Genomic DNA, 123,751 nt, shown 5'->3' with positions numbered 1-123,751 from the left:
ATGGGAACACTAAAAAAGACAGGGCCCAGCAAAAGAAGAAAAGAGAATTCTGTAAAATGGCTTACGCCTGGGGATGGCCCCTGGTTTTGATCTGCAAAGCATTCTCTATGGTTCCCCAAAAGGGGCTTTGGCATGCCTTGGGGACATGTAGTCACAGCTGAAGGAACCCTTGCTGCTCCACTCCCTAAGCTTGAAGACTAAGAAGGTGCAGCAGCCCAGGCTGGATTCCCAACATTGGCCTAATATGGGTCCCTCCAGTAGCCAGAGTATCTAGAGATAGTTAGTCATGGTTCAGTTCAGATCTAAATGACCTGCCTGGATCAGATGCTGTTTTCCGTCCTTACAGCCACAGATCATTTTCAGATGTCACCCCTAATCCTTAGGCCTTATCAAGCACCCGACAATAATTGCTCCATGGGCCCTTGTCTAAGCTCACCTCTTACAGGTCAATTTCCTGGGTCACAGTCGCCAGCCTCTTAACTCCCCTTCTCCTTCCTTCTCTGAATTCCTTATTTTCAATTCCTCTGTAGTTCTGCTAAATTGAACGAAACCCTCTTTCTTTCTGCCCAGGCTCCATGAGAAGAGAATGTCTATGCTGGAAAACGCAGGGTGGGCTATGGAGTAAATGCCAGGCTGCCACACATAGAAGCTACTTTGCAAGTAACAGATTACATTTCCATCCACATCCCCCTCACTCACGTTCTGGCATAAAGCAGAGAGCGGATTAAAAATGAGGTGGCTTCCATAAAGTCAGGCAAAATTAATTAGCTGCAATTTCCCTGCTGAGCTGCCAGGTAAATTTCACAGTGCAATCACTGTGAGCTCCTTCATTAATGCAGCAATAATGCCTTATATGTCTTCAATATCCCATTTTCCTCCATGCATGGGCAAGCCTAAGAATTGGGTACTAGCCCAGCTGCCATGTTTGGCTTGGAATCTGGAGATGATCAAATTTTGTACAGCATTTCCCATAGAAAAATACAATAGCTGTTGTCTTTTTTCTTTTTCTCCTCCAATACTTACCCCTCCAACTCTGGAAGGCTGTTGGACTCCTCTCCCTGGGCCCACAGTCAAGGTGCTGGTAGGCAGATGTAGGTCATTGGAAAGGCAGCAGAAAGCAGATGGGAGTCCCTGTTCTGCCTTAATTGACTGTAATTTTGGGCATTTTGCTCAGCCTTCCTGGATCTTAGTTTCCTCACCTATGAAACAGGAAAAACAGCACCTACCTTGTGTGCTTCCAGGTGTAAGATCACATAAGATTATGGAGGATGCACTTTGCAAACTCTACAGTGATTTAGTGACAAAGTATCATTAGCCAAAAAAACAGCATGAAGCTAAAGACTCAAATTATGTAGAAATCAGTGCTTGTTCCCCTACCACATGCACCCACATCCCAGGCTGAGCCCTGCCTGAGTGTTGGGTCAGCACAAATACTGGCAGCTATGGACGTGGGTGGCTGTCCAGCCCCTATTGCCCACAGCTGATATTCAAGGAAGAACCACGTTATTCCTCAGCTAAGTTTTCTGATGTTGAGCCTTCACCAAAACTTCAATACTTACTCATTTACTGCTAATGGCTTATGGTGAGAAACACAGCAATCCTCTAATTAACCAGTAAGGTTGACAAGATAGCTTGCACGTGAGCCTGGCCAACTTCAAGAAGTATAACACCACGGTCAAGTCATAGTTATTATATACGGGGGTTGGAGCCAGGCCGACTGAAGTTTGAATCCTAGCTCTGCAACTTCACCTTTCTGAGGTTTCCCCACCTTTAAATGGGAATCGTAATCCCTACCTCATTGGGTTGTTGGAATGTGCCTAGCACAGTACCTGACACACATTTAGTGCCCAGTTTAGTCCTGTATAGCACCAGCTACATGACATGCACTAAACTGCAGCTTGTTGACTGGCTGATTTTCATGTAAGAAAATTGAAGGTATGGGAAATAAACCTTGGAGGTAAGGTGTGAGAAAAGTAAGTGGATTGTGGTATTTGAATTACACTTAATGGCCCAGAAAGCATGGAAAAAAAGTGGGGGGGAAGCTCAGAAAAAGAGCTTGGCCACCAGTAGCAGCCTATCACACACAAGGCGCAGCAGGGTGAAATGGAAAGAAGACACTGTCCACGCCTCCCTGAACACACTGCTGTGAGGAATGCCACTACCTGCATGTGAATCACAGAGCCACAGGTATCAGAAAGGCTTCCCTGTGCCAAATGAAATCATCTCAGTAGCTCCAACATGGCCCTGGGGCTGACTTCTGCTGCCACATAGAGCCAATTCTACGTCTGCTTCCAATAACCCTACAGAAAGTGCTCTCTGTCTCCTCTGAGGGCCTCTCATTCCTTCCTCAGTCTGTAGTGCCCCAGAGAGGCAGTGTTGCCTAGTCCTTAACCAAAGGGTTTTAGAGTCAGATGGACATACAGGAAATCTCATTTGGCCTTGGGCCAGTCACTTTACCCTCTTAAGACTTAACGCCTTTTCTGTAATATGGGGAATTTAGTAGAAAAGATACCTCATAAAGTCTTGTGCATAATGTGAACACCAATCCTAACTCATATTAAGCACTCACTAAATGCTAGTAATTTTTATAAAATGCAGAATTTAAAGGAGTAGATGGCTGCTGAAGTTTTGTGCACAACGCAAGCATAGGTCTTAATGCATATTAAGTGCTCCATTAAACACTGGTAATATTTCTTCTTTTCAAACTCTCTGGTACTTACAAGTCTGATACCTTTAACCATTCTGGTATTGTACCATAATGGTCTCTCTCTATATATATCAAAGACATGAAAGGGTCTAGTTTCCTCGTAACTCACTGGCTGCTACCACTCACTGTGCTTGGCTGACTTGGGCTCTCTATGCCTCTTCTAAATGGTACAGTGTCCAGGCTTTGTCCTCAAACCTCCTCTACCTACCCCTGGATTTCAATAATATCCTCATGTCTAAGGCTCCCAACCATTTTAGTTCTAGCACAGACATTTCCATGGAACTCCAGACTCATATACCCAACAGTCTACTTGACATCTCAATTTGGATGTTGTGTAGTAAACAATTTAATCTTGCCCAACAAGAGGTCTGGTCTTGGCCCTTGGTTTCTGGGAGGTCATCTGTAAGTACCTAGAATGTCATACCTGACAGGAGCAGGACTACCCCAGGAAGGATCACATCCTCAAAAAAAGATGCCCCTTGCTGGTTCACCAGATCCTTTCTGGTTCTAGCACGCAGCACTGTCTGTGTTGAGTTAGGAGCCACATCAGCTAAGTGGCTCCGCTTAGGCAGGCTGGATACTAAGCACACTTCAGCCATCTTCTCGTGCACTTGCTGCATGGAATGGGGGCAGAGCACTGACTCCCCTCCAGGAGATGGGCTTACCGTTCACAGCAAAGTCTAAAAACAGGGTTTGGTGGGCTCAGTTCCTGCCCAGGCAAGGATCAGAGGTGAGAGCTGATCAGGGTAGTAGAACAAACTGCTGACTGAGGAGTTCTTACTAAACAAAGAGAAAGCAAAATTAAGGCCACGGCCTGCATTCCTCTTCGCCCCTCTGTCCTCAAGGCCTGACGTCAAGATCCGAAAGCTTCCATAAGGTGAGCAAAGAACCTGCAGCCACTCAAGACACAGTCCTGCAGACAGGCCTGGATCCAATGTTCCTGGAAGATGGGAGGCTACATACTTCAGGGGCAAGGCCTACCTTCTACTCACTCACTAGGAAGAGACAGACGGGAGAAGCCAGTAGGCCCTGCATGCCAATTAGGAACAGCTGGAATGAAACCAGATCAGGACGGGAATTGACAACAGCCACCTCGAATCCTCCCATCACCCCCAACCTGCTCAGAAATATCTCAGCCCTGAGGGATTCCCTTCCATACAGGTAGCAGAGAGAAGGCCTATACAATGATGGAATAAAAGGCAACTCAAAAGATATTCCCTTTAGGAATAAAGGTAGCTGGAAAAGAATGAAAGAAAGAGATCTTTCTATGGCAGTGTTTTTTTCTTCCCTTATAAATCATTGTATCTGAAAGGTCACTCTGTGAGGTTGATGGCTTTCCTAAGAATGTGCTTTCTTTCTCTTCCCAATCATGGGGAGTGTGTATCACAAGATAGAGAGGCCGATGTGGTCGCTACTCACTAAATCTTAGATGGTGATCACGTAAATAGCTAAAAAGAAACTTTCCTAGGCTCTGGGGTTCTCACCCTTTTAAAAATTGAATTGATGTGTTGCTCTGCTTTTAGGAGTACCTCGCCAATTCTGGCTTTTGAAAAGAACTCCGATATGGTTTGGCTCTGTGTCCCCACCCCAATCTCACATTGGACTGTAATCCCCAGTGCTGGGGGAGGAACCTGGTAGGAGGTAATTGGATCATGGGGGTGGTTTCTAAGGGTTTAGCATCATCACCCTAGGGCTGTCTTATGATAGAGTTCTCACAAGATCTGGTTGTTTGAAGGTGTTTAGCACCTTCTCTCTCCCTCTCTCTCTCCTGCTCCACCACGGTAAGACAAGCTTCTTCCCCTTTGCCTTTCACCACGATTGTAAGTTTCCTGAGGCCTCCCCAACCATGCAGAACTGTGAGTCAATTAAACCTCTTTTCTTTATAAATTACCCAGTCTCAGGTAGTTCTTTATAGCTGTGTGAGACCAAACTACTACAAAGCCTGAGTGAGAGGCTGATTTTCCAGGGCATCTCAGGAGGCAGTGATTCTGGTTCATCCATCCATATGCTCAACCTGTATCCACCCACCCATCCATCCATTCGTTCTTCCATCCACCCATCCACCCATCCATCCACCCACCCACCCATTTATCCATCCATCCATTCAGGTATTCATCTGTTCTTGTGACAAAAATTGGCCTAGTGCCAGACTCTGTCCTGTAATGTAGGGATACAGCAGAAAACTCATAGACATTATCCCTGGCCTTATGGAAACAGGCATTCAAGGTGGGCACAAAGAAGTAAGCTAGTATAGCAGAATGATCTGTTAGAAATGTACTATAACCTGATGTAAAACAGCTGTGTTTTATTCCTCCTCAAATACAGCCAGAACTTTTGGCCCCAAAGGCATGGGCTTCCCTTACTTGCTAGATGAGATGTGAGTAAGCTTTTGTTTTCAAAAACCCAGGTGAGTGGTGCCATCCTGGTCACTGAGGGCCACCCTTTAGACACTGTTTTCAGCCTGCACAGGTTTTTAAAGACACTGGATCTGTGCAGGTGGGAGACTTGGCATCCTGTGTTGACGTTAACCACTCACTTTCTGCAGGCAGCTGGGTCCATGAAACTTCTCTACGCCTAATGAAGAGGAATTGGACTGGCAGCAGCTCGCAACCTTGACTGCAGATTAGAATCACCTGGAACTTTAAGTCTCTATGCCCAGCCTGCACTCAGACCAATTAAATCAGGAAATCCAGAAGTGAGAGTCAGTTCCTAAAGTGCCCCAGGTGAATCCAATAGGAACAGCTGGTGAAAGGCGAAGAGTTTGCAGCTTTGAATGCTGCAGATTGAAGAAAGTGTTGTTTCAGTCCCTCCAGATCAGCTGCAGGAGGGGAAGAGTCTGGGTTTCTGCTCCCAGTTGTCACCAGAACCCCTCTCAGGCCCAACACTCCAAGGATGGCAACGTCTCAGATGGGAATGGCAGCCTGGCACCCAAAGGAAACAAAGCTTTTTTAGCCCGAGCTGCAGGCAGAGGAAAGGGCTGCTGCACGGGGCTTCGGGGCAGCCTTCTCGAGGAAGCCATGCCCTTAATAGGCACAGCAAGGAAAGGAAACAGGGAGCCAACGTGGATCCTGTGAGCCTCAGGGTTCTTGTTTAGGGAGGGACCAGAAGCGACCAGACCTGCCTCCTCAGGAGCTGAATCTCAGGACTAGTTTGTGTATCATTTAGAAAGAATAAAAAATGTGTTATTTTTTGTGCCTTAAGCATCATGTCAGTACTTCATACCTTTTCTTCACTCAATGGTCACACAGCAGGGAGGTGCTGTGAGGGAGACAGGCCGAGCTGGCTAGTACTTCTCTCCTCCTACCATGGCCCCTCTGCCACCTATACCTGCCCTGCTCAGCCCCCAGCCACGCCACACCATGCCTTCCCCCCAACAGGACACATCCTCTGGACAAGGGCTGGCAATGATACAGAGGCCTCCATGAGGACCTCTAGGGACAGGGACACTTTCACCCTCCCTGGGAAGTGATAGGTTGGGACCTTGGGCTCCAGGCAGCCCCATCCTCTCGGGGCCATAAGAGGTCTTCCTTGTACTATGACTCCAAGGGGTAGTGATGTTTCCTCAGGCTCCCTCCCTCCTACATTCTTGCCCCTTGCTCATCCCATCCCAGAACAAGGAATGTGAATGCTCTGAACCACTTGTCCAGCCCCTCTTTCTTCTGCAAACAGGTCTCCATCCCATACCTCTGAATTTCTCCTCTTGGCAGCAAGTCCCACACTCCAGTTTTCTCCTGAAGCATATGGCTTTACGAACCTTCCCTTGCTTTCTGTTGGGACTACTGACTGTATTACACAGAAATAAAATACTGTGAGCTTGTTCTCCCTGTTGGCACAGCCAACAAGGACCAGCCAGCAGCTTTGTAAATGGCTCCATTAAATCCCAGCTCTGTAGTGGGGCAAAGATTCCCACATCCCAGTGCTTCTCAGCCTCAGCTACAATCATTCTCATCTCAACAGGTTTGAAAATATGAGATGCCTGGGCTCCCACTCCCCAGAGATTGTTTTAATTAGTCTTTAATTAGTCTGGAGGAGGTACAGAGAGCTCACCATCAGACTTGAGTTTTAAGCCCTCCCAGATGGTGCTAACATGTGGCCAGGGTTGACAGCCACCACAGTGGAGCCCACCAGGGTCTCATTTGCCAAAAGTCCTGCCTCATTATTCAAGGCAGCTTCTCTGAAGGACCATGGTCAGGGATGAGACAAGATGAAATAAAGCCTTGTCACTTACTACCCTCCAGGGGTTCTGCAGGTTGCTGCCTGGTGCTCCCACTGCCTCCAAATTCCCCTCCAGGTGGCACAGACACTGCTGGGGCCACCCTCTGTCGAAGAAAAGACATATTCCAAGATAACTTGTGTTTGCCTGGTGAACTTGGTGGACCTCTCAATCAGTGAACTTTTTCTGAGCACACAGGATGTAGGGGGTGAAGCTGACATCAGACCCAGCTCTGGCCCTTCCTCAAAGAGTCCCTTGTCCAACTGGGGAGATGAACACATGACCCAGGGCTGAGATGTGAGCAATGGCCTGGGAATACAGGGGGTGTTCAGGGAAGGGAATGGACAGAGTGTGCTGCAGTGGAGACAGCAAGATCAGAGTCCTGACTGACTTAAGGGAAGATGGAAGAGGGAGGAATGAGGGCAGGCTTCCTGAAAAGGGGCGACAGATTATGAAAAGCCCAAGTGCACGAAAATGTGTAACTGTGTGAGGAAGAGAAGATGGGAAAGATGGAGAGAGAAAAACGGTTTTGTGGTCCGTCTCCTTCCCACTAACCCTACTGTCACCCCGACTAAGGTCCCTGTCACCTAATCCCTGGGGTTTTGCATCTGCTGCCTCCTTCCTGTCTAACCACTAACAGCTAAGAAAGGGGAGTACAGGCTGAAACCCATTTGCTGGAGCATAATCCAAACTATCACCTATCACATTATCACACTTAACCATCTTAATTCCTCAGTATCGACTAATATTTAGACCATGCACAAATGCCCCTACATGTTTCACAGGTGGTTTTGGGTTTTTTTGTTTTTTGTTTTTTTTGAGACGGAGTCTCACTCTGTCGCCCAGGTTGGAGTGCAGAGGCGCAATCTCGGCTCACTGTAAGCTCTGCCTCCCGGGTTTACGCCATTCTCCTGCTTCAGTCTCCCGAGTAGCTGGGACTACAGGCGCCCGCCACCACGCCCGGCTAATTTTTTGTATTTTTAGTACAGACAGGGTTTCACCGTGTTAGCCAGGATGGTCTCGATCTCCTGACCTCGTGATCCACCCGCCTCAGCCTCCCAAAGTGCTGGGATTACAGGCATGAGCCACCGCGCCTGGCCTACAGGTGGCCGTTTTATAGTTGGTTTGTTTAAATCAGGATCCAAACAATGTCCACACATTGCACTCAGTGATCCGTCTCTTACGTTTTTTTTCACCTAAAAGTTACTGCCTCACCTCACCCCCTTTTTTCCATGCCATTTCTTTTATGAAAAAGTGGAGTCGTTTGTCCTATAAAGCTGTTCAGGTAAATTAAAATGGGGGCCAAGCCTGAAGAATCCCTGCAGAGACAAAACCAGTTAGGCTTTATAAGTGACTTTAACCTTGTTTGATTTGCAAATACAAGCAAAACTTAACTTGGGCTACTTCTTGTAAATGCCTACATTAAAGAAAAACAAAACTGAAGCTCAACAAATCAGAAACAGCCAAAAAACTTAACAATTGTTATGAGGGACTTTCCAATGGGATAGACCAAATAAGGCAACTGTCTAGTTAACCCATAAACATTTTCTCGGCTTTACTTCCATGTGCCTGTGAAAGCCTCTCCCTCGGTGGAGCTGTCCAGAACCACTTCTGGTTTGAAGCTGCCTAATTCATGAATCATTGTTTGCTCAAATAAACTCTAAAAAAATTTTTATTATGCCTCAGTTTACCTTAACAGACTTTTCCTCATTCTGAGTTTGGCTCACTACATCCTTTTACGAGGTTTAATTAAAAAAATAAATAAAATAAAAACTTAGATAACTGGCCAGGCATGTTGGCTAACACCTGTAATCCCAGTACTTAGGGAGGCTGAGGTGGGCAGATTGCTTGAACCCAAGAGTTTGAGACCAGCCTGGGCCATCTCTACCAAAAGAAATACAAAAGTTAGCAGGGCATGGTGGCATGTACTTGGTAGTCCCAGCTACTCAGAGGGACTGAGGTGGGAGGATCACCTGAGCCCAGGAAGCTGAGGCTGCAGTGAGCCGAGATCTCACCACTGCACTCCAGCCTGGGCAACAGTGAGACCCTGTCTCAAAAAAAAAAAACAAAAACAAAAAAAATTTGGAGACTCACAGGCAGGGAGACCTACCTGAGAAATATCCTCCAGAGGAACAGAATAAACAAAACATTAGCTTCCTTTTCTGATGCTGATCCTCAACTTGTGGTTTGAAGTGAGAGGATGCAGCTATGTCTGTTCCAAGCGGACTTGGGAATGTTCCAGACTTTCAGAATGTGGCAAGAAAAGTAGTGAATGGGAACAAAGGACACATCAGAGAGGAGGGAAATGACACTGAGGTTTGAACCAGCTCAGGAGAGGTGAAAAAAATTTACACGTGAAAGACGATTTTCCAGTCACCCATCCCCCTGCAGCCTTTCCTGGGGAATGTCAAAGCCTGGCACAGCCACAGCCAATGGCCTGCACTGCCCCCTGCAGGCAGAAATCCTTCAGCAGTGAGAATGGACTGGTTCCCGGCACAGCTTTGCAGGAGCAAGCCTGTGGAGGGAATGGTTTCCAGAACTCCTCCCCAGGCGACTCACCTGACACCCTCGCCTGCAGGTACAGGACCACCAGTTCTGTCGCCTTAGGAACGTGTCCCACTGTACCTGGCACCAGAAGTAAATGGGAATGGAGGAGAAAAAAGGCTTAGAATATACAGAACCAGAAGTTAAATCTGTGAAAACGTCTTTAAGTCATCAAATATATACAATTAATTCCACAATCTGGAATTCTCACTGGCATTTAGTCAAAACGGAAGTTCTCGACTCTCAAGAATATATTCAAGAACACAGAGTATTCAGTTGTAAATGCACCATTTTTTTCTTTATTGGATGGGAATTGGGTGAAATATGAATTTTCAGATTTCCTGTTTGAAAAATACAATCCTGTAGCAACACTACAGTGAGTAGTCAGTATCTGAAGTTGTATGGCTTCAGAATCGCATACAATGATCAATAATAAAACAAAAGTTTATCAACTCTGTTAGAGAAAAGGTTACCTTATCTTTAATTTTTGTATGAAAAATATTATAAAATTGCAATATATGGAGAGGTGACTACAGCATATGAAGCCAAAAAAAAAGAAAAAGAAAAACTGTAAAGATGAAAGTTCTTATAGAGATGTGTTAGGAAGTTATTTTGTAAAAAATATTATGTCATCGTTCTGGGTTTGGGGATGTTTGTGGTATCTGGCGCTAGTTCAATTTGTGTTTTGTGTTTTCTTTTCATATTTTAAATAAATGTTCACTTTTACACCAAAAAAAAAAGAAAACTTAATAGAAAAAATGGAAATTATAAAATAGACGAATTAAGGAGTGATAATTAGCTTTGCACAGTTTAACGACAACAGAAAAAATTCTTTTAAGTACAGAGTGTTCTCCTAGGGCATTTTAATTATGACTTCATAGACTGTTACCGCTTGAAAAGACCTTCGAGGTGATCTTACGCACTTTATTTCTCAGACAGCCCAGGGAACCAGGGCCGAGAAACAGAACCAAGTCCCAAAGTCCCGCTGTGAGTTATTGGCACAACCAAATTTAGAAGCCAGGCCCCCGCCTCCCGACCACACGCGCCTGCCTCCCAGGGCTGGTTTGCAGCTGGTAGAGAGGAGCATGGGCTTTTCCTAGGGATTATTACATCCATCACTTACTCTGAAACACACACATTGACAAAAGCTCCGCTCCACCTCTGCACCACAGCTCTGCAAAGCCGGGTGCTCCACACGGAGCAAACTGAGAGCCAGGCTTTTCCTTCACAGCGTTGTTCTTAATCCGTCCACCACCACCCTCCTTACAGGCAGGAAGCTGAACTTTCCAGCTTTCTTCCTGATGCTCAAGAGGCTGCCGCGGCAGATGCTGCGGATACCCCCTGCTGGCCAAACGGAATATCACAGTATCACAGGCCTGGCAGCTCCTCCTTTTTACATAAATAGACAGATTTTGGGCCAGTCCCCAGCGGTTGAAGATCCTTAGGTAAGATAGGTGACTAAAACGGGACAACTCTCTACACTAGAGGGCAAAGGAAAGGTTCCATGAGAGTCGTCGTGTTCATGCTCAATTGAGACTATGGCAATCAGGATTCCATCCCCAAGATCCTGAAAGGTTGAAGCTGAGGCTGTGCAGCCCAGAACAGTGCCTTGAAATTTCACGTGCATAGACATCACCTGGGAATCTGGTGAAAATCCAGATTCTGGTGAGCTAGGCCTAGGGAAAAGCCTAGTATCCTGCATTTCTAACAAGCCCCCAGGCAATGCTGGTGGTCCAAGTATAAGACTTGGAGGAGCGAGATTCTAGATGGTAGTGCATGAACTTTGGAGTCAGACCAAATTATGTGAACCTCAATTTTTCCACTTGCTAGCTGTGTGGTTCCAGACAAGGGACTTAAATATACTGAACCTTGAATTCCACATATGTAAAATGGGCATGACCCTACCTACCTCACTGCACTTTTGTGTGGACTGTATGGATAGCATATAAAGGTGCCTCGTGTGATATCTGGCATGTAGTGGACATTAAGTGGTGACTGTCACCATCATGGGGATTTTTCCCAGTAGGTTCATGGCTTCAGCAACTCACTGCCCGTGGATACTGGATATGGATACTGATTTACACAAAAGTGTAAATCACAGCATCTCAAACTTACGGATGTCATTGTTTCATTTATTAGTCCCTGGCTGCCAAGGTTAGACCCCCCCTTTAGCTGCAAAGCCAAAGGGTTACAGTCAGTTGAGAGCTGAATCCTTAGCAGTGGTTTCAGTCATCCCTGATGAATGCACATCTTCTCTCACATCCAAACTAGAAAAACACAGAAGAAATAAGATTGATGCCTTGTCACCACACTGGAGGTGAGCTGTAATTCACATGTGTGCTAGGCAGACAATGAAACACAACCTGCAGATAAATCGTCTAAGAGCACATAGGGAAAGACTGGATGCTGTGGAACTGAAGGACTAGCATCAATATTCTGTAACTGAGCAACCTCAATAAGCTTGGCAAGCTACTTGAGCCTCAGTTTCCTCATCTATAAAGTGAGATGATAATGATAACACATCCAGATTAGACACAGAATGTGAAGTGCTTTGACAATGATCATCCCCTTCCCTTGGCTCCTCTTGTGTAAGACAGCTTGGAATTTAAGATAAATGGAGACCCTTTCTCCACTGTTAGCTCTGTATCCATGGATCCAGGAAGTTAGAGGCAGCAGATGTTACAGAAATGTCCATTTGTAAATAAAACAGAGTGCAATGTATTATACAGTCAAAGAGTTTAGGTCCCTAAGTGTTGAAGGCCTATGTCCACATCTGGATGACATTTTGAAGCAAAGAGTGACTGAAACAACCTAGGTCCTACCTCCATAGTAGAGGGCAGACGATCCTTCTGCACCGGCTGCCAGCCCTCTCCAGCTCACCCCTAACTCCATCCCCAGTAACGCCAAACTCCTGCAGCTCCCCAGGAGGGTGCCCTTTCGCAACTCTGTGCCTGTTCACATGCCAGTCACATTCCCCCTCCCTCAATCCTTGCCAAACTTGTGACTTGAGGACTAGGCAGGGCTCTTTGTTGCAACGGAAAGAGGATGGCAGAGAAAGAACTCACAGTATTACCGGAAAGGCTAGAGGAAGCAGCTAGATAAGTGGACAGGATGAAGAAAAGCACAGTCAGAACCACAAGCAAGACTAGCGCAGAACCCTCCAGGAATGAACCCTCTGCCACCACCTCCAAGCACCTCAAGCCATCAGTGTATGCACTGCCAATGCCATGGCCCTGACAGCTGAGCCTGCTCCTGCGCTGCCACCATCAGCAATGCTCCATGAGCATCATGGTAGAACCAAACCTTCCCTGACACACCGTCCTCTGTGTGTCACACACACACAAGTCCTTGAACTGTACTCCCAGCAGCCCTAAACTTAGTCACATGCTTTTGTATTTTTCTAAGTTTCTATGACTGCCACAGGACAAACCTCCCCAAAGCTGACCTTGAGAGGAGTCGTCTTGTCACACACATGTGATTTATGAAGGACATTCTCCCAGGGAAGATGGTGAGGGAGCTGGGAGCGTGGAAGTGGGCAGGACCAGAAGAGGAGGACCCAAGCCAGGGAATAATCTCAGGCAAAATTCAAGAAGAAAGTGTCTTCAGGCTGACCCCTCAGGGGAACTCAAGAGGGTAAGCTATGCCTCAGCATTGTCCCAATCCAGGGCAAGTGTCTGGGCTTCCAGACCCCATACCTGAATGGCCTGTCTTCATGGCAGCCAGGGCTGGAGAAGGAGGGTGGAAACATAAATTATGAGACACCTCCTTGCAAAGTGACTCCAATTGCCCTAGAACAGTTCTCTGAAGAGAAGCAGCAGCCATGGGCTATTGAATGTGCCATGTCAATAGCAGCAAGGGCAAAACAGGTTCCTGGGGATGGGGCAGAGCCATGAGGCTATCTGCTCCTGTGAGCCCACTAGACCCCACCAGCACTGCCTGTGTGTCTAACTCGCCTCTATGTTCCCAGCACCCGGCACTGGGCAGGAGCTTAGCAGGCCACCAGAAAGTGTCCCAAAAGTGAATAAAAGCTGCTTAGGTGGGGCATATGGTTTTCAGGGTGTAAAATGAAGCAATCAGAACAGTGACAGACCCAAAGAGCAGGAAACCAGGCAAGGATAAGGGTATTCCTACCTGGATTTACATTCTCTTCATTATTGACAAGTTCTGACCAGTGTGTCCGAGGTCAGAGGCTCCCTGTGATTAGAAAGGATCTGGTGGAGTCTCCTGTCCCTACTCAATGAACTCTCATCTCCAGAGCAGTGAACACGCTTTTGGATTTCTCAGACACAGCAGCGCTACAACTTCCCATCCCTCTGGGAAGAGGCCTGAAGCTGGAGCTGATGCGAGTGGCTTTCAGAAGTCACATAAAACACCCAAAGGACACGGGTGAGTGGCTGCAGTGGCTCACTTCTCTGCGCCTGCCAGCAAATGGAAGGCAGGACTGGACAGACTCATAAGCCGCTGACAGATGTGCCTTCGGGGACAGCTCCAGAGGAATTCATCCAGGCAGCGTCTGGACGGAGGGCTAATTTTAGTCCTGTGCCTTGGAATTGGCCAAACCCAGAGAAAGCGCAGAAGCCGGAGGCAATTTCCCACTCCCATTTTAGAGTGAAGAAGCAGAGTGGGTGATTTGGCAAAGATCTGTTTGGGGATGCTAAAATGTTCTGAGTCCTTTCAGTCTGAGTCACACAGGGTGGCCCCAGGAGTGTGGCAGACCACCAAGAGAGGGGTCCACCAAGCAAGGCCCTCCTGTAGGTCACCATGACCAGTTATGCCGTCTGTAGTTCAGTGCTCACCACTGGCGTTGGCCTCTGGAGCTGACGACTGCTCTAGTGGTGAATTGTAGGTGTCAACTCAGCTGGGCCCTGGTACCAAGATATGTGGTGAAAATTGAGTCTGGCTGTTTCTGTGCAGGTGTTTCTGGATGAGATTAACATTTAAATAGATGGACCTTGAGTAAAACAGATCACCCTGCATCATATGGGTAGGCCTCATCCGCTCATATGAAGACCTGGATAGAACAAAAGACTAACTTCCCTGGAGCAGGAGAGAATCTACAGCAGAGGCCTGCAGACTGGACTGCAACATCAGCATCTCCCTGTATCTCCAGACACACACACACAGAGACACTCACACAGACACAAGACACAGACACAGAGACAGAGACACACATGGAGACATTCACACACGGAGACAGACACACACAGAAACAGAGACACACAGACACAGAGAGACTCACACACACACAGATACACACACACGGAGACACTCACACAGACACACACAGACACACACATATGGAGACACTCAGACACAGACACACACAGACACAGAGACACTCACACATGGAGACACACACAGACACACAGACACACACACACGAAGACACACACACAGACTCACACACAGAGACACACACGGAGACAGACAGACACGCACAGGGAGACATTCACATAGACACACACAGACACACGCACACACACGGAGACAAACAGACACACAGACACAGAGACCCTCACACACACAGACACAGACACACAGAGACACCCACACAAAGACAGTCACAGACACACACATACAGAGACACACATAGACATGGACACCCAGTCACACACACAGAGTCACTCACACAGACAGACACACTCATGGAGACACACAAACACACAGAGACACTCACATAGACACAGACACACACATACAGAGACACACAAACACAGACACAGACACACACAGACACAGAGACACTCACATAGACACACACAGTCACAGAGACACAGACACACACAGAACACAGACAGAGACACTCAAACACAGACACACAGACACAGGCACACACACAGAGACACTAGACACATATACACACGGAGACGCTCACAAAGACACATAGACACACAGACACAGACACACACACACGGAGACACACAGATACAGAGACACTCACACAGACACACAGAGACACACAGACACACACACACACGGAGACACACTGACACAGACACACACAGACACAGACATGCAGACACAGAGACACACAGACACAGGTACACAGACACACACAGACACACACACATGGAGACACACGGACATAAAAACACAGACACACAGACATAAAAACACAGACACACACACAAAGAGACACACAGACACAGACACATACACAGACACACACACAAAGAGATACACAGATACACACACACACACACAAAGAGACACACACAGATACACACACACAGACACAGACACAGCACACAGAAACACCCACACAGACACAGACACACAGAAACACACACGGAGTTACAGACACACACAGAGAACACACACAGACACACAGAGATATACAGAGACACACACAGATATACAGAGAAACACACAGCAGACACACATAGATACAGAGACACACACATACACAGAGACATATACACAGACACAGACACACAAACACATAAAGACACACAGACATACACACAGGCACAGACACACACACACACACACACCCCAATACACACACATCGACACAGATACACACACACAGAGACACACTGACACAGATACACACACGGGAACACAGATACACACAAGGAACACACACTGACACACAGACACACAGATATACACAAAGACTCACACAGAGACACACACAGGCACAGATACACAAACACATAGAAGCACACAGACATACACACACGCACAGAGAGACACACACACACAAATAGACACAGACACACAGATATACAAACACACAGATACACAAACACATACAGAGATACACAGACACAGATACATACACAGACACACACAGGCACACTGACACACACATACACACATATACACACAGCCACAGATATGCACACAAGCACACATACACACAGCACACACACACATATATACACACAGGCAGACAGACATAGATACACACAGAGATAGACACACACAGAGACACACAGACATGGAGACAAACAGAGACACACACAAATGCAAACACAGACACATGCATACTTCCTAATTTTTGCCCAAGACCTCCACCATTCAGAAATCTAGACATGAGGCATGCATCAGTAATGTTGTTACAAGGAAACTAGAGAAACTGTGGATCAAATTCTTACCTTTTTGAAATTTTTCTCAAATCTTTTTTTTAACCATAGAAAATTTCTAACACATACACAAGTAGACTTAAGTGTCATGAACCTCCAAGTACACATCGCCCAGCTTCACAATTACCAATGCACAGTTGGGCTTTAAGTTCAAAGGCTGTAGTCCAAGTGTAAGTGACCTGTTTAGAAGACCACAAATTAGAAGAAACCAGTTCACCCTTGCCCACTGCAACTCTTGGGCTAGAAAGAGACCCTCCAAGTTGGCAAATGAAAAAGAACTGGAGAAGAGAACGAGATAGTTATATCCTGCTGTACAGTGCCTAAAGGAGCCTGCACCTGGAGCCCTGCAAGCTGAGCCCTGAGAAGTGCATGCACACCCAGCTTGGCTGGGGTTCTAAGGGTAAACAGCAAGCCCGCCCACATCCCCCACATCAAAGCAGAGGAGGGAAGCCCACGTGGAGGTACCCAAAGTACCTGTTCTCCCAAGGCAGTCCCCATACATCTGGATGGAGACAGTCCAGAAAGAAGACAAGCCCTTTCCTGGATGTCTTTGAAAGAGAGCATACCTGGAGGGTTTTGAAGCTGTGATGAGACTATGGGCTGGTACTGTGTGAATCCTATGACTGAGAGCTATGAGGGGAAACCTCTGCTAGGGTCCATCAGGGAAGCAGGACAGAACCCAAGGATCAGTGGATGGTGAGTAGGATAGAGTATCTCCTGAAAGGAAGACACTTAGCCAGCCCCATCACATGCCAAGATAAGTCGTGAATCCCCCAGTGCAGTAAATCCACCTTAGGAAGAGGAGGGGGTAACAAATTGGCTGATGTTAACCTAAAATAACCAAATTTTATTCTCAGCAAAATGGGAAAATGATATAAATCGGGTTCAAAAATCAAAGTTGCATTTTTTGCACAGCTTCCATAGTTTTGATGATTAAATGCCATAATCCTCACAAAGACATCACCCTATTCTCACTATCCAGTGCCCCACAGAAGAGGGCACTTAACCTTGGAAACATAGACACCCTATTTCCTTAAAATACACCAAGGCAGAGGCCCACCCCACATCAATGGTATCAGCATCTCTTGACTCAGAACACTTGTTTGTTTGTTCGGATTATTCTAATTTGAGTACAACTAGAAACTGCTTTAGATCTTCCTGTTCACACCTGGCATGTAATCCTGCAATGTACCAGCTACACAGACATAAGCAGACAACTGAAGATCTTTTACCTCTTTGCGAGATTGTGTTCCATCCTTCCGTTCTTGCAAAGGTTCAAATGTGGCCATTATCAGACTCAGCCTGAAACCCCAACTATAGTTAAACTTCACCTCTCCCTTCTAATTTGCCAGAAATCACCTTAGTAGTTTCATCTCATGCTCCAATTAGCCAGTTAGGAAATGACAACAGTCATTTTGAATGGCTATCTCCACTTCTGCAGAAACCATAAAACAACTACATGGAGAAACTGGACAGAGCTTTCTGGTCGGTGAAACCCAAGGTCTACATGTTCTCCTATCAGCAGAGCCCCAACTTCCAGTCTGGATGGACTCGGGCAGGGACCCTGAACTACAGGTTCAGTTAAAGAACCACTAGGGAGGCCAAGACAAGAGAGCTCAGAGTGTGCTGACTTCAATTATGTCCTTTTCTGAGGAATCTCAAAAGTCTGTTGTTTACCTGGTCTTTGGAGACACCAAAAAGGAAAGAATCTACTCACTCCATAGGGAGAGTGGAGGAAGCTGGAAGAAATGGAATCAACCTTTAATTAGAGACTATTCAAATGATCACAGCTAGAACAGAAATGTACCAAGAATGAGTTCATTGCTAAAAATGAAACGAAGTGGGACACAAAGAAATGGATCAAAAGCAACATATCAAAGGGCGTCATAATGGATGAGGTAGCATGTCATCCCAGGGTTCAGTGACCACTGCCATGTCTGTCTCCCCAGGTATGGAGGGAAAGGTGAAGGTCACTTCCTGGTGGGGTCACGTAGACTCCACAGCAAAGTTTAAATGCTGGAGGTTTGGTGTGAGCTATGGCTTCTGCCTTAAAAGCAAGAGAAAGAGGCATATTAACTGATGTTCTGAGGAGACCTGGAAAGGTGACTGTGGTGGATGAAACAGGAAAATAGGCAGAGACACAACCTCTTGAGTATCTGAGAGTACTCAAGTTTGGCAAGACAAATTGGGACGCTGTGATATTATGATATAATGAGAAATATATATTTGGTCTCTGCCCCCAGTTCCTGAGACAGTGCTCCTAAACCTTTGTAGACAGTGATGCTAGGAAGAATCTTTTATCTAATACTTGGTCTCTGATGAGGGTTCCTGACACAGAGCTCCAAAGACCTTTGTAATTTCCTGGATGACAGGAGTACCTTTTGTTCCAACTCTTGGTGGGTTCCTGAATAGCCTCAGCATGGGGGCTGGTTGCCAGCAGAACCCACCATGTGATTAGAGGGTTGGAAATTTCAGTCCCACCTCTCAACCTCTGGGGAGGGAGAGGGGTTAAATATTGAGTTGATCACCAATGGCCAATGATATAATCAATTCATGCCTATGTAATGAAGCCTCCATAAAAATCCAAAAGGACAAGGTTCAAAGAGCTCCTGGCGTGATGAACACATGGAGGTACCTGGAGGGTGGAGCACCCAAGAAAGCAGGGAATCTCCATGCCCCCTCCCACATATCTTACTCTGTGCATCTCTCCTATCTGGCTGTTCAACAAGTAGTTTATGATAAACTAGTAAGGAAGTGTTTCCCTGAGGTCTATGAGCTCAACCCAAGGAGAGTGTCACGGAAACCCTGATTTACAGCTGGTTGGTCTGAAGTACAGGCAACAACCTGGAGGCTTGTGACTGGCATCTCTGCATGGAGGCAGTATTGTGGGGCTGAGCCCTTAACCTGCAGAGTCTGACTCTAATTCCAGGCAGTGTCAGAATTGAATCAAATTATAGGATATCCAGCTGGTGTCTGCTGGAGAATTGGTTGTTGGTGGGGAAAAATATCCCACACCTTTTGGTGATGAGAGGTCAAGTGTTCAGTGCTATGTGTTGTATGTGAGTAGGAACAACTGGGGATTTTTGCATTTCTTACAGAATCACCATAGGACTAAGCTCGCCCCCCTCCCCGTCCCCAGCCTGCCAACAAGATGTATTGTTCTTCCTTCTCTGCTGACCTGTATAGATTATGCCAAGAGTTCCTAACCCCATGGCCTTAGGCTGCTTCAGCCAATGAGAGCCCAGCAGAGATTAGAAGGAAGGAAGAGGGTGAAGTTTGGTACTTATTTATTGCCTGGCTGCCTCACTGCAAGGTTGGCTCAGGCTGGCTTTGTCCCTGGACACAGTCCCGCCCTGCCCTTCCAAAATGGCCAACTCTGTGTGCGTCTCTCTTCTCATCTAAACTGTTTCCTCCTTTGTTGTTATGGGCCAGGTGGGTAAAGGCTGGGGTGCTACTAAGCCCTGGGTCACTAGGTTTCCCACTGTGACTCTCCTGTACCCCAATTTTCTAAATGAACCCTCCTTAAGTGACCCTTTTTTTAGGCTCCCCCTCTTTCCTATAAGGGCTGTAACTAGTACGGACACCAGCAGCTCTGGATCTTCTCTTCCCAGCCATCCTCAGGGGTCTGTGGAAAAAGACAAATTACTATTCAGTGGAACCGAAGAATGATTCCACCCGAAGAAAAGAAACAGTGACAAGAGAAGAAGCTTGCAAAGGTCTATGAAATGTGTCTCTAACTTCTCCTCTTTTTTGAGTCACCATTGTACTTTTGAGTACAGTTAGTTAAAAATTAATGTTCACGGACTTTTTAAATTGTTTGGAGTAATGGTATCTCCCTTAGACCAATAACTGAATTGCTTACTTGGGAACATAAATCTCCATTGTGAATACTGACATTTTCTCTTTAACAGCTATGTGCGTTCTATCCACTAGCCTGGGCCTCATTGTCTCTATATATGTGTCAGGTAAATGCTTTTAACACACAGCATTCCTCCCTTGGTAGGTACTAAGCAATAAAGGTTAAGTTGTTCTGAAAATGATTTTACATTTCTGTTTCAGCTATGAGTTAGTATCTGCTTATAAAATTAAGAATGATTCTAACACAGAGCATCATTAATTAGTTTTCCAATGGCCCATTTGCTCAGGGATTCCATGCCTCTTGAACAAATTGCTCAGTTGTTCACAGAAAATTATATTTTGTTAGGTAGACTCAGGGAGGTGTCTGATTAATTCCTAAAATAGTGTGCTAGAGTAAGACTCTGGGCTATTAGCTCACAGATTTTTTTTAAATGAATTTAGTTATATATTAGAATACTAATTTTTTAAATTATGGCATAATATTTTGGTTGTTCTGTTTATTCTCTTTGCCATAAGTTTTTCCAACTTTCCATAAATTAGAAACTAGAAATGAGGGAAGAGGCATAATCATCCCAAATAACTTTCTGTGGTTCTATTCAACAACCAGCTACCAGTTGAAATATGAAGCTGGGTTGGGCACAGTGGCTCACGCCTGTAATCCCAGCACTTTGGGAGGCCGAGGCAAGCAGATTGCTTGTGCTCACTCAGGAGTTCGACCCCAGCCTAGCAAACATGGTGAAACCCGTGTCTACAAAAAATACAAAAATTAAGGGTCATGGTGGTGCACACCTATAGTCTAAACTACTCAGGAGGCTGAGGTGGATCACTTAAGCCCGGGAGGTCGAGGCTGCAGTGAGCTGAGATCACACCACTGCACTCAGCCTGGGTGACAGAGCTAGACCCTGTCTCAAAAAAAATAAAAATGCATATGTTTTTAAAATATAAAAATATTTAAAAATTTTAAAAAGAAAAAAAGAAATATGAGGCTGAAAGCACACATGTGCCCAACATAAGGGGTTGGGTTCCCCCGCCTTATCAAATTGCCCAGCAGCTGCCCAAGAAAAAAAGAATTGTTAATGACAGAATGAAAAGCAATAATTGCAGCCAATCTGAATAAGCCAAATATAAAAACCCATGAAGATGTAAGAATAAGCGGGAAATTAACCAGAGGCTTGTGAGCATAAGGACATAAAAGGTAGTTAACAACATACAATATTGATTAAAAGAGTCAGGGAAAGGCAGATGAGGAACAAATCAAGTTACGGAAGGTCTAGGCTAAATTTTTGGACAATAACCAAGTTATTAGTACAAACTGCTGTTGCCCCATAGGTTGCAGAAGTATCCAAAACCCTTGGCTCCTGGCTGAGAATCTGGACAGAATGTCTCCCTTATGAAGAATTTGGTTGTGCAAATGTTTAGTTTCTGCAATCAGGGATGGGTATAGTATAGTATATAAAAAGCCCATATCAGGCCGGGCGCAGTGGCTCACACCTGTAATCCCAGCACTTTGGGAGGCCAAGGCAGTTGGATTACTTCAGGTCAGGAGTTCAAGACCAGCCTGTCTACCATGGTGAAACCCCATCTCTACTAAAAAATACAAAAAGTTAGCCAGGTGTGGTGGCAGGCGCCTGTAATCCCAGCTACTCAGGGGGCTGAGGCAGGAGAATCGCTTGAACCTAGGAGGCAGAGGTTGTAGTGACCCAAGGTCGCAACCACTGTACTCCAGCCTGGGCAATAGAGCGACACTCCATCTCAAAAAAAAAGCCCATTTCAGGCCTACATTCATACACACACACAGACAGAGTTTCAGGACTCCAAATCTTTGCTAATGCCAATTGTTTCTTCTTCCTGGAAGTGTCTTCCCTTCTTCCTCTGCCATTTAAATTCAGATTTATATTGATGACTCCCAAGAATTACTCTTCCTTCTATACTCTGTTGTCTACTCCTAACTGGGGGTGGGGAAGCAGGAGGAGATGTCCACAAATAGCAGAGGCCTCTTGGCGAACAGGTCATGGGTGCACTATGAACAAGCTCTGCTAGCCTCCACATTCTACAGGGGATGAGTTCTCCCCCAGCCTCCTCCTCCTCAGCTTCTCTCCAGGGGGTACCTATGACTGAGTGACCTCTGACACTCGGTGCCTCCAGGGTAAGAAAGTTCCCTTCAGAAGAGTAGCTGACACAGCCATTATTGAGTCTATCTCTGCCTCTACCGCCTCACACCACTTCAGTCTCCTGAGATGAGCTCATAAGCCCAGCAAGACCGTGAGCTCATCTTGAGATGAGGATATAAATGGACAGAAGACTCCATCACAGAAGGGCTTTCACAGCTGCTATCCAGCATGGTCAGCCAAGAGAAGGCATGGAGTCTTACTGAGTGTCTCTTATGGACAGCATGCTTCACAGATAATGTCTGTCTTCTTAAAGCCTATCAGCTAAAGCCTACTAGCAATACACAGCCAAATTTAGGGTTATTAACTTGTTGCAGCAAGAGAGCACATATGCAAGAGGAATCGTGGAACATGAAAAGGTGAAAGTTAGGAAAGCATACTTACTAAGACTGGGGAGCTGGAGTTAAAGGTTCTTGGCAGGGATTGGTCAGAATCTGGAAACTAGGAAGTTGCTGGAACCGTCAGTAATTTTATCTACAGAACGCCAAAGTCATGAGATGTACACCCATGTTCATAGCCACACTATTCCTAATAGCCAAAAGGCAGAACCAATCCAAGTGTCCACTGACAGATGAATGGATAAATAACATGTGATGTATACATACTATGGAATATTATTCAGCCTTTAAAAGGCACGCATGCTACACATGGATGAATCTTGAAGACGTTATGCTAAGCGAAATAAACCAGACACAAAAAAGACGAATTCTGTATTATTCCACTTACGTGAGGTACCTAGAGTAGCCAAACTCATAGAGACAGAAAGTAGAATGGTGATTGCCAGGGGCTTAGAGGAGGGGAGAATAGGGAGTCATGGTTAATGGGTACAGAGTTTTGTTTTTGTAAGATGAAAAGTTTTCTGTGGATGGATAGTGGTGGCAGTTGAGTAACAATGTGAATGGACTCAGTGCCACTGAACCATATACTTAAAAATGGTTAAAATGGTCAATTTTATGTTACGTATATTTTACTACAATTTTTTTTAAAAAGTCACGTGGAATGACTGTTAGATCAGTTTGTCTGATGTCCTCTCTAAAAAACACGGGTCTGCATGTGCTGGTTAGTGTTTGAGTTTAGATACTTTCTTCTGTATGCTGTGGCTTGGCTCGGTTTAACTGTTTTGCAAGTCACAGAGCAGATCTGCAATATGTGATTTGTGTTTTAATTCTCAGTTACCCCATCTCAGACTAGCTGTCAGCAGAGTTGTTTTTCACTTTCTCAATCTCATTTAGTTGTTTGCTTGTTTGTTTATTCGTCTTAACAACTGAAAGCAGTACTAGATTCGAGATTCCAACCCAAAGCTGCCAGAATTCTCACCGTGGACTTTTCTATCATACGAGTTCCCTAAAGGTTAAAACAGCTCATTGAAATATGCACAATCTGTCCGTTCCTAACACATAACAGATTTAAATCCGTATCAACTATTCCAGGAACCCTAAAATACTCAGATAAATATGGCATTGCCTGATTTCCAGGACCTCACACACTGAAGGGCAAAACATAAATACATAGTTATGTGTAAGAAATACAATAAATCTAGAAGGTAAATGATCATATGCCCATGTTAAATATCTACATAATTGTGATACTACTCACTTACATTTGGTTAGAATCCTTTCACAAGGAAGAGAATCTCCTTTTTCTAGAGATGAGATTTAAAATTAAAATGGAACACTACTAGAAAATTTAATACATTCACTTAGATTTCTCTGAAGCATAAATGATGGTGTTAAAAGAGTAGATTTAGATAAAGCAGAGAAAGAAAGCAAAGTAATTCCTAACAGATGCATCATAATTTAAAGCAGGAATTGGCAAATTTTTTTCTGTAAAGGGCCAGAAAGTAAATATTTAAGGCCTTACAGGCCATATGCGGCCAAAGACAATATGTAAACAAATGAGTATGGCTGAATTCCAATAAAACTTTATTTATGAAGCTGAAATTTGAATTTAATGTAATTTTCACAGGTCATAAAATATTCTTTTTTCCAAACATTTAAAAATGTAAAAACCATTTTTATCTCTCAGGCTGTAGAAACACGAGCAGCAGGCTGAATTTGGCCTGCAGCTATAATTTGCCAACTCCCGCTTTCAAGCCTGACTTCTCCAAGTGTAACCCATAGTCTGGCAGCATCAGCAACACCCAGGAGCTTGTCAGAAATACAGAACCTCATGCCCAATCCCAGATCCACTGAAGGAGAACCTACATTTTCAACAACCATCATGTGTTTGTTTACGCAGTTTAAGGTCCACTCAGGTTGATACGTGACTGCGGTCAAGCCCTGTGCTTCCCAAGGAAGTGACCTTACCTTGGGAATGTTCTGAACCTCTCTGTGCCTCAGTTTCCCCATGTACAAGATAAAGATAGCATTTCCTCCCTTAAGCATGGCTGTGAGAATTCACACATGCGTGCACACACACACGCACACACATGGCTTAAAACAGTATTTGTCATTACCATAACAAAATCTTCTGTTATTTTCACAGCCACCCTCTGAAACAGGCAATGTTGACCTAATTTGACAGAAGAAACTGTAGTCCAAAAAATACAGAAATTCATCTAGGATCACAATTTAGTCCTGAGAATAATGATCAAAGGGACAAAAGGGGGACAAATGCCCCAGGCTCCCAGGTCTTCAAGCCCATGTCACCCTCTCGGGGAACACTCTCCATAACCTCTCAGCTCATGCCCCTTAGATGGTCCCTAAAAATACTTCTGCCATGCAAGGATCTCCCCAAATCTGTACCCCAAGTTACCCTTTCATTCCTTGAAATTTATTTTCCATTAAGTCCCATAGTGTTTTTTTTTACAACTTCTCTTTCTAGTTATAGATTGTAAATTTTTCCTTTGCTCAGTCTTGGAGCTGACCAACTGTTTTTTATTATATTTGTAGGGCTCAGGGGGGAAAAAAAGGCAATTCCTTTATTTGAGAATCCTGACATTTATTAGCATAATAAAACTCTCAAGATGAAATTGCAGTTTTCCAGACAGTAATTTCATTTGCAGGACAACTTACAAGGGATTTATTTTAAAGCCAGGTAAAAAGGTAAAACCTAAAATATATGAGACATGCAGAAATTGCAGGCCCCAAATAAAATGAAATAAATGTGTTAGGGATGGAAAACCCAGCTGTTGTCTCTCACATATTAATTAGGGGTGACAGGAACAACAACCCAGGGATTCAGGGCCTCAACCCATCTTGGTCTGCTTTCAAAGCTGCTGTTAGTTCTTGGAACAAAAGTTTCTTCCAACACCTTGAAAATCATCACATCATATCCCGCGACACATCATGGCTAAGCACTAAATTGTTGTTGTTATTGTGGTTGTTGTTAGAAATACCTTTTTCATTTGGACAGAGCTTTCATGTTTATCATTTAACTGACCTGCAAAAAAACCTAGTGACGGCCATACAGAAAAATTCCCTTTTCAGTCATACTGAGGTTTACTGAAGTTAAATGACTTGGACAAAGTCACATAGTTGGTAAATCAGAGAGCCAAAACTAAAACATCATTGCTCTGAGTCCATAGAAATAAGGCAATTTTAATGATTATTTTAATGATAATCAATTAAGGCATGTTAGAGTTCAGAAAGGAGCTTCCTTCCATCATTTCACTTTATGCATGCAGTGAGACAGGCAGACCTGGGAAAGCCACAGAGCTGAGTTGCAAAATTGGTATTATTGAACACTTCTTTATGATGGGTTCTTATCCTGGATTCCCCAAAAGGTAGAGCCTGTGGCAAAAGCTTACAAGCTGCTACTTCATTCAGAAGTGCAATCCCGGAGCAACAGGAGACAGCAAGGCAAGGCAGAGAAGAGGGAACAAACAGGAGCAGGGGGGTGTCATACTGATCCAGCCACCACATGGTTTCATCGTGACTGGTTGCCCAATCTTGCAGGACTATCTTCTAAAAGACCATTCAAACAGATGCCTCTCAGAATAGTTACTACAGGAGGAAGAAGGGGGAAAAAGCGATCTACCAGCCTGTGACTCCCATTCATCCCAGATTCACCACATGGGGCATTCACTTCCCATCTCTTCTGTCTTATGCCTCTGCAGCAACGGGAGATGGGACATGTGGCAAGCTACCACTGGCTTATGCTCACATGACACTGATCAACATAGGGAGGAAGAGCAGAACCCAAGCAAAACTGGTTACAGTGCTGTTGGCTTGTGGTAGAGAAGTGACCAAGAATCTAAGGAACAGGTGAGGCAAGAGAAGAAGAGGGGCATAGGAGGTGTTTGAGACAGCCACCAAGTAAAGTAAATTGTTCCCTAACATCCCTAGAGTCCCTTCATTATTTCCCTCTCACCAAACACAATGCTGCAAGCATTATAATGCTAATAAGTTCCAGGGTGAGGATCTGAACCCAAGTTTTCTTGACTGTAAAGACTGTAATCTTCTCTTCATCATATACTACCTCTGTGTATATGGCCATAACTGTGGAACACAAGTATGCACCAATAGACACCATCACTGAGAGTTATTGAGGAGTTATTGGGTGAGTCTTCTTGTTAATATAAGGAACACACTGAGATTAAGTTGACAAGGGAATTAAAAGGACAATGAGGACAGAGCTAATCATTGGAGTTACCTGCATAAAGAGGGCCACATCCCAGAGAGCGGAGCCACATCAGATTTCTCAAAATCATTCTTGCATTTATAACTCACCCCAGGTCTTGAAGACATCTGTAGGATTACATAAAACCATTGCAAAAGCAGGGCCAAGATATGATTCAAAGATAGAGGAGAGTGACAAAAGAAGAGGTTAAATAAGGAAGGCAGGACAGTGTCAATCAGCTGCCCTGGAAACTGGGGCTCGCCTTAGATAATTCCAATGATAACATCAATAAGGGTAATAATGGAGATTATGAAAGATGCAGCATTTATGTCCTCCATAGAAATCCTTCATAATCTTCCATTATTGCCATGATTTTATAGAGTGGCAAGTAGGAAATAATTTACGAGAAACCACTGCTAATTTGTGTTGGAAAACTTTTAGAAGATGTGCATTCATTAACAAACATTTACTGAATGTCTACCATATGTTAAATTTAGGGTTCGGCACTGGAATTATTTTGGATTATTAAAACATGGTCCACGCACTGTAAAAGCTCAGTTTCTGGAAGCCATGACAAACAGGCTTTGTCTTCTAAGGTCATATAGCTAAGCTCTTCATGAAAGAGTTGCATGAGCTATTAGCAATTTCTGTCCTGATCACTGGGATGAGACCAGTAGCCCTATGCCATAGATGTCATATCCCTTGAGACATATTAATCTACTTTTTCCTCTGGATAGTGGTGGATCTTCCAGAAGGCCATAGAATTTGAGTTGAGAAGTTCTTAAGCTCAGTTCAAAACAGGATGCCCAAAGGAATCCAACTGATAAGGAAAAAAATATTATTCAAACAATGGATGGTAGTCTGGTGGGCTGTCCCTCTGTCCGCAGGGTTCCTGAAGTAACTCTCCTCCTGAAACAGTGATAATTTCCTCCTAAAAGAGAAAAAAAGGAAAATCCATTTATCATCAAGACAGGGAAATACACATCTATGAGAGAGAGAGAGTGGTTCAAGACAGAGAAACTAAGAATATGCATCTGTCTCCCCTCATTCAGATTGCTAGAGATGACATTAAAAAAAATCTGCCTTTAAAAAGAAATGAATTCATAAAAAGTACTGGAAAATAAAAAGGAATGCTATTGACAAAGTGAAACATATTGAAGAATCCTTGAAAAACAAAAGACATGCAGGAGGGGCTTGTCAGAGGAGTCAATGTGGGACACCAGTTACAGCAAGTTGAGGAAGGGTCGAGGGACTCCAGTAGGTGTTTGCCTCAAGCACGTCGGGGAATGAGGAAATGCACACAGTTCCTTGGAAGCCCCAAGAGACCCAAAAAGTTCAGACAGTCCCATGCCCAAAAGATGAGCCACTCACAGTCAGCTCCAACCCCTACAGCATGAAGACACTGGATTTGGGAAACAAAACTATATTCACTCATGATAGACAGAAAATTCAAAGTTGGAATATCGCTTCATAGCCTAAAATTTATAGGCATTTAAGCAAAATTACAACCATAAAAGAAAGATGCTGAACTCAACAATAGAAATGATTTCCAGGAAAATATCAAGTCTATAAAGCAAACAGAAGAAGCTTTAAGAGATGTACATTAATCTCTCCTCGGCGGAATAAGAAATAAGTCATCCATGAAACGAGAATGGGCATTATTAAAAAAAAAAAAAAAGAACCAATTAAAGAACCTGGAAACCAAAAGCATGACCATTTAAATTAAAAGGAAAAAATTTCAGAAGAACTGAATAGCAGAATGCTCATAACTAAAGAGCAATTCAGCAGCTGAGAGAAATGTCACATCAAAAAGAAAGAGACATCCTAATAGATAAATGGACAAAGGATATGAAAGGACGACTCACAGAAGAAATCTAAGTGGCCATGAAACGTGTGAAAAGATCCTCAGCATCAGTGGTAATCAGATAAATGCAAACTAAACCACAGTAGATTCAGTGTCTGCCCATCTGATGGAGAAAAATGAAATGACTGATAGGCCCCAGTGTTGGCAGCAGTGCAGGGAAACAGCCTCACATAGTTTTGGCAGGAGACTGAACTGGCGCCACACTTTTGGAGGCCAATCTGGCAGATCTTTCCTAATTAAAATGTGCATACTCTTCTCTCCAGCAATTCCAGTTCCAGGACCCATCCTAGAGAAATACTGCACATGTATCCATAGTGACACACACAGGGAAGTCTCTGCGGCACTGTTCAAGATCATAAAAAATCGGAAGCCAGATAAGAGTGGCCATCAAAAGGAGAATGGGTAATTAAACTGTAATATGCATCCATACCATGGAATACCACACAGCATTTACAAGGTTTGGTATACGGATTAACATAGGAAGAGCTCATAGAAATATTTGAATGACAGTCAGCATGTCCTGAAATTACAAGTGTCAGATATATTGTTTCAGCACTTCACACAGTGATGTTTCATTAAAACCTTACAGTGACCTGAAGAGTTGAGTGCTACTATTAAACCCACTTTACTAAGATGGAAACTAAGGTGCAAAAGCTAAATAGTCATCCAAAGTCAAACACATAAGTTAGAATTTAAAACTCAGCAGCCTCATTTTAGGGACCATGCTTTTTAAAACTGCATTCAATTATTTAGTAAGCATGTTAAAAAATCAAGTCACTCATTTATACGTAAGGAAATATGCAACTTGGGCTGGGTGTGGTGGTGCATGCCTGTAGTCCCAGCTACTAGGGAAGCTGAGGTGGGAGGATCACTTGAGCCCAGGATATTGGGGTTACAGTGAGCTATGATCACACCACTGCACTCCAGCCTAAGCAACAGAGTAAGACCTTGTCTCAAAAAAGACTACACAACTTATGTGAAAAATAACAAAACTATATATTTCCTTATGTACATAAGTTTTTATGTTACTGCTCAGGAGATATTTAGATAAGATACATGGCAAACTGATAAAGTGGAGGACAGAGATAGAGATTTGAAATGAATGAGGCTTTCACTTTGTATTGTGCTTGATTTTTCTTAGAATGTAATCATGAATTAATTGTATAATTAAAATTTTAATTTGTAGATGTTGGCCACCAGATCTCCACATTGGCATAAATGATATTTCTCCTTACTGTTAGAAATGAAATTGTGAGTCTCAAAGGTTTTGATTTGGAAGAGAATAAAGATCTTCAGACATCTCTGGTTTAGCCTTTCTCTGGAACCTGTCCTGAGTGAGGGGCAGTTATCCTTTGCTTGAAACACTTCCAGGGACAAGGAGCTCATCATTGCTAAAGCAGCTCCTATTATACAGGAAAAGCACACAATGTGGTTTAGTGGAAAAAGTACATTCTTTAGAGGCAAACAGTCTGAGGCTCAACTCCTGGTCCTAACCATGAAAACTTAGCCCTGGTTTCCTAATCTGTGGAATGGAGCTAAGATGCCTCCCTCAGGCATCTGCCACTGCTGAGGCTTGAGTAGGTAAACAAAGCGGACGGGAAAGCTGGAGCTGGGCAGAGCCCCCTGCAGCTCAGCAAGGCAGCTTCTGCTGCCTCTGTAGAGTCCACCTCTGCGGGCAGGGCATAGCTGAACAAAAGGCAGCAGAAACTTCTGCAGACTTAAACATCCCTGTCTGACAGCTCTGAAGAGAGCAGTGGTTCTCCCAGCATGGTGTTTGAGCTCTGAGAATGGACAGACTGCCTCCTCAAGTGGATCCCTGACCCCCGTGTAGCCTAACTGGAAGACACCTCCCAGTAGGGGCCGACTGACACCTCATACAGGCGGGTGCCCCTCTGGGATGAGGCTTCCAGAGGAAGGATCATACAGCAATATTTACTGTTCTGCAATATTTGCTGTGCTGCAGCCTCCGCTGGTGATATTTAGGTAAACAGGGTCTGGAGTGGACCTCCAGCAAACTCCAACAGACCTGCAACTGAGGGACCCGACTGTCAGAAGAAAAACTAACAAACAGAAAGGAATAGCATCAACATCAACAAAAAGGACATCCACACCAAAACCCCATTTGTAGGTCACCAATATCAAAGACCAAAGGTAGATAAAACCACAAAGATGGGGAGAAACCAGAGCAGAAAACCTGAAAATTCTAAAAACCAGAGCACTTCTTCTCCTCCAAAGGACTGCAGCCCCTTACCAGCAACAGCACAAAGCTGGACAGACAATGATTTTGACGATCTGACAGAAGTAGGCTTCAGAAGGTCGGTAATAACAAACTTCTCCAAGCTAAAGGAGGATGTTTGAACCCATCGCAAGGAAGCAAAAAACCTTGAAACAAGATTAGACGAATGCCTGAGTAGAATAAATAGTGTAGAGAAAACCTTAAATGACCTGATGGAGCTGAGACCCATAGCAGGAGAACTATGTGACACATGTGCAAGCTTTCAATAGCCAGTTTGATCAAGTGGAAGAAAGCGTATCAGTGATTGAAGATCAAATTAATGAAATAAAGTGAGAAGAGAAGTTTAGAGAAAAAATGAGTAAAAAGAAACAGAGCCTCCAAGAAATATGGGACTATATGAGAAGACCAAATCTACGTTTGATTGGTGTGCCTGAAAGTGACGAGGAGAACGGAACCAAGTTGGAAAACACTCTTCAGGATATTACCCAGGAGAACTTCCCCAACCTAGCAAGGCAGGTTGAACATTCAAATTCAGGAAATACAGAGGATGCCACAAAGACACTCCTCATGAAGAGCAACCCCAAGACACATAATTGTCAGATTCACCAAGGCTGAAATGAAGGAAAAAATGTTAAGGGCAGCCAGAGAGAAAGGTCAGGTTACCCACAAAGGGAAGCCCATCAGACTAATAGCGGATCTCTCAGCAGAAACTCTACAAGCCAGGAGAGAGTGAGGACCAATATTCAACATTCTTAAAGAAAAGAATTTTCAACCCAGAATCTCATATCCAGACAAACTAAGCTTCATAAGTGAAGGAGAAATAAACTCCTTTAGAGACAAGCAAATGCTGAGAGATTTTGTCACCACCAGGCCTGCCCTACAAGAGCTCCTGAAGGAAGCACTAAACATGGAAAGGAACAACCGGTACCAGTCACTGCAAAAACATGCCAAATTGTAAAGACCATCAATGCTAGGAAGAAACTCATCAACTGACGAGCAAAATAACCAGCAAACATCATAATGACAGGATCAAATTCAAACATAACAGTATTAATCTTAAATGTAAATGGGCTAAATGCCCCAATTAAAAGACTCAGACTGGCAAATTGGATAAAGAGTCAAGACCCATCCACGTGCTGTATTCAGGAGACCCATCTCATGTGCAGAGACACACATAGGCTCAAAATAAAGGGATGGAGGAAGATCTACCAAGCAAATGGAAAGCAAAAAAAAAAAAAAAAAAAAGCAGGGGTTGCAATCCTAGTCTCTGATAAGACAGACTTTAAACCAACAAAGATCAAAAGAGACAAAGAAGGCCATTACATAATAGTAAAGGGATCAATTCAACAAGAAGAGCTAACTATCCTAAATATATATGCACCCAATATGGGAGCATGCAGATTCATAAGGCAAGTCCTTAGAGATCTACAAAGAACTTAGGCTCCCACACAATAATAATGAGAGACTTTAACATCCCACTGTAACATTAGACAGATCAACGAGACAGAAGGTTAACAAGGATATCCAGGACTTGAACTCAGCTCTGCACCAAGCAGACCTAACAGACATCTACAGAACTCTCCACCCCAAATCAACAGAATATACATTCTTCTCAGCAGCACATCGCACTTATTCCAAAATTGACCACATAGTTGGAAGTAAAGCACTCATCAGCAAACATAAAAGAACAGAAATCACAACAAACTGTCTCTCAGACCACAGTGCAATTAAATTAGAACTCAAGACTAAGAAATTCACTCAAAACTGCACAACTACATGGAAACTGAACAACCTGCTCCTGAATGACTACTGGGTAAATAATGAAATGAAGGAAGCAATAAAGATGCTCTCTGAAACCAATGAGAACAAAGACACAACATACCAGAATCTCTGGGACACATTTAAAGCAGTGTGTAGAGGGAAATTTATAGCACTAAATGCCCACAAGAGAAAGCAGAAAAGATCTAAAACCAACACCCTAACATCACAACAAAAAGAACTAGAGAAGCAAGAGCAAACAAATTCTAAAGCTGGCAGAAGGCAAGAAATAACTAAGATCAGAGCAGAACTGAAGGAGATAGAGACACAAAAATCCCTTCAAAAAATCAATGAATCCAGGAGCTGGTTTTTTGAAAAGATCAACAAAATTGATAGACCACTAGCAGGACTAATAAAGAAGAAAAGAGACAAGAATCAAATAGATGCAATAAAAAATGATAAAGGGGGTATCACCACTGATCCCACAGAAACACAAACAACCATTAGAGAATACTATAAACACCTCTATGCAAATGAACTAGAAAACCTAGAAGAAATGGATAAACTCCTGGACACATACACCCTCCCAAGACTAAACCAGGAAGTAGTTGAATCTCTGAATAGACCAGTAACAGGTTCTGAAGTTGAGGCAATAATGAATAGCCTACCAACCAAAAAAAGTTCAGGACCAGACGGATTAACAGCCGAATTGTACCAGAGGTACAAAGAGGAGCTGGTACCATTCCTTCTGAAACTATTCCAATCAACAAAAAAAGAGGGAATCCTCCCTAACTCATGAGGCCAACGTCATCCTGATACCAAAGCCTGGCACAGACACAACAAAAAAAGAGAATTTTAGACTAATATTTCTGATGAACATCGATGCGAAAATCCTCAATAAAATACTGGCAAACTGAATCCAGCAGCACATCAAAAAGCTTATTTACCATGATCAAGTCGGCTTCATCCATGGGATGCAAGGCTTGTTCAACATATGTAAATCAATAAATGTAATCCATCACATAAACAGAACCAATGACAAAAACCACATGATTATCTCAATAGATGCAGAAAAGGCCTTTGACAAAATTCAACAGCCCTTCATGCTGAAAACTCTCAGTAAACTAGGTGCTGATAAAACATATCTCAAAATAATAAGAGCTATTTATGACAAATCCACAGCCAGTATCATACTGAATGGGCAAAAACTGGAAGCATTCCCTTTGAAAACTGGCACAAGACAGGGATGCCCTCTCTCACCACTCCTATTCAACACAGTGTTGGAAGTTCTGGCCAGGGCAATCAGGCAAGAGAAAGAAATAAAGGGTATTCAATTAGGAAAAGAGGAAGTCAAATTGTCCCTGTTTGCAGATGACATGATTGTCTATTTAGAAAAAAAACCCCATCGTCTCAGCTTAAAAGCTCCTTAAGTTGATAAGCAACTTCATCAAAGTCTCAGGACACAAAATCAATGTGCAAAACTCACAAGCATTCCTACACACCAACAACAGACAAAACAGAGAGCCAAATCATGAGTGAACTCTCATTCACAATTGCTTCAAATAGAATAAAATACCTAGGAATCCAAATTACAAGGGATGTGAAGGACCTCTTCAAGGAGACTACAAACCACCGCTCAACGAAATAAAAGAAGACACATATGGAAGAACATTCCATGCTTATGGATAGGAAAAATCAATATCATGAAAATGGCCAGACTGCCCAAGGTAATTTATAGATTCAATGCCATCCTCATCAAGCTACCAATGACTTTCTTCACAGAATTGGAAAAAACTACTTCAAAGTTCATATGGAACCAAAAAAGAGCCTGCATTGCCAAGACAATCCTAAGCAAAAGAACAAAGCTGGAAGCATCATGCTACCTGACTTCAAACTATACTACAAAGCTACAATAACCAAAACAGCACGGTACTGGTACCAAAACAGAGATATAGACCAACGGAACAGAACAAAGTCCTCAGAAATAACACAACACATCTACAACCATCTGATCTTTGACAAACCTGACAAAAACAAGAAATGGGGAAAGGATTCCCTATTTAATAAATGGTGCTGGGAAAACTGGCTAGCCATATGTAGAAAGCTGAAACTGGATCCTTTCCTTACTCCTTATACGAAAATTAATTCGAGATGGATTAGAGACTTAAATGTTAGACCTAAAACCATAAAAACCCTAGAAGAAAACCTAGGCAAAACCATTCAGGACATAGGCATGGGCAAGGACTTCATAACTAAAACACCAAAAGCAATGGCAACAAAAGCCGAAATAGACAAATGGGATCTAATTAAACTAAAGAGCTTCTGCATAGCAAAAATAACTACCATCAGAGTTAACAGACAACCTACAGAATGGGAGAAAAATTCTGCAATCTACCCATTTGACAAATGGCTAATATCCAGAATCCACAAAGAACTTAAACAAATTTACAAGAAAACAACAACCCCATCAAAAAGTGGGCAAAGGGTATGAACAGACACTTCTCAAAAGAAGACATTTATTCGGCCAGCAGACACATGAAAAAAATGCTCATCATCACTGGTCATCAGAGAAATGCAAATCAAAACCACAATGAGATACCATCTCACACCAGTCAGAATGGTGATCACTAAAAAGTCAGGAAACAACAGATGCTGGAGGGGATGTGCAGAAATAGGAACGCTTCTACACTGTTGGTGGTAGTGTAAACTAGTTCAACCATTGTGGAAGACAGTGTGGCAGTTCCTCAGGGATCTGGAACTAGAAATACCATTTGACCCAGCAATCCGATTACTGGGTATATACCCAAAGGACTATAAATCATGCTACTATAAAGACACATGCACACGTATGTTTATTGCAGCACTATTCAACAATAGCAAAGACTTGGAACCAACCCAAATGTACATCAATGATAGACTATATTAAGAAAATGTAGCACATATACACCATGGAATACTATGCAACCATAAAAAAGGATGAGTTCACTTACTTTGCAGGGATATGGATAAAGCTGGAAATCATCATTCTCAACAAACTATCACAAGGACAGAAAACCAAACACCGCATGTTCTCACTCATAGGTGGGAACTGAACAATGAGAACACTTGGACACAGGGTGGGGAACATTACACACTGGGGCCTGTTGTGGGGTGGGGGGCAGGGGTAGGGATAGCATTAGGAGAAATACCTAATGTAAATGACGAGTTAATGGGTGCAGCAAACCTACGTGGCACATGTATACCTATGTAACAAAACTGCATGTTCTGCACATGTATCCTAAAACTTAAAGTATAAGAAATAAAATAAATAAATAAAAAGATGCCTCCCTCACAGATCTATTAGTAAGATTAAATAAGGGCATGGATGCAGAGCAACAGGGTCAGTGCTTGACACAGAGAACGTGCCAATGTCCTCACATCCCCTCCCTTTCTCTTTCCTCTGTTTGTTAGAAGGCTCTTCCCAACACGTAGAAATCAACCTTGATCCTGGTTAGTCCAGTTTCCAGGCAGTACTCCATACCCAGTGCCGGAGTATCTGTGAATGGGTGATTCTCCATGGGTATTATTCATAAGGTCCAGGGCTGTCCCTGAAGTTCTAGGAAACTCCATGAAGAGACGAAGAGAAAGCAATACAAACCTAAGAGTCCCTATTATAGCAAAACCCCAGTGAGACCGTCCAGTCATTCTGTGAAACTATCTACACCCACAAAACTTGGTTAGATGTCGGACGCCTGAGCTACCACCACTCTGCCCCTCGGAATCCTTCGTCCTGCCCTTCCAGGTCACTGAATTCCACCTCTGGCTTTCTCCCAGTTACTAATGATGCCAACCGCCACACGAACATAAACGTTGCTTCTTACTACATACACTGCTTGGAAGACAACATCTTTCCCAATATAAGGTCCATGGCGGGAGGACAAATAACAAAAAGAATGCCGAGAAACAACACTTTCCATGAGCACTTCACAGTCACAAAGTGCTGCTATGTACTTGACTTCATTTAATGCTCACAGGGTCTGAGCTAAAGTATTATTTACATCCATTTGACTGGCTAGGACACTGATGCTTGGTAAGCCTAAGGTGCTGGCTAAAGGTCACACATGTACTAAGTAAGTGGTTAAGCTGGAGTTCAAATAAGAGACATGGTAACTCCACCACTGGAAAAGCTTCTCTAATCACAGTGTTGCCTACTGCACTTCTGCTAACTCTCAGAAGCTGATAAGGCCTGGCTTGGAGGTCTTCATGAGAGACGTTCTAGGGAATGAGTTGGAGATGAGACCCAGGCTTGGAGAAAGGGATGATCATCCAATTCTTGTGTTAACAGGAGGGAGCACTCAGGTATCCAAGGTGAGAACAGGCCTGAGGACCAGGGTAAGAGGTGCCCGCATGCCCCAGAGAGTGAAGCAGAGAGCAGAACAGTGGGCCCTAGGGCCTGGTGGGAACAACCTCTGGTCTCTTCTGCCCTAATGCTCTACATCTCTGAGACCCTCCAGCCCCACAGCCCAGAGCCAGCAGCCTTGCTTCTCTTGCTCTAGCTCTCTCTTCAGCTCGAGTTTCCACCAGTTTTGCCCCCACCACCCACCCCAATTAGTATCCCTATGAGGGATACCTTATGGAAATCAATGAGATCCGTGAGCGTTGCATGGCGATTGGGGTCCACACCCAGGAAGCTGTAAAAATCTCCAGAGGCATCCACAAGAAAGTGCTTGAACCCTTTCTGCAAGCGGTAGGAGAGGGTGTAACCCCAGATTTTCTCACTGACCCGGACCAGGAATGCTCCCTCAGTCATGTTCTCCAGGAGATCTTCTGCATCTTCTCGGCTAATAATTCCTGATTTAAAATAGGAAAAACAAAAGAACAAAAAAAAAAACACAGCAGGTTCTGCAACTGCCTCCCCATGATCCTCCATTCCTCCCTGCCCCTCACCCTGGGGCTCGGTGCACATGCCACACAGTCCAGGGTGCCAGGAAGGAAACAGCCCCAAGGGCTGGCCAAGAACATGCCTCCTTCCAAAGAGAGGGCATCTTGGCCCAGCACCACCGCCGTGAGCCTGGGGGCAGAGTTTCTACTAGGACCTGAATTGAGCGTGCTTTCCTCCGCATTGAGCCATGCTGATTTGGATTAATTGGGTAAGCAACGAATTAGTAGTGAGCTGTGATTATAGCATTATTGATTATAAACATAAGTCAACAGGCTTGTGAAAAGCCTTAAGAGGCCTGCTTTAAAGACTAGTCCAGAATGGCTGCTGATGACTAACTCACTTATTTCTCTAGTACCATAAATGAGCACCTAAAAACAGGGTTTTCCCTTAAAAAGTAAAAAGACTTCTTCCAAATACCTGTGAACACCAGGCAAAAAGCTTCTTAATAGGGGTATAGAATCAAGCTTCACTTCAGCTCAAAGATCAAAACTTTCTAAGGGCTTGCAGTCCTACACAATGTGGTTTCATCATAGTTTGGAAGTCTGGTTGGCCTTGGAGTCATTGATATGCTGGTAGCAATCCCCTGAAATGCTCTGAGGGAGCTGCTGTTATCTGGGTGATGTAAGAGGGGTGATGTAGAGCAGGTTCCAGAGGCAGGTAGGTGGGAAGAGGAGGGGAAGCCAGAAGACCTGGGTTACGCCCACCCCCACCTCTGCCGACCTGGCTATGGAATTTTCAGCCAAGTACTCAACATCTCCAATGTCCTTTGACATTTAGATGATCATAACCCAAATACTTAAAAGGTATGTTATGACTTTCAAGTTGAATAAAGAACTCAAACTCATTTCATACATGGAGAATAGCTGTGGAGATGCTGAATCCTGTTATCATCTGTTATTCTGGAGGAGAGGTGAATTGCAACACATTGTCCCTTTGCTCACCCATGGACTTACCCTTTCCACACTGTCAGTGATAGGTATGGGCCGAGTGGCTGTGCCTATCTCCATGACCCTGAGAGGCTCTGCACACCTGTGACTTCTCCCCAGTACCCAATGCCACTCCCGAGCCAGTCACAGTCAGGCTCCCCTCCCATCAATCTCCGGCCTCACAGGGCACACTCAAGACTTCCCTTGGGTCCAAGGCAGAGGACACAGAGGCAACCACACTGCCAAATGATCTACCCTTTAAAGACAGTTAGCACAATCAGGGGCCACCTATTTCCTTCTTGCCCAGGACTTACAGCAAGAGGCATCCAAGCCAGTCACCCCTCCCCAGCCAAGCTCTAGAAGCAGAAAAGGAGGAAGAGTAAGACAAAGAAGGAAGTGACGAGCCCTTTCACCACAGGGTGCCTGAAAAATAAACACTGTCCCATGCAAGACGGAGGATGTGCCCCAGTGCTGCCCCCCAGAAGGTCTTGGGGGCTTCATGCAGAAAAGCTGGACAGCCAAAGGAAGACCGAAAGGGAAAGTCCAGGATCCCTAAAACTTGGCACTGTCCTTCACCTACCTCCCTGCCCCAACACCAGAACACCTGGGCCCTAAAAGAGGCTGCAGTAGGGAGATAAGTAAGGGGAGCAAGAGGCAGGGCAAGGGCCTGGGAGGAAGAAGGACCAGAAGACGTACCCTCATCCCCACTCCAAGCACCTCAAGCTGAGGCACAGGCGGGGCTAGGGTTGGAGAGGAAGGGAGTATTACTAGGGTGGGAGACTACAGTCAAATTAAATACGATTCAACTTTTTTTTTTCTTTTAAACAAGTGTCTTTATTGTAATGTTTATTACTTTTTCACTGATAAAAATTGTATATATTTATGGTATACATGACATTTTGATATATGTATGCACTGTGGGATGGCTAAATCAATCTACTTAAGATTAACATATGCATTATCTCACATACTTTTTGTGGTGAAGACACTTAAAAATCTACCCTCTTGGCTGAGTACAGTAGCTCATGCCTATAATCTCAGCACTTTGGGAGACTGAGGTGGATCACTGGAGCCCAGTAGTTCAAGACCAGCCTGGGCAACATAGCCACAATTGTTGTCTCCACACTTTTTGTGGAGACAACCATCTCCACAGAAAATTTAAAAATAATTTGGGCATGGGAGGCTGGGGCAAAAGGACCGTTTGCACCCAGGAGTTCAAGGCTGCAGTGATCTGTGATCGTACCACTGCACTCTAGCCTGGGTGACAGAGCAAGACTCTGCCTCAAACAAACAAACAAAAACTCTCTTGGCAATTTTCAGGTATACAATATATCATTAATTGTAGTTACCATGCTGTACAATAGATCTCTTGAACTTATTCCTCCTGTCTAAATGAATTTTTATGTCCTTTGACCAACATCTCCCCAGTGCCCACCTCTCCCAGCCCCTGGTAACCACCATTCCACTTTCCGCTTCTGGAAGTTCAATGTTTTTAGATTCCACATATCAGTGAGATCATGAGGTAGTTGTTTTTCTGTGCCTGACTTATTTCACTTAGCATAATGTCCTCTAGGTTCATCCATGTCGTCACGAATGACAGGATTTCATTCTTTTTAAAGGCCAAATACTATTCCATTGTGCACATATACCACCTCTCTTTATCCATTCAACTATTAATAGACACTTAGGTTGGGCCTGGTGTGGTGGTTCATGCCTATAATACCAGCACTTTAGGAGGCCAAGGTGGGAGGATCGCTTGAGCCCAGGAATTGAAAACCAGCCTGTGCAACATAGCAAGGCCCTGAATCTACAAACATTTTAAAAATTAGCTGGGCATGGTGGCACATGCCTGTGGTCCCAGCTACTCAGGAGGCTGAGGTGAGAGAATCTCATGAGCCTGGAAATTCAAGGCTGCAGTGAGCTACGATCATGCCACTACACTCTAGCCTGGACAACAGAGTAAGGCCCTATTTCAAAAATAAATAAATAAATAAACAAATACTTCCTTTGATTCCCTATCTTGGCTATTGTGAATAATGCTACAATCAACATGGCAGTATAGATATGTCTTTGACATACTGATTTCATATCCTTTGGATAAATATCCAGTAATGGGGTTGCTGAGATGATGGGGTACTTCTATTTTAATTTTTAAGTATTTTCATACTTTAAGAGAATGTGCAAAGGGTCTCTTTCCTCCAACACTTGCCAACACATGTTATTTTGGAGACTTGACTTTTTAACATGCCAAAATGACCAGTAATACCAAAGTGACGATGTCATGTGTCTCACCCACCTAAAACCCTTGAGCAGCTTCCCCTATAGCAGACAGCAGGCTCTATGCCCCACCTCAGCCTACCCCTCTGGGCTCATCGCACTGTTTGGTACTGGCTGCTCCCCACAAGCCGACCTTGGACTGAGGCCACATCCCAGCCCCCTTCACTCCGGCTGACCCTGACTCATCATCGAAAGCCCCATCCTCTTCTCTCCCCAGAATCATGGCCTATGGGCAGCCTACACTCTACCTTTGTGCAAGTTAGGAAAAGATGACCTTGTGAGTAACTGAATTAGAAAAATGTGCCTCTCTGGGCCAAACCCACAAAGCCTACAGCTTGACTGAGAAAGGCGGTGCCTGCACATCAATCCTCTGCTCGCCCCAACTATCCCCACCCCTCAGGTCCCCCTGTTCAGTGTGCAGCCTGCTCAGTTGACCAGGAAATCCTTTATATCCCCGGAGATTCTCTTGGATATCCCATATTTGGGTTTTTGTAACATCCTGCCAAAACCTTACAGTAGATTAGTAAATAGGCTGTGAGCAGCTCAAGGCTGGGGCCTGTGGCTGCCATGGGAGCAAGCTGCCCAGGCCTCCCTCCAAGACAGAGACCTGTTGCTGGGAGCAGCATCGTGCCCTTCAGGATCCTCCATGGGTTCATGCTCTCCCCAGGGTGCTTCCAGCCAAGGGCAGGGCACAGGGGTGCTAGAGCCACCATTCCTACCCAAGGCAGGACTCCTCAAGCAGGCAGTCTTTGCTCTGGGGCTCTCAATCAGCCTGACCAAGATTTTTCTCTGACCTGCACTCCAGGAGCAGGCTCCCTCACCGGTCATCCTTCTTCCCTCTCTCCCTCCACAGGTGTCAGATGTGTACCATGTTCTGAAGACTCTCCCTACCTTCTCCCACACCCTCCCCACTTTGTCTTTCACAGGCATTTCCTCCAATCAATCTCTTCCTCTTCTGCTTCATGGAAGACCTGACAGACACAGACACCTCATCTTTACATCCTCCATGCCTGGGACATTGGCAGGGATTCTGGAACAGTGATCAAGAGCATGGACACAAATCATAGCCCAGGGACTTATTCTGTGGGTGGTCTTAAGAGCAGGTGACTTCAACCTCTCTGAAACCAAGTTTGATGTCCCATCTATTAAGTGGTAGTGATATAACAGCTACATCTTCATCTTAAGGCTGTTTGAGAATTAATAAGTTAATACATGAATATGTTTAGTACAGTGCTTAAAAATCACAATAAATATCTAATACAATATAACTAGCTGCACTGGATGCACTAAGTAGTCTACACATGTGTTAGTGTTGCAGACTGCCTGGTGCTGGTAGCTGCAATGGTCATAGGACTGTCAGGCTGTGTCCCCCCTGCCCACAATCCCTGACACACACACAGTCAATTCTCTCAAACATGGGCTGCTGAAGGTGACTTCCTCCTAGGGGGCCCCAGCCTGTGCCATAAACTTAGCTGGACCATTTCTGGGAGACTGCCCAGGTCTCTGTGAATTCTGCCTCCTCTTTGGTATTACTGATATAGTTTGGATGTGTGTCCTCTCTAAATCTCATGTTGAATTGTAATCTGCAGTGTTGGAGGTGTGGCTAGTGGGAGGTGATTTCCCATAAATGGTTTAGCACCATCCCCTTGATGCTATCCTCAGGATAGTGAGTGACTTCTTGTGAGATCTGGTTTTTTAAAAATCTGTAGGATCTTCCCCCTCACTCTCTCTCTCTCGCTCCCCCTCTCACCATGTGATATGCCAGCTTCCCCTTTGCCTTCCACCATGGATTTGAAGCTTCCTGAGGCCTCACTGGAAGCCAAGCAGATGCTAGGGCCATACTTCCTGTACAGCCTATAGAACTGGGAGCCTATTAAAACTCTTTTCTATATATTAATAAAATACCCAGTCTTGGGTATTTCTTTTTTTTTTTTTTTTGAGACAGAGTCTCGCTCTGTCACCCAGGCTGGGGTGTAGTGGCACGATCTCAACTCACTGCAACCTCCGCCTCCCAGGTTCAAGCAATTCTCCTGCCTTAGGCTCGTGAGTAGCTGGGATTACAGACATGCACCACCATGTCCGGTTAATTTTTGTATTTTTTGTAGAGACGTAGTTTCATCATGTTGGCCAAGCTGGTCTCAAACTCCTGACCTCATGATCCACCTGCCTCAGCCTCCCAAAGTGCTGGGATTACAGGCATGAGCCACCATGCCCGGCCAGGTATTTGTTTATAGCAATGCAAGAATGGCCTAACACATTTGCCTAGAAATCAAAATTGCAATTTGGCACAAAGCCAAAGGTAATAACCTCATAGTTCAGGATAGCAAACAGCATTCCACAGAAAACCCAACCCCTCAAGAGAATCAGTGTAGGATGCTTGCAAGGAGAAGCCATGTTTTCCTTCCCCATTCACTTTGCCCTCCGTATGAGTCTGTTTTCACACCCCCGATAAAGACATATCTGAGACTAGTCAAATTAAAAAAGCTTATCGAACTTACAGTTCCACATGGCTGGGGAGGCCTCACAATCATGGCGCAAGGCAAGGAGGAACTCACATCTTACGTGGATGGCAGCAGGCAAAGAGAGGAGCTTCTGTAGGGAACCTCCCCCTTATAATACCATCAGATCTCATAAGACTTATTTGCTATCACGGGAATAGCACAGGAAAGACCTGCTTCCATTATTCAGTTACCTCCCACTGGGTCCCTCCTGAACACGTGGGAATTCAAGATGAAATTTGGATGGGGACACAGCCAAACTATATCACCCTCTCATCTCTCTCTCCCCCTGGATTGCCTCTCAGCCAACTGCAGAGTGTCTGGGAAATAAGCATGAATCATCACCCACCTCTGCTTCTTCTGAGCACTCTACAACCTCCTGGCTGAGGAAACAGGGGAGGGCCCCACCTCACCCCTTCCAGCTAGGGAGCTAGCATACTGTCAGAGTCCTTGAAACTTTCTCACTCTACTAATGAGTGGGCCTGGCTAAGGGATGCAGCCTAACCAGCCAACACTCCAGGGTGACAATTTTAGAATGAATATTGGAGAATGCAACTGAAGATTGATTCTGAGCCAGTTCTCATTCCCAGACAATGGTAAACATTGTTTCTCCTATAGTTTTCAGGAACATTTTCTCTCCCCACTTCCTTCCTTTTCTTCCTTTTCTCCTTCCTCCCTTTAATAAATATGTATGAAGTGTCATCTAGAAGCCGGGCCCCAAGCTGGGCACCTGGGAGTCAGCAGTGAATGAGAAACAGTTCTTGCCTTCCAGAAGCTCTGACTCTGGACAGAAATGAAGACTGATGGGAATTTTTTAATATAAAAATAAAAGGCTACCTGTGAGCAGTGGTGATAAAGGCCACATAAGCTATTGAATCAGGCACTGTGGCTGCACCTAGGGGAGGCACACCACCCAGTTCTGGAGCCCAGGGGCAGAAGTGATGGTTAGACTGAGTCCAGAAAGGGACAAGAGTGGGCAAGGCAAGGAGGGAAGATTGCAAAAGTCATTAGCACGTGGCTCTTTGTGGCTGGAGCAGGGGGTTAAGTGGGAGCTGGGCAGTGGCCAGAGGTATAGGAGAGGCAGCAGTCAAGCTCCAAAGGGCTCTCCATACTACTGAAAGGATTAATTCTGAAGGCAGTGGACAGCCACTGATGTTTCCTATACAGAAGAAAGACACAAGAATGTTCAAGTGTAGAATATGGATTTAAGGATTATGGTTCAGAGCCAAAGATTTCAGCTCAGTGAGGGCTTCCTCACTTAAGAATTGCTTCATGGCTACATTTCACAGTGTACCATTGATATCTGGCTCTCTAACCCCTACCCTCCCAGAAATGGCTTCCATTTTGAGGCATAGAGGTAAAAGGACACACTGAAGCTCCTGTGAGACGCTTGTGTCACAGCCAGCACTGGGCACCATCTGGGGCCTCTGTGACCCTTCTCCTTTGGTCTTCCTACCAACCATCATCACCAGTTCACAACTGAGGACACTGAATGTCAGGAAAAGGAGGGATTCACCCAAAATCACAGAGCTTAATAGTCACAGAGAATCTATTAAGTGGTGGAGGCAGATTTGAACACAGGTCCTCGGACTCCAAGTCCAGTGTTCTCTCTGTTCTATACCATGTTGTCTCATGCAAAGGATGGTGAATGCTGTGAAATAAATAAGAAGGAAGAGGTTGAGAAATCAGGGAAGGCTCTGTGGAGGCACTGAACGGGAATGTGAGGTGGGCCTTGAAGATCGGATAGATTCTGTGTAAGCAGTGAGGAATGGTAATGAGGTGTGAGGGAGAAGAAGGGACAAGATGAGTGAAGAGTCAGAGTGAAGACCAGAAATGACACATCCATGGGGCATTTATATAAATCTAACATGAGAGAAGCTTAATCTAAATCTCAGGAGGTTAAGACACATGGCAGATGGAATAGAAAGTCTGTAGAATCCAAGCCCCACAGGAGAGGAGAGGAGGCAATATTTTAAGAGTGAATAGTTAACAATTATCACAGACACATACTATAAAACTAGGCAAAGATATTCAATTCTTCTTTTGTCAACCAGAGAGAAAATGCAAATCACTACAAAGAATAAATAATTAGCCTTACAGCAGACTTCTCAGTTGCAACCATGAAAGCCAGAGAACAATGGAATAAAAGTTTCAGTATGCTGAGAGAAAAATAACTGTGTTTAATGAAACTACCTTTCAAAGAAAAGGAAAAAATAAAAAAAACTTCAGAAAATAATTTGAGCTGGTTGATTTCTAAAGGAAATTCTAAAGGATGTACTTCAGGAAGAAAAAAAATTATCCTGGATAGAAAATCTGAGATACCAGAACAAATGATGAGCACAGATACTGTAGGTCAATCTAAAAAAGTTGACTTACAAGACAATAATAATAATAATGGATAATTTGAGGTTTTGAAAATGATGGAACCATAATACTAGATGATATCTTAGCAGTAGGGAGTAGGAGTTTCAAAATTCTGTTTAGGGAGAGGGTAAAGATACATAGAATCAGCCCTCCCTTTCTGTGGGCTCTGCATCTGCAGATTCAATCAAGTGCAGATCAAAAATACTCAAAAACAGGCTGGGCATGGTGGCTCACACCTGTAATCCCATCACTTTGGGAGGCTGAGGTGGGCGGATCACTTGAGGTCAGGAGATTGAGACCAGCCTGGCCAACATGGTGAAACCCCATCTTTGCTAAAAAAATACAAAAATTAGCCAGGCATGGTGGTGCAGGCCTGTTGTCCCAGCTACTCAGGAGACTGAGACAGGAGAATCGCTTGAACCCAGGAGGTGGAGATTGCAGTGAGCCAAGATCACACCACTGCACTCCAGCCTGGGTGTCAGAGTGAGACTCTGTCTCAAAAAAAAAAAAAAAATCAAAACCAAAAATGAATAAAAAACAAGAAAACAATTTTTAAAATACAAAGAATATATTACAACAACTATTTACATAGCATTTACATCATATTAGGTATTATAAGTCATCTATAAATAATTTAAAGTATAGGAGGATGCACCTACGTTATATGCAAATGTTATGCCATTTTACATAAAGAACTTAAGCATCTGCATATCTTGGTATCCACAGGGGTTCCTGGAACCAATCCCCCAAAGAAACCAAGGGACAACCACATTAACTTTAGAATCTGCTAAGTGAACATACTAAATCGTCTAAATTAACTACTGGAAGATAGACATTGAGAGTGGTAAAATCTCCAAATAATAGAGGTGGAAAAATGGAAGGAGAAAAAAAATGTTTTCAATGAAGCATGAGAAAAGCAAATAACTGAAAAATAAATACACTGTGACTCCATTTATATTAGGTTGAAAAGCTCACAAGCTAAACATTTGGAGATTACTATATAGCAATAAATGAAGCAAAGAAATAATGGACAAAATATTCAGCATAGGGATCATATCTGTTAAAGAGAGAAGGTTACAATGGAGAGAAGCACACAGGTGAGGGATTTAGGATTTGGTGCTATTCCCACTTAAGCTTTATTTATGTCCTTCACATATGTATATATATATGGTAAATATTCAATATTTAATATTAAAAATAATTTAATATTGTTGGTCTGCAGCTTCTCACACATTACTGCTATGGCATTCATTCAAAATTGGTCAATGTCCTTTGGAGGCAGGGCAGGTTACCACCTAGAACAACAACAGAGTCACTAATGAGTTTACAATTTCCATGCTGGCTGTCTTGTGTCCCTGAAGTATGGTTCTCAGCCTTGGCTGATGCCCAGGTCCCACCTAGAGCGAGTTTGGTTAATTCATTTGGGCTACATCAAGCAGTGGTATGGTTAAAAATATTCTCAGTTGATTCTAATATGTAGCCAGATTTGAGACTCTGGGCTAGAAAGTCAGTAGTCTTGCAAGCCAGGAATGACAGAGATATAAAAAGTGACTCTCACATTCTAGAAACTCCCTTATATTCAGAGCAATACTTGGAGACCTGAACATAGAGTTTTATAGACCTATTCTAGAGGGGATATAGGATAGGTCCTGTGAAAGTCCCTGCCAGACAGGAAAGAGAAGGAAAGAGCTTTTTCTAGACTACAGCTGGGAAGAGGTACAGAAGAACTGGAGGAGCTGTCCTTAATCCCTCTTTGGCAACCCACACGCCAGAGAGTCTGAGAAGGTAGCTGAAAGCAGGATGTCCTGTACCCCAGTTTCTGTTGGAGAGTCTGTCAGTTACTCTGTGCCTGCATAATGTAGCCACAGCTAAACAGAAATGGTATGTGAATAGAGAGGTCTAAGGATGGTGATTTCCAGCCTCACCAAGTTCCAGTGAGGAATGGTGGGGATCAGGAGTTCTACCACATTCTAGTGTGGGATTTGGAGCATACAGGTAGAGCAACCCTCATATATGGCTGGAGGAGTGGAAACTAGATCAGCCTTCCAGAGAGCCATTAGTCCCGCCTAGTTAAATAAAGTGCACATGCACCCTCCAGCCCAACAGCTCCACTGCTGAAAGACACTGCACAAGTTCATAAGGACCCAGTGAAAGGAACTCAATGATTAATTGTAGGCAATCTGGGTATCTATGACTTGGGGAGTAGATCAGTGAAATTAGGCCAATACACCCAGTGGAGTACTGTGCAGCAGGTGGAAATAACAGAGCCACACACAGCATGCATCTAACTGTATGGTGCTCAGTGAGATAAGGAAACACAAATGATATTTAAAGCACCTCACACTATTCATGTAAATATAGGTAAGTATGGGGTAAGGGGAGTAGATTCTGTGAAGATGTCTGCAGGGGCAGCAACATCATTTTAAAATCTCTCCAAATCTCCATAAGAACAGGCAGTGCAACTAAAGAACAAAAGCCAAAGTCCACAGACTAGGTTTACAACAAAACTAGTCATGTGGTATCCTCATGAGCCTTCCTATGGTTTGTGTCCATCAAAATTCATATGTTGACATTTAATCACCAATGCGATGGTATTAACAGAAGGGGTCTTTAGGAGATGATTAAGTGGTGAGGGTGGAGGCCTCATAGATGGAATTAGACCCCTTATGAAGGAGGAGGTTCATTCTCTTCTACCTTTATGTGGTAAGGGAACACAGCATTCAAGGTGCCATCTTTGAAGTGGGGACTGAGCACTCAGAGATACCAAACCTGCCTATGCCTTGATCTTGGACTTTCCAGCCTCCAGAACTGTAAGGCAATAAATTTCTGTTCTTTATAAAGTATCCAGTCAGCGCGGTGGCTCATGCCTATAATCCCAGCACTCTGGGAGGCTGAGGCAGGTGGATTGCCTGAGGTCAGGAATTCGAGACCAGCCTGGCCAACATGGCAAAAACCCATCTCTACTAAAAATACAAAAATTAGCTGGGTGTGGTGGCACACGCCTGTAATCCCAGCTACTCAAGAGGCTGAGGCAGGAGAATCACTTGAACCCGGGAGATGGAGGTTGCAGTGACATGAGATCACACCACTGCACTCCAACCTGGGCGACAGAGTGAGACTCCATCTCAAAAATAAATAAATATAAATAAATAAAATAAATTATCCAGTCTCAGGTATTTTGCTATAACAGCTCAAATGGGCTAAGAAAACCCCAAATAATAATGGTGGTGGGAATAAACCACTAACACAAGACCTTCATGATACCCGTGTCTACCCAGGAGAAAGAAGAAATAAACAACAAGGGTGGCTAATGGATCCAAAAGCAGTCAACATAATTCACTGGAAAGCAGAAGACCAACTGAGAGTAGCTGCGAAAACTCGGAAGAGTTCTGCCCTCCCCAACCCTGGGTGAGTGCAAGGGGCCCACCGTGAGACCCCCCAGGACCACCTGCCACCACTGTGAGTGAAATCAAAATTGAGCAAAATACAGGCAAATAGAGGAAAGAAAGAGAAAGTTTAGACCCATGGGGAAGGGACAGAGCCTGGAGACCCCAGAAAGCAAGCTGCCCTATTTGTGAATACCACATAAAAACAACAGAAGCAGCAGCACCATGGAGTTAGAAATGCTTCCCTGGCCCTTGTTTTACTGGAAAAATTCAAGAAAACTAATTTCATGTAAAAATTAGCCACAGAAAACATCAAGGTCAAATCACATACAACATCATCACATGAAAAAGAAAGGAGCAGAACAACTTCCCTGTGGGTGATATATACACAATGTATATGTAAGAACCCTTTCAACGGATACACATGAAGCCTATTGGAATGGCTGCTTATTAGAGAGGAAAGGGAATGAAAATGAAGGAGAATAAGTAAATTAATAAAGAACAGCCTGTGTCTTCTGACGATAATAAGCCATGGGTGTGGGCAGGGGAGAGAGAGCCAATAAACTCAACTCTCAGCACTTAGGACTTCTTAAGAGGTAGAAATAATTAAAACGGTCCAGCTCCCCAAGGGGCCACCAAGAAAAGAGGCAAGACTTGGCTGGTGCGGTGGCTCACACCTGTAATCCCAGCACTTTGGGAGGCTGAGGTGGGCAGATTACGAGGTCAGGAGATTGAGACCAGCCTGACCAACATGGTGAAACCCCGTCTCTACTAAAAATACAAAAATTAGCCAGGCCTCGTGGTGCGTGCCTGTAATCCCAGCTATATAGCAAAGAGACCCCAGGAGGAGTCAAGGTAGGGTCAGGTAATGTTTAGGGGATGATCAGTGCAGAGAAGGGGACCCTCAGACACCCACTGTACTGGAGATCAGACCATCCTTCCACCAGCTGTGGACCATCAGCAGTAGATGTGCTAAAACAGGACACGGTTCAGAGATGAGCCACTGACCAGGGCCTTTCTTTGGCATCCTCCCAAGGCTGTGAGCTTTCTCTGTACCCAGACAACATTTGACGAAGGGAAATGACATTGGAGAGACCCATCAAGCAAGGAGAAGCAGGACGCTGAGCTTAAAATGATTGAATATTTGCTAGAAAACCACAGTTAAACTGAGACTCTTATACCAGACATAGGATTATCTTTAATTGGAAATTTTAAGTTATTTATTTTTAGTCATCAACAGGAAGTGTAGGTCCAAAGTAAGATGAGATCACTTATAAAAACAAGTAAATAAGAAGCTCCATCTGTTGCACTTCCTCTTAGAAAAAAATTTAAGTCTGAAGGAGATGTAGATAAAAATACAGACATAGTTTCCTAACACTGCTGACATTTTGCCTGTCCCGGGGGCTGCCTGGTGCACTGCAGGATATTTAGCAGCATTTCTGGCCTTTACCCACTAGATGCCAAAAGCACGTCCTGGTTATGATAATCAAATGTGTCCTCAGGTACTGTCAAATGTCCCCTGGTAGCACAGTCACCCTGTTGAGAATCACTTACATGGACATGACCAGAAATCTCTTTAATACATTGACAACTGAATAAAAAGAAAAGTTGTAGAACAAGAAAACTATAGTGTGTGGTATAATTTATGCAAGAAACATGACTTCCGTAAGAGTTTATTTTAAAATTATCAAAATTTTGCAAACATAAGATCTATGAGAACAAGAATTTTGTGGGTTTTTCCCCTACTACATTTTCATGTCTAGAACAGTGTCTGGAATGCAGACCTTCAATAAAGAGTGTTGAATAAATCACTGAGTAATTAAAATTACAATCCAATAACTAGCATTTATGGAATCCTAGCATTATGTTAACCACTGTACTGAGAGTGTGATAAGCACTAGCTCATTCAATCCTCATAACAATCCTTTGAGATAGATACTTTTATTCTCCCCATTTTTGTAAAGTGGAAAATCAGGCTGAGAGAGATTGAGTTACTTGCTAAGGTCTCATAGCTAATAAATGGCAGAGCTGGGATGGGGTGCGGCATTTTTTTAAGTCAGTCATATTCACAAGGCTTGTACTCTTATCAGACTGTAAGCAACCTGTCCTCCTCAGGTACAACCCACATCCAGATTCCACATCCAGAGCCTTTGTACTGATCCATTCTCACACTACTATAAAGACTGCCTGAGAATGGGTAACTTATGAAGAAAAGAGGTTTAATTGACTCACAATTCCGTAGGCTGTACAAGAAGCATGGCCATTTTCCGTGACTTTCATGGCTGGAGGTATCAAGAAACTTATAATCATGGCGGAAGGGTGAAGGGGAAGCAAGCACATCTCACATGGGGGCAGGAGAGAGTGAAAAGGAAGGTGCCACACATTTTTAAACAACCAGATCTCATGAGAACTCACTCATTATCATGAGAACAGCAAGGGGGAACCGGCCCCATGATCCAATCACCTTCTACCAGGTCCCTCTCCCAACACTGGGAATTATAATTCAACATGAGATTTGGGTGGGAACACAGAGCCCAACGATATCAGCCTTCCATGCACGATGTCCTGGAGAATGTGTGGGAAAGGTGTGGATTTGTATAACCTGCTCCTGCTACAAAGCCTACTGAAGTCTCTCAGCAGACTGCTGTTTTGGATGAGCCAAGATAGCACTTCCAAGCCCTGACCGATTTTAAGGCTGACCACAGTTCAAGAAGCAATGCCCAAAGAAGCCTGATGTGGAGGGTAAGGAGGGGCTGCAAACATCTGCAAAACAGAAGTGTGCCCAGACTCCAGGACAGGGTCTTTTCAGTTTGGGTAAATCCATCCCCAAGGACTAAGAGATTAAGTATACTATCCTGTTGAAAGCTGGTGCTAAAGCCAAACAAAGCAGTTTCCAATCATCTCTCTGCCACTATGGCCTGATCTTGAACACGTAAACCTCTCTTAAGTGGGCAGATGGAATTGCATTAGTATCACCCACAGTTATTGGCCATACTAAGTGAAACAATACCAGGTGGATATGCATGATAGGACCACAGTGGCTGCTGCAGCCAGGCCTTGGCCTAAGCCACAAAGTCCAAGGGTCAGTGGCAGAAGTGAACAGAGTTATAATTAAGGGAACTGAGGCAGAAGCCCAGCATTTAGATTGGGGGCCTTGATGGAGACTTCAGGAGAGACGCATTTGGGCCCATCTGCAGGTGTCCAGAGCGCCTCTGGGCCCAAGCACCTGAGGCTGCCATACTGACCATATAACTCCCAGTTGGGCCTCTACAGAATAGGACAGGGCTGTGACACAGGGACAGAGATCCTTCAGGGTAGCTACCCTCTCTCCCATGGTTACAGGTTGCAGTAAGTAAAGATGAGAAGGCAGGGAACGCAGAAGAGCAGAGGAACACTGGCCTGACAAACAAGTCCAGGCTTGCTTTCACCCTTCCTGTGCCAGCACTGACTATCACAGGCAGGCCACTGCAGCCCCAGTGGCCCCACCTCAGTGGGGCCATCAGCGCCTAACTCCTCTTTTACTGTGCCCTGAGCACAAATCCCGATGCATCTTTCCTGACACCTCCCCTATTCATCTCCCTGGATTCCATACAGATATTCTCAGATAGCGCCAACAACTTCACGTTCACTATTACAGTATTTACTCCATCAGCACTAATCAGCAGCACCCTGGGAAAGGAAAGGCATTGTAAGTATACTTTCAGAAAACACTCTGCAATAATAGAGCCATAAATCCGTAAGTCAGCAAATCCTCAAAGCCAACCCGGAATTCTGTCCCCAGCCCCTCCACCTCCATTCCATTCCCTGAAATTATTAGCTCAGAATTGAACCTGAGTAACCAAATGAGCTCTTTTTATTTCTCAGTTAGGACTTCACCCTCAAAAGAAAGAAATGCAAGCAGGCCAGCCATGACGTTTCACTTTTTATGGATCTCAATTTATCTCACGTGCATATTTCTTAAAGCTTTCACCGCAGCTACACCTCAATGGCTGACAACACCTCCATTACCACTTAGCTATTTCTCATTCATTTTTGTGACTTTCCTTTCTTACCGCCATACTTTCCAGACGATATCATTAAGGAGGCTGGAATTATTAAGCTCTTCATTCTCAACAGTATTTCAAAGCGTCCTAAAGCCACAGAGATTATGATGAATGAGCTCAAATGCCTTCATTTTTTTATAATGCCAAATGAAATTTAACCATGGCTAACTGCTGAGACAAGGGTTTCACTAGACGAGCTTCGTGGTCCCAGATATATTTATGCACAAGAGGCAATATCCATGCCTATGAATGTCTGCTCCAAGCTGACCTGCCAGGTTCTAATCACCAATGCTGCTGTTCATGAGAGAATGGTATCACCCAGTAAAATGACTTCTGAAACTGGCTACAGCAAGATCTTGTATAATACTGACCTCCATTGGATGTATAAATTTATAGCATGATTGTTTAATGTCAGTCTCACTGACTAGACTGACAGCTTCGCTAGAACAGAAGCCAGGTAATTTTTCCCTCTGTGGTGGACATAGATTGGTCTTGCCTGCCCAGTATCATTCAGTGGCTGTCTTCTGGCAAGGGAACTGTGACCTTTCGGGAAGCCACATACTCTCAGCCTATGCAGTTCCAATAGGGTGTTCTCCACCTACCTACTCTAGGCATGACCATACGACCCAGGGCTAGCTAATCAAGGCAGGTCATCTGCCTGACCACAATGATTGGTCCAGAAGTGAACATGTGACCAACCCAGACCCAACAAAGCAGACTATTGGGACTAGTACTGGGGCTACTGAGAGAGAGGCAGGCCCTTTCTTCTGCTGGATTTGAGCCTGGGAGAATACAGGCATGCAACCTCAGGCTGATGCATTGCTTGGGAAGGAAAACAACATAGAAAACAACAGAGCTGAGAGATGGGGAGAGGCTGGTTGCTGAAAAGCCTAAGCTCCCTGGATCAAGCAAAGCTTGAAGCTAGACCTATCTGTGGGTTTTTCCGTCTTATGAGCTGAAAATTCCCTTTTAGGTTACATCAGTTTGAATTTTTTGTTGTTGTTTCTCACAAGTGAATGTTAAGTTCCATGAGGGTAGGAAAGGCATCAGTTTTGTTCATTACCACACACCCTGTACTTTGCACTCAACACAAGCTTGACAGTAATAATCAACAGATTATCTACATGCCTTTACTCAGGGAGTCTGCCTTCTCTTGCCCCTGTCTAGGTAACTCAACAATCTGAAACACACCATTCCCTGTTTTACCCTAATTATTGCATAAGAACTTTGCAGACTGTATGGGAACTCAGATGGCACTCTTCAGGAATTCTATGAGGGTGGCACCAGCCTCAGGAGGAGCAGACACTTTCCTGGTTAGCAGTAAGGCAGGGCAGTGTTGGCTCCACAGCCCAGAGACAGCTGGGCACCTCCTAAAGAAAATGGCCACCTCTCCATCCTCAAGGAGACCACCTGGACTAGAAAGAAACTGATTCCCCAGAGCACCGTGTGCCCTGGAGCAGCTACTGAACCTTCCCCTCAGCTGTGAGATGGCAGCAAGGCTGCACTGCATCACAGGTAAGAGTATGGATTCTGAACCCAGATCACCTGGGTTTGAATCCCACCTCCCCCACTTACTAAAAACATAACCATGGGCAACTGACTTCACCTCTCTGTGCCTCAGCTTCCTCATTTGTGAAACGGGCTAATGCTAGTAGCAAGTGCATGGTGATGTCACATAGGATTAAGTAAATGAACATATGAGAAATGTTTAGAAGAGTGTCAGCATACTGTAAGCACTATGTACATAATGGCTACCATTGTTACCCAGTCCAGAGAGTTGTTTGGGAAGTAAGTGAAATACTGGATGTTTAAGGTTTACTTGACACAATGCCAGTGCAAAGTAAGTGTTCCCAAATTACTAGTTAAAACACAAAAAGCTCGTGTGATCCCACAGGTGAGGTTAACCACCACATCCCATAGATACCAGTCAATGTACACCTGACAAGAAGTAAAAAGTCAGATGTCCTCTGCCCAGGGATGCCACTGATCCAAAAGGTACTTTCGTGCACCAGACAGATACAGCCCCATACAGGATGCGGGGCTTGGAAGCAGAGTGGACACTGGAACTACAGACAGCTGATAGGAAAGGGTTAAAATCTCAGGAACGCCATTACTATCTACGCTTTCCTAAAGCAAAAATAGTTTCATTCTTCTTTGTAGTCTCTTTTTGAGACTAGATAGCCAGCGCACACTTGAAAAAAAAGGAAGGAAAATATTCCTTTATTTTTTAGGTGGAACCGCTAAAGCAAGAACTTAACAGGAAAGTGGATCAGCTGACCTACTTTTTTTTCTCCTCTAGAAAGTTTTGCATTTGAGATCAGAGTTAGTAGAAAATTTCCATTCTAAATTCTGCCCAAGAGAGGAAAATTAGCAATCTCGCTTGCCATGATGGATTGTGACATGCTAACCAACCTTCCAAATGGCCTCTGCGTTGCACCTAATGACTTTTAAAAAATGTTTCAAGATGGGTATCATACTCATAATAGAAGAAAATTCAGACTTGCACTTTTTTTTGGAAGGCTAAATCACTGTCATCTTTCTTTTGTGCACAGGTCTTTTTATTTCTGAGTTTTAGTAGTGACATAACTTTGCATGCCATAAAGAGATGAACGACCTCGCACGTGCCTCGGTTCCTGATGTGCCACCATGTTTGTCTATTCCATATAACAAACCAAAGCATTTATTGCATGACACCATGTTCTAAACACTTTAAAATGTTGATACATTTAATCCTCACAACACCACTATGTACTGAGTGTTATTATTTTCTCCACTCCTGGTTTCTTCAGCAATTCCTTGCTAAACGTGAATTTTAGTGCCTGAGTCCACACTGCCAAGATCCTGAAAACTCTATCTTAACTCCCACCTCTCAAGAGATTCCAAATCTTCATCAGCATTTCCTGTCTTCCCACTAATCCTAGAAGCCAAGAACAGGGGTTTGGACTGGCACACTCTCTCCCTCTTAGCTCCAGAAATTCTAGTTCCTGGGAGTAATCCCAAAGACCAAACAGGGCATTCCCAGATTTTCCCTCAAGCTGGGTCAGGAAACCAGTGCCAGCTCTGATTGCCAAGGTCAGGAATGAGGGGAGGTGAGATTTAAAATAAAGAACCCAGGCCAAGCCTAAAAGAAGTTCACCGAATATATAGTAAGGGATTTTAAATGCAGAGAGGGCACTTTTCTGTCCCAGTTTCCATCCCTGGATGGCAGTATATGCAAAGAGACAGCCAGAATGGAATAGGTAAAACTAAGAGCCAGAAACCCTGTTTCTCATCCCAGCTCCCCTGCTGACTGCTGGACAAATGTGGGATAGTTTCTCAAGCTCTCTGGTCCTCAGTGGGGTCATCTGTGAAGGGCTAACCATGACCAAATCATGCAGTAATAGGCAGTGCCATGGGATGCAGGACTGCGTGGCAGCATCATGCCCGAGGATGGCAAAGGTCAGCAGCAGCCAGCCTGTCCAATCCCTTCCTGCTCCGTGCAGCTCAGAAAGGTGACCTCCCTCCCAGTGCATGCAGTCAGAGGGGCCAAGCCCCCAACTCCATTCCCACTCAGCTGCTGCCTCCCAGGGCACAGTCCTTTCCACCTCTCTGGGGGCTGCCTCCCTGCAGGACAGCCAGTGGGTTTGCCCCTCATCCACAGGGCTCCCGGGAGGGTTACTCAGGAGGGGATCACCATTGCTTACACCTCAGTTTCTACACCATGAACACAACATCAACAGAGAAATGAGCAAGGTGAAGTCCGACAGTCACAGGGTGGAGAACATCCTCAGTCCTCAGTCCACAGACTCCCAGGCACCCACCCTGTGGCCAGCCCCAGGCCCTGACCAACCTTTCCAACGTTCATGACAACCTGAGCAAACTTCAGTGGCTTGGCAGGGGCAGGGCCAGCAGTCGTGGAGCCATGTCAGCAGTGTTTGCCCTCAGAACCACACTGCACGGCAGAGGTCAGGAGCAGAGGGTATAAAGGCCCTCCACTCCCCATTCTGGGGGCAGTCCCCATCAAGACTGCCCAATAGCAAGCTGCAGCCATCAAAAATGTTCTTTCTTCTATTAAAGTGAAACGTGTTTCTTCAGAATCCCCATCTATCCCCAGTGATATGATTTGGATATCTGTGCCCCGCAAATCTCATGTTGAAACACGATCCCCAGTGTTGGAGGTGGGGCCTGGTGAGAGATGTTTGGGTCATGGGGACAGATTCCTCATGGCCTGGTGCAGTCCTGACCACAGTCAGTGAGTTCTCATGAGATGCAGTTGTTTAAAAGTGTGTGGCCCCTGCCACTACCCACCTTCTTCCCACTCTCGCCACGTGACGTGCCTGCTCCAGCTTCGCCTTCTGCCATGAGTAAAAGCTCCCTGAGGCCTCCCCGGAAGCCAAGCAGATGCTGGTGCTACTTCCTGTGCAGCCTGCAGAACTGTGAGTCCATTAAACCACCTTTCTTTATAAATTACCCAGCCTCGGGTATTTGTTTACAGCAACACAAAAACAGCCCTCACACACCTGGAGCCCAGTTCTGACCTTCTTAGTAATCCCCCTTTCTCAAGACAGAGCTCCAGAGACTGAGGGGGTGGTTCTGTTCCGCTACCCATTCCTCCCCACAGCTTCTCCTTTCCAAGACAAACATTACCGAAGTAATCATTAAAATGACTTCTGTGATTTCTATTTCCTTCCCTTCCCTCAAACACTGCAATGTTTTGTTTGTGTGCTGTCATCCGAACAGCAATCCGGAGGAGTCTGAAGATGTGGGGGGCCCGTTCTAGACCCTAGCAGCTCTGTGACCTTCAGCATTCTTCTCTGAATAGATTCTGAGGTCGCAGTGGAAGCAGGTGGGAAGAAGTGTCCATTCTACTTTGGAACTCTCACATCTCACAGGAAAGCTGCCCCTCACTGCTGGGATCCCTGAACTGTCTACATGGCTAGGGAGTGCCTCCTCCCAGGTGGGGTCCCCCCTCTGTGCTTGCTCACAAAGAAGCATGCCACTAACACCCCACAGAGGATAGCCAAAGGCCCACCCAAGCCCAGGTGAGGCCACATGTGAGATCTACTCCCAGCACCTGAGCAGGGTCACATGGAGATAATTTACCAATGCCAACGACATCAACCTCCCGGTAGTCCCATTCTGTGCCAAGCCTCCCTAAGGGCAAGCAGCAAGGCAGCCAATAGGTTGTCGCCCAGACAATAAATCATAGACCACATTGTGACTGCTTTTGTAGAAGTAAAGCTCAGGAAGAGAAATGGGTTCTGACTGAGCCAATGTTCTGACAGAGAACATTCTTAATAATTTTAGATACATGTCGAATTTCGAAAAGAGATTTTTTCCCCCAAAGCCAAGTTTGTATGTACTGGCACTTCTCACAAGTAGTTATAACTACAAATCTCTCTCACAATTCCTGGAACACAACAATGAACAAAGGAGAAACAAGGAATTACTATCACTCTTTGTAACCCAGGAGACTTTACCTAGAACCCTGTGGTCCCAGAGAAAAGCCTGTTCCCGGTGCCCTCTCACTCTGCCCTCTGAGCCCATTTCCCCAAACCTGATTTCCCAAAGGAGGTAGAGCCTCTGGTGGTTGACCCCAGACCCCAGGAAACACACTGGCGTGGCTTTTTATGGTGGACAAAGCACTCCTGTTGGCTCAGTCTTCCTGTGTCCTGTGAAGTAGATGTTACAACGCCAGTTTCACAGATGGGGAATCTAAAGGACACATCCAAGGTCACAGAGCTGCTAAGTTCTAGAATGGACCCCATATCTTCAGATTCTCTGTCTACTTGCTGTTTGGATAACACTGGCACAAATCCACATGTGTTTGAGGAAAGGGAAGGAAATCATCCGAGTAGTCATGTTTAACCTGCATCTGAAATCTAACTAAATTAACTAAGACTCTTCTATCCAGGAAAGAAAAGATGTGTATTGGGATTCTGACAGATTACATTATTGGCTCAAATTCTTCTTCCCTCCCTGTTGCCACACCCTTTGACATAGGACTCTGCAGTTCCTTGTAAGAAAAAGACAGAATATATTTTCCCATTCCTCAGTTCTGTGAGGTATTAAGGCAAAGCGACAACGTGCTGGCTCTAAGACTAAGGCTCAAGAGCCTGGCATGCTTCCAATTGCTCTCTGATGTCTGTCCTGTCACCATGAGAAGGGCACGTCTGAGCCGCCCACTGGTCCCAGGAAGAGCGTAATAGTTCCATGGTACAGAGATGCCCCAGCTGAGACGCCCAACCAAGCCCAGCGAGAGCCAGGTCCCCTACCAACCTGCAGCAAAAACTCCTTAACAATTAGACTGGTGCGGTCCACCTACCCCTGTAAGAATTGGTGCAGAGGAACTCCTAAACCCTCCATCAGGGAACTCCTATACTGAAAGAGAAGTTGGAACACACTCACTGTTCCAGACTTCGGGATTTTACGAGTGAGTCAAGTTGGAGAAAAAAAAAAAAAAAAAAAAAAGCAGGGGTGGGGGAGGTCCTGGGTTGCTAACTTTTTGCTTTTTCAGGCAAAGGCAATATATAAAATTAACCATGACTTACTATCACCATCAATTCATAAAAGATAGGACATTTTAACACTAAAACTGAGGAAAGGATATAATCTTAGAATATGACACAATCCTTTCTAAGCAAAGTTACTTGGCCACCCTCCATATGTGAGCCTTTTTCTTTCCTTCTGTCACAGATCAATGAAAATTCTGTCACCAAATAGCTCCAGCCTGTGTAACAGCAACTTTTCTGCACGCTTTATGGTAGAACTGTCAGAAGAACATGAAATTAGCTACATAAATTATGAGATTAAATCTTGGTTCTGTTGGTTCTGTGACAACATAAAAGTTACCTTAAAAAAAAAAAGTCAAAGAAGAAAACAAAGCTAAAAATAAATTTGAGCACCTCGGTCGTACCTTCTCCACTGGCTACCAAGGCAGTTGGAGCACCTGGCAGTGCTGCACTTCCGTGACCATAGTAACGTCTGAATAAAAAGCACAGTGGTGACTTAAATGGAAGCTCTACCGGGGCTACAGGGACACATAACTGGGACAGAAGGGAGAGGCAGAGAATCCCCAGCAACAGCTCCAGGGACACATGGCTCAGTCAGCCATGAGTGCTGTCTTCTCTCTGAGCCCTAAAGAGCCAGTCCAACCTTCTGCCAGATGTGTGGTGACCTGGGAGAAGAAAGAGGTCTGAAAGTGGACGGTGGTCACAACAGACTAGATTATCCTTCAAAACTATCCACTGTAATGTGGACGCCACATTGGCTCTGGCTAACAGAATGTGAGTGACAACCTCACGTCAGTGCCCTGCAAAAGCTTTAGGAGCCAATGTGTGGTTCTCCAAGTCTCTCATTTCCCTCTGTCATGAGATCATCACCGTTTTCTTTTTTCTTTTTTTTTTTTTTTTTTTTTTTTTTTGAGACAGAGTCTCACTCTTATTGTCCAGGCTGGAGTGCAATGTTGCAATCTCGGCTCACTGCAACCTCTGCCTCCCAGATTCAAGCAATTCTCCTGCCTCAGCCTCCTGAGTACCTGGGATTACATGGGTCTGCCACCATGCCTGGCTAATTTTTTTTATATTTTAGTAGAGACAAGGTTTCACCACGTTACCCAGGCTGGTTTCGAACTCCTGACCTCAAGTGATCCTCCCGCCTCAGCCTCCCAAAGTGCTAGGATTACAGGCATGAGCCACTGCACCCGACCGACCATCAGCATTTTCAATAGAGGCAGCTCCTTCAGGCTGAGGCCCAGACTAAAGTCTGTAACCAACTCCCAAAGGGCACATAACATGGGTAAGAAATAAACCTTGACTGGTGGGGGTCACTGAGACTTAAGAAGCATTTGTGACCGAGGCATATCCAATCTGATCTACATGACATGGATGCTATTCACTGGGTTGGAGAGCTCAACAGGAGTGGCAACAGGGGAAGGTGACGAGCTCGTCTTGGAGGTATTTCTGTACTTGGTCCCTGGGTGAGAGGCAGGGGTGAGGGTTGAATACAGAGATGCCTAAGACATAGGTCCCTGACCTCACCAAGCCTAAGACCGGCTGGGAAGGCTAGCCTGACCCTCACATGTGTGGCTCTAGATTTTCAATGCAGAGAAGCAAGGGCTGTTCTTTGGAACTGGAAAGCCTGGGATCTAATCCCAACCCAGACATTTTCTTCCCACCCTCATCCATTCTTCCCGTGGATACTTACTAAGCCAGGGACGGGGAAAACAAACAAGGTCCTTAACCTCACAGGCTCACATTCAGGTGGGAGGATAGACAATAAGAAAATCTGATAAATACCAACTGGGCACACTCTCTCCAGGAAATGAGCAGGGTGAGCTGAGGGACACTGGGGAAGGCTGTTGTAGGTAAGGAGTTCAGGAAAGGCCTCTCTGAGGAGGGGATGTTTGAGATGGAAAATGAGAATGTGTCAGCCATGCAAAGAGCTGCTAAATAACAGAAAACATGAGTAGAGCCACGGCAAGCACAAAGGGTCTGAGATGGGAAAGAGGACGGCTTGTTTGAGGAACAGAAAAAAGGCCAGAGTTTTGGAAACAAGGTGGGCAAGGAGGGGCTTTCAGGGAGCCACCCTGCCCTAACAGTCTACGTTTAGGTGATGCTGACCTCTTCATTCAGCCATCTGTCATCTAATCAACAAGCATGTATCCAGAGCCTATAGTGTGACAGGATGTGGCCTGGGGATCTGGGGATAGGAGTCCCGCACACCAGGAGCTCGTGCAACTCTCAGGGCTCACTGTCTTATGACCACAAAGAAGATGCCTCTGAGGAGCCCTTGATGGTTACGGAGGCCGCAAGGTGACAGCAGTGGGCAAGAGCCATGGTCATCCCTTCCCAGAAGAGTCGGGAGTGCCCGTTCAGCATCCCTGGGGCCTGCAGCCTCCTGGACTCCCACTGGGAGATATCGGGGGCAGAATGGAGATTGCATAAGGTCCTCTGTCTCCTGATTATAACAGTCCTCCAGCATCCCTCCCCAACCCCAGAGAGAGGCAAAGATGTGGAAATCATCTGGCACAGGGCCCAGAAAAATGGTCCTACCATGGAACCAGGGGGCGATGAACTTGGTGTTCCTCTCGAAGCCAGCTCGGCGAGGCAGCTGCTCCTCCTTAAACCAGCGGACGATGACATCTCTGGAGACTGGGCGCGGCGGGCGCTCCCAGGTCCTGCTGAAGAGAAAGAAAGCGGGGAGGACAGAAGATAAAGGAGGGAGAAAGGGCAGAGGGAGAGGAAAGAAGAGGGGAAGGAAGGAAGGAAAGGAGGAGGAGGAAGGGGGGTGGAAGAAGGGGCAAGAGAGAGCCATGAGAGAATGAATAAGCACAGTGCCCACATCCATGCCTACAAAGAGGATTAAAACAGCCCAAGTACTTGAAGGCATTTCGCAGATTATAATGTACCACCTGTTATTGTTTATTTAAAAGAAAACTGTTACCAATTGCTTCAAAAAACAGCCACACAGGTGGGAATGAAAAGAGGCTAGGAGGGGGTGTCTGAAGGAAAGAAAAGGCACATTTTCCCTCGAGCATAGCCAGGGCATAAATACCGGCATGGATGAAGGAGGCTCCTGATGGAAAGTAACTGAGTGTGTCTCATCCCCTTCTCTCCCTCAGAAAGAATTCTGGGTCTTACCCCTCCTTACCTCTCCCTCCCTGCCCTCTGAGGGGATGCCTGCCTTTGCCACAACTCCTGTGCTTTTGTAAGGCACAACCAGGACAGTGAACAGAGAGAGAAACTGGAGAACCTCAATTTGCTCTGGAAATGGCTGAGATTCCCTGCCCAGAAAATAAAAAGTATATGACAGAGGAAACGGAGGCAGAAGGAAACAAAACTGCACATTGGTTACTACGGATGGAATGGATGAGGGACTGAAGGTATGGAGGGCAGGAGGAGGGGCACGGGAAGAGTTCAGATGAGGGAGTAGATACGTTTTAAAGTTTTCTCACAGGTGAGCCAAGATCGTCATTGTTTTCGTGTCTGAACTGCGGTTCCCAGATGCGTACACAGACTGGGCGAAGTGAGACCCCACTGCCCTCGGGCTACCTTGAAAGCATAGTAAGAGCCGGCAGCACACGACACGTGACAGGCACCCACAACTCTGTGGTGAAGTATAATGCAGTAACACCACGGTGCATGAAATCATGGCACAAAAGTACAGCATCTGTGCCAGGCGCGGTGGCTCACACCTGTAACCCCAGCACTTTGAGAGGTTGAGACCAGTCTGGCCTGGTCTACTCCCTCGTCTAAACTCTTCCCATGCCCCTCCTCCTCCTGCCCTCCATGCCTTCAGTCCCTTACCCATTCCATCCGTAGTTACCAACGTGCTGTTTTGTTTCCTTCCGCCTCCATTTCCTGTGTCATACTTTTTATTTTCTGGACAGGGAATCTCAGCCATTTCTAGAGCAAATTGAGGTTCTCTGGTTTCTCTCTCTGTTCACTGTCCTGGTGCTGCCTCACAAAAGCGCAAGAGTTGTGGTGAAACCCCATCTCTACTAAAAATACAAAAATTAGCCGGGCGTGGTGGGAGACACCTGTAATCCCAGCTACTCAAGAGGCTGAGGCAGAAGAATTGCTTGAACCCAGGAGGCAGTGAGCTGAGATCGTGCCACTGCACTCCAGCCTGGGCAACAGAGTGAGACTCTGTCTCAAAATAATAATAATAATAATAATAATAATAATAATAATAATAATAATAATAATAATACAGCATCTGAGGAACAAGGCAACAGCCCACCTTGAACAACCACAGCCTCTTCGCCATTTCCAACTGAGTGACAGGAGCCTGGTAAATTCTTATTTTGTTGTTGTTATCCACCTAATAGTACTGGCATTTAGAATTCACGGTTATCCTTGTTTTTTATAAAATCAATGTCAGCTGTCCTCTCATGTGGTCTCCATATTTGCCCTGTACCCACACTTTGACACTGTGCTCAGCGTACCTCCTTACAAGCCCAGAATAAATCCACAGGGCATTTCTTTACTCACCCTAAACTGAATACACTCACACATGCACGCACACACACAGTAGCAGACACTATAGATTTGAGAAAAGATGTCAGAAGGACAGAGGGTGAGATTACATTGCACAGCTTACAGCCGTCATCGGTAGAGTTGGCCTCCACACCCTGTCTTCCCACTCACTGCCACTCTGGACTTCCCTTTACCCTATACAGCCCTACAGCCAGCCGGCCTATGTTCCCAGTCCTCACACTCTTCCTTCTCAGATGTCTTTCTTCTTCATTAAGCAGTGCAGAGCAGCCTGCTTCACCCAGCCTCTTCCTCCACATTTGCATCCCCCAAAAAATAGCTGTGCTCGCTGGGGAAAAACTCCTCCAGTTTCTAGGACTCGCTTTCCTTAGAAGGCAATAGGAAGTTATATATAACAACAAAAAATAAATTCACACACTCTTGTCCCTCTGTTTCTAAGCAGTCGATCTGAATTCGTTTCTAAGCAGGGAATCTGACTCCCCCAGAATATAAATGCTACATTTATATACCTTAAAATTTTGATCATTCTATATAAATTAGATAGTTTGCACTTCTTCTTTTTTCTTTTTCAGCTAATCTATGGCATTTTCCCCTGTTACAAAGCCTTCAAAGAAGTCACTTTCAGTTCCACAAAACATTCCAATGAATTGACTTAACCAAAATTCACTTTAAACAATTACATTGCTTCTGACTTTTTGCCATTATTAATAATGCTATGATAATCATCTTTGCACTTTTTCCAATTTGCAGATAATTTCCTTAGCATAGATTCTAGCAGTGAAATTACTAGCCAAAGTCATACCAGCAGTAAAGAGTAGGGCCTGGGTAAAAAGATATGTGAGCAGCTTGTGTACTGGTCCACAAGAGCTGACTGTTAAATTTTCAGGAATTTTCTAAGCCAGTTAAACATAGCCATCATTAAAAGTTAAATGTAATAGGCCAGGCACAGTGACTCATGCCTGTAATCCCAGCACTTTGGAAGGCTGAAGTGGGCAGATCACCTGAGGTCAGGAGTTCGAGACCAGCCTGGTCAACATGGTCAAACCCTGTCTCTACTAAAAATACAAAATATTAGCCAGGTGTGATGGTGCGCACCTGTAATCCCAGCTACTTGGGAGGCTGACGCAGGAGAATCACTTGAACCTGGGAGGCAGAGACTGCAGTAAGCCAGGATCGGACCGCCACTGCACTCCAGCCTGGGTGACAGAGCAAGACTCGGTCTCAAATTTTGTTAAAAAAAATTTAAATCTAATAAATATACAATTAAATAAATTTTATTAAAATAAGGATAATAAATACTCAAAACTCAAAACAAAAAAAGCATACAAATACTAGATGTGTATTCTAGGAGGCCACTTGGCCCAAAGCCTCACTCCTGAATCTGAACCTCTCCTCCCATCAGCGGCATGCATCTGCCCTCAGCACAGACAGACGAGGTGCGCTGGCAAGCACCAGAGAGGTGAGAGCAGTGAGGCCATAGGGACTCATCCCATGGTGTCACCACAGGAGAGAGGCTGGTAGGAGGGCCTTCTCACTGCCTGGGCCTGCTGCCCTGTGTGCACAGCTGCTTGCCCCCTTTGAGGCTCACTTGGGAGTGAGGCCACTGCTCCCCTATTGGCTGCACACAGCCAGCCCAGAGCCAGGCTGCACCATGGTCCACCATGTGGCTCCATCAAATGGGCCTGAGGGAAAATTTCTAGGTTTGTTTTAAAAGGCATAGATGGGGAGAAGGCTTTTCTAACTATGCCCTCAAATTTAGAAAATATAAAAGAGGCCAGGAGCAGTGGCTCACACCTGTAATCCCAGCACTTTGGGAGGCCAAGGCAAGTGGGTCACCTGAGGTCAGGAGTTTGAGACCAGCCTGACCAATATGGTAAAACCCTGTCTCTACTAAAAATACAAAAATTAGCCGGGCATGGTGGCGCATGCCTGTAATCCCAGCTACTCAGGAGGCTGAGGTAAGAGAATCACTTGAACCTGGGAGGCAGAGGTTGCAGGGACCCAAGATGGCACCATTGCACTCCAGTCTGGGAGACAGAGTGAGATTCTGTTTCAAAAAAAAAAAGAAAATATACAAGAAAATTTGACCCTGTAACAATCAAGAATTCCTGCATGACAAAAAATTTCATCATGAAAATCAAAAAATAAGTGCCAAACTGAGAAAAAATGTTTATCACAGACAAAAGAATCCTCTTCCCTAATATGTAAGAAGTTATTAGATATCAATAAGGAAAAGACAACACAATAAAAAGATAATTTACAACACACTGTGCAGTAGAATACTATGCACCTGTTAAAAAAAAAAAAAAAACCTAAATAGATAATGTAAGAATTGATATGAAAAGCCTTCTAAAAACTCGTTAAATGAGGGAAAGCAATCAAAGTATAGAACTCCATGCACAAAATGCCAATGTTTCTGCAAAAAAAAAAAAAAAAGGAATAAGGCCTTTCATGATGGTAATTGCAAAAACAAAGTGAGCGGATACATAAAAAACTAAGAACAGTAGTGACCCCTGGAAGACGGGGGAACAGCGTAGACGGAGGGAGACAGGGAGTCAGCCATTTCTCAGTACACCTTTTTAAACCTTCTGGTTTGGGAATCTTATAGTTGACAAGAAAGGAAAGGGTGAGAAGGTGGGATGGAAGAAATGAAGACATCATCAACTGTCCCTACACGGTAGGCAGAGGGAGAATAAAGTTATGAGTAATCCCAAACCCCAATTAAAGCAAAACTCAGACACCCCTTCATTATCTGGGGGTGACTGGACTCTTCTGCAGATTACCTGAGGTTACGGGAGCCGGCAGGTGCTCACCACCCAGCCTCTGGCCCTCCTGGGGACGGTGGTTGTTCAGCAATGATCTGGGCACGGGAGCACCCAAGCTGAGAGAGGCCAAACCTTGGGGCTGGCCTAAGGTGGGGGCGGGTAGAAAGAAGAGAGGCTCCCTGCAACCTCTTAACCTTTGGTCCTGGCAATTTCAGACAGTCATCTAAGTGCCCTTGCAAACCCTTAGGGGACACAAATGTGTGTGAGGACCCGCCTGCATCCAACCATGCTAAACTGCAAACCTACTATTCCAATTAGAGAAAAACCGGCTTGCCTGGGACTCTGAGAGTCCTCAAGCCCTGTGTCCAGGCTGCCCGGCCGTGCTTCACCCATCTGAGGGCTCATTACAAGTTCTTAGCCTGGGGCCCTTAGAGTCTCAAATTGTATGCAAACATTCTAGGTCTTTATATCGCAAATTTGAGGGGGAAGAAGGTACACAGCTTTCTTCAGATTCTCAAAGGAATCCTTGACCTTAAAAAGGTCAAAGCTCGTAGGGGCGCAATGGCTCAGGCCTGTAATCCCAGTACTTTGGGAGGCCGAGGCGGGCGGATCACGAGGTCAGGAGATCGAGACCATCCCAGTTAACACGACGAAACCCTGTCTCCACCAAAAAATACAAAAAAATTAGCCGGGCGTGGTGGCGGGCGCCTGTAGTCCCAGCTACTGGGAGGCTGAGGCAGGAGAATGGCGTGAACCTGGGAGACGGAGCTTGCAGTGGGCCGAGATCGCGCCACTGCACTCCAGCCTGGGCGACAGAGCAAGACTCCGTCTCAAAAAAAAAAAAAAAAAAAAGGTCAAAGCTCCCAGAACTCCAAAGTTATTACAAATCTCCAACTCCCACACCTCTCCTCCCTCTCCCTCTCCTACCCCAGACTAGGGCTGAGGTCCAGAGGGGAAATGCTAGCCCCAAACTACACAGCAAATCTGGGGCAGAACCGGGACTGGGACCCCGGTGTCCCATGCCCTAATCCAAGGCCCTTGCCCCAACCACGCCAACGCGGAGCCTCGACCCACCTGACCGGCAGGGCGAGGGGCTGCGGCGGACCCGGGCCGGGGAGGTGGTGGTAGAGTCTTGCCTCCTGCTCATGGCTCTGGCCGAGCTCCCGGAACATGGAGCTGAGGCCGGCGACCGTGCCCTTCTGGATAGCACGGAGCGAGTGGCGTCGGTACTCGTCTCGGGCGCGCTGGGCTCGGCGGCTCCTCTCCTCATCAGCCGCCTTTGACCGGCGCACTGGAAACAGGAAGACAGCGCGTTAGCCCAGATCCGCAGCCCAGGCAGTGCACTGCACCAGCTGGGACAGGATGTATTCGGTTGTTGCAAAATTGCAATATAGTGGCAAAACATCGCGATGACTTTTAGTCATCAACCTAATAGTCCAAGAATCTCAGGATTCACCTGGCTGCAAGGAAGCTCAGAACCCAGAATGACAGGCAGGCCCCGCCCAGCCCTAGCAGTAGCCCTAGGGCAAGCCTGTCCCTACAGAGGTAAAGATACCCTGACAGTTTAGGGTTGTCTAGTTGTTCCTGTGACGCCATTCCAGAATGGCCAAGCCACTTTGGAGTGGAAATTTCCATCTCCCTATGTATTTCTTCCTGGGAGTGTCCTGCTCAGAGCAGCTCCTCAAATCCTCTGCCCACTCAGTTCACCTGTCAAAGTGGCCAGCATCTCCAGACACCACCACCGTCACCCTCATTGACAGTGCCAAGCCCTGGGTTTGGTGCCTTCCCTGCATTATCTAAGGGACTTCCCCCAACCACCCAGGGAGGGCACATGACTATTTCTGCTTTACGGGTGAGGAAACCAGCCTCTGAGAGGTTAAGTAACTTGCCCAAAGTAAATCAGCTAGTAAGGAGCAGAACCTGGATAGAAACCCAGGTGTGCCCGGCTCTAAAACCCACACAGTTCTTTCCACCCCATGGCCCTACCACTTAAGCAGCTACCTTCGATTTAAAACCCTGTGTATCTGACACCAGAGCTCTTTCCTCCTAAAAAACAAAGAAGCCTTTAAAGACCATCTGGCCCAACCTCCTCATGTTATTCATGTGGAAACTGAGGCCCAAGGAAGGACAAAAATTTGCCCAACTGGGTAAGTGGACCAGGCCAGGAACCATCCTTCCTCCTACTGCAAGATGAGTTGTTGGAAACACTAGTGTCCCAGCTCTGGAGCCCCTTCTTGGTTTCCCATGACCTTGACAGCTGGTAGGTGAGTGTATGGGCAGGGAGGGGGAAGAGGATCTTTTGATAACACCAACAGCTTACAAGACTCCAAGACACCCAGCTCTCTAGCCCTCTGTATTCACATATACATATATTAATATATGTATATATATTCATTTTCTTGAGATAAGGTCTCGTTCTGTCACCCAGGCTGGAGTGCAGTGCTGTGATCACAGCTCACTGCAACCTCGACCTCCTAGGCTCAAGCAATCCTCCCACCTCAGCCTCCTGAGTAGCTGAGACTACAGGTGTGCGCCACCATGCCCAGCTAATTTTTTAAATTTTTTGTAGAGACAGGGCTTCACTATATTACCCAGCCTGGTCTTGAACTCTTGTGATAAAGCAATCCTCCCACCTCGGCCTTCCCAAAGTACTGGGTTATAAGAGTGAACCACCATGCACGACCTCTTCCATCTTTTTGTGCTCCTCAAAGAAGGGTCCTGTCTCAGTTAAGTGGCCTTGAAAAGATACCTGTGCTTCTAAATCTCAAAAGGGAGGTCTGGGACCAGGAAAATGCGGGAAAGGGAACAAAACCCATTAGAGGCAAATTCTGGAATTAAAACCAATTATTTTGTAGTCTCATTGCATCTTGGCAGGCCCCTATCTGCCTCTAAAATCCAACTATTTTGCAAAAAAAAAAAAAAAAACTCTTGCTGGCTTTGTTCTTCTAATTGTACCAGGCTAATGCCCCGGCGCCGGTGGGTCACCTTCTCTTCTCAGAGTAAAATCTTAGTCTGTTTCTACTCCAATGCCACTCAACACATGCATAGCAAGCACCTACCAAGAACTGCGCTGCAGGATAAAGGTCAGTTGCCCTGTTCCTGAAAGAAAGCATTTCTACTTCACAAGTTGTCAAAGAACACTTTCTGGAAACAGAACATCTCCCAGATCTGAGGAAGGCAGCATGAAGTCTGTCCCTCAGAAGGTATTTATGGAAGTGGCCCCATGGGTGTCCCATGCAGAATATCCACTAGGCTGTGAACTCCACAAGGGCAGGTGGAGAGGTTGCTTTGGTCTATTCATTGCTGTATTCTAGTGCCAAGAACACGGTCGGCAGGCGATACATATTTTTGTATGACTGATGGAACTCAATTAAGTATTTAGCGCTGCACTAGGCCCTGAGTTGGATACAGAGATAATAGTGAAGGAAATCCTTCTTTCAAGGCACTCAGAGGCAAGCTGGAAAAATAAGACCAACAAATATCTCTAGCATAATGAGGAAAGTAGTGAGCATCATTTAAAAAAGAGACCAATGAAGGACTGTCAAAGTTTAGGAGCAGCAGCAGCCTCGCATGCTGCTAGGGAGCCAGCAGTCATCACAGGAAATAATTTCACTGGGTGTGGGAAGATCAATAAGAGTTTTCCAGTGAAAGAAAAGGGAAGAGGCCATTCCAGAGAGAAAACTGAGGTTTCAGTGGTTTGTCACTCCTTATGTTACAAGACTCCAAGACACCCCTCCCTCTGGCCTTCCATCTTCTTGTGTTCTTCAAGGAAGGGTCTTGTGTCTGCCAAGTGGCCCTGAGAAGACATCCATATGTTGTGGCTTCTGAAACTCAAAAGGGAGGTCTGTAAGTTCTAGACCCTAAGAACACCATGATACCTGCCTTGTATTGTGACGAAAGGCTCCAATAAGGTCAGGATGCCCCAGGATGGGCTTTGCAGACATTTGACTGCAAACTAAAAACTAGAAGCTCGTGCCCTACAAGGACCATGACTTTTGGAAGATTACAGCCCCTGAGAGACAGTGACATTCAGTGACAGACAGGCAGGCAGGTTGCAGAAGGAAATTATATGCAGACTAGGGAGCTGGGTTTTTGGAATTCAGACAGGTGGGGCCCTGAGCCATTTGTCACACAAAGATTAAACCCATTCTCCTAAAGCCCAGCTCTAATCTTACCACTTTCTTCCTCAAAAGCCTTCAGTGGCTCCCACTGCACACAGAATAAAACACAAACACCTTGGCCTGCCAGGTAAGACCCTGAGAAGTGCCCTGCCTACTTTCCTTACTTTCTCAGCTCAGTGGGCTCCTTCCCCAGCACAAACACACACACACACACACACACACACACACACACACACATCATTCTGCACTGTAGCTCCGCCACACTCCCACCAAGCTACAAACCTGCCTCTGTGCAGCCGTGTTCACCAACTCAGACCAACCGGGTCAGCTCAGAGGTCTCAGGCCCACCCTACTCCCCTGCCCAGACGGAAAAAGCTCAGTGTCCTATAGAATTCAGATGATCCGGTTACATCCTGCAGAGAAACTCCATGCTTCAAAGCAACATTAATTTGTAGTAATCCCTTGTGTGAACAGAACGATGTCCCTGAAAATTAATGAATAATCCTATAATATGGGGGAAGGCATCAGTAAAGATTTGAATTGTATGTGAATGTGGATGTATTTAAATTCTGCTCTGTGTGATCTTGGGCAACCTGAATTACCTTATCTACACCTTCTTTCCTTGCCTATAAAGTGGGGGCCTGACTGAGCTGCTTTGAGACTTAAATGGGACAGTACATAGCAGGCTTGAAAAGCCCTGGCATGGGCTAGGTTTATAAAATATTATCTGTTATTGTCGTGTTTGCTGTGAGATAAAGAGGCTGAAATGGCGCCTTTAGAAAGAGTCCGTCCCTGGGTGGGGGTAGGGAAGTGAGGTGAGAGCGGAGGGGATGTGTGGAGTCAGGGGCTCCTGTCAGAGAATGGAAAAAACAAGTATGAGTAGGAAAAGCTTCTGACCCCGGGGAGGGAAAACAGGCAGCCGAGATGCTGAAGGGAATCACACAGGCCTTTTGTGACTCGGCCTGCTGGGCCAATGGTCCCTTGGTGGAAGAATGGGCTTGGGACTCAAGATGAGGTAAGCAAAGTTCGACCACAGCTAAACTTGGGCCTAGAGAAAGGGCTCTCTCAACCCTTATCTGAGGCTTCTGAGGTCGGCAGCCAACCACTCCTGTGGTCCTGAACCCTGCGAGCAACGCCTGATGGCTGCCAACAGTGACCCCCTGTGGCCTCCAGGAGCCACTGCAGGAGTTCCTTAAGACCAGAGCACGTCACACCCCATGAATGTTGTAATGACTCAGCTTGGGGAACCGTAAAGCCCCCAGGGATTCCTGAGCAATTCAGGAGGAAAGATGACCCTAAGCAGGACACGAATCGGCCACATGGGAGCTCAGGCTAGCATTATTCCGAGTTATAATACCAAAAATATGTGCTACCTAGAGTTTAAGGAGCGCTTCAAGCCAGTTATGTCCAAGGAGAAACTGCACGATGTCCCATCCCATCAAGGGATAGAGAAAGCCTTTCGTCTGTCTTCTCCTTCAGCTGTCCTCCCAGCCCAAACTTCTGCTGTGTCCACTCCACTCCCAGTCCAGACTCTACCCCTACAAACCCCTTCCGGCACTACCTGTCTCAAGCCTACAGCAGTTTAGTATCACTGACCCCGACTCTGGTGCACACTCTAAGAGGAAAGGGAATGGAACCCACATCACTGGACCCCAAGCTGGACCTGAGCCCACATTTCCCACTGCGCTCTGTCAACAACCTGGCAAGAAGTGAGACAACCAGTGTGCAGATTGTTGGTTAAACGCCACAACCAGAATGACACAGGTCAAGGAGTCAGAGGTGAACACAAGTCCCTCTGATGACTCCAAAATCCTGCTTACATTTCTAACCTAGTAACTGCAGCAATGATAAATGTCCAGTTTTTACAAATAATATCATTTCTCAAGTCAGGCTAGCTCATCTCTAAATCTCTGGGCAACTAGATGTTATCTAACTCCACACTCCTACAAGTTCACAGTTGAAAAACTATGAAATGAATTTCTCTGCCTGATGTATTCAGAGTCTCAGAAGCCAGAGCTCTGCCGAATAACTGACTGAATTCTCTGTTGAACTGAATAACTAACGGTATTCAAGTGATACTAAATGGGATAATTTCCTTTTTTTCTAACTTGGAGAATTTAATTTGGGTGTTTTATCAAAAACTGCTGCTCCCCCATAGATTAATGGCCCACTATATCTTTCATATTAAATTAATTGAGTGCAGAATGGTTTTGTTGGATTTGAATGACAGGCTCTGGAGTTTAACTCATCATTCTTTAAGAAAGGCTAAGATGAGGAACTAAAACCACGGGGCCTGAATTATCACATCTTCTTTGTTTTTCAGAGGCTTTCCCATTTTCAGCTGCCACACAGAACATTAATGAGCAATCAAGCAGCTCCTGGGCCAGATGATTTCCATTCTCCATCCCTAATGGGAAACCAGCCCTGCTCTTAACTTTCCACCCCATCGTGTAGCTAAAAAAGAAGAGCACTTCATGAACACAGACGTTTACAACTTACAAAGCACTGTTACTTCCTCTCTCTCATTTCACCCTCCCAAAAGGCCTCAGCTCAACATGATTAACCCCATTTTACAAATGAGGAAACTGAGCAACTGAGCAAGAGTTTGCTCAAGGTCACACTAGTAAGTGGGCAGAGCTAGGACAGGACTCCCAGTCCAGTGCTCCTTCCCACACACCGCAGTAGCCTCTGGTAACCACTTTGTAATGGTTCATGATTTTTTGTCAGTATAAACCTTTGCTCTGCCTCCTCTTTCCACCTGCCTCTTCTTTTGTCCTGAATTTAAATGAATGAATTCTTTTTTAACTCTTTCTCATCTTATCTTTCTAGCCTCATTTTTCATCACTGGAACCCCAGGCTGCCACCACACTGCAACACGTACCATGACCTATGGCACACAATGACCTTGCTCTGCTCTGCTATGACACCCTGTCCCACCTTCTTTGCCCACCCATTTTCTCTGAACCAAATGCCATTTCCTCTGCAGAGCCTTTCCAAATGCTCTCCCTTCTGAAAGGGATTCACTCTCTCCCCATTTTTATTTTATTTTATTTTATTTTATATTTCATTTCATTTCATTTCATTTCATTTTATTTTAATTTTATTTTATTTTATTTTTGAGATGGAGTCTCGCTCTGTTGCCCAGGTTGGGGTACGATGGCACAATCTCAGCTCACCGCAACCTCCACCTCCCGGACTCAAGCAATTCTCCTGCCTCAGCCTCCCGAGTAGCTGGGATTGCAAGTGCACACAGCCACGCCTGGCTAATTTTTGTATTTTTAGTACAGATGGAGTTTCACCATGTTGGCCAGGCTGGTCTCGAACTCCTGACCTCAGGTGATCTGCCTGCCTCAACCTCCCAAAGTCGTGGCATTACAGGCATGAGTCATTGTGCCCAGCCTCCCCATGTATTTTATACAAACCTATGTTGGCACATCTACCTATTGAACTGTAACTCGGGCATGTAAGCCTCTTCTTCCAGGCTGAGATTTCTGAGGGGAGGAAATATGTCTAACATAATGGTTGGCATACAGTAGGAGCTCAACTGATGTACAGTTGTCCCTCGGCATCCTCAGGGGATTGGTTCAAGGAAACCCCTCCTCCACTCCCCATCTCTCATGAATACCAAAATTTGTGAGTGCTCGAGCCCCTTTTATAAAATGGTGTAGTGTTTGCGTATAGCCTATGCACACCCTCCCATATACTTTAAATCAGCTCTGAATTACTTATCATACTTAATACAATATGAATGCTATGTAAATAGTTTCCATACTGTATTTTTGTTCTTGTTTTTATTGTCATGTTATTTTTGGTTTTTTCCAAATATTTGCTGTCAGAGGTTGAGTGAATCTGCAGATGCAGAACCCAAGGATACCCAAGGCCAAGCGTATACTTTTGCTCCTCAGTCTTACTGGGTGTGAATGACAAGCATATCCCCCAAGCGGCAGGAGGAAGCATTGCTGGGAAACGTTCGGTGAGTAAGATCAATGTTGAGCTACCACCAGCACTGAGCTTCAGTAAAGACAGAGCCTCCATCTGCCTTTATTCTGTCATTTCAAACAAACTTGTTATAGAATGTAATGTCTGCGTAGTGTTCCGGCAACCTCAGCCACCCCTCAGCAGTCCTGGGAATGCCCAGCAGTATGTTTAAGAGACTTCCACAGGACAGAACCCATGAGGAACTTCCTGTGCATGGACCACTGGAGGCCTGTGAGGCCGATGACCAAAGACATCCCTCCTACAGGCTGCTTTTCAAAATACCTAACCTGCAGGCCAGAACACTAGGCCAAAAGTAAGGAGAAAGAAAAGCCTTCATTTGTGCCTGATGCCCCGACCTCCCTACTGAGTCAGAGCCTGAATTTCCTTATCAATACAATAGGAATGCCAATGCTCTGCTGTGAGGCTGTTCCTGGCTCATGAGAATGAACGTCCTAGGGCTTTGTGAACTCTCAGGGTTTGGGGCATTCAGATGAATTTAGTGAGGGCACAGTTTTTAGCAATATTTGGCAATTCTTAAAACAACTCCAACCTACGTGTGAATGGGCATGAAACAGTTCAACAGCAGCTGCCCAGCCGTTATCAATGAGCAAGGGGAATATTCTCTCCTGAGCATATGCCCCTGAGGCATCGCCTAGGAGCCTGCCCCAGATAAAAAATGAGCTTTGACCACAATGTTGCATTTGTATAATTCTAACTCTGAAAGGAAGAAGTAACAGTGAAACAAGTCCCAAGGCTGGAAGTGGTCAACAGAGAAAAGGAGGCATGGTCCTGAATACAAACAGACCCCACCCACATTTCGCTCCCCAGCCCAAGGGCACGCCAATACCCAAGTAACAAGGAATTGAGACTTAAAAGCAAAATCCCACTGTAATTTCAACTGCATACACAGGCATTCCATAGTGTGATTCCATTCTTGTTCCAAATAGAGGGAACCAATCATTTTCCACCTCCCACATACCAACCACACAGTACTACTCCCTGAACATGCTATTAAGCAGAAATTGAAGAACTGGCTGGACTGGCCACTCTGGTGCTCCAGGAGGAGAGGACAGAGGAGTCTGTCCCCTGCTTACACTGCTGGGGTGGGCCTGAGATTTGGCTCTATGTGGATAGCACAATCTCTTAGGCTTCCATTGATTCAAAGAGCTTCTGAGTGCAGCGGTCACTCAGGTAGGAAGGGAACTGTCCCTAATAGAAAAAAAGTTCTCAAGCTAAAGGCAGCCACTAGGCCAGGGCAATAGTGTTGAAAATATATGACACACAGCCCAAAGGGTTTCACAGAGGGGTCCCTGAAGCCACAGGATGCGGGGAGGATTCAGGGGGCCAGGGACCATGGGCCCCTCACTCTCCTCACCCGAGCCAGCTGCTCGCACCTTCCTTACCCGATGGGCTTCAGCATAAACATGTGTGAAAACAGCGGCCATAAGGGAGCTTGGAGAGCAAAGACAGCCCAGTTTTCAAGCTCTTTTGTAAATACAACAGTAAGTCCCCAGAAGAGAGAAACAGAAGGCCTGGTTGAGAGATGAAGTTTGCACTGCACCGTGCTGGCATTGCTACTCTGAGACATCTGCATACAGGATAATCTCTGCTCTGGGCCTGGGCACACAGCCTTCTGTCTGCCAGGGCCCAAGAGACCTAGGAAAATCTGACTGAGGACATCAATGCTGAGAAGCAAAAGGAACACTGGTGTCTTAAAATTTGCAACTGCCTCATGGTGCAAAAATTGTACAAAATAAAAATTAAATTTTAAATTTTAATATTTTTTTAGATTCTGTTTGGTTTATTCCTTTTCCAGCATTTGATTACATGCTAGGTCACTTGGAATAAAAAAAGATTCAACATAAAATTAAATACTTTCCACCCATCCATCTTCCCAACTGCCCAGTTATGGCCCCAAATTTGTCCCAGAAGTTCTGGGTGTTTTAGGACTGGCACCAAACTAATTATATGTCAACTTAAAAAGGTATCAGTGGAAAAGGTGAATTAAGGACCTCTGAAAATCCTCTCCACCATAAAACAATGAAAACACTGAAAAATCCTCAGAACCAGCTTTCTCAGATTGTTAGAAATTAACCAAAGGCTTACAGGAATTCAAGAAGCATTTATTCAAGAGAAAAAGGTTCATAACAAGTGAAGAGACTAAATTCGTAATCAAAAAAATTTCCCACAAAGAAACCCGAGGCCTAAGATGTCTTCACTAGTGAGTTATACTAAATGTTTCAAGGAAAATTAATTCCTCTTTACAAGTTCATCATGAGAAAGAGAAGAGGAATGAACATTTTCCAACTTGTGCTTCCAAGCTTGTGCTAGTATTACCCTGAAACCACAACCAGACAAAAACATCAAAGAAAATAAAACTGCAGACCAATATCCCTTATGAATACAGATGCAAAAATCCTCAACAAAATAGTAGCAAATGGAATCTAGCAACATATAAACAGGATTATATGCTATAAAGAAGTGGGATTTATCCCAGGAATGTGAGACCAGCTCAGTATATGAAACTCAGCCATGGTGTGCACCATGTTAATAGAATAAAGAACAAAAAACATATGATCATCTCAACAGATGCAGAACAAGCATTTGACAAAATCCAACACCTTTCATTATGAAAACACCCAACAATCTAAGAAAGCATAGAACTTCCTCAACCCAAGGTTCTGTATGAAAACCCACAGCTAACATCATATTAAATGGTGGCTAATATCTGTAATCCCAGAACTTTGGGAGGTCGAGGTGGACAGACTTCTTGAGCTCAGGAGTTTAAGACCAGCCTGGGCAACATGGCCAAACCCCGTCGCTAAAAAAATATAAAAATTAGCCAGATGTGGTGGTGTGCATCTATAGTTCCTGCTACTCAGGAGACTGAGGTAGGAGGATCACTTGAGCCCAGGCAGTTGAGGCTGCACTGAGCTAAGATAATTCCACTGCACTCCAGCCTGAGTGACAAAGTGAGATCTTGTCTCAAAAAAACAAAACAAAACAAAATAGTGAAAGACTAAAAATTTACTTCTAAGATCAGAAACGAGAGAGATGCCTTTTGCCACTTCCATTCAACATAGTATTGGAAGTTCTAGCCACAGCAATTAGGTAAGAAAACAAAATAAAAGGAATCCAGACTGGAAAGGAAGAACTATCTGTATCTGCACATGAAATTATCCTGTATGTAGAAAATCATAAAAAATACACAAAAATATACATTCCAGCTAATAAACAAAGTTAGTAAGGTTACAGGATACAAGATCAATATACAAAAGTCAATTGCATTTCTATGCACTAGCAATAAACAACCCAAAAATGAAACTAAGAAAACTATTATATTTACAATAGAATCAGAAAGAATATGCAATTAGGAATAAACTCAGCAAAACAAGGGCAAGGCTTCTACACCAAAACCCATAAAATATTATTGAAAACGATTTTTACACCGGGCATGGTGGCTCACGCCTGTAATCCCAGCACTTTGGCAGGCCGAGGCGGGCGGATCATGAGGTCAGGAGATCAAGACCATCCTGGCTAACACAGTGAAACCCAATCTCTACTAAAAATGCAAAAAAATTAACTGGACATGGTGGTGGGTGCCTGTAGTCCCAGCTACTCGGGAGGCTGAGGCAGGAGAATGGCATGAACCCAGGAGGCGGAGCTTGCAGTGAGCTGAGATTGCAGCACTGGACTCCAGCCTGTGCGACAAAGCGAGAGTTGGTCTCAAAATAAATAAATAAATAAATAGATTTTTAAAGACTTGGATAAACGGAATGACATTCTATGATCATGAATTGGAAGACTGCATATTGTTAAGATGGCAATATTCTCCAAATTGGTCTACAGATTTAATGTAATCACTATCAAAATTCCAGCTACCTTTATTGCAACAATTAACAAGCTGATTCTAAAATGGAAATGGAAATACAAAGGACTCAGAATAACTAAAATAATCGTGAAAAAGAAGAACAAACATGGAGGTCTCATACTGCCCAATTTCAAAATGTACAACAAAGCTACAGTAATCAAGACTATGTCATACTGGCATAAGAAACAGACATATAAATCAATGGAACAGAATTGAGAGTACAGAAACAGGCCAGGCACGGTGGCTGACGCCTGTAATGCCAGCACTTAGGAAGGCCAAGGCAGGCAGATTGCCTGAGCTCAGGAGTTCGAGACCAGACTGGGCAACATGGCAAGACCCTATCTCTAATAAAAATACGGGAAAAAAAAAAAAAAAACCTGGGCGTGGTGGTGCATGCCTGTGGTCCGGCTACTCAGGAGGCTGAAGTGGGAGGATAGACATTTGAGCCCATGGGGCAGAGGTTGCAGTGAGCTGAGATCACACTACTGTACTCCAGCCTGGGTGACAGAGTGAGACCCCGTCTCAAAAAAAAAAAGAGAGAGAGAGAGACAGAGAGTACAGAAACAGACATATTTTTGGTGAATTGATTTTCAACAAGAGTTCCAATACCATCCAATGGAGAAAGAATAGTCTTTTCAACAAATGGTGCTTGGATAACTTGGATGGCCATATGAAAAAAAATTAAGTAGGAACCCTACCTCACACAAAAATTAACTCAAAATGGATCAAAGACCTAAATGTAAGGGCTAGAACTATAAATCTCTTAGAACAAAGAGAGGTGTAAGCCAGTGTGACCTTCCTTGGATTAGGCAATGGTTTCTTAGATAAGACACAAATCATAAACAACCAAAAAAATGGATAAACTGAACTTCATCAAAATTAAAATTTTTTGTGCTTCAAAGGACTATCAAGAAAGTGAAAAGACAACCCAAAGAATAGGAGAAAATATTTGTAAACCATATCTCTGATAAGAAATTAATATCCAAAATATACAATGAACTCTTGCAACTCAACAACAAAAATTCAAAAATGGGTAAAGAATTGGAATAGACATTTCTCCAAAGATGATATATAAACAGCCATAAAGCATATTTTTTAAATGTTCAACATCATTAGTCATTAGGGAAATGCAAATCAAAACCACGATGAGATGTCACTTCACACACACTAGAAAGGCTTTCATAATAAAAAACACAAAAGATTACAAGGGTTGTTAAGGATGCTGAGGAATTAGATCCCTCATACATTGCTGGTAAGGATATAAAATGGTGCAGTCACTTTGGAAAACAGTGTGGCAGTTAAGAGGTGAGACCTTTAAGAGATGATTGGATCATGAGGACTCTGCCTTCAAGAATGGATTAATCCTTTCATGGATTAATGTATTAATGGGTTAATGGGTTATCATGGGAGTTGGTTAGCTATCAGGAGAGCAGGCCTGTATAAAAGCTGGTTTGGGCCAGGCATGGTGGCTTACACTTGTAATCCCAGCACTTTAGGGAGGCCGAGGCAGGTGGATCACCTGAGGTCAGGAGTTCCAGACCAGCCTGACCAACATGATGAAACCCTGTCTCTACTAAAATTACATAAATTAACCAGGTGTGGTGGCACCTACCTGTAATCCCAGCTACTAGGGAGGCCGAGGCAGGAGAATCACTTGAGCCTGGGAGAGAGAGGTTGCAGTGAGTTGAGATCATGCCACTGCACTCCATCTGGGTGACAGAGCAAGATTCCGACTTGGAAAAAAAAATAAGAAAGTCATTTTGGCTGTTAGTGTACCTTCCATCTCCATGTGATGCCCTCCACTGCCTCAGGACTCTGAAAAGTCGCCACTAGCAAGAAGGCCCTTACCAGATGCAGCCCCTCAACCTCGGACTTCCCAGCCTCCAGAACCATAAGAAATAAATTTATTTTCTTTGTAAGTCACTCAGTCTCAGATACTCAGTTATAGAAATAGAAGACTAAGATACATTCCACTCCTAGGCATATAGGTAATACTCAAGAGAACTGAAAATATATGGTCACACAAAAACTTGTACACGAATGTTCATAGCAACATTATTCAAAATAGCCAAAAAGTGAAAACAACCCAAATGTTCATCAACTGTTAAGTGGATGAACAACAATGTGGTATATGCATACATTAGAATATTATTAACCATAAAACGGAAGGAAGGAATGATATCTGCTACAACATAAATGGACCTTGAAAACATTGCGCTAAGTGAAGTCAGACATCAAAAGCCACATAATGTATGATGCTATTTATATAAAATGTCCATCATAGGCAAATCTAGAGACAGAAATTGATGAGTAACTTCCAGGGATATGGTGGGGGGAGGAGTAACTGCTAATCGATACAGAGTTTCTTTTTGAAGTGGTAGAAATATTCTGGAATTATATAGTGGCAATGATTGCACAACTTTTTGAGCATACCAAAAACCACTAAATTGTACACTTTAAAAGGCTAAATTTTATGGTATGTAAGTTGTATCTCCATTTTCAAGTCTATTTAATGAATCTGGCATAAGATAGGACCAGAAGGCTGGCCAGTGGAAGACACCTCACATCTCTGCTCTCCCCGTATGGCCCCAGTTGCAATCATCACTCAAGTGTACCATCACAACAGCCTCCTTGCTCTCTTCCCAAAACCCTGCCAGATCATGTCACTCGCCTTTGGGAGTTTCCCACTGTCCACATGTATTAATCATGCCTTTTCATTTTCTGTATTTTCTGATTTTTTGACATCTGAGGACTTTTTGATTCTGGAGAGATTGCCCCTCCCAGGAATAGCCAATTCCTAGGGACAGTAAAGGGCTTGCCTGCAAGTGCGCCTTCGTATGCAAACCATTCAATCGGAAGCCCATCCCACAACTACCTCCCTTGTTGGGCTTTCACATTCTGAGCCACTGTCTCCCTGCCTTAATCACCCCACAGCCAAATGATGCAAAACTAGAGATAGCCCCTACACCTAAGAGCTCACTTTAGTTATTTACACTGGCCAATCCTAGGCCTGCCTAGCCTGCCTCTCCTTACCTTTCCCCAGGAAATCACAATAAACACTCTTGCCCATGTTTTTGCCCATGTTTTCCCCCACTCCCTCTGCCTCCTGACCCACCCTGGGGCTTCCCCACGTGGCCATGCATGGCCTGCCGTGTCTCCTGTCTCTAGGGACCTGTGAGTAAAAACGTCTTCCTTTACAAGCCTCATTTCTGGGCCTGCATGTCTGACCATACCCAAATAAAACAACTCCCAGGCACGTAAGCACCGCCCTCCAAACTTAGCTCCACCTCCCCTTTCCCACCTAACTTCTTACCAACCTGACACTCCCCAAACTCTCACCACCCTACATTTCCTAGGCATGACATGTTCCTTTGTCACCAAGCCTTTGCCCATGCTGGAGCCTCCACCTAAGTCCCCTTCCCAGTCTTTTTGACTTGCTTATTCCTGTGTCACCAGCAAGCCTCACTTCATGACACCCCTTCTGGAGACCCACTAGGACAACCACGTTGTATGTGCCACATCCTCCCTCCAAGCCCTTAGTCTATGTATCTGTCTGCTGCTCTTCTTGATGAGTTTCTACGGGATGAGGACTGTGATTCCTCATCCCTGGATCCCCAGGGCTTAGCACAGAGCCAGGAAATTATTGGCAACTCAGTAAAGGTAGAATATGAGACAAGGTCACACCCTGTTACCCAGGCTGCAGTGCTGTGGCACAATCATGGCTCACTGCAGCCTCGACCTCCTGGGCTCAAGCAATCCTCCCACCTCAGCCTCCCGAGTAGCCAGGACTACAGGTGCATGCCACCACCATACCCAGCTAATACTTTTTATTTTTTTGTAGTGACAAGGTCTCATACTGCCCAGGCTAGGCTTTTATTTTTTTAATACAAGAAATATCCCTGGCCGGGCGCAGTGGCTCACGCTTGTAATCCCAATACTTTGGGAGGCCAAGGTAGGTAGATCACCTGAGGTCAGGAGTTTGAGATCAGCCTGGTCACCAGTAGAGACTGGTGAAACTCCGTCTCTGCTAAAAATACGAAAATTAGCTGGGCATGGTGGCGGGCGCCTGGAATCCCAGCTACTCGGGAGGCTGAGGCAAGAGAATCACTTGAACCTGGGAGGCGGAACTTGCAGTGAGAGCCAAGATCCCACCATTGCACTCCAGCCTGGGTGACAGGGCAAGACTCTGTCTCAAAAAAGAACAACAACAACAACAAAAGAAATATCCCCAACAGGCAGGTAAGCTCTTCAAGGATGAAGCCTAACTTACCCTCTAAATTCTTCGCAGGACTGAGCACACAGCCGGGCCCGAGTAAAGGCTGATGGGGTGGCTGAGTGAACAGAAATGACGACTGAGCAAATCAGCAGTGGGAGGAGGTGGGTGGGGAGGCACGACTGGTCTCCCTGCCTGAGGCACAAGCTCTACTCACACTGTTCTTCCCACTCTCGCTCCTCTTTCTCACTGGCTTGGCAATGCAGCTGAGCCTGCTTCAGGGTCCAGTAGAGCTCCCTTGCCCTCTGCTCTTCCTGGAGGCGAATCTGCTCTTCTCCTCGCTTCCTCTCCTCTTCCTCTTTCCTCTGAAATGTCATGGGGACAGAACAACATGAGACGACCACAACATTTCAGAAAAACAAGAAAGAAACACCTCTGGGATTCTGCAGTGGGTGGGGCTGAGAGTGCAGCAGTGGCCTCTCCAGCCTCAGTCCCTACATGTATGAAATTGAAATTACCCAGTAGTCCCACAGACAGTTGTTTTGGATAAACACATAAATTGTCCCTTCTGGTCTTAAAGCTTGAAACTTCTATTTGTTTTATTTGAATTGCTTCCTCAGGAAAGGATCCCTCAGGCCTCTCAAAAAGTATCAAATTACTGACACTCACCAGATCACCACAACCGGACCATGAGATGCCTGACCCCACAATGAGATGATTGCTTCCTAGCTCCTCCCTAGTTCCCGTTTTCATACACATTGTTACATTTCTTACCTGCTACATAAACCCCTAGTTTTAGTCAGTTAGGGAGACAGAGATGGATTTGAGGCTGAGCTCCCATTTCCTGTGCTGCAGCACCTGATTAAAGCCTTCTTCCTGGGCAATACTCATCATCTAGGTGATTGACTTTCTGTGCCGCAAGCAGCAGGACCTGGATGGAACCCTGGTGTTTTAGTAATAAAGTGGTGGTGATCATGCCACCTAACTGACAAGGTGGTGGTGAGGAGAAAATGGGTTGAAACAGGTGGAATGCCACAGAATACTACACAGCCATAAAACAGAATGAAGTCACATCCTCTGCAGTAACATAGATGCATCTGGAGGCCATTATAGTAAGTGAAAGAACACAGAAACAGAGAACCAAACACTGCATGTTCTCACTTATAAGTGGAAGCTAAACACTGGGTACTCATGGACATAAAGATGGGAATGACAGACACTGGGGATTATTTTAAGTGGGAGAGAGGGAGAAGGGGAATGACTGAAAAAGTGCCTATTGGGTACTATGCTTGCTACCTGGGTCATGGGTTCAATCATAACCCATACTTCAGCATCACACAACATACCATTGTAACAAACCTGCACATGCACCTCTGGAATCTAAAATAAAAGTTAAAAAAGAAAAAAAAAAAAGTCTGAGCGTGGTGGCTCACGCCTGTAATCCCAGGATTTTGAGAGGCCGAGGCGGGCGGATCACCTGAGGTCAAGAGTTCAAGACCAGCCTGACCAACATGGAGAAACCCCATCTCTACTAAAAATACAAAATTAGCCGGGCGTAGTAGCGCTTGCTTGTAATCCCAGCTACTAGGGAAGCTGAGGTAGGAGAATCACTTGAACCCGGGAGGAGGAGGTTGCGGTGAGCTGAGATCGTGCCATTGAACTCCAGCCTGGGCAACAAGAACAAAACTCCATCTCAAAAAAACAAACAAAAAAAAGAAAACAAAAAAAATAAGACCCAGTTAACTCAGGAGGCACAAGAATGGCTTGAACCCAGGAGGCAGAGGTTGCAGTGAGCCAAAATCGTGCCACTGCACTCCAGCCTGGGAAGGAAGGGAGGGAGGGAGGAAGGAAGGAAGGAAGGAAGGAAGGAAGGAAGGAAGGAAGGAAGGAAGGAAGGAAGAAAGGAAAGAAAGGAAGGAAGAAAGAAAGAAGGAACGAAAGGAAAGAAAGAAAGAAAGAAATGTGGAACAATGTGTTAACTCCACATCTTACTGCAGAGGTAAGAGGACTCTGTGCCATCCTGGCTGGGCGCAGTGGCTCACGCCTGTAACTCCAGCACTTTGGGAGGCCAAGGCGGGCGGATCACCTGAGGTCAGGAGTTTGAGACCAGCTGGCCAACATGGTGAAACCCCGTCTCTACTAAGAAATACAAAAATACAAAAAATACAAAAATTAGCCGGGCATGGTGGCATGCACCTGTAATCTGAGCTACTCAGGAGGCTGAGGCAGGAGAATCGCTTGAACCCGAGAGGTGGAGGTTGCAGTGAGCTGAAATCGCACCATTGCACTCCAACCTGGGTGACAGTGCGAGACTCCATCTTGTAAAATAAAAAAAAAAAAAAGAAAGAAAGAAAGAAAAAGAGGACTCCGTGCCATCCTTAGGTGTACTTTCATTTTGGAGGAAGAGGGAGGAAGGACACAGTGAGGGGCACCTGGTCTCTTCCTGAAAGCCAGTGAAGCAGGGTATGATTATGTCTTAACCTGAAGTCTGGATAAAGTATCTTAGAGAGTAGATTTGAGGGCCCTAAATCTCCCATTTCTGTCCCACTCCTGAGCTCTAAAAAGTTTGTGTCTGTGTGTATTTTCTTCTACCTTTGTTTACATCAAAGTAATATGTATGTGCTAAATGTGCATTATGGACCACAGGCTGCTAATGAAAATCAGCAGTCTCTAAATAACTTCACCAGAACCCAATCCAACCAACCTTACACCAATGCCTGGAGGCCACCATTTTCAACTATGTTAGCTGTTCCTTTGTTGGGCTACGTCCATATGTCTGATTAATGCTGCTAATCCTTGATTTATCAATTTATCAATCTAGATGTTAAATCTTGCCTTTTTTGGCACATGCATATTTAGCACTTACGTTTCCCACAGGTGAACACCCATACTCCATACTTTTTCTCTCCTCAGCCTCACAATAAATTTGCCTCATAATTTGTGGTTAAATCAATAATCAGCATCAAAATAGTTTGCTGCAAAGCCAAATAGCATGCTATTTTCATCAATTCCAAAAAGTACATTTTTTTAACTTTGTAACGTCTCTGAAATTTGGATGTGTTTTACAACTTACAGCTTGCTTTTTAATAAGCAACAATTTTTTTCTCTTAAATAATGATATGTTTTGCTATTAATGGTAACTTAAATTCAGTAAAATATGCTAGGTATGGAAGCCTTTTCTTTCCAGTCCTTTTTTCTGATTTTTCCTGGGTTAATATATCTCGAAGCTGAATGTTGAATTTTCCCAAATTTTTCCCAGATGTAGTAAGTCATTCTCTGTGTTTAACCAAGTGCTTTTTCTTATAACAGACAATACAAAATTTATTTTTCCAAGGGACACACCACCCCGGGTGCCATCTTTTCTTCTCCCATCTGCACTGGTTACCACGTAAGCCTCCTCTCCATCCACCCACCAACGACACACCTCTCAACCTTCCTTGAGTTGAAGCCCCTGTTTCTTTCTTGAACACTCTGCCATTTTGCAGCAACATTTAACACTTCTCAGCTAAGAATGCATAGAGACACTTTCTGAGTCTTGTCTGAAAATGTCTATATGCCACATTTACATGTAACTGCCAATTTAGCTAAGCACAGAATTTGATTAAAAATAATTTTCCTGCAGAATTTTAAAGACTTCTTTGTCTTCTATCATCCAGAACTACCACTCTGATTCTCATTCTTCTGCACAAGTCATTTATTTTTCTCTCTGGAAGCCCCTGGGGTCTCTTTAACACCGACGTTCTGAACTTTTTAATATGATGTGCCTTGGTGTGGATTTTCTTGCACCAATTGTGTTGGACACTTGGGGGTACTTTCAGTCTGTAGCTTCTTATCTTTCCAGTCTAATTCATCTTTGCTTAGGATTTCTTTGATAATTTCTTCTCTTCTCATTTCTTGTTTTTCCTTATAGAGCTCCTATTTGTCAAATAATGGTCTTCTTGAGTTGATCTTCTAACTGCCTTATCGTTTTCCTCTCTTGCTTTCCATCTGTTGCCTTTTTTCTTCTTCTTCTTTTTTGAGACAGAATCTCACTGTCGCCCAGGCTGGAGTGCAGTGGCACAATTTTGGCTCACTGTAACCTCCACCTCCCAGGTTCAAGCAATTCTCATGCCTTAACCTCCCGAGTAGCTGGAATTATAGACACATGCCACCACACCTGGCTAATTTTTGTATTTTTAGGGAGACGGGGTTTCACCACATTGGCCAGGCTGGTCTCGAACTCCCGAACTCAGATGATCCGCCCGCCTCAGCCTCCTAAAGTGCTGGGATTACAGGCGTGAGCCACTGTGTCCGGCTCCATCTGCTGTCTTTTTTGTTCTACTTCCTGGTTGATTTCATTGACCTTATCTTCCAAACCTTCTACTGAGTTTTTTATTTCAGCTATCACATGTGTAATTTCCAAGCTCTCATTCTTATTCTTAGGTTATTCTTTTCTCTTCATTGCATCTTGCACTTGTTTTATGAATGCGATAACTCATTTCTCTGAGGATTTTAGAGCTTTTTTTCCCCACGTACACTGATTTAGGTCTGTTTCCTCTGTGTGCGTGTGTGGTTAAGTTTGTTTGATTTGGTGCCTGTCATACATGTGAAAGGTTTTCCTCAGCTGTCTAATGTTCCCTGACTATTCATATTCAAGAGAGAAGTAAATATCTGAATAGGAAACTCAGAGAGCATGCTCCAGGCTTCACTGAGAGGAGGACTGTGCTCTAGGGCAATCGTAGGAGGAACCAGCCATGTTGCACTCTCAGATGTAAGTATCTAGAGGCTCTTTCCCTGAGATTATTCAGTGTTTTCTCCTCTGTCCTTCCTGGGTGGTATCATCCGCAGCATTCCAGGAATTGGAGGGGAGCAGGCTGCAGGCAGGACTGCCCGCAGCAAGCAGGGCTCCTGGCCTAAGCCCCATGCTTCACAGAAACCCATGCTTTAAAACACCTTCTTGGAAATTTCCTCCTCAAGTCTCCCCTCAGGACTGGCCAGAAATAGTCAGACCCCCAGGAATGGTAAGGGCAGGTGGTGGTGTCCAGCTAAATTGCCCTAGGCCCAGAATAGGTTCTACTTGAGCCTGACTCCCTGTTTCTTTCCTTCAGGGTGCTCTCTGATCATCTCCCTTATCACGGGATTGAGTAGATGTCCCAAAGAACTCCAGGATTCCTATTTATGAAGTCATCCTGGGCCCCATTGTGGGGGTCCTGGTTCCAGAAGGGTAGCCTAGCAAACAGATGAATCCTGCTGGCCAGCACGGTATTTTTAGCACAGGATCACATAAGATTGGGTCACCAGAATAGTGCTAAAAGGCTGGTTTTATGTGACTCAGATTTTTAATATAAACAAAGACTGCAAAGGGAAATATTTGCCAGCTCTGTACACCCTAGGGGCAACCCTGGCTGCAGGTCCCACCATTCAGAGTTAAGACCTCTCCTTAATCTCCCCATTTCCCTCCTGCTCCCTTTACTCTGCCTGATACCCCAACACCCCAACGTTTCCCTTTCAACTTTCCCTCTTCTTCTGGCCAGAGTGGGGGAGGTGGTAGCCTGGAAAAAAACAGATGAAAAAGTATTTGGTGAACAATTAGAAGAAGTCACTTACCTTCTTTAGCCCTTAACTCCCAGCTCTTAGAGAGTGGGCCATAAGGAAGTCAGAATTTTGTCTATTTTTAGCATTAAAAAATTAATCATTGAATTGGAGAAAAGTCCCCAGTCTGTGTCATGTCAGAAGGAACAAAAATCTTGTCATTTTTAAAACAACGGAGTAAAAATGCACAGTTATCTCTTTTTATCTGCTTGTTGATCCATTGAAATATACCAAAGGACCCACCCTTGACCCACTGGGGTCTTCCAGGCAGAAGCAGGTCTCAGGGGAAATACAGTCAAGGCCTGTCAGAGCCAGAGGGACGTCAACTGCGTGCTACCACTGCCTTGTGCAGATAAGGAACGTATCCATTTGCTCAGGCCGCCATAACGAAGTACCACAGATTGAGGGGGCTTAAAAACGACAGAACTCTGTTTCCTCAATCATGGCAGCTACAATCCAAAGTCAAGGTGTGGCAGGGTTGGCTTCATGCTGAGGACCTTTTCTTTGGCTGGCTGTCTTCTTGCTGTGTCACTCACATCCTTCCCTCTGAGTGTGTGCCCGTCTATGTCCAAATCTCCCTTTTCATAAGGACAGCAGTCATATTGGAGTAGGGTCTAACCCACTCGATCTCATTTTAACTTAATTACCTGTGTACATACCTTACCTCCAAATATAGTTACATTCTGAGGTCCCAGGCATTAGGACTTCAACATATGGATTTTAGCGGGGACATAACTCAGCCCATAGCAAGGAGATAGGAGCCCAAGAAATGACTGGCATACAGTGGAAAAGTATATGACTGGTATATGGCAGATAAGTGGCCCTTAGCCACCTCAGATTACAATGCAATGGTCCTACTTCAACTGGCTGTGACTAACAGGAAGCAGCAAGTTAAATGGTAGGGCCACATTCAATCAGTTCTTCTTCACCTGGAGAGTAGGACACCACCCAGGGAACCAGAGGCCTACAGCAACCGCCCATCTCAGAGGAAAATGACTGGTCATTTACTGTGATAAAAGCAAGCTCTTCACAAGGATGGGGATGACAAAGGAAAACATTTTGCAACTACAAATAAACAGCATTACATGTGGTCTTGCTAAAATAACCCTCAAAGCTGAAATTGCCTAAAAATTCTCATTGTTGTTGCAACTGTCAGAATTCTCTGACCCATCAGATACCACTGAAAGAAAAGTCCATTTTTCTGAGGTTTAGCAGCCAGAAGGCCAGATATGCAAACACTCCCCTTCTGCCTAGGAATTAATCGCCTTGCTCTGGCTGCCCAAAGCCCTCTGAGCTGTCCAGCTTATTCAATCTCCCTTCTCCTCATAACCCATCAGTAACAGCACACCTCAGGAACCCACAGAGGCCAGGGTCTGCCACAGTCCTGTGGAAAATGTCATCAAGACAAATGCCTTTTCTGGAAGATGAAAACAATTTTACAAATCCCAAGCCCCCTAAGCAACTGAACAGACCTTTTCTTGGCCAAGGGGACCCCCGAGAAACTTTAAAAATTGAGTTCACAGCCATGATGGGAGAGGAGGTCAGACTTGCCTCTGTAACCACCCATTAGGCTTTCTTCCCTAAGGATTAAACAGAAACCAGCCCTTTTGAAAGACTGATATCAACCAACAGCCTGATGCTGCCCCTCCCTTTTCATAGTTTTGACACAACTGACCAGCCTTCCTTCCTGATAAGAGACCACCAACCAGAGTGGTTCTGGCCAGTCTACAGAGGATGCACCCTAAGGGCCTTCATGCCCTCTGCTTTGCCTTTCGATGTATAGGGCCTAATTGTAATATGTAGACTCAGCTAACCTGGTCAGCATAAACTCCTGTCTCATTCTTCCCTGCCTCAAAGTGCCTGCTACCAGCTTCTGACCAGAAGCTGTGCTTCCCAGCCTCTCTGAATAGCCACCTGCAGGCTGCAGCCCTTTATGAGAAGTAAAGCTCCCCTTTCCAAATTTATGAACCTCATCATTTTTCAGGTGATAAAGGCATCTTCATTTTGTTGTTAGTCTGGCCCCAATAACACCACAGTGTTATCACAGGCAGAACCAAGCCTATGCTGTTCATTCCTCCAATGCCAGCTCACAGCACAGGACATAGCAGATATTAGGTGCTCCATAAATGCTGACCAGACAAGTGCATGAGTTATCAATCAGGTAAAGAGAAGACAGCGTTTGTGATGATCCCCCGGAGGGGATACCACATCGTGTTGTTTTGTTGGCGTCAGCCTTGCCTGGAGAAGTTTTGGTAAAGTTTAAACTTTTCAAGAGAAAATTGAGCAGTAGAAAATTTTCCCACCACTTCTAATCTTATTGGAAATAAAGCAGTAATCGATTCTAAAGTTGTATAGGAGTTCATTAAGTGGCCAAAATGAACTCCAAACTTAAAGGAGAAAAAAAAAAGAGAGTGGCCTTGAATAGAAAATGGAAAAAAAAATAAACAACTGAACAGTATCAACCACGTCTGTTCCTTAAGAATAAAACCAGGAAGAGATAGGGGTGGGAGGAGGGAGGGAGATTGCAAGCAGAGAAGGAAGATCACAGGACCCGGGTTGGAAGGAGAGCACAGGATGTTTATTGAGCCGCGTGCTGTGGTCTTGAACAGAAGGAGAAATGTCCAGAAGCAATTTTAGGAGTTAAGAAAGCATGGGGGAAAGAAATGCAAATTTTATCTGGCCTCAGGATCTCCTTTTTTCTAAAGGAACACTTTTATATGCACGTAAATTACATTCAAATGGCACCAGCCACAGCAGAATGGTTTTTAAAAACTGGTTTCCAGCTGTCTCCATCTTCAGAGTTCCCTGTGTAACCCAATACAAAGATTCCGGGATTTTTTTTTCCATTTTCAGAATGCAGTTGTCATTATTACCTTTTCCATGACCTGGAGAATTAGCAGAACCTGCCTACATCCTCAACATGAGCTGCCGAAAGTGAGCCCATCCAACTCTCTCCATCACCCAGCTTCTCACCCAAGCTGTCACCTCTCCTCAAGCCTCCACCTATCTCCCTTCTCTTTACTCCCTTCTCCACTGGGGTAAAAATCCCTCAGTGGAGCCAGTCTAAGCACTTTCTCCTTCCTGCAAACCTCATGGTTTTGCAGGAAGCTCCCCATGGTGGGAGGGTACTGCCATCTCCCCATCTCCCAGCCTGGGACTTGGATGCCTTTGCTCTTTGCTTTCCCTCATCCCAACATCTAATTGATGCCAAGCCCTATTGATTTCACCACCACCATTTTGCTATATCCATCCCCTTCTCTCCTTCTTCATTGTCATAGATTTTGTCCAGACCCTCACTCATTGGCCTTGACCATTGCAAAAATCTCCTAACTAGTCTCCTTGCCTGAAAACTCATCACTTGAATTACATCATTGCCATCAGTTGTGCTCCTAAAACTTGATCTGACCACACCCTTCTTTGTATCAAGATCTTGCTTTGTTGCCCACAGAGTAAAGTCCACCCCCTTAAAGTAGCATTTAAGAGCTCCACACCCTACCTCCTTTCCAGGCTTATGTCTGGCTCCATCCATCATGAAATTTTTATCTCTCCCTCCAGCAGACCGTTCGTCATTCTACAGCTCTCCTTTCTGTCTCTTGTGCTTGCTCATGCCCAGACCTCTAAAGTTACTCCTTTGCCCTCCATTATACCCCCCGGGGTGTGGTTGGGACTAAGCATTGCTCATGGAGTTGTCTCTCTCTCCCCTGGCACCCTGTAAGCTTTTGAGAGCCGGTAGTTTATTTCTCCCCTCCTCCCCCACAGCAAACAGCCTCCCCTTACATTCTCAGGAAAAAGAAAGTATTAAATGAAGGTTGTTGGTACATTCCTACAAGCAAAACTCAGAATGTTAGAACCTTACTATTGAAAGACACAATAAAAATCTCACTTTGGGAAGTTGAGATGGGTGGATTGCTTGAGCTCAGAAATTCCAGATGAGCCTGGGCAACATGGTGAAACCCCATCGCTACAAAAATTACAAAAATTAGCCAGGCATGGTGGTGCATGCCTGTAGTCCCAGCTACTTGGGAGGCTGAAGTGGGAGGATGGCTTGAGTCCAAGAGACGGAAGTTGCAGTGAGCTGAGATTGCGTCACTGCACTCTGGCCAGGGTGACAGAGTCGGACTCTATGTGGGAAAAAAAAAAAAAAAGGAAAGAAGGGAGGGAGGGAGGAAGGGAGGAGGGAAGGAAGTTTGGTTATCTAAGCCAATCTCTAACCCATGCATAAATTGCTTGGTGAAGCTGTTTTTGGTTATCTACTGCTGAATAACAAATACCAGAAAATTCAGTGGTCTAAGGCCGGGCATGGTGGTTCACGCCTGTAATCTCAGCACTTTGGGAGGCTGAGGCAGACAGATCAAGACTATCCTGGCTCACACGGTGAAATCCCATCTCTACTAAAAATACAAAAACTTAGCCGGGCATGGTGGCAGGTGCCTGTAGTCCCCAGCTACTCAGGAGGCTGAGGCAGGAGAATGGCGTGAACCAGGGAGGCCGAGTGTCTGCAGTGAGCGGAGATTGTGCCACTGCACTCCAGCCTGGGTAACAGAGCAAGACTCAGTCTCAAAAAAAAAAAAAAAAAAATTAGCCAGGCATGGTGGCGGGCACCTGTAGTCCCAGCTACTTGGGAGGCTGAGGCAGGAGAATGGCATGAACCCGGGAGGTGGAGCTTGCAGTGAGCCAAGATTGCATCACTGCACTCCAGCCTGGGTGACAGAGTGAAACTCCATCTCAAAAAAAAAGAAAATTCAGTGGTCTAAAATAACTACCATTTATTTGTGTATGATTCTGCAGATTAATAATTCAGGAAGGGCTTGGTTGGATGGCTCTTCTGCACCATGTGGTATCAGTTGAGGTCAATCACTTGGTTGGGGTCATTCACTGGAATGGGCTGGCAGAACCAAGACTTCGCTCATGTGTCTGGTGCATCAGTGCCCCTCCATGTAGCCTCTTCCTCTCTGCATGGCTAGCTTGGGTTTCCCTACATTATGTAGTCTAGGGTAGTAGGGATTCTTATAGGACAGCTTCCAAAAGTGAGCATCACAAGAGAGGGAAAAGTAGAAACTGCAGCTCTCTTATAGTCTTTCCTCAAAAGTTATATCAGTCCAGGCGCAGTGGCTCATGCCTATAATCCCAACACTTTGGGAGGCTGAGGCAGGCAGATCACTTGAGGTCAGGAGTTTGAGACCAACTTGGCTAACATGGTGAAACCTGTCTCTACTAAAAATACAAAAAATAGCTGGTGTGTGGGTGTACACCTGTAATCACAGCTACCTGGGAGGCTGAAGCAGGAGAATCACTTGAACCCAGGAGGCAGAGGTCTCAGTGAGCCAAGATCATGCCACTGCACTCCAGCCTGGGCAACAGAGTGAGACTCCATCTCGGATTAAAAAATAAAAAAGTTGTATCAGTCATTACTACTGCATTCTACACATCACAGCTAGTCATAAGGCTGGTGCAGCCAAAAGGGGAGGCAGACTAGATCCCACCTCTCAAAGAGAGGAGGGGCAAACAATTTGCCACAAATCCCGCTTAACCTACCACAGAAACCTTTCAAATCATGTTTCAGCCTAGGCTTAACTATTTCCTGTGATGAAGAGTTCCACACTGCAAAAGGGCAGTGCACTTACAGGCAGAGCGAACAGAAAATACCTCCGCTCATGAACCTGGACGATTCAACTGCACAGTGCTTGCTCTAATGTTGCTAACACTGCCCTAATGAGCCTCTCCAAGGCATTTCTGAGGCTCTTCAAAATGAAGACATACCAAATCAGGATCACTATTTCTAATAAAGTTTAAACATTCACATTTAGCAAATTAATATTTGAACCAAAACAAACACATAATAGTCATAACCTTCCTTGGCAATAACATCCAGCCTATGGTTGAGACCCTCAGTGAACCTGAGAGTCTGGCCAGATGGCCCTAGTGATCCTTCATGAGCCCCAGCATAGAACATCCCACAATTTCTCACCCACTCTGTCTCTGAGGTTCTCAAGGAGACCACTGAGCAGAAAACCTCCACTCATACCTTAATCCCTTCATGATCTCGTGAGCTGAGCCCCAGGACTCCAGCTCCACAGAGCCACTCTTCCAGTATTTGGAGCTCAGCCCCCATCTGGGGAAGAGGAAGGCCAGAAATTAGAGCAGGTGCTCTCATGGTTAGGAAAGAGATAAAAATAATTGCTTTTCTTCCCCAGCAGACTTAAATAATCATATGCAAAACCCAGCAACATAAACTAAGTATCTCTCCACTGTGAGTTGGATTTGAAATACTATCATGGAGTTATTGTTCATTTCAATAGGTGTGATAATGACTTTTGTGGCTGTGGAGGAAAATGTCCTTCTTCATAGGAGATGCATGCTGAACTTCTTAGGTTTTGATCAGGAATCTGCAAACTAAGGCTCCCAGGGCTGGAGTGCAGTGGCTCGGTCTCCACTCACTGCAACCTCTGCTTCCCGGGTTCAAGCAATTCTCCTGCCTCAGCCTCATGAGTAGCTGGGATTACAGGCCTGGCTAATTTTTGTATTTTTAGTATTTTGTATTTTTAGTAGTTTCACCATGTCAACTCCTGACCTCAAGTGATCCACCCGCCTCAGCCTCCCAAAGTGCTGGGATTACAGGTGTGAGCCACCATGCCCAGCCCACATCCTTTTGTTTCTATATTGTCGGTAGCTGCTATTGTGCTACAACAGCAGAGTTGAGTAGTTGTGTGACAGAGAGTTGGCTCCCAAAGCCTAAAATATTTACTATCTGGGCCTTTACAGAAAATAGTTTGCCAACCCCTGGGTTAGAGTATCATCATCCATGACTTCCATTAAAATTGTTTAGTAAAACAATAGCAACAACAAAGTGTATATGAGTGTGAGTATGTAAATATTCTCCATTTAAATTCACTAATTATTAACATTTTACCACATTTGTCCGAGAGAGAAGGCAAATGTGTTAAAATGTTAATATTGGTGAATTTAAACGGAGAATATGTGAGTATTCATTTTATTTTTTCTTTCAACTTTTCTTCATGTTTGAAATTTTAAAAAAATAAAATGTGTGGAGGGTAAATACTGTTTCCAAATACTGTTTTCCACATTATACTCCATTTAAAAAACTCACAAGAGGCCAGGCACGGTGGCTCATGCCTGTAATCCCAGCACTTTGGGAGGCCAAGGTAGGTTGATCACTTGGGGTCTGGGGTTCGAGACCAGCCTGACCAACATGGTGAAAGCCCATCTCTACTAAAGATACAAAAATTAACTGGGCATGATGGTGGGTGCCTGCAATCCCAGCTACTTGAGAGGCTGAGGCAGGAGAATCACTTGAACCTGGGAGGTGGAGGTTGCAGCAAGCCGAGATTGCACCACTGTACTCCAGCCTGGGCGACAAGGGCGAAACTCCATCTCAAACAAATTAATTAATTAATTAATAATAAAAACTCAGGAAAATCTGCTAAAAAATTTACAACTCATGGGAAAATAAAACAAGGAGAATAATAATACTCATGGTGGATCACTAGGGCCATCTGGCCAGACTCTCAGGTTCACTGAGGGTCTCAACCACAGGGGGTCTCAACCACAGGCTGTGGATCCAAATATATAACTAGCAAGTGCAATCGGTTTAAAAATAATGGGTACAATCTCATTCACAATAGCAACAACGAATATTAAACCTAAAGTTTAACTAAAAAAGAAACGTATAGCTAGGCGTGGTGGCTCACACCTATAATCCCAGCACTTTGGGAGGCCAAGGTAGGTGCTTGGCTTGAGCTCAGGAGTTCAAGACCAGCTGGGCAACATGGTGAAATCCTGTCTCTACAAAAAATACAAAAAATAGTTGAGTGTGATGGTGGTGCATGCCTGCAGTTCCAGCTACTTGGGAGACTGAGGTGAGAGGATCACTTTAGCCCAGACAGGGGTTACAGTGAGCTGAGATTGTGCCACTGCACTCCAGTCTGGGCAACAGAGTGAGACCCTATCTCAAAGAAAAATAGCATTTAAAGAAAATAAATTTTACCAAGGTCCAAAAAATGGAAGCATATAGGTATATAGATAAAAGTTATTGAAAAAGTTTGGGATTAGATGGTCAGCACCTTTAAAGGTGTTTTTAAAAATTAGCAAAGACAAAAAGAAGCTTTGAATAACATATCATACTTCTGAACAAGAAGGTTCAATGATTCAGTAGTGTAAAAATGTCTATTTTTCACAAAGACAGCTATAAATTGATGCAATTCTAATGAAAGTCACCGAGGTCTTTGCTGTTAAGAGGGTGGGAGATAATGACAAAATAATTCAAGTTTCCCTGGCAGGAAAAAAAGAAATGGGTGAGATTAGCCAAGGACATTTTGGAAATGAAGAGTAATGGTAGGGTTCTTACCTTAACAGATGTTAAAATTTATTTTAAAGCTACAATAATTAAACAATTAAGTCTGGCTCAGGAATAATAAATCAGAGAAGAAAAATCCACAAAAAGGCCCACAAGTAAGTAAAAAGTAAGAATCCAATCAAGGCAGCAAGTCAAATGAGAAGGGAAAAGACAGATTACATAATAAATAATATGGGAACTATTGGCTCACCATTTGGAAGAAAATAAAGTAAGAGCCCTCTATTACAACACCCTCCAAAGTGAAGGAAAACTAGTTGGAGAGAAATCAAATCAGGAAAGATATATAAACAATGTAGATTTTTAAAAGCTTGTGATGTCACAGATCCTCTAAGCATGAAGCAAATAATGAAAAAAAAAAAAAAACTAGACTGATAGATTTAGCCAATTAAAAGTTTAATCCTATGTACATCTGAAAATACTGAAACCAAATTTAAGAAAAAAACACACTGATGAAAATATTTGCAACATACATGATTTGAAAAGGCCAACGTTGGCCAGGCATGGTGGCTCATGCCTGTAATCCCAGCACTTTGGGAGGCTGAGGCAGGCAGATCACAAGGTCAGGAGTTCGAGAACAGCCTGGCCAACCTGGTGAAATCCCGTCTCTACTAAAAATACAAAAATTAGCCAGGCATGGTGGCACACGCCTGTGCTCCCAGTTACTCAGGAGGCTGAGGCAGAAGAATCACTTGAAACCGGGAGGCAGAGGTTGCAGTGAGCCAAGATTGTGCCATTGCACTCTAGCCTGGGCAACAAAGCGAGACTCCGTCTCAAAAAAAAAAAAGAAGAAAGAAAGAAAGAAAAGGCCAATGTCCTCACTATCTAATTAGTATGGGGGCAAAACAAAGTTTTAAAATTTTTTAAATGGGAAAATGCAATGAGTATATTGACAACTGCATGACTCTCTGCACACAGGTAACAACTCCATCAAACTCTGGCCATGGCTTCTAGCAGTATAAGGTCATGTCCCTAGGATGACTCTAGACCTCCATTAAAAAACTCAATGTTGACCGGGGCGTGGTGGCTCACACCTGTAATCAAGCACTTTGGGAGGCTGAGGTGGGTGGATCATGAGGTCAGGAGATCGAGACCATCCTGGCTAACACGGTGAAACCCCGTCTCTACTAAAAATACAAAAAATTAGCTGGGTGTGGTGGCGGGTGCCTGTAGTCCCAGCTACTGGGGAGGCTGAGGTGGGAGAATGGCGTGAACCTGGTAGGCGGAGCTTGCAGTGCTGCGAGTGGAGATCGGGCCACTGCACTCCAGCCTGCACGACAGAACGAGACGGAACAAGGCCTCATTTCTGGACCAGTGGCTTGGGATGCAAAAGTCCCCAGTTCTGATCCTGACTCTATCCCTAACCACTACTACCTGTGAACTTGGCCAAGTTTCTTCTGTCTGACCCTCAGTTTCCTCATCTGTAAAGTAAGAAGTGGATTGGCCCAAATGGTGTGTCAAGGTCCTTCCTGCTCAGACATGACAGATTTCTATTCTCATAAAACACCCAGTACCAACCAATGGCCAAGGATTGATCCAAACCAGAGGCCAGTCCCAGTGATCTCGGGGCTAATCAGTTGGCCGCACACAGGGGCCCTATGCGCTGGCCCACCTTGAATTCCTCCTGGATGCGTTCCTCCAAGACTTTGGCCGCCTTGCGGTCTTCCATCTCCACTTTCCACTTCTCCGCCAAGATCCGGGCTTTCTCGTTGGCCAGAGCATCCCGGAACTTCTTGGTGATCTCTGCCTCTTTCTGTCTCCTACCAAGAGAGCACCACAGGTATAAGCTTGTGTGAAAAACTGAAGGACCACATGACAATAGAACTTGAAATGAAAACAATGAGCAATTTTTCCTTGGTCTATCAGAATTCAATGTTGGCAAAGACGGGGAGAAACAGGCAGTCTCAAGCATGGGAGTGTAAATCAGCACAATTGTTCTGGAAGCCAGGAAAACTATGCTAGAAACCCCGTTTCCTAGATTTTCTACACTCACGCAAGTGTACAAGGATGCATGTACGTCAGGCATAGTAGTGCGTGCCTGTAATCCCAACATTTTGGGAGGCAGTGGCAGGAGGATCACTTGAAGCCAGTTCAAGCCCAGCCTGGGCAACATAGTGAGACACCATCTCTACTAAAAATTTTAAAAATTAGCCATGTCTGGTGGCATGCACCTGTGTCCCAGATACTCAGGAGGCTGAGGAGGGAGGATCACTTGAGCCCAGGAGATCAAGGTTGCAGTGAGCCTTGATCATGACACTGCACTCCAGCCTGGGAAACAAAGTGAGACCCTGTCTCAAAAAAAAAAAAAAACAAAAAAACAAAATGATAAATAAATAATAAATTTGTAAGTAAATAAAACAAAGATGCATGTAAAAGATGCTTGTCAGAGGATTTTTATAATATAAAAAATGGTAAACAATCCAAATGTCCATCAATAAGACCAGTAAGTTAGGTTTCTCATATCATATAATAAATACCTGTACCATATAGTAATCTTAAGTTGCATTTTGGATCTATAATTCAATTTGTCAAGGTGTGAATAAAACAATTTACAAAGCATGTATTAACTAAACATTCACTGTGGTTACCTTAGGGGGGTGGGTGTGAATTGTTCTTTATTTTGTATAGTTTTCAGTGTTGTTTACATGAGTTTAGAATTTCTCAATTAAAATACCATCATTAAGGCCAGGCGTGGTGGCTCACGCCTGTAATCCCAGCACTTGGGGAGGCCAAGGCGGGTGGATCACCTGAGGTCAGGAGTTTGAGACCAGCCTGGCCAACATGATGAAACTCTGTCTCTACTAAAAATACAAGAATTAGCTGTGTATGGGGCTAAGCATAGCTTCCATGCCCAGGCCCCACCCAACACCCCATAGCACCCCTCACCAGAGCTCCTCAGCTTCCCTCTGTGCCTGCAGCCGCGCCCTCTCTGCAATCAGCTCCTCAGAGATCGCTTCGTAGGGCTTGTCACCAGGGCCTTCTCCCATGATCCAGACCCAGACCTCGCCATCTGCCCCTAGGAGCCATTGGATGTGCTTGTCACTCGCTGCTTCACAATAGAAGGAAGAAGAAACAGGTTTGATTTCCAATCAGTAAGGAATGACCTAAGCTGCCAAGTGGTACACAACCATCACATCACGCTACAGAACACTGTCATCTACAAAAAGAATGCCAGTGAGACACTGGCCTGCTGGCAGCTCCACAACCATCTCCCACTCCCTATTCCTCTAGAGAGAAATGCAACAGCCACACCAGCCTGCAGGGGTGGGCATCCAAGACTGAGCTCTCTTTCTGTCTCCAGTAGAGAGAATGTACAGTGAAAAGGAGGCCGAGGATGACTAGCTCCAATTTACTCCTAACCTCCTGGCCCCGGCAGTGATATCTTTTAGGTTAACTGCTTTTGCTTACCTCCGCACATAGGCCGAGCGAACAATGGGAGGAATTTAGTGTATAGTTTAAAGCATGGATGATAATAGCCCCTCCCCAAAACGAAGCCCTCAGGAGACAAAGAGGGTGTACACACAAGTAACAATGTCATGTTAAAAATTTATAAGAGCATTGTGACCTGATTAAGGACAAAGAAGTTTACTGCTGCCACCCAGATGTCCATAGTCATTACTCACCCTTCCATCTCAACCCCCCACCTCTTCCCCCTTCCCTTAACATAAAAGAAACCCAAAATTCATATTAGCTTAGGAGGTTCTTTAGGACACTAGTTGCCATCTTCTCGGTGTGCTGGGTCTCCGAAATAAAGTTGCTTTCCTTGCCCCACACCTTGTCTCTCAACTTATTGGCTGTGTGTTGTGAGCAGTACAAGCTTTGGACTTTGCTACAAGAACATCAAGGGACATTGCAGCACTCTCTGAAGGAAGAAACTTGCGTCACTCCCTGGCCAAGGCAGTTAGGAGATAGTGGGCCCGCTCTGCACTCTCTCCTTCATGTCCACTGGCTAGAAACAAGGAATCAGGTGGTGGAGTGAGATGACGCAGCCTGGGGCCCTGAGTCTCCCTGGCCCACAAGAGACTGTAACACTAGCAAAAAATAAGCATGTGTTAAATTCAGCCACTGAGATTTCTCAGTTTGCCTATTGCAGCAGATTCCACTGATTACAGGACTAAAACGAAAATATATCCCAGAAGCAGGGTGCTGCTGAAACAGAAATATAAACTGTGTTACTGCCTTAGCAGTTGGGTGGTGAGCGATATTTAACAGGCTAGAGATCCATGTTATGCAGCAGCAAAACATTCAGTTAAAAAGCTAGACACTGTAACTTAAAAGGCAGACGCCACGCTTTCTGAACTTTTCATTCTAAGGGAGGAGGTTGAAAAATAGAACATGAGGAATAAGTGTTGGTTGCTAGTGACTGTGTTTGGCAAGATGTTAAGAGAAAGAAACGAATTCAAGAAAGAACTGAGTGCTTTGCAAGCTGAAATGAAAAGGGAATAGAGCAAATACAGAAATTTGAGATGTTGTAGGATTGGAAAAAGCATCTCATCATATAGCAGGACCCGCATTGCAAGAGATGGGATTTTTAAAGGTTTTGCATGACAGAGCACAGGAAAATTCTAAAGTGAATAAAGTGATGAAGAGCACACAGTACCTGCAGGTCAGGCTCTGTGAAGTTCTTGTGGTGACCACAAGGATGTGCTCCGTCCACCTTCAACCACAGGGAGCATCACTGACCAAGCCCCGCAACTCCCGTGCCCTTGTGTTTGCCCAAGGCCCTGCTTCCCAGAGGCTGCTCAGCCTTTTATTGAAGATGCCAGGCTCATTCCCAGGAGATGCCCATCTCCTTGCCGAAAGATCGCTTTCCCTGGACTGCACAACTCCCTACAACACCTCCACCCACTGTCCCTTGCCCTCTCCTTCACTCAAGGTCAAGCTTGCAATGACTCCTTCAGCCTCCTCCAGCTCCCCGCCCTTTTTCTCTCCCAGACATTTCCTTTAATAAAACCTTGCATGATGAATCCCATCCTGTCTCTACTCCTCGGAGAAACTAGACTGACACAGCCACATTAAGAATGTGATCTCTCATTGCACCACTGCACTCCAGCCTGGGCGACAGAGCGAGACTCTGTCTCAAAAAAAAAAACCAAAAAAGTGTGATCTCTCACACTTATTTTTAGAAAAAGCTTCAAGGAAGATGTCCTCCAGGTGAAACTGAGAGGCACAAAGGTGAAGGGGCAAAGGAAGAACGTCAAGTTGAGAAATATGTCTAGAAAAGAATTTTAGATGCCATTACTGGGACATGGAAGCAAACAGAAGCCACCTAAGTTTTTGAGCCTGGATTAAAAAATCTTTGGTTGGTCATGTCTTAAATGGCCCTTGGGCATCCAAGTCTGATGACCAGCAGGCAAGTTTCAAAGGCTTCACTGGTCTAGAGGGTATGATCCTCAACACTCACTTCAGAGGAGGCCAAGGGGAATTATAGACAAAAAGCCTCATCCAGGCCGGAGTCAATGTTCACTCAAGGAGTTATCTTCACTGCAAGGCAGGGAAACTTCATGGTCCTGACCTGTAGGACTTCAGAAATGCTATAGACTGGAGACTGTGACTTTCACGTTCTCCACTTCTCCAGGTGGCATTTCCTTAGTGGGTATTCTGACCCTGCTCCAGCACTGTGTACAGTGCCTTAGGGGTAACAGGTATTTAAATGATGTCTCCTCAGCACATTCAGACCTGATGGAGACGAGTGCAGAACCCCAAAGACAGTGGACTTTGAGCTGGATGCAGTGACGCTGGGACCTGAAGGCGTCCCCTGTAAGAGGTGGTGAGTGTATTTTAGATGCAGGAGAAGAATGAAATGTGTGGATGGCCAGAATGACAATTTAGGACAGTGACAATGCAAGTCCACCACCCCATGTCTCTTCCTCAGCCCACAGACGACTGACTACATTCCTCAGCTTCCCTTCAGTTCTGTGGGGCCACGTGATTGAATTCTAGTCTACGGAATGTCAGGGAAGGGATTTGTTGTGCCATTTTCAGGCTGACAGTTAGCAGCTGGTGTGCCTTTTCCACATTTTCACTCTTGTCCACCCAGCTGGAAATAAATGGTGGAATTTCAAGGAAAAAAGCAGCCTGATCCATGAGCCAATGTTTGAAAGCAAGTCACACGGAAGAAATACCCAACCCACATCAAACCGTGAAATAGTTAAATAATAAACCCTCATCATATTAATCTACTGAAATTTCAGGTTTTTCTGTATGCACATGGCAGCAGTAATTCTCCAGATATATATAGGAGTACATTGCTATTTTTAAGTATGTTACAAGCAATATGGTAGTAAAGAAACAGCGATTTAATTGTGACTGATAGAAACAGAGAGGTAATCACTACTTAGAATTATAAAACTTTCAAATTAATAGTGGGTAAAAACAAATGATAAGAGGATTACCAATCCTGCTAAGCAAGGGGAAAAGGTAAAGCAACAAAAAATGAGTAGCTATTACAGCAGATACTGCCAATTAACTACCCACCCTCCATGCTTGCCTCACCACAGAACCCCAAGTGGTTCAGGGAGCAGCAGAGATCCCCCATTCTTTTAGGAAAGGTAAGTTTTGACCCCAGCCTCAAAGGACAAATAATAATTGATCTGGCAGGGCACAGTGGCTCATGCCTGGAAACCCAGCACTTTGGGAGGCCAAAGTGGGCAGATCACCTAAGGTCAGGAGTTTGAGACCAGCTTGGCCAATATGATGAAACCCCATCTCTACTAAAACTACAAAAATTAGCTGGGCATGGTGGTGCATGCCTGTAATCCCAGCTACTTGGGAGGCTGAGATGGGAGAATCACTTCAACCTAGGAGGCAGAGGTTGCAGTGAGCCAAGATCATGCCACTGCACTCCGGCCTGGACGATAGAGTGAGACTCCATCTCAAAAAAAAAAAAAAAATCTTTTTTGATCTAATCCCATCAGGTAATATTATTCTCATTGGCAAGTGATTCATCTATGAGTGACAAGATGTCCCCATTTCTGACAAAGAAGATATAGGCAGATGTTCCAGTGAAGGGTTCTTCTTCTCCAAACAAATGGATAAGTCTTAGGAGAAACCTCTTCACTCTTCACTCTTTTGTTTGTTTGTTTGTTTTTGTTTTTTTTTTTTTTTTTGAGACGGAATCTGACTCTGTCGCCCAGGCTGGAGTACAGTGGCATGATCTTGGCTTACTGCAAGCTCTGCTTCCCGGGTTCATGCCATTCTCCTGCCTCAGCCTCCCGAGCAGCTGGGACTACAGGCGCCACTACCAGGCTGGGCTAATGTTTTTGTATTTTTAGTAGACACAGGGTTTCACCGTGTTAGCCAGGATGGTCTTGATCTCTTGACATCATGATCCATCCGTCTCGGCCTCCCAAAGTGCTAGGATTACAGGCATGAGCCACCGCGCCCGGCCCACTCTTCACTCTTTTACCCCACCTTCTTCTTCCTGCCAGTAATGAAGCAATGGTTCCTGGAGCCCCTGGAAAACTTTTGGAAGATCACCAAGTATCCCTGAGGATAAAAGCAACATGCTAAGGATAGGGAGGCAAAAGATAGAAGGGAAGGGATACTTGGTGATCTTATCGAGCAGCTAAACTAATATTACCCATTGCAGCACATCTCATCTCCAGATTTCTTGTCATCTGAGAAAAATAAGGAACTTTAAGAAATAAAGTTCTTCAGCTGGGCGTGGTAGTGCATGCCTCTAGTCCCAGCTAGTAGGGAGGGTGAAGCAGGAAGATGCCCTGAGCCCAGGAGCTGGAGACTGCAGTGAGCTGTAATTGCACCACTGCACTCACTCCAGCCTGGTTAAGAGGGCAAGAACATGTCTCTTTAAAAGAAAAAAAAAAAGGAAAAGAAATAAAGTTCTTCATGGAGATAGAGGATAGAATGATGATTACCAGAGGCTGGGAAGGGTAGTGGGGCTGGTTAATGGGTACAAAAATATAGTTAGATGGTGTGAAAGTGAACTAAAAATGGTCTGAGAAGGACTCTGTTGCTCTCTATTTGAGTCCTTGTGGACGAACCATAACCTAACTTAATAGGTATACAAGATTGAAACCCTAACTTAAGAGTATGACCCTGTAACAACAGGGGAGTCATGGCCAATCCCAGCAGCCATACTTCAGCCACTCATAGACTGCTGAGTGTTCAAACTGTGCTCAAATAAGGCAAACGTCAACCTGTGACCAGTCCACCTGTTTCTGCACCTCACTTCCAATTTCCCTTTTTTTGTCTATAAATTTGTTCTGACCATGAGACATCCCTGGAGTCTCTCTATATTTGCTGTGATTCTGAGTGCTGCCCAATTGGCAAATCATTCATTCCTCAATTAAATTCCTTTAATTTAATTCAGCTGAAGTTTTCCTTTTAACAACAGAACGAATGTTTTTGGTTTAAGACACAAAATTAATGGTTATGTTACTGAAATGGAGAACATGGGGAAAAGAGGCTGGAGAGATCAATATTCTGTTTTGGCCAAATTAAGTGTGACATGCTTATTAGACATTCAACAGGCAGTTGAATAAAATAGGATTCAGGGGAAAGGATGGGACTAAGAAATAAACTTTTTGAGTCATCAGTGTACAGATGATATTTAAAGCCAAGGAAATGGATGGGATCTGCTAGAGAGTGAGAAGTGGTAGAAAACAGAAGACGCCCAAGGACATTGTCCCAGGAGAGACACTCCAATACTTAAAGAGGAGGAAGACCCAAAGGAGATCTGGAGAGAGAGGCCTGTGAGGCAGGAGAACAAACTGTGAGTGCAGTATCCCAAGCCAGGTGCAGAAACAATTTCAGGAAGCAAGAAGAAAGGAAACTTGCAAGTGCAGCTAATGGGTAGATGAGGTAAGGGCTGAGAATTGGACACTGGATTCAGCAACATGGAGGTCACTGGTGATCCTGACATGAGTGGTTTCCTAAGCCTGTGAAAAAGAAGACTTGGAAACATGAAAACATTTAGAGAAAGATATAAAAGCATATCATTATAACTTTGGGGAAGGGAAGAATTTGTTCTATAAGACATGAAAAGAATAAGCTGCAAGATACAATGTTGATAAATTTGAACACATTAAAGTTTAAAATTTCTACACATAAAAAACACATCATAAAGACAATTAAAAATCAAAACACCAAGGGAGGGGCACCAAGATAGCTAAATAGGAACAGCTCCAGCCTCCAGCTCCCAGCGTGAGCGACACAGAAGACGGTTGATTTCTGCATTTCCAACTGAGGTACCAGGTTCATCTCACTGGGGCGTGCCAGACAGTCAGTGCAGGACAGTGGGTGCAGCCCAATGAGTGAGAGCTGAAGCAGGGCGAGGCATCACCTCACCCGGGAAGTGCAAGGGGGAAGAGAATTACTCTTCCTAGCCAAGGGAAACCATGACACACAACACCTGGAAAATCGGGTCACTCCCAACCTAACACTGATCAAGGGTCTTAGCAAATGGCACGCCAGGAGATTATATCCCATGCCTGGCTCAGAGGGTCCCACGCCCACAGAGCCTCCCTCATTGCTAGCACAGCAGTCTGAGATCTAACTGCAAGGCAGCAGCGAGGCTGGGAGAGGGGCGCCCGCCATTGCTGAGGCTTAAGTAGGTAAACAAAGCTGCCAGGAAGTCTGAACCAGGTGGAGCCCACCATGGCGCAAGGAGGCCTGCCTCCCTCTGTAGACTCCACCTCTGGGGACAGGGCATAGCTAAACAAAAAGCAGCAGAAACCTCTGCAGATGTAAATGTCCCCATTTGACAGCTTTGAAGAGAGTAGTGATTCTCCCAGCACAGAGGTTGAGATCTGAGAACGGACAGACTGCCTGCTCAAGTGGGTCCCTGACCCCCCAGTAGCCTAACTGGGAGAGCCTAACTGGGAGTAGCTTAACTGGAGTGGATCTCAAGCAAATTCCAACAGACCTGCAGCTGAGGGCCCTGACTGTTAGAAAGAAAACTAACAAACAGAAAGGACATCCACACCAAAATCCCATCTGTACATCACCATCATCAAAGACCAAAGGTAGATAAAACCACAAAGATGGGGAAAAAGCAGTGCAGAAAAGCTCAAAATTCAAAAAATCAGAGCGCCTCTCCCCCTCCAAAGGAACGCAGCTTCTCGCCAGCAATGGAACAAAGCTGGATGGAGAATGACTTTGATGAGTTAAGAGAAGAAGGCTTCAGTCGATCAAACTTCTCAGAGCTAAAGGAGGAACGACGAACCCAGCACAAAGAAGCTAAAAACCTTGAAAAAAGATTTGACGAATGGATAACTAGAATAACCAATGCAGAGAAGTCCATAAACGACCTGACAGAGACGAAAACCATGACATGAGCACTATGTGACAAATGCACAAGCTTCAGTAACTGACTTGATCAACTGGAAGAAAGAGTATCAGAGACTGAAAATCAAATGAAAGAAATGAAGTGAGAAGAAAAGCTTAGAGAAAAAAGAGTAAAAAGAAATGAACAAAGCCTCCAAGAAATATGGGATTATGTGAAAAGACCAAATCTACATCTGATTGGTGTACCTGAAAGTGACGAGGAGAATGGAACCAAGTTGGAAAACACTCTGCAGGATATTATCCAGGAGAATTTCCCCAACCTAGCAAGGCAGGCCAACATTCAAATTCAGGAAATACAGAGGACGCCACAAAGATAATCCTCGAGAAGAGCAACTCCAAGACACATAATTGTCAGATTCACCAAAGTTGAAATAAAGGAAAAAATGTTAAGGGCAGCCAGAGAGAAAGGTCGGGTTACCCACAAAGGGAAGCCCATCAGACTAACAGCAGATCTCTCAGCAGAAAAACTACACACCAGAAGAGAGTGGGGGCCAATATTCAACATTCTTAAAGAAAAGAATTTTCAACCCAGAATTTCATATCCAGACAAACTAAGCTTCATAAGTGAAGGAGAAATAAAATCCTTTACAGACAAGCAAATGCTGAGAGATTTTGTCACCACCAGGCCTGCCCTATAAGAGCTCCTGAAGGAAGCACTAAACATGGAAAGGAACAACTGGTACCAGTCATTGCAAAAACATGCCAAAATGTAAAGATTATCGATGCCAGGAAGAAACTGCACCAACTAACGAGCAAAATAACCAGCTAACATCATAATGACAGGATCAAATTCACACATAACAATATTAACCTTAAATGGAAATGGGCTAAGTGGTCCAGTTAAAAGAAACAGACTGGCAAATTGGATAAAGAGTCAAGACCCATCAGTTTGCTGTATTCAGGAGACCCATCTCACGTGCAGAGACACACATAGGCGCAAAATAAAGGGATGGAGGAAGATCTACTAAGCAAATGGAAAAAAAAAAAAGGCAGGAGTTGCAATCCTAGTCTCTGATAAAACAGACTTTAAACCAACAAAGATCAAAAGAGACAAAGAAGGCCATTACATAATGGTAAAGGGATCAATTCAACAAGAAGAGCTAACTATCCTAAATATATGTGCACCCAATACAGGAGCACCCAGATTCATAAAGCAAGTCCTTAGAGACTTACAAAGAGACTTAGACTCCCACACAATAATAATGGGAGACTTTAACACCCCACTGTCAACATTAGATGGATCAATGAGACAGAAAGTTAACAAGGATATCCAGGAATTGAACTCAACTCTGTACCAAGCAGACCTAATAGACATCTACAGAACTCTCCACCCAAATCAACAGAATATACATTCTTCTCAGCACCGTATCACACTTATTCCAAAATTGACCACGTAGTTGGAAGTAAAGCACTCCTCAGCAAATGTAAAAGAACAGAAATTATAACAAACTGTCTCTCAGACCACAGTGCAATCAAACTAGAACTCAGGACTAAGAAACTCAATCAAAACCGCTCAATTACATGGAAACTGAACAACCTGCTCCTGAATGAGTACTGGGTACATAACGAAATGAAGGCAGAAATAAAGATGTTCCTTGAAACCAATGAGAACAAAGATACAACATACCAGAATCTCTGGGACACATTTAAAACAGTGTGTAGAGGGAAATTTATAGCACCAAATGCCCACAAGAGAAAGCAGGAAAGATCTAAAATTGACACCCTAACATCACATCTAAAAGAACTAGAGAAGCAAGAGCAAACACATTCAAAAGCTAGCAGAAGGCAAGAAATAACTAAGATCAGAGCAGAACTGAAGGATATAGAGACACAAAAAACCCTTCAAAAAATCAATGAATCCAGGAGCTGGTTTTTAGAGAAGATCAACAAAATTGATAGACCGCTAGCAAGACTAATAGAGAAGAAAAAACAGAAGAATCAAATAGATGCAATAAAAAATGATAAAGGGGATATCACCACTGACCCCATAGAAATACAAACTACCATCAGAGAATACTATAAACACCTCTACGCAAATAAGCTAGAAAACCTAAAAGAAATGGATAAATTCCTGGACACATAACACTCTCCCAAGACTAAACCAGGAAGAAGTTGCATCCCAGAATAGACCAATAGCAGGCTCTGAAACTGAGGCAATAATTAATAGCCTACCAACCAAAAAAAGTCCAGGACCAGATGGATTCACAGCTGAATTCTACCAGAGGTACAAGGAGGAGCTGGTACCATTCCTTCTGAAACTATTCCAATCAATAGAAAAAGAGGGAATCCTCCCTAACTCATTTTATGAGGCCAACATCATCCTAATACCAAAGGCTGGCAGAGACACAACAAAAAAAGATAATTTTAGACCAATATCCCTGATGAACATCGATGCAAAAATCCTCAATAAAATACTGGCAAACCGAATCCAGCAGCACATCAAAAAGCTTATCCACCATGATCAAGTGGGCTTCATCCCTGGGATGCAAGGCTGGTTCAACATACGCAAATCAACAAACATAATCCAGCATATAAACAGAACCAAAGACAAAACCCACATGATTATCTCAATAGATGCAGAAAAGGCCTTTGACAAAATTCAACAGCCTTCATGCTAAAAATTCTCAATAATTTCGGTATTGATGGAACGTATCTCAAAATAATAAGAACTATTTATGACAAACCCACAGCCAATATCATACTGAATGGGCAAAAACGAAGTATTCCCCTTAAAAACTGGCACAAGACAGGGATGCCCTCTCTCACTACTACTATTCAACATAGTGTTGGAAGTTCTGGCCAGGGCAATCAAGCAAGAGGAAGAAATAAAGGCTATTCAATTAGGAAAAGAAGTAATCAAATTGTCCCTGTTTGCAGATGACATGATTGTCTATTTAGAAAACCCCATCATCTCAGCCCAAAATCTCCTCAAGCTGATAAGCAACTTCAGCAAAGTCTCAGGATACAAAATTAATGTGCAAAAATCACAAGCATTCTTATACACCAATAACAGAAAAACAGAGAGCCAAATCATGAATGAACTCCCATTCACAATTGCTTCAAAGAGAATAAAATACCTAGGAATCCAACTTATGTGGGATGTGAAGGACCTCTTCAAGGAGAACTACAAACCACTGCTCAATGAAATAAAAGAGGACACAAACAAACGGAAGCATATTCCATGCTTATGGATAGGAAGAATCAATATTGTGAAAATGGCCATACTGCCCAAGGTAATTTATAGATTCAATGCCATCCCCATCAAGCTACCAATGACTTTCTTCACAGAATTGGAAAAAACTACTTTAAAGTTCATATGGAACCAAAAAAGAGCCTGCATTGCCAAAACAATCCTAAGTCAAAAGAACAAAGCGGGAAGCATCACGCTACCTGATTTCAAACTATACTACATGGTTGCAATAACCAAAACGGCATGATACTGGTACCAAAACAGAGATATAGACCAATGGAATAGAACAGAGTCCTCAGAAATAATACCACACATCTACAACCATCTGATCTTTGACAAACCTGACAAAAACAAGAAATGGGGAAAGGATTCCCTATTTAATAAATGGTGCTGGGAAAACTGGCTAGCCATAAGTAGAAAGCTGAAATTGGATCCCTTCCTTACTCCTTACACAAAAATTAATTCAAGATGGATTAGGGACTTAAATGTTAGACCTAAAATCATAAAAACCCTAGAAGAAAACTTAAGCAATACCATTCAGGACATAGGCATGGGGAAGGATTTCATGTCTAAAACACCAAAAGCAACGGCAACGAAAGCCAAAATAGACAAATGGGATCTAATTAAACTAAAGAGCTTCTGCACAGCAAAAGAAACTAACAACAGAGTGAACAGGCAACCTACAGAATGGGAGAAAATGTTTGCAATCTACTCATCTGTCAAAGGGCTAATATCCAGAACCTACAAAGAACTGAAACAAATTTACAAGAAAAAACAAACAACCCCATCAAAAAGTGAGCAAAGGATATGAACAGACACTTCTCAAAAGAAGACATTTATGCAGACAACAGACACATGAAAAATGCTCATCATCACTCGCCATCAGAGAAATGCAAATCAAAACCACAATGAGATACCATCTCACACCAGTTGGAATGGCAATCATTAAAAATTCAGGACACAACAGGTGCTGGAGAGGATGTGGAGAAATAGGAACACTTTTACACTGTTGGTGGGACTGTAAACTAGTTCAACCATTGTGGAAAACAGTGTGGCGATTCCTCAAGGATCTAGAACTAGAAATACCATTTGACCCAGCCATCCCATTACTGGGTATATACCCAAAGGATTATAAATCATGCTGCTATAAAGACACATGCACACGTATGTTTATTGCAGCACTATTCACAATAGCAAAGACTTGGAACTAACCCAAATGTCCATCAATGACAGACCAGATTAAGAAAATGTGGCACATATACACCATGCAATACTATGCAGCCATAAAAAAGGATGAGTTCGTGTCCTTTGTAGGGACATGGATGAAGCTGGAAACCATCATTCTCAGCAAACTATCACAAGAACAGAAAACCAAACACCGCATGTTCTCACTCATAGGTGGGAACTGAACAATGAGATCATTTGGACACAGGAAGGGGAACATCACACACCGGGGCCTGTTGTGGGGTGGAGGGAGGGGGAAGGACAGTATTAGGAGATACACATAATGTAAATGACGAGTTAATGGGTGCAGCACACCAACACAGCACGTGTATACATATGTAACAAACCTGCACGTTTTGCACATGTACCCTAGGACACAAAGTATAATAAAATAAATTCTTAAAAAAATCAAAACACCAAACGAGAGAAACATTTAAATACCTGTAACCATCAAATGATCACAACTATTAATAAAACTAATAATAACAGCTAACATCTATAGAGGGCTTAGCTACTAATTGCAGTTCAACATATTTTATATGTACCAGCATATGGAAATCCAGTACAATTTTTCTTGACTGGGGTTCTGTAAGAGAAATAAGCCCTATGAAACACAATTTGAATGATGACTTTTCTCAATTTTCCTAAGGATGATATATAGATAGTACCAACCTATATGCCTTGTGGAAGAGTTAACTCAGCACATATAATGCATCCTTTAGGACAAGAGTTATCAAATAATTAGCTCTTCGAGCCCCTGTACATTCTTTAAAAATGCTGAGTATCACAAAGAGCTTCTGTTGTTGTGGGTTATATCTATCAATATTTCCCCTAATTAAAACTGAGAAAATTTTAAATATTTATTTATTTCAAATAATGGTAAATCATCATATATTAACATATACTGCATAATATTTAATGAAAAATAATGATGCATTCTAAAACAAATATGTAATTGAAAAACAGGGTAAAAACACCATGGCATTGATCTGGGCAATTATTTTTTGGATATAAACCCAAAAGCACATGCAACAACAGCAAAAATAGACAAATGGGATAATGTCAACCTACAAAGCTTCTGCACAGCCAAGGAAACAATTAACAGAGTAAAGAGATGCTCTACAGAATAGAAGAAAATATGTGCGAACCATACATCTGATAAAGGGTAAATATCCAAAATATATAAGGACTCTAACAACTCAACAGAAGAAAACAAATAACCCAATTTTTAAAAATGGGCAAAAGACTAGAATAGCTATTTCTCAAAGGAAGGCATACAAATAGTCAACAGGTATATGAAAAAATGTTCAGCATTACAGGTCATCAGAGAAATGCAAATTTAAACCACAATGAGATATCACCTCATACCTGTAAGAATGGCTATGATCAAAAAGATGAAAGGTAACAAATGTGGAAGAGGATGCTGAGAAAAGGGAGCCTTTTACACTGTTGGTGGGAGCATAAATTGTACAGCTATTGTGGAAAACAGTATGAAGTTTCCTGAAAAAAATTACAAATAGAAGTATCCTATGATCCAGTGATCCCACTACAAGATAAATATCCAGAGGAAATGAAATCTGTATGCTGAAGAGTTATCTGAACTCCCATGTTCACTGCAGCATTATGCACAATAGCCAAGATATGGAATCAACCTAAGTGATTATAAACAGATAAATAGATAGAGAAAATGTGGCACATATTCAGTAAGTCCTCATGTAATGACATTGATAGGTTCTTGGAAACTGCAACTGTAAGCAGAACAACAAAAAGCCAGTCTTTCAAATAATGTCATCTCGTTCAATGTCATTTTGTTAAAAAGTTCATGAGAAAAAATTGATTTTGTTATTCGTCATTTCACTTAAAGTCACAGTTTCCAAGAATCTATCAGTGATGTTAAGTGAGGTCTTACTTGTACACAGTGGAGTATTATTCAGCCTTAGAAGGTAATTCTGTCATTTGCAACTACATGGATGAACCTGGAGGATATTATGTTAAGTGAAATGAGCCAGGCACAGAAAGACAAATACCACATTATCTCACATGTGGAATTTTTTAAAGTTGTTACTAGGGGATGGGGGCTGTGGGCAGGGAGGGGGGTTAGGAGATTTTGGAATTTACGTGTGTCTGTGTGTGTGTGTGTGTGTGTGTAATTGGAAGAGTGGCCTTGCTTTACATTTTTTCAAATCTATTAAATGCCCAGCTTAATAGAACGCAGGTGGACTACTCATATCTGCTCCTGCATTCAGTCTGTTGCAAAATGTAATTTTGGTTGAAGTATATTTTGAAAAATTGGACTTCATCCAGTTATGTAGTTGGGAAAAGTGAATTAATCATTTTTTCAGATAATCTCTGATACTACATCAAAACTCAAACAAGTAGTAATTTCTTAAATGTTAGTTGCAATGCGGTATCTGAAACCATATCAATGAATTTATTGTATTTTATTGTATTAATATTTATTAGCCATGTTAAGTTCTTAGTTGGATCAGGGTACCTTAGTGACATAATGTGTTACCATAAAAGGAAGCTGAGTATATGGGAATTCTTTGAACTACTTTGCAACTCTTCTGTAAGTCTAAAGTTAATTAAGTTAATTCAAAATAAAAAGTTTAATATTTAAAAAGCAAAATAAATTGAAAATCCATTGGTTTATTTTTCATTTTGAATGAATCTTTTACCCATGCATAATTTTGCAACATTACTCATTGGTTCTTCGGAGAATATTGGTTCACTGAGTCAAGCAGATCTTCCAAACACTGTCTTATTTTATTTTGCAACATCTGAAAAGTCACATTGTAAATATCACCATGAATCTTATAAGAAAAGTCATTGTGTATTTGGAAACTAATAAGCCCATTGTGGCAGACATAAGTTTTCAAAAACTTTAATTTTTGCTTTAAAGCTGAATTTTTATCATTGGCATGAATTCTATCAGTTGTTTTCCTTGAAGTGACAGATTCACTTTATTTTCAAAAACCCAAGTCTGAAAGAAACATGTATAGCTCGTCTGTCAGTGTTCCTTCAAGTAAAAATGGTATTCCACAAATAAAGAGGCTAATTCAGCAAGTAACTTGAACAATCACACGTGCTTTTCTCAAGACAGTCATCGTACGTCAGTTTGCAACAGAAACGGTTCATGCATACTTCCCATTTTGTCACACAATACGAAATTCACTGTTTCACCAAGGAGTGAAACCATCATTGATTTTATTGTGAGTGTGTGATGGTGAAAAATACAATGACTACCACCAAAGAGTCACTCACTATTGATTTTCCATTATTAGTACAAATGTAAAAAAACAAAAAAAGGTAAGTAAATAACCTCGTAGTGTTATTGTGAAAATAATGTTGACCTTGAAGACCTCCAGGAAAAGCGTCACAGACCCCAGGAATTCATGAACAACACTTTGAGAATCACCGCCAGTGTATCGGAGCTTAATTTTCTTACAAAATCCAAAAATCAAAAATAAAAATAAAAAGTAAACTTGGCCAGGAACGGTGGTTCAGGCCTATAATTCCAGCATTTTGAGAGGCTAAGGCAGGAGAATTGCTCAAAGCCAGGAGTTCGAGACGAGCCTGGGTCACAAAGCAAGACCCCCTGTCTCTACAAAAAGTAAAAAAAATTAGCCAGGTGTGGTGGTGTGCACCTGTAGTCCCAGCTACTTGGAAGGCTGAGGCTGGAGAATGGCTTGAGCTCAGGAGTTCAAGGCTGCAGTGGGCTATAATCATGCCATTGTACCCCAGCCTGGGTGACCAAACGAGACTGTCTCAAAAAAAAAAAATCTGAGAATAAATAAATAATTCCTATACATCAATTGAAAAACGAATAGCCTTATTTAAAAAAATAAAAAATAAATTAAAAATTTTAAAAAGCTGCAGCCGGGCACGGTGACTCACGCCTGTAATCCCAGCACTTTGGGAGGCCAAGGCAGGTGGATCATGAGGTCAGGAGATTGAGACCATCCTGGCTAACACGGTGAAAACCCGTCTCTACTAAAAATACAAAAAAATTAGCTGGGCATGGTGGCGGGCGCCGTTAGTCCCAGCTACTCCAAAGGCTGAGGCAGGAGAATGGTGTGAACTAGGGAGGCAGAGCTTGCAATGAGCCGAGATCCCGCCACTGCACTCCAGCCTGGGCGACAGTGCAAGACTCTGTCTGAAAAAAAAAAAAAAAGGCACAACAGATATCATGGCAAATGCTGTTAGTTACCCACCTGTTACCCCTCCCTCCACTGCCTCCTTGCTACTGGTACTCTGAGTTTAATCAAGACAGCAATATGCCTGGTTAAAATTCTAATTTTCTCAGTCAGCCAGATAAGGGTGGCCAATGAATGTAAATAGAAGGTTACCAGGGAGTTGTGGGAAACTTTTTGCTGTCCTGATATTGACACCACCCAGGCTTTCTTTTTCCTCTTCTTCATACCAAAGAGAAGATGTGATGTCAGGAAGCACAATAGCCACTGCAGACCCAAAATGCTAAGCCAATCAGAGGATCATGAAAGAAGAGCCAGAGATACTAATATCATAGAACCACTAAGCTGGCCCAGGTCTGTCTATTTCCAGATTCTTTTTCTAGGTGGGGGAAAATAATCCTACTTATGGAAATCCCTGGTGATTCGATTTTCTGTTGTTTGCAGCATAACACATTCCTTTCAGATTATTGATATAAACAAGCATCACAGAAAAGAAAACATAGTTAATACGTTAAAAGATACTTAATGTCACCACTAATTAAAGATACGCATATTAAAACAAGTGTACACACTCCTACAAGATTGGAAAGAATGAATAAGTCTGATGGTCCTAAGTGTTAGAGAAGATCTAGAGCAACATTAATTCTTACAAACTGCTGATAAGGGAAGGTACTAATAAAACCACTTTGGAAATATTTGGCCATATCTAGTAGAGTTGAAAATGCTTTTAATTATTACTAAGGAATAGCAGTTTTAGGTAAATAATTTAATGACTCTTACAAATTTGCCTAGAGAGGCCTGAATAAGAAGGTTGATAAATACGTTGTTCAAAATATAAAAAACTGGAAACCAGATAAATATCCACAAGTAAAAACAGAAAAATAAAGCATGGTATATATTTTTAAATATAGTACTATATAGCAAGAAACTAGGTTTGAACAATATAGTTACATGTCTTTTACAAATATATCTCTTTAAAAAAAATTTAATGGTATATTTTGGGTAGGGGGCAAGGGGAGGGAGAGCATTAGGAAAAATACCTAATGTACTCAGGACTTAAAACATAGATAACGGGTTGACAGATGCAGCAAACCACCATGGCACATGTATACCTATGTAACAACCCTGCACATTCTGTACATGTATCCCAGAACTTAGGGTAAAAATTTTAATTTTTTAAAAATTTTTTAAAAATAGAAAACCTGAGCTAAAGTGATGACTTTGAGTGTACCAGTCTATTTACGGTTGCTTGCAATGACTTCAAATAAATACTACATTGTGGTATTAAATACAATTTTTAAAATGGTATATTTTTGGGCCAGAGGCAGTGGCTCCCTCCTGTAATCCCAGCACTTTGGGAGGCTGAGGTGGGTGGATCACGAGGTCAGAAGATCGAGACCATCCTGGCTAACACGGTGAAACCCCGTCTCTACTAAAAATAGAAAAAATTAGCCGGGCGGGCGCCTGTAGTCCCAGCTACTTGGGAGGCGGAGGCAGGAGAATGGCGTGAACCTGGGAGGTGGAGCTTGTAGTGAGCTGAGATGGCGTCATTGCACTCCAGCCTGAGTGACAGAGCCAGACTCTGTCTCAAAAAAAAAAAAAAAGGTATATTTTAAAAAATACAGTACTATATAGCAAGAAAATAGGTTTCAACAATATAGTTACAACTCTTTTGAAAATGCAGAACCACTTTGGGGGAGCAAAGGTGGGAGGATGACTTGAGCCCAGGAGTTTGAGACCAGCCTAGGAACACAGTGAGACCCCATTCCTGCAAAATGTAAAAAAATTAGCCAGACGTGGTGGTGCATGCCTGTAGTTCCAACTACTCAGGAGTTAGGCAGGAGGATCCTTTGAGCCCAGGAGGTCGAGGCTACAGTGAGCCATGATCATACCACTACACTACAGCCTGGGTAACAGAGTGAGACCCTGTCTCGAAAAAGAAAAAAATGCAGAACCACAAAATTAAATTCAGGTTATCATAGTATAATCATATAATGCCATTTATATAACGATTAAGCAACATATTACTTATGGACAAAGTCTATATTACAGTAAGAAACAGATATAAGCATGATAAACATTGAATCTGCAACAAAGGTTGCTTAAGACATGGGGAGCAAGATTGTAGAAAGGCACTGAAGTAGCTCTCAACTGAATCTGAATTGTTTAAATAAAAACAAGGCACTAATGTTAACATTTGATAAATATACTGTGGGCCCATGGGTATTTATAATATTATTTTCTATTGTGCCTGTTCATTCAAATGTTTTATAATGAGAAATTTTAAAAGCATTGTAAAAAAGATATAATGTGAATAAACTAATTTTTAATCGAAGATATTAGAAAAAGAACAATAAAATAAGATAAAAGAGAGTAGGAAGAAGAAACAAATGAAGACAAAAGCTAAGATTAGTAAAATACAAAGCATATATAGTATAAATACAACTAAACATTTGTTCTTTGGAAAATGTAATAAAATAAGAAACTGCCTGGCATACCTAAGTAAAAATTAAATAAAACAAAAATATATACCATTAGAAATTTAAAAACAATATAAAAAAACAAATGATTATAAAAGAATATTATGTGCTACTCTACCTTAATAACTTTGAAAATATATAGATATAAGTATAAATCTTCATGCTAAGGTTAGACCTTCATGACCTCAGAAACAAGGGTTTCTTAAATATGACAGTAAAAGTACAAGCAACAAATGGTTGCACACATCTATGAACACAATAAAAAGTGTTAAATTATATGCTTTCAGTCCATGACTTAAGGCTAGGTGCAGCGGCTCACACCTGTAATCCTAGCACTTTGGGGAGCCAAGTTGGACAGATTGCTTGAGCCCAGGAGTTCAAGACCAGCCTTGACCACATGGCAAATCCCTGTCGCTACCAAAAAACAAACAAAAAAAAATTAGCTGGGTGTTTGGTGGTACCCACCTGCAGTCCCAGCAATTGAAAGGCTGAGGTGGGAGAATCACTTGAGCCCAGAAGATGGAGGTTGCAGTAACCCAAGACTGAACCACTGCACTCTAGTCTGGGTGACAAAGTGAGACTCTGTCTCAATAAATAAATAAATAAATGCATGATTATTATATGGCATATTAATTACATCTCAATAAAGCTGTTTTTTTTTAAAAAAAGTTTCTTCTGGTGATTAATAGGATAAGTAGGAAAAATTAAGCTACAGAAGATCTAAACAGCGTTATCAACCAACTTAATTGACATTTACGGAACACTTCACATGACAGCCGAACACTTTCTCTTTCAAGTACATACAGAACATTCACCAAGATAGATAGGATTCTCAGCTATTGAAAAAAAAATCAACAAGCATAAAATATTTGAAATCATGTGTGTTATGTTCTCTGACCACAGTGGAATCAATGTAGAAATCAATGACAAAAAGATACTTGAAAAAATTTCTTTCAAATATTCAGAAACTAAACAACACAATTCTAAGTAGCCCATGGATTTTAAAAAAATCACAAGGTGAATTATGAAATATTTTAATTGAAGAAATATTTTAAATAACATGTAAAAATTCATGTGATGTAGTTAAAGCAGGGCTCTGACATCTATAGCATCAAATGCTCAGAAAGAAATGTTTCAAATCAGTGGTCTAAGCTTCCACACTAATAAACTTGAAAATAAGAACAAATTAAATCCAAAAGTAAAAGCAAGAAAGAAATTAAAAAGATAGTGGTAGAAACTGATAAAATGGAAAACAGAGAAATAAAAAGAAACCATAATAAAACAAATGAAAATTAGTTTTTGAAGCCATTAGTGGAACTGAAAAATTTCTCAGCAGACAGATCAACATAGTAAGAGAGAAGACACAACTTTTAGGAATGAAAGAGAGGTCATCACTAAAGATCCTACAGACAAGGGAATTTTATGAGCAACTTTATGTCAATAAGTTGATAACTTAGATAACATGAGCAAATTATTGAAAGATGCAAAATATACAACAGTTCACGAAAGAAGAAACATACTCCCTGAATAGCTCTATGTGCACTAAAGAACTTGAATTTATATGTTAAAATCTGCCCACAATGAAAGACATTACTGGTACATTCCATCAAACATTTAAGGAAGAAGTAATACCAAATGTATACAAACACAGAAAATGGAAGAGGAGACAAGATGTTCCAACATATTTCTTCAGGTTGACATTACCCTGATATTAAACTAAATATACTTCAAGAAAAGTACAGAACAATATCGATCACACAGATTTTTTAAAATCTTAATAAAGTATTAACAAATTAAATTCAGAAATATATAAAATGGATAAAGCATCATGACCATATATGATTTTATCACAGGAATTTAAGGTTGGTTCAACATTCAAAAATCAATCCAAATAATCCTATCAGCAGACTAAAAAAGAAAAAAATACGATCATCTCAATAGTTACAGAAAAACATTTGACAAATTCAATATCCATTCCTAGTAAAGATTCTCAGCAAACTAGAAATAGAGGGTAGTTCCTCACTCTGATAAATGCATCTGTGAAAACCTGCAGTTAACATCATACTTAATGACCAGAGAATCCTGCGAGGAAGTGGCTGTCCAACAGCAATGTGTTCTCTTAACACCAATGCCTTCTGTTCTAAGCTATAAACTTTAATCTTCTGGAACTTCAGTCTTCTGGAAAAGTTCTTCTAGAACTCCACTAAGCACAGGAGGAATGTGCTCTGCTAATGTTTATCGAGTACTTACAATATACCCTGCTTCACTGGGACCATCATTTCGTCTTCCTCACAAATCTGGGATGCAGAACTTATCATCATCATCTCCAGTTTAGGCAAGAGGAATCCGAGGCTCAGAGAATCATGAGTATCTTACCAAAGTTAAATTAGTAAGTGGGAACCAGCCAGTTAGAAAGTGGGTAGCCAAATTTGGAACCCAGACACTCTTACCGTCATACATGCCTCTGACACAAAGAAGGCAAAAGCCTAGCACTCTGTGGGCCCAGGGGCTGCTGCCAATAGTGCCAGGCTGTTTGATGTTGTATTCAGCACTGCCCTTGCTGTGTATGAGCAACACAAACATGGGGCTGGTCACACTAAGCCACCACCATCATGCCCTCCAACCTTGTAACTGTGGAATGGCACCCCCCCTACCCCAGCTCAAGGCCACACCTCCTATGAAGACTGGACCCTCTCTTGCTGGAACAACAACAAATCCAAGAACAGCTCTCACCGGGGCCTTGATGCCCCACGTGTAGTAGGACTTGCTGTAACTATCACTGGGAAATCCACAATGCCCCACCTCCAACCCCTACGCCCTGTCCGCAGTTCATTCAATACAGAGACATAGCAGAATCAATGTGTCAGTAAGGAGCCCAGACCCTGCCCTCAGTCCTGTTCCTTAAAAGCTCTGCGATCCAAATCACTTAATCTGTAAAATGAGGTAGCTGCACATGTCCTGGGGACAGGCACAGGACATCCTAAATCTTTAGCATCTCAGAGTTTGAGAATGAGAACCCTACCATGGTGCCCAGAAAAAAAGCACACCAGTGAAATAATAGGATAGAAATAAATGATGCCTGCCAAGCGCGGTGGCTCACACCTGTAATCCCAACACTTTGGGAGGCCATGGTGGGTGGATCACCTGAGGTAAGGAGTTCAAGACTAGCCTGGCCAACAGGGTGAAACCCTGACTCTACTAAAAATACAAAAAAATAGCCAGGCATGGTGGCGAGCACCTGTAAGCCCAGGTACTCGGAAGGCTGAAACAGGAAAATCAGTTTAATCTGAGAGACAGAGGTTGCAGTGAGCCAAGATTGTGCCATTGTACTCCAGCTTGGGCAGCAAGAGTAAAACTCCGTCTCAAAAAATAAATAAATAATGCCTAAAGCCTAGGATTATGTAATTCTAACAGGACATGGGGTAAATACACATGAAAACGAACCCAAAGAATTTAGACCCCAACATCTAAGGCAAAATCTGTTTCCAAATGGGAAAACCACAGGAAGCTTTGCTGATTCTTGGGTGAGAAAAACCTGGAAAGCAGTAATGCTAGCCACTCTGAGAGATAGCAGAGGGACAGGTAGTCTACAACCTGCTTCCACCCACCTCCTCTGAGCTGGAGTGAGAGCTGGGGTTTGAGTTACAGGGAGTGCCAAGATAAGCAACTGGTGGCCTTTCTCAGGAGCTGCCCCTGCTGTCCTCCAGGCTGAAAGTGAAAGCAGGGAGGTGCAGAGATGGGGAAGCAGGGAGGGGACAGTATTAGCATCCTGAAATGAGGGGACAGAAAAGAATCCCAGGGAAGAGGGAGGAAGCCAGGGCAGCTCAGGTCAGCATCCCCCAGCTGGAGCCCTGAAACAGTGCAGGAGAGGCACTTCCCTCCATGCAAAGTGGAGCAAAAGTCAGTCCTGTTCAAACAGTCCCTGGGCTTTTGGCAGCAGCTGGGAGAAGGGAAGGAAAGGGAAATTGCACCAAAACTCAGGCTCCCTGCTGGTCCACTGATCACTGACCACCTGTGTGACCCTGGGCATGAGCCTCTGTTCTCTAACAATGGTCTGAAAGTCTGAATGTCTGTGTACCCCTGCAATTCACACATTGAAACCCTAGTCCCAATGTAATGGCATTAGGAGGTATGGCCTTTGGGAGGTAATTAGGGCAAGAGGTAATTAGGTCAACAGAATGGAACTTTCATGAATGGGATTAGTGCCTTTACAAGAAGAGGCCAGAGAGCTAGCACACTTTCTTTCCACCATGTAAGGATACAGGAGAAGTCAGCCATCCGCATCCAGGAAGAGAGCTCTCACCAGACCCCTGACCATGCTGGCTCCCTGACCTCAGATATCCAGAGTCCAGGGCTGTGAGAAGCGTTTGTTGTTTAAACTACTCAGTGTGTGATAATTTCTTATGGTAGCCTGGACTAAGACACTGCCACCCCATCCTCATCTACCCAAGCTCTTTGGGAACCTGTAGAAGCATTGGAAAGGGACAGGCACTCGCTGTGTGTCTCACCCCGTGAAGTGTGGGAAAGAATCTCTTTCCCTGGGTCCTCATTAACATGGCTACTCTTAGACTCTTCTAACACTTGCTAATCTGATTGCTTTAATTTGCATGGAGGTGGTTTATTAGTGAAGTTGAATGTCTTTTTGCATCTTCATTGTGATTTGAAATTTCCCTCCTGTGAATTGCTTGTTCATTTATTTCTCCATTTTTCTATTGGCTATTTGTCTTTTGCTAATTGATTTGGAGCACTTCATTATGTTTTCTGGATACGAATTCTTTGCATGTTATATATGTTGCAAATATTTTTCTATTTAAATCCAGTTTCATTCCTTTTTTAAGTTTGGCATCTGTTATTAAGATTTTTAAAAATCAAGTCATGTTGGCCAGGTGCGATGGCTCACACCTGTAATCCCAGCGTTTTGGGAGGCTGAGGCAGGTGGATCACGAGGTTAGGAGATGGAGACCATCCTGGCTACCACGGTGAAACCCCCAATCTAATAAAAACACAAAAAATATTAGCCGGGCGTAGTGGTGGGTGCCTGTAGTCCCAGCTACTTGGGAGGCTGAGGCAGGAGAA

General features: G+C 43.9%; 1 protein-coding gene across 1 annotated transcript; it reads right to left on the bottom strand.

Moving 5' to 3' along the window:
- Positions 1–25,509: 25,509 nt before the first annotated feature.
- On the bottom strand, positions 25,510–100,323 carry SH2D4B (SH2 domain containing 4B). Its single transcript, XM_026455773.1, has 7 exons — positions 100,167–100,323; positions 98,893–99,040; positions 83,556–83,703; positions 68,230–68,446; positions 62,447–62,574; positions 37,609–37,829; positions 25,510–28,072 (listed from the first exon to the last, which is right to left on the bottom strand). Exons 1-7 carry the CDS (start codon positions 100,265–100,267, stop codon positions 27,980–27,982), a joined length of 1,056 nt encoding a protein of 351 aa, XP_026311558.1. The 5' UTR covers positions 100,268–100,323; the 3' UTR covers positions 25,510–27,979.
- Positions 100,324–123,751: the final 23,428 nt, after the last annotated feature.

The sequence above is a fragment of the Piliocolobus tephrosceles genome, chromosome 9 (assembly GCF_002776525.5).
Source record: "Piliocolobus tephrosceles isolate RC106 chromosome 9, ASM277652v3, whole genome shotgun sequence".
NCBI classification, from domain to species: Eukaryota; Metazoa; Chordata; class Mammalia; order Primates; family Cercopithecidae; genus Piliocolobus; species Piliocolobus tephrosceles.
Note: the sequence above shows the minus strand (reverse complement) of the source record. Positions and strands in the feature narration are given on the sequence as shown.

Coding starts and splice junctions, on each gene's coding strand:
- SH2D4B (XM_026455773.1), bottom strand. CDS start 100,267: ATGGGAGAAGGCCCTGGTGACAAGCCCTACGAAGCGATCTCTGAGGAG. Junction 83,704..98,892: donor GCATCCAGGAGGAATTCAAG/GTGGGCCAGCGC, acceptor ATGACATTTCAG/AGGAAAGAGGAAGAGGAGAG. Junction 62,575..68,229: donor CCCCTCGCCCTGCCGGTCAG/GTGGGTCGAGGC, acceptor CTTTCTCTTCAG/CAGGACCTGGGAGCGCCCGC.